The sequence below is a fragment of the Python bivittatus genome, unplaced genomic scaffold (assembly GCF_059951505.1).
Source record: "Python bivittatus isolate LINGU-HERP-01145 unplaced genomic scaffold, Pbiv_v1 ctg000070_np1212, whole genome shotgun sequence".
NCBI lineage: Eukaryota > Metazoa > Chordata > Lepidosauria > Squamata > Pythonidae > Python > Python bivittatus.
In genome coordinates this window covers 2,626,404-2,745,814 of record NW_028277034.1, presented here as the reverse complement: position 1 = coordinate 2,745,814, position 119,411 = coordinate 2,626,404, and the positions used below count along the sequence as shown (strand labels likewise).

Below are 119,411 nucleotides of genomic sequence, written 5' to 3'. Positions count from 1 at the left end.
GGGAGCTTTGCACAATGCAAGAGATTTTGATAAAATTATCTATTGTATAACTATAAAGACTGGAACACATAAAATGGTGATGCAACAAGGTATCTGTAGAAAAGTCACTAAAATTAAACTGGATGTGGTTGAATAGAATCATGGTACATATAAAACAGATGGGACAGTAGCCCAGAGTGGGACATAATGTGATTGAAAGTTAATTCAATATTTAAAACTTACTGCAAGTTTAATAACCAAATAACTAACATACAGATGTCCTCAGAAGGAAGAAATGATAGACTGAAGACAGCTCTGCAAAAAGCAGAGCTGACTACCACGGTGAAGAACAAAAAGCTGGTGAGTAGACTGGCTTTTCAAAACTTCTCTGGACAAGGAAAGGATGGGAGATCACCCACATATGCTCCAAACAGTTGCTCCTCGCAAGGAGCCCACAAGACTGTGGTCCCCAGTGGGTTTTGAGCATTGGGAAACAACAGGGACAGCCATCTTGCTCGTCACCTTTTAAAGGACATAAAGTTCACAAACGGTCTTTTCTAATCATGTTCAGAAATATCAGTTCAGATTGTTGATTGGGGCTCACACGACAGTTTTAATCCAAACTAGATAACCCATGACCCATTGGGTTGTTTTAGAGGTATCTCCTTACCTAAACAGGGAGCCAGAATGACCAACGGCAAAAAAGCAGTGGGAGTGAGAGTGACTTACAACTTGCTGCTAGCTTCCCTGTAGAATTTGCTTGTGGGAAGCTGGCAGGGAGCATCAGAAATCTTCCCTCCCTCCCTCCATACACTGCGTGCACAATTATTAGGCAAGTTGTATTTTTGAGGATGAATTTCATTATTGAACAACTACAGTGCTCTCAGCCAATCCAAAATGTTAATAAACCTCAAACCTGAATATTTAAGAAAGTAAAAGTGAGGGTTTGGCTTTCTTAGGAGCATATCTATGTGTGCACAATTATTGGGCAACTATTAGTGTGCAGAATTATGCAACTAAATGAAAAACGAAAATTCCCTCATCTCACTCGTTTATTTTCATCTGTTAAAGTGAGAATAATAATCAAACAACTCAAAATTTACAAATAAACATTTCTGACATTTCAAACAAAAAATCAGTGACCAATATAGCCACCCTTCTTTGCAATAACAGTCATAAGCCTTCCATTCATGGAGTCTGTCAGTTTCTTGATCTGTTGACGATCAACTTTTTGTGCACCTCCTAGACACTGTTCAGAGAGGTGTACTGTTTTTCTTCACCGTAAATCTCCTGTTTGAGAAGGGCCCACAAGTTCTCAATAGGGTTTAGATCAGGTGAGGAAGGGGGCCATGTCATTATTCTTTCATCTTTGAGGCCTTTACTGGCTAGCCATGCAGTGGAGTACTTCGATGCATGCAATGGAGCATTGTCCTGCATAAACATCATGGTCTTCTTGAAAGATGCAGACTTTTTCCTGTACCACTGCTTGAAGAAAGTGTCTTCTAAAAACTGGCAGTAGGTTTGGGAGTTGATTTTGAGTCCATCTTCAACCCGAAAAGGTCCAACTAGCTCATCTGTAATAAATACCAGCCCATACCAGTACCCCACCTCCACCTTGCTGGCGTCTGACTCGAAGTGGAGCTCTGTGCCCGTTACTAATCCAGCCACGGGCCCATCCATCTGGTCTGTCAAGAGTCACTCTCATCAGTCCATAAAACCTTTGAAAAATCTGTCTTCAGATATTTCTTGGCCCAGTCTTGCCGTTTCAACTTATATGTCTTGTTCAGTGGTGGTCAAGTTTCAGCCTTCCTTACCTTGGCCATGTCTATGAGCACTGAACACCTTGTACTTCTGGGCGCTCCAGTAGGTTGCAGTTCTGGAATGTGACAGCACTGGAGGATAATGGGCTCCTGGTAGCTTCATGTTTGATTCTTCTCAAATCTTTGGCAGTTAATTTGTGTCTTTTTTTCTCAACATGTTTCTTGCGACCCTGTTGACTATTTGCAACAAAACATTTGATGGTTCTGTGGTCACGCCCCAATATCTTAGCAATTTCAAGAGTGCTGCATCCCTCTGAAAGACTTTTTACAATTTTTGACTTTTCAGAGTCAGTTAAATCTCTTTTTTGGCCATTTTGCCTGAGGAAAAGCAGCTGCCTAATAATTATGCACACCTTGATATAGGGTGTTGATCTCCTTAGTCCACACCCTCCCTCATTACACAAATACACATCACCTGATATGTTTATATCCAATAAGCATTCAGGTTTATACAGCTTGGAGGTGGAAAATATGCATAAAAATGATATGGTCAAAATACTCAGTTGCCTAATAATTGTGCACACGGTGTATAATATAGGCTTGCGCCATTTACCCTCCCCTCACAACCCTCAGGAGAGCCCCAGTGAAGCCGCCTCCTCCTCGGCTGATCTACAGAACTGCCTGGCGCTTTATTGGGGGGAGGTGGAACAAAAGGAGCTGCAGACTGTGAGGAAAACTGCACCCCTGCTCCCTATTCTGGTGTGTCCCCAAGGGCCCCCTTCCTTGAGGGATGAAGAGGGCTCACCCGTCAACCATCAGCACCCCCTAGCCAGCCCTACCTCACCAGCAGGCATCCAAGTCACTCCCTCATCCTTCCCTCAATGCCCACTGCTGTTAAGAGATTTAAAATTTCGGCCTCGGTTCCAAAGCAGCCAATCACTACTCACCCATCAGGCCTCGCTGCCAGCCAATTGGGCTCAGGGGACAGAGGGAGGTGGGAAAGAGGTCATGATGATCACGTGACCTGGGCTGACTGCAGCATTGCAGCAGTGTTGAAGCAGCCACAAATTTCCCTAATTTCAATCCCACAGGAGTAATGGGTCCCAGATTTTGGACACACTCTGTTAAGTTAGCCCATTTGAGGTACCTTGGTTAAAAAATTGTTGCCCTATGATGCACCATTTTGCCCAGTTGAAGATTACAGACATGAGAGTTTTAGTAGTATATAGATTAGTAGATTAATAGAAAAGTACAGAGACAATCAAGATGTAAAACTGATTTCACTGATGCAGGCTGCCTTGCATGCGATGGCAAGGTCACATACCAAATTCATTTTATTGTCTAACTCTCCTAAATCTTCAAAAACACTTTCTTCTCCACCAACTTAGTCACAATGAACAGTAGCATTCTGGTTATCCTCCATCATGGCTCAAGCAAATCAGAATTTCTTGGTTATCTCAACAATGCAAAGGTGGGGATAGTTGCTAGGAAAAAAAAATTAGGTCCCATCTTCCATTATATCTGACAGAATACATGGCATTAAGTTCTGCCACCAGACCCAAACCCACAGATGTCCTTTAAGTTCCTAACTCCACCACTCCACCTGCCTTCCCCACCAATCCCTGATGCAGAAGTTTCAGTCCCTAATTTACAGAGGAATCCCAACATTAAATAGAAGTATATTATGAAGGCTATAAAAAGCACAGATACTTCAGTGCATGATACATCAATCAATGACTATTAGTCCTAATAGATCAGTATGTCTATGTTGAAATTATATTGACAGATCATTCTAGTTCTTTTGTAAGGAAGCTTTTCCAAGAAAAGGGCCCTTCCTTCTATCTTCTTAAAGTGATTCACCCTAGTGACAGCAATACTAGGATTTCCATTGAGATCCAGAGAGATCAGCAAATTTAGAGCAAAAAGTTATCTTTTTTTCTTAAATCCTTTCTTGTCAGCAGGATTTAGCCAGATAGGAATATTCACAGCATTCCAAACCCCCAGAGCACCTGAGGAAGGATCAGGCAACCCCTTTTGTCAGGCCTCACCAACAAACTGCTTCAGCAATCTTCCCTTCACATGACTTCCGAAACCACACACCAGACTTGGGCATTGGTTTGGATTGAAGTGGCTAGTTGTGTCTCAGAAGGGTGGTATTCTGAGCTTGGTCAGGGCAGTAGCAGTTGTACCTGCCATTTTGGTGTCAGGTTCCTCTGCATCCCACTTCTTGGCAGGTCACTTAAAAGTGGTACTTCAGAAAGGAGTCTTCAAAGGATTGCTGGTAAACTCACCCAGAGTCACTCCAATCAGCAGCTACTGCTAATGCAATTAAACATGTGATTCCTTGAAAGATAAGAGGTGGCACAGACACAAGAAAAAGTATAAACAGCTAAAATCTCTCTAACCACCAAACTCGTTTAAATCCAAGGGCCAGAATCCACATTTACCTATTGTTTTGGTTCACATTTGGGAGAAAACCATGTCGACTTAGGTGATAGAAGTATAGGTAGTCTTCAGACTTATGACCATTTGTTCAGCAACTGTTCAAAGTTACAAGCACACTGAAAAAAGTGACTTATGACCAATTCCTGAAGGCAAGGCTGTTTCAGCACCCCTGCCGTCACGTGGTCAAAATTCAGGTGCGTGGCAGCCTGCCCGCACTTAGGACTGCAGGGAGTCTTCAACTCCCCCCACCTATCTCCCCCCCATCTCTGCCCTTTTGGCTGCTCTGCATTCTGCCTGGCAGGGCGGCAAGCAGTCCCAGAACTGCACAGCTCTGGGGCTGCTTGCCACACTGCGGCTCAGGGGCTTCTTGGTGCTCTGCAGTTCTGGGGGTGCAAGAAACCCCTGAACTGCAGTGCAGCGTGAAGCTGCCCCTGGAAGCCTCAGCTGCCCCAGCCCACCCCAGCAGCAAACCACAGTGCCCTGGAAGCCTCAGCAAGCATTCGTTCATCCAGCTGCCTTCTCTCCCAGTTCCCTTCACCAACCTTTTGCCTTTTGTGTCCAGCCACCACAGCCGAAGCGCCTTGCTGCCTTTGCTGTCTCCTACAGAGATGTGGGGGTGGGGGGAGATAGGCGGGTGAAGGGAGTTAAAGAGGAGGCAAGCCCTTACCTTACTGAGGCTGGGAGAGACCAAGCCAGGAATGGCTTGGATCAGGGTGAGCCCTTGTCTAATGACACATGAAATTAGCTTAATGACGGCAACAGGGATTGCCGTTGCAAAGCAATGCAGTCATGTGACATTTCACTTTACAATTGCATCACTTAGCGATGGAAATTCCGGCCCCAATTTTGGTCGTAAGTCGAGGACTACCTGTAGTTTCTAGAGGTTACATGCTTGTATTAACGCAGAGATCCAGGTATAAAATGAATACCAGAATTCATTGGAACCCTTGAGATTTTGTCCACTATCTCAAGGCAACTTCAATCCATTTATCAGAAGTGCATCTCTACATGCAGATCAGGCCCAGCAAATTGGTACTATTTGTTTACAACTGGAAAAACTATATGGGACGTTTCCTTCATCTTCACCTTGGTCTTAAGGGTGTTCATCAAATTTCTAGTGGTTTTAATGGCGCATCTCAGGCACCACTAAAAGATACAGTTACAGGTGGTCCTTGTTTAACGACCACTCATGAACTGACCAAACTTGTGATGGCACTGAATGAGTGGTAATTACGACCAGTCCTCAAAGTTCCGGCCATCGCAGCATCCCCACAGTCACGTGATCATGATCCAGGTGCTCAGCAACCAGCCCAGATTTCTGACTGTCACAGCATCCCGCAGCCACATATCTGCGACCTTTCCTGCCAGCTTACCACAAGCAGTCAATGGGGAAGCTGGCAGGAAGTTGTGATCACATGAGCAGCAGTCACTTGATATTGGACTTTATGAATGCATCGCTTAGCAATGGAAATTCCAGTCCCAATTACCACTGTTAAGCAAGGACTACCTGTATATACTTATACAACTATTTTGATACAATCTCAAATTAAGGATAATCATTCCCAAGACTATGATTTTTTGGTCGGTATGACTAAGAATGGATTGGTTTTTATTACACAATAGCTGAACAGTGTTTAATTCTGCCTAGTCAATGCAGCTTTGGATCATTTTCCTCAACAAATAAATGAACAAGTATAATGTTTTTGACTCTTTTAATTCGATTTTCTTTAGTTTTAGGACTTGTGTGGAGAACAGATCACATTTTAGATCATATTTATGTAGAAATATTGAAAATTCAGAAGGGTTCACAAATTTTTAAGCACCAATGTAAATTATACTGAGGATGTTACTTATTTGATTTTGCCTTCATCTGGAAAGGTTTCCACCAATTCAGAGAATCAAAGCTACCGGTAAGGAATTGGCACACTTTGGCTTTCCTTTTAAATTAGTACTTTAAAAAGATGAGTAGTAAGCATTGAACAATATCCACTAATAGTTTCTCTTTACCAGTAATCCAACTATATCTTTATACTTCTAATAGGTATGCTGTGTAAATCATGCCCGATCAGAAGGCCTTGTTTTAGTGGCAGTCTCTGATTTTAGAGGTAGATGCTAGGAGTTTTCCAATTCCTAGTTTTCTATCTTCCACTTCCAAAGTGACTCTCCATATACATGGAGTCCATTGGAGTTGGGCGGCTTATAAATTCAAACAAACAAACAAACCCATTTCTTGTTGCTGAAATGAATTATTTGGGTCATATTGTTTTGCTTTGTTAGCTATTGCATTCTATCAGAGATGCAACAACTTCAGTGCATTCTGGAATTACTCCCTCCATGAAATTAAAGTTTTAGGCTGGTCTTTGGTTTATACATATTCCAGCTGCAGACACTATGAGGGTTAATACCATCTTGTATTAGATGCAGTTTTTGAAAGATTAATTCCAAAGAAAATGTAGCAACTTCTTCAGGTTTAGGTCCCTGAGTTCCTGGAATGTTACTATTTCTATACATCCAAATATTCTGTAAAATCCCCTGCAGTCAAAAGCGAAATGGAAATTACAAAACATGTATTCCTCCTCCTCTGGCCTCGCAGAGATCATTCCACTACCTTTAGCAGGCTTAAGACTTCTACCTTGTCTACATGAATAGGGACTTTAAGCAGGCATCCTCGGGAAGTATTTTTTTCAGTATGCAACTGTTTGTGAACAGTTGATGAAACATAGAGTTGAGAAGTTATTCCAGTCTGATCGGAGAGCATTGCCCATATTCTTGGAGGAACAACAGAAATTACTAGATCTAGCCCCTGTACAAGGAAAGGAACTTCTTTTCAAAAGATCTCAAATGATTATCTCATGTTGTGTCAGCCTTACCAGGTAGACCAGACAGGAAACATGACCAGATGAGCTAATTCTACTTTATTGTAAGGTTACATTAACAGAATCTTGCAAGTCTGAAAGTACTTCTCTCCCTCCCCCAACCCCTTTACAGCTCAAAAAACTAGAGAGGGTCTCTTCTGAGCCTCCTGCCCTGCCCATATTCCTGCTGCAGTCCAAGCTGCCTTTTATCTGTTTTCTTGGCTGTGTCTCTGTTGCCCTGTCTCCCAAGGTCATTCCCATATGCCATTACACATTACGAGGCAGGTAATTTTTCTTACAGAGACTAAACTTTTAATTTTTTTGATTACTAAGGGCATTTAACTAGAAACAGCAGGTTGATGAGACCAATTTCAAGTTTTTTCTCAATAGGAGAAAGAGTGGAATTTACATAAAATATGTGTGTTAAAACTTTTTATAGGGCAATTCATCCTATTTTAATATCACCAAAAGTCACAGCCATGACAAAGGGTCTTGGGGCTTTAAAAAATAGTCCTTGGTGGTTAGTATGGCACACAGGATGTCCATTCCTACATAAATGAATCCAGGTTGATTGTCACATGTAACCTAAAAGTAAAAATTTTCATCTGATTTACAACAACTTCCTTCCCATTAAATACTCTGTTATATTCTAAAATACAGAGTTTCATACTGAGTATCTAAAAAATTAAACAAAACAGTAGTTCTATTTGCGGACTATCTTAATTTATAAATAATGCCAAACTATTTTAAAACAAAGGACAAGCTTTAGATTATCTTTATTTGCTTTTTTTTAACACAAGATATAAAATACTGATTCAATGAACCCATTGAAAATTGCACCTTCAAAACTATTTTAAAATGCTGAAAGCATTTTAAGCCTTTAAGTTTTTTGAAGATCTTATGGTTTCGCACCCACTAAAGCATATGGAATAATAAAAAGTTTTTCACTATTGTAATTCACAGTAACCCAAGACATAACAGGAAAACACTTTGAGGGATTATAGTTTGAACTAATAACTAGATTTAAGCAAACTTGGATAAAATGGAGTACTGTTTTTCTGAATTTCTTTTGCAGACATTAAAAACAAGAGGGCAAGCCTGATAAAATGACTAACATAGAAGAAACCACACTGTACTTAATTAATCCGGTATTCCATATCAGGAATGTTTAATTATATTTAAATGTCTTTATCATCACATTACATTTTTTTAAGATGAGTTCATGTTGGCTGGTGTGGGTCTTCCGGGCTGTGTGGCCGTGTTCTGGAAGTTTTGTTTCCTAACATTTTGCCAGCACCTGTGACCGGCATCTTCAGAGTGCAGGAGCACAGACAGGAGTTCTCTCTGTGCCCAGGGTGATGTGACCCTTTTGTGGGTATTTATAGAGATCTGAGGGGGGAAAGGGGGGGATTGGGTGTGTGTGTGTGGGGGTTGGGTTACTGAGTGGCTGCTTGTTTTGGTGTCAGAATCTGTGTGTATCTTCCTGGGGATTAGGCAGCGTTTTCTCTTCTATTGAATTGTTAACGAGGGGCTGCTGGGGGTGATTAGCAAGTTCATTGTGTGAACTGTTCACATGTCCTGGTGGTTGAGCTGAGTTCGTTGACCTTTTGCAGGCTGTATTTTTCAGGATTGGTAGCCAGGTTTTGTTGATTTTTAGACTCTCCTCTTTTTTATTGAAACTGTGCTGGTGTTTGTGAATCTCACTGGCTTCCCCAGTATAGCCTGGTATAGTGGCTGTTGGTGTTGTCCAGTATCTCTGTGTTTTCAGATAGGATTTTGTGTCCAGTGTGGTTGAGAGCATGTTCAGCTACTGCAGATTTTTCTGGTTGCTGTAGTCTGCAGTGTCTTTCGTGTTCTTTTATCCTGGTATGGATGCTGTGTTTTGTGGTCCCGATGTATACTTGCCCGCAACTGCATGGTATGCAGTATACTCCTGCGGCGGTGAGGGGATCCCTTTTGTCTTTTGCTGATTTTAGCACTTCTTGTACTTTTCTGGTGGGTCTGAAGATTGTTTGGAAATTGTGTTTTTCCATCAGATCTCTATAAATACCCACAAAAGGGTCACATCACCCTGGGCACAGAGAGAACTGCTCCTGTCTGTGCTCCTGCACTCCGAAGATGCCGGTCACAGGTGCTGGCGAAACGTTAGGAAACAAAACTTCCAGAACACGGCCACACAGCCCGGAAGACCCACACCAGCCATCGTATGCCGGCCGTGAAAGCCTTCGACGATACAATGAGTTCATGTGTTTATCATGATCTGAACCCATATCACTGAAGCCAACTGAGTTTGTACCAAAGTCTGATGTCAATATGAAAAGCTTCTTTTAATACCCGGAAGAGCAACTTGCATTTCTACTTAATACAGTACAGAAAACAGGAATTGTATGGCATGTTAAAAACATGGTGATGATTCATTTTCTTTTTCATTTTTAAGAATAGGAGTGGTATAAAAAGATACCATGTGAATTATCAATCGGTACCTTAAAACTAAATATTTAAATTCTTCTACTGAGACCATCATTCCAGTTTATGTATATACTTTATTATAATAAGCTTTAACTACATTTAGGAATTGGCTTGTCCTTCTCTGTTGAATGACATTTTCTGTTCTTCTTACCAGTGTCTATAAGGAGAACCGGAAAATAATTTTTTTCTTGAAAAGGATATAAATCAATTGGCAACTATTCCTTGAAAACTGAAATTACTTTATTTAATCATAGTATCATTAGTATTGTCTCCTAAATGATATCAAGTACATTAGTAACAGAACAAAATCCAAAATTAATGCTATAGAATGACAACTATTACTATAGAATATATACCTTCATCCAGAATTCCCTGTACCCTTGGTTATACAGATGAATTATTTATGCTCAGAATGTCCTTGTTATCTTAATTCATGGATTTTCTCCCATAATTACATTTTGCTTCTTAATAAAACACTCACAAAAATAGGCAGATTGTGAACCAAAATAGCTCTAGAGATAAATGTTTTAGAGCTCAGCGCAGTTTGCTGGTTGACAATAATGTCAAGTTGGCACAAAGCTCTGTCAATTAAGGAATGTATCTGATAACCTGCTACTACATTGTGACAAGAACTACAACATGATTCATTTTCTTGCAATAAAGTTCATTCTTACCTAATAAGTTTTGTATTTTAACCTGCCTCATTTTGTCCTTAAAAGCTGGAACTCAGGTGTGTTGTCAACTCCTCAAACTTTATTTCTGAACTTTAAAAAAATGAACAATATTGCTAAATGACTTTAAGACAGACATATTATATATTTTACTATCATAATTTAATGTATATCAATTTAATATAAAACAATTTTTAAATGCAGATTTACTTCATTTTAGAGATAAAATTTAAAAAACCATTTTAACTAATGATATCACATTTCTGCAAAGGTTAAAGGACATTATTAAGTTAAACTCAACATTATTTATTTATACATACATACACATTTTATAAAATCAGTGGCATGTAAACAACAACCTCAATAATAGACATAAGTTATGGTTAAAGGACTCTTCATCTTCCATATTTATCTGCTTTGCAGTCAATAGCAACTATAGACTGTCTGTAGCTGATCTAACTGGAAGTGAAAAAGCTTGAAAGAAGAGATAACAATCCACACTATTACCTCCAATTCAGATGTTTGGTCTTAATTTGCAAGGAAAGCCTATCAGAATTGTTAAGAACTAACCCAGCCTACGTGTGATAGCAGAATGTTGCAAAGTTTGATCACACACTAAGTCCTCCTACACAACTTCTTGTTGTTTCAATATTCATAAAGTGTTAATGATTTAACAACATCTTAGAGGTAGAATTCATGTCAATGCTGACAGTGAGTCCAAACATGGAAACATTCCATTATTGTTCTGCTTTTAAAATAACTGATTAATCCTTGAAGCCCACATTTCTAAGAAGAAAGAAAATGGAATAATTATATTGATAACATGCCCATTAAGACGTAATAACCTGAGAATATTATATTCTTTAGAATCTATATTTAGTGTCTCAAGTTAGATCACATCATATTAGAACTATTTTCAAAATACAATACTCACATAATTTTAGTTACACAAAAGCACCCAGTAGGTATCAATTATCTACCTGCCCTCACCTCCCCCCCATTAAGGATGGTAAAGACAAGACTCAGAGCTAACTTTCTAAAAGTACTTTGTCTCTCAGAAAAATGCAAAGTACAGATCCAAGCTCATATTTACCGTATTTTTCCGACTATAAGACGATACTTTTTTCTAAAATCCTTACGCTAAAAATTGAAGGGCGTCTTATTCAAGGAAGTAAGCTGAGGAGAGAACCGCGCAGTTGCAAAACTGCCCATACTTTGTCTCTGCAAACAGGCTTCCTCCTATTTCTAGCCTCCAATCACGAGTGAAATAGCTTGATTCTGCAAACAGGCTTCCTCCAATCACGAGCCTCCAGTCATGAGTGAAACTGCCCATACTGTCTCTGCAAACAGACTTCCTCCAATCACGAGCCTTATGTAACTGATGTCAGCTGATGCTGAACAAACCAATTAGAGGAAGTCTGTTTGCAGAGACAAGCTATCGGCAGTTTCACTCGTGATTGAATGTAATCAGTTATGCAAAAGAGCATGGAAATAGAGCTGTAGAGAGACGGTTTGGACCTCCTCCCACCGAGTGTATCAGGTAAATGTTATCTAATTACTAAATAAAAATGTGTTCTGCACTATCTTTAAAATATTGATTTCTTAATTTGGGGTTGGAAAAGTGGGGGTCGTCTTGTACATGACGGACTTGTCTTATTGACGGAAAAATACCGTAATTTTAAAACTATTATGCAAATTAATATGCCTAAAAAGTAAACAAACATCTAACCTATTTATTTAATTACTTACTTTTCTGTTCTTTCTGTTGTTACTGAAAATGCTCTCTCTGGAGAATGTGATGGAGATCTCAAAGTTGAGCTAAGTGGGGATAAGGCATGTAGAGAAGAGGTAGAGATGCCATGCCGTCGCATCTCTTGAATGGCACGTTCCCTATCAAGTAGAAAATTAGAATTGAACTCTGGTTGCATTTCCAAATATTTTCTCATGCAGAAAACAAGCTGGTCACCATCTTTTCCTACTCAGTAAATTAGAATCCTTTTTTTTAAAACTTTTTTTTTGACTAAAAGAAGCACTGCAATGGAAAGTGTTAGGATTGAATATGCAAACTTCCCATCTTCCCTGCTTCAACCCTGTTCCAGTGTAACACTACTGTACAGATATACTAATCAGTATAAATCTGGTCTGCTTTTATAACCAATCTGTCCAGTTTCTTTCTTTTTTTACAATTTTTTAAAACAAGATCCATAAAACACATGCAAATTTGTCTTCTTATACAACTTTCGCTAACTTATTTATTTATTACTTAAATTTATATGGCCTCCCATCTCATATACATGACTTTGGGCAGCTAACAATTAAAAAAATAAAAAAAGAATAAAAACACAACCAATAATTAAAAACATATAGAAACTTAGGTTAAAAAAATTAACATCACAAAAATGTACATTTACAAATCCTGCAGCAGGAAAACGTGTGTAATAAGGACAACAAAAAAGAAAAATTTTCTCCAGGAGTTTAACAACTAAGTACAGGAAACTGCCCCTAAAAGATCAAACTAAACTAAAGGAGAAGTATGCCCCTAAACTGCCCCTAAAAGATCAAACTAAAACAAAGGAGAAGTATGTCCATATGAAAGAACGAGAGCTAAAAATAATTATGCTGTACTGGTATCAATACAAGCTACAAGCTATAAAGTTTGGAATAGATTCCACGAAAAATAAATCAGAATGGGCAAAACCACACAAAATAAAACTAGTAACAAAGCAAATTTGCTTTCATTTTTTTTCTGCTACATTACTGTTACTACTCCAAGTCAAAGGTGTGCAATATTTTTTGGCCCACAATTATATTCACTTTTTGAAATGTTCTGAAGGCTGTTCTTTTTTTCAGATTTTTTATCAACTTTATTATTTTTATAAATAACTCAAGGCAGTGAACATACCTAATACTCTTTCCTCCTCCTGTTTTCCCAACAGCAACTCTGTGAGGTGAGTTGGGCTGAGAGAGAGTGACTGGCCCAAAGTCACCCAGCCAGCTTTCATGCCTAAGGTAGAACTAGAACTCACTTTCTCCTGGTTTCTAGTAGAACTCATTGTCTCCTGGTTTCTAGCCTGGTGCCTTAACCACTAGACCAAACTGGCTCTCCTGTGTAGGCCTGCCTTTGAAGAGGAATTAGACTTTAGGTAGTACAGAAATTAGCGGAAGAGAAGCTTAATAAGGATAGGTCTGACTGCAAAAGTGAAGCCAAATTCATGTTTTCCTGCTGGCTAGGACAAAAAGATTGGGATAAATGTGTTGTAATAATCTAGCCTAAAGCTGGATAAACTTTAGATCTCCTACATTCATTGCTGGGCTGGGGGATGCATATACCCTTGTGCATAAATGCCACTCCTGCCTTTCTCCTTCCTAATGATCTTGAGAAAGATTATATGAAGGGAGGAGGAAGCAACAAGCATCATTACTTGCAAATGCAAATCTTTCTTGCAGAAAGAACTGATTCTCAGCAGCCAGCAGCAAAAGTGCCCTCCTACCAGCCTGTTAATCAGCTTCTTGCAGAAACCAGCAAATCACTGGTTTCCTGATGCTAATTGCACTGGCAAATCATTTGGTTACTGGGAGGAAGCCTTGTCTGATCATACGCAACATACAGTTGATCCCAGCTCTACTTCCACTTTAAGAGGGTTTTTTAAAAACATATCAATTTCCACTAATGTTTAACTGAAAGGCCTTGTGATATTTACTGATAGGCATTTTGAAAATGTATTGTATTGCAGCTGGTTTATTTCAAATGGTAATATTTAATGTAATACATTTTGAATATGCATCATGTTTGCTTTTTGTGTTGTAAACCACAATGGTATGGAAAGAAGGGTAAGAAGTAAATTATATAACTAAGATTGTAATATAATAATATGAAAAGAAGGGTAAGAAATAGATCATATAACTAAGAAACAATACTGAATAATTAATTATTAAACTGGTTTTAATATTTTCTATGCAAAAGCATGCTTTTATGGTTTCCTCTTCAAATGGGACTCAATACAGTTGCCTTTTTAATAAAGCTAATTCACATACCGTTCAAATTGCTCTGTTGTCAGCTGTCTTTTCACAATATCATAATCAGTCTGCAGCTGTGCAAGTTTATTTCGGAGTATAGAAACTTCTCTACTAAGACTTGTTCTAAAAATATTGTGAAACAAAGAAAAATCTTAACTATTACACATTCACAGATGGCATCTTACAATGACTTTAAAAATAGCTGCAAGCAAACAGATAAACAGAGACTAGAAATTAAGAAAATATACCCATACTTGTGCACATGCATACAAAAAGTTCTTAAAATAAAGAAACCACTACTTAACTGCAAGACAGTCTACTTAAAATATACATACTTGGAAATGCATTCACCTGAAACTACATTGGACTTACACCCATGCATACATTTGTCAGACTGCTGACAGAATTTCTTCTGCATTGCAATCTTTGAGTTTCCAAGTGCCCATAATGAATGAGAAACTTGCATGTGAATAGGCAATACTACACGTATTTGTAGTGACAACCATAATCATCTAAAACACTGGTGTAATTTTTTTTTCAGCACTGCAGCTTGAAAAACACAGATTTAGCACATTGTTTTTAGCATACTATAGTCCCTATCTTACACTCTGCACAGCAGAGGGTACCACATAAGGTAAGAAGAGACAACAACACATAAAGAAACACATAAAACCATCCTTCCCTCTGTGAGTAATTTCATCTTTGAATGCAAGTTAGGCAAATTGCAATTCCAGGCAAAATATTTGAAGCCTGTAGTTTCTAACCATACCCTTTTCACATAAAGATTCCTAATCAGAGAATCTGGATTTCATCAGGTAAAAATATATACAATTAAATTTTTCAAGAACCCAGCAGTTTCTGCACTAAATTACAAACAGCTGAAACAAAAGTTTTCTACTTTTCAACATACAGTTTACTCTCTGAGAGTGTTAACTTGTCTTTGAGCAACTGTATCTCTGAATCTTTTTCATGGGTTATCAAATGATTCTGAAAATCTTTGTCTCTGCTGGTAGCCAAGAGGGTTTCCAAGTTTTGTATTGTAAGTCGCTCACTCGACAACTGCTTTTTTAACAGCTCTGCCTCTGCCTTTGCATCTTCAAATTCTGACATGACCTAGAGCATAAAAAGAATTTCTTTAATAAATAACCTCATAGTAAATATTATGTGGTTTCATTTAGAGACACTTTGGTCTACCCAGACTCTATACAGATACAATCAGTACCAATTCTATACAGATACAATCAGGTAATTTCTTTCTTAACCCTATTTTAATGTAGGAATACTTTAAGAATGGCTACATGAATATATTTAGGCATATAGATGGTCTTTCAAATAATCTAAATCCAAACTATTTAGCAGTTTGATTTTCAAAATTAGTATTTTGAACTGGGCATAGAAATACACTGATAACCACTGCAAGTAATAATGCAGTTAAAGTAAATGCATGTTTGAGAGCAAATCTGCAAATCATAGTTTGTGTTTATCAGGATAGAGTGCTATATCTGTTACCTAACAATAGTTATTGCTTCTTCACATTTTCAGTTAATGAAATTTTGATCTGTGTCTGTGTGTGATTTTAAGATTTAACGTTTTAATATTTTATATTTATGGATGTTTTTAATGTACTATTGTAAGCTGCCTAGTATTGCTCAAGTAGATGGCACACAAATAACTAATAAATTAAAAAAATAATTTTAAAAGAATTCTAATGGGATAGAAGGACTGAGCTAAGTTAAAGCCAGTTTCTTTTGCAGATTCAGGAACTTAACATGGGCTAAGGCAATAAATCATGGATCTTATTAACCATGGTTAAGGATTATAGCTATAACGGGCAGTAGAAGTGTTATCTATGACTGCTTGGTCAGCCAGGATCTTAAAATACTTTATCAGGATTTTATATATGATATATTCTAAATATCATGCCTCCATGTGGCTTATCTCTCTCACTTTGAAGATTATAGAAAGAAGCTTAACACTGAATCCATGAAGCCACAAATTCTAGGGCTGGAAGGGACCATTTAGACATGAAGTCCAAAACACTGCTCACTGCAGGAATCTCAATGAACATATCTAAAAACAAGAGTTATTTAGCCTTTTAAGTTCTGAGCTGAGATCTTATTGGGTAAACATTTCTATTTTAGGGTTTTCTTCCTTTTTTGATGAAAAAAATAAAGTTCACAGAAACTCTTATGTTCCTTCTATCCTATGTCAGGCTCTCTGAAGCTATGAAAAGTCACTTTGAAAAAAAAGGAGGCTTGAATAATGTACAGTGTGATATGGGGTTCTGGGAAAGGGAAAATTGTCCCCGATTGGCCTTGGATTCTTAACTAAGCCCATAGTTCCTGTCCACTTCTCCATTAAACCCTTCTGTACTCCACATCCTTCTCTTCCCCTCTCTCTCCCTAGGAGGCTTTTCAAGCTACAGTGGCTGCAAGACAAAGCCAGGAAATTTTTAAATCTTGGGATATATATCTATTTTTGTGTCAACATTTTATCTTAAACATAAAACTGATTTATATCTTGTAAGAGCAACATTTTTCTCTTTTACCCTCTCAAAATCCAGAGATTTGGTTGTTAATTGACGTGAGAGCAGTTCTTTGCTAGATTCCAGTTTGATACATAATTCTCTAACAGCAGTCACATCAACACTTATTGAAGATTTTTCTTCTTTTTCACGTCTGATAGCCTCCTCCAGCTTGGCCATATTTTTTGCCATTGAAGAGATTTGTGATTCATAAGCTTGATGTGCAATGATATGCTGCATGAAAGACAAAAGCAACTCTTTTTACAAGCATGGATAGGATGCACCAATTATATTTTCCTATTTGCTCACTTATTGGGAAACAAGCAAAATAACACATCAACTTGAAGTATTTTTCTGAGTATTTTTCTGTTCCAAAATACATTTACAACCATTTGCAAGACTTAACAAGCACTGAGCAAGAGCAGGCATAAATCTGAAATTAGTTTTCCTCTTGAGAACATACAGATGATTAATACCACCTGCTCCTTGTACAAATGTCCAATTAATGTCAAGGTATTTGATTAAAAAAGCACATTAAAATGGTCTAGGAAGCAAAATACAGCTAAAAATGTATAATTACCTCTTGAATTTCTTTTTCCAGTAATTCTACTCTTTCTCTAAGGTGTCTTCGTTCAGTATCAACTGAGAGGAGCTCTAATCGTACAGAGCTGCTTTGTCCCTCAGCTTGATGGGCCTTTACTTCCCAGTCTTCAGCTTGACTATGAAGCATTTGGAACTTCTCCAATAATTCCTTATTTTCTCTTTCCTAGTATTAAGAGAAAATGTATCTGTTGAGCAATAAATCATTGTAACAAATGTCTCAATTAGCTACTGTTTGGCCTCTTTTCTGTTTAGAAATTAAGTCAGCAACTTGTTCCACCGTAATAGAAGAAACCGGAATATGTGTTATTTTCTATATGAGATAATCACTCTACTTCAAAATAAAATAATTATATTGTTAAGACTCTAAAAGATTTGAAGCAGATGTTACATTAATTAATCATTACACACAAGAATGTTATTCCTTATATTAATCTGCTACACTAATTTTAAAATACCTAAATGGAGTAAAATAAAGATTTTTGGATGTAATCTAGATGTGTATATGTACACTATTCACAAACTGAAGTTTTTAAATACAATACACACATCTATATACACTTAGGTACATCTATCTGCATGTGTGTATCAATGAATCAATCACAGGCGTGCATTTGTGCCAAACCTCCAACTTGTTTTAAATCAGATAGTATTTTGCTCAAATCTCTCTAAAACACTGGGTACAAAGTGGAAACCTGTGGCATATGGCTTAAATGCCAAAGGGCTAAGAAGGGTTATTCCCTCAATGCTATTCTATTCTCTCAAAGTAGAGACTGAAGAATTTTTCTTTGTGCACTATCTTGGTTACTTTACTTCAATCTTACTTATGAAATTAAAATGAAATTCATTTTATTTTTATTTGAGAGCCAATTTGGTGTACTGGTAAAGGCACTAGGCTAGAAACTGGGAGGCCATGAATTCTAGTCCTGCCTTGGACATGAACCCAGCTGGGTGACTGGGCCAGTCACTGTCTCTCAGCCACAGGAAGAAGGCAAACCACTTCCAAAAATGTTGCCAAGAAAACTGTAGGGACTTTTCCATGTAGTGGCCAGGAGGCAATAATGACTTGAAGACCCAAAAACAAAATTGATTTATAGAATAATAATAATAATAATATTTTCATAATATTTCTCACCTTTGAGGCCATTAAGCTTTCAAATCTGGAGACTTCAGTAATGTAATTATGAACTCTAACTTTCATTTCTTCTTTTTCATGTAAAGCTACTTCCAATTCAGTTGAGATTGCCTGTTTATATTACATACTGTTAGACATATTATTCACAAAATAAATAAACCAAATTCTGACTTCAAGCAGTATGCTTAGGACTGATCTATTCTTTTTCAGAACTGAGCTACAGAGAGGCAGCTTCTCTTGGGAAGAAAAAAGTCTACCTATTAGTTCCCCATATTCAGATTAAAGAAACAAAAAACATTCAGTCTTGTGACTCCCAACCTACAGTCAACTAATTTTCCTTTTTATCTTATGGAGATTTAGGACAATACCTATTTTGGCATTGATACTTGGCACTGGCAATGCCTATATTGGCATTAACACTTGGCGCTTCAAATATGTTCTTGATACCTAATTAAACATACTGGATGGGGTTGTACAGCCCCCAGACAGACCTGGTGTGCAATCTGGGGGACTTCCTGGACTCACAACTCCTGCTCGAAGAGCAAGTGGTGGGGGTGGTTAGGATGACCTTTGCACAGCTTCATATTGTCCACCAGTTACGCCCCTTCCTGGATCGGGGAGCTCTGCTCACAGTTACTCATGCCCTAGTCACCTCCCGATTGGATTACTACAATGAGCTCTACATGCCCCTTGAAGAGTATTCAGAAGCTTCAGCTGGTGCAGAAAGCAGTGGCACAGGCAGTTATGTGTGCTTCTAGAACAGCACATTATGCTTCTGCTCCGCAAGCTGCATTGGTTGCCAGTCTGCTTCAGGGTCCAATTCAAGGTGCTGGTTTTGACCTTTTAAAGCCCTTCATGACATCGGGCCAGGTTATTTGAGGGACTGCCTCTCCCCGATTACATATGCTCATTCCATCAGATTGTCATTCAGAATAATAGTTGAAACTATTGGAAAAAAAAATATCTGGAAAGGAGAATTTCCTGTCAGTTACCCAGTCTGACTACCACAGTAATGTAACCAAGAAAAATATTTTCAAATTGGAATGCTAGAAAAAGAGTGGTTAGGGAGAAAGGCTAAGAAGAAACAAGAATTCACCAGGCCACTTGATATGAACTGTATACTGGTCTCTATTCTTCTATTTTACCATGAAAGAACTAAGTATTTGATCATCACTGGGCATATAGTTCATGACTGCTGGGTGAAAGTATGAAGAATCCTTAAAATTAAAAAAAAAAATCATCTAATTTTCAAGATTGCTGTTAAGCATTAGGAATACTTCCTCTTAAAAACAATGGACCATATTAGAAACACACACAATTCCCAATTGCTGTAATTTATTTAATACTCAAACAAGACAATATTATTTCTAAACAATAATAATTTTTTGTAATACTTAGCCACTCAAGATCTAGGAAAATAAGTAACTTATATAGGAACTACAAACTAGTAAAATTTAGAAAACCTACAAGCAAAAGACTTTAATTAGGGAGATAACTTGGGATATTAATGCTTAGTTGTAGTAGAGAGCACGAGATTGGAATCTGTAACTAAAACAAACAGGATTGCGAACAAGGTAAAATTCTTACAAAACCTGTTCACACTCCAAAATATGAAATACAGGTAGTCCTAGTTGAATGACCACTTGTTCAGCGACCATTCAAAGTTACGATGATGCTGAACAAAGGGGACTTACAAGTCCTCATAGTTGTCGCCGTTGCAGCTTCCCCACAGACATGTCATCATGATTTGGGCACTTGGCAACCAGCTTGCAATTAATTACCTTCACTGCCAGCTTCTGACAAACAAAGCAAAGTCAATGGGGAGGCTGGCAGGAGGTGACAAATAGCGATCACATGATCTTGGGACGCTGCAACTGCGTGGGATTCGCCTAATGACAGCAGCTGGACTGCCGCAACTGCCATCTTAAGTCAGCATGATCACATGACATCACGCTTTTTGACCATGTCGCTTTGTGATGGAGTTGCTGGTCTCAATTACCATCATTAAGCGAGGACTACCTGTATTTTATTTTACTTAAAACAAATGTTCGCATTGTTTTGGTTACAATGATGTTTCAGAATAGCTACATCACATCCATTGTAAGTATAATTATAGATACAAAATAAATCATGATGTACACGCTATGAATTACTGTATTTTTACCTGGTTTTCTCTAGCCATTATAGCTAGATCATCCTGCAATCTTCTGTTTTCTTTCAGAGCCATTTCTTTCACTCTTCCAGTTTCTCCAAGCTCCAAGTGTACTGCATCAAACTGGCGATGGAGGCTGGCAAGTTCACGATCTTTTCCACTTAAAGCATCCTTTAATTGGCTAGCAAATGGGGGATTTGAAAAACCTTAAACATCATTTATCTTTTTGCATTATGGTATATACACGATGGGCATAATTTAGAAATTAGTAGCAATTAACTAAAGCTTACTATTGTACTGAATTGTACAAACCATACTTTGTTACTAGCTACATCTTGTTCTACAAACTAGATAGTGAAGAAAAGCATGGGGTACTTCCCTATTAAAATTAGTCACCTAAGACTAAAATTACCCCTAAGACCCTGAAGCTCCTTTTGGAGCCTGAAGAGTGGCAATGGATCAACAGATCCCTGTAGCCAACCAGTAGTAAAAGGGGCAAGCAAGAAGAATATTTTTCTTTTGGGAACTTTTGCCATAGCCAAGAGAAAAAAGACATTCTCAAGTATGCCTCCCATGCCTTTCATTCTTTTTAAAACTTTTAATCTTCATTTGAAAAAGTCCTTCCTGCTATATAATACTTTCAGTAAACCAATTTTTCCTGTTATTTAAAATTTATTAGGAAACAACCAGTAAATCAGATGTTAAAATATCACAGATCCTGAGGATATAAAGTAAGGTGAATTGTTGCAGAAAACAACTTAGTAGGAAAGGATAGTTTTGGCTGACTAGGCTTTTAGTTAAAACTAGCAAATGCATTTGGTGTAGTTTACTAAAGCTTGCTAGAATCAAACATGCATTAAATAAATATGTCTTTTTTGATAAAGGGAAATGAGTTTAAAGTCCTTCTAAAAAGATTTACTTTTCCTCCAAGACTGCTTTTTATTCACATCTTTGTAGCCAGACAATAAATGGACAGAACAATGAAACACATTAGGAGTATACACAATTTAGACATATTGACAAATCATTTAACCCAAGTCAAGAATAACAAACCAACTAGTCCAAGGTTTTTACCTTAAACTATGTTTAGCGAACATAATTTGTAAATAACTTGGTCTGCATAAATAAGTCAGAGTTACAGTAAACAATGGTTTACCATTATGTGATAAAGCAATTACTGACCACATTGTATATAAAAATAAGTCTAGAATAAAAAGACTGGGGCACATTGCTCTTTGTTCTTCCCTTCATGCAAACAGTTAATGGGGAAAAAAAGAGATAGCTTAACATGAAAAGCTCAAGATTACGCTTTATCGCATTCAAATGAGCCATAATTTATAGGTCTGGAACAAATTTTGTTTATCACTGGTTTACACTCCTACCTTGTCTGGACAAAATAGATCATAATTTCAGTTTGAGATGTCACAGTGAACAATCTCTACCTGTTTCATTTCTTTTCCTATTTGTACAAAGGGACAGTAATTGATATGAGACTGCCACTCAAGACCAGAGTTCTACCTTACTCTGCTCATTTGTTGGTAGACGGTATCAAATATTATTAATATAAAAATTCATGACCCGAGTCATGGATAATGCCACTATTGAGATTATACATTGAAGTGATTAATTTTAACTAAAATTTGCAGAAATATAGTTAGATACTAAAAAAAGACGTTAACAGCAGTCAGCAGAATTAGAAAACAAGTTCAGAAAAGCTACAAAGTAGCTTTACAGCTCAATTATCTTCAGTGAGATTAAACTGAGTGGTTATTAATGTGGTTTGAATAAAGAAAGTGTAACTATTTTACAAGGTAACTGGCCATTTTAAAAAAGCTATAGTATGCAACAGAATTTTAAATTATTTTACTTGTCCATCATTCTATGTTGAGTGAGCATTACATTAATAACTGCTCTGTTATATAATTGCAATTATCTAAAATAAAATTAGCTAAACTACAAAATTTCAGTCTTTTCTGTCTTCTATTTTACCTCATGAAGAACACAGTGGCTCAATTAGATTTATAATCTCATTAAAATTACCCTTGACCATTTTAAAATGAGTTTCAAAATAACCAAAAGTTGTAATTTTATTACTCACTCTAAAGACACCTCCAACTGAGTAAGTGTTTTTTGTAAGTTGAGGATGGTCTTTTCCTGTTGAAAGAGATAGAGTTATGCATGTGGTGTATTTTCTTTTCCTGTAATTTGAAATCTAACATAGCATTAATGAAACTATGTAGTTCAACAAACTATCCTTTCTCTATCCTAACCAAATAGTTCTTTCAAAGTTCCTGCAACAAGTACATAACATTAATACACATTACATTAATATACACATATCAATACAACGTTAATATACATTTCATTTATAGTTCTCTGGCAACCATTCATAAGCAATTTTTAGAAATTCATGATTTTACTGTCAGCTTAAACAGCAAAGTTATTATCTTTAACACTCCTAAGCATTTATTACATATGCATTTATTACATATAACATTGTACTTATTGTCTTTCAGATAGTTTTTTTGTTTTATTATTTATTATTATTTTATTATTAATTTCCAGTAATTAATTTCCACTAATTTTATAGCAGATTGCAGACTGCAGAAGCCAAGTTATGTCTTTAAATGAGTAATGATGTCCAAAGTGAAGTATAAAAATATTCAAGTAGCAACTAGTGGCTGGGGGGAAAATGGGAGAAAGAGAGAGAGGGAGGCTATCAGAATGTCCTTTTTATAATATTTTTTTTAATCTTTATTTTTAATTTTTAATTTTTAAAAAATCCTCTATGTATCTTTTTTTTGTTTGCTTCTTTTGCTTGCATGTTTTATTTCATCAATAAAAAGATGCATTTTTTAAAAAACACAAAAATTCCAATAGATTTTTACACTGAATCATTTTCAACAAGAAATATTTTAGAAATGACTTCACTGCATTTATACTGTTGGAGATGCAGTGAGATTAATGCTTTATTTTGATTTATGGACAAAGGAAATGGACTTACAGTCAAAAGACTTACTTTTCTGCATTGGAAAGACAAACATATAGCTCCAACTATTCAGTGGTTTACAGAATTGATTAACATATAGTGGTGCTTAAAAGCTGGTGGACCCTTTTGGAGGTCCTCAGAAATCCAGCCATGACACACTTCCACATACCTGTTGTGAGGATAAGACTTTGATACTGAATACCCAGAATTCTGTTCTTTAAATAAGATGGGATCTCCCACACACACTTGATTATCATCCCATTGATTAAAGCACCTGGCTCTAATTTCCTCTTTAAATGAACTGATAATCCTAGAGGTTCACATACTTTTGCCACACACAAATATGTAGCTACGGATCTTCTTTTTTTAGATTTTTTATTTCACCTTTCTTATTTTTATAAATAACTCAAGGCAGCGAACATACCTAAGACTCCTTCCTCCTCCTATTTTCCCCAGAACAACCACCCTGTGAGGTGAGATGGGCTGAGAGAGAGCGACTGGCTTAAAGTCACCCAGCCAGCTCTCATGCCTAAGACGGGACTAGAACTCACAGTCCCTCGGTTTCTATCCTGGTGCCTTCACCACTAGACCAAACTAGCTGTCATTTTTCTCAATAAATAAATGAACAAATATAATGTTTTTGACTCATTTATTTAAACCTAGACTTTTTAGGCCTTTAAAATAAAACAGAAAAATCTGGTTGGGGAACACCCTTCTCTGGGCATCCTCTTTTGGTAACTTGTCAAATATCATTTGTTATATGATGCCTCTCACTACCTTCAAGCTAGGAAGCAAGGCATAATATGAACTTGGCAAAACTACTATGTATCCATATCTGGGAGAAGATGATCACTCTTGGCTAACTTTTATACTTTTTGTGTCTATATTTTCCCATTAATTTTCTTGTGGTAAGGAATGTTCTCTACAGCACAGAGCTTAAAGTAACCCATATGAGATATCTCTGTGGGTATTCTTGTGTGTTTGTGTGTGTGTACAGGGGGAACATTTGTGCTCCATAGGAGGAATGGAGCAGAAAGATTTCCATTTGCTTTTCCAAACAGTGATGTGACTTACATAAAGGCCATCCATTTACTGAGGGCTGAGAACAGCCTTCTATCATCAAAGTGGGTAATTGCTGAATTCTGCTTGATCCTCTTATCAATGTTATCTAGTGGTTCCAGCACCAAAGTTAAGGTCAGGTGCCACCTATTAACCAGAACCTTATCTCTCCATCAGCCATCATGGTGATATGGGACTACAAAGGGAACTTACAGTGGGGCAAAAAAGTATTTAGTCAGCCACCAATTGTGCAAGTTCTCCCACTTAAAAAGATGAGAGAGGCCTGTAATTTTCATCATAGGTATACCTCTACTATGAGAGACAAAATGGGGGAAAAAATCCAGAAAATCACATTGTCTGATTTTTAAAGAATGTATTTGCAAATCATGGTGGAAAATAAGTATTTGGTCACCTACAAAAAGCAAGATGTCTGGCTCTCACAGACCTGTAACTACTTCTTTAAGAGGCTCCTCTGTCCTCCACTCGTTACCTGTAGTAATGGCACCTGTTTGACCTTGTTATCAGTATAAAAGACACCTGTCCACAACCTCAAACAGTCACACTCCAAACTCTACTATGGCCAAGACCAAAGAGCTGTTGAAGGACACAAGAAACAAAATTGTAGACCTGCACCAGGCTGGGAAGACTGAATCTGCAATAGGCAAGCAGCTTGGTGTGAAGAAATCAACTGTGGGAGCAATAATTAGAAAATGGAAGGCATACAAGACCACTGATAATCTCCCTTGATCTGGGGCTCCACGCAAGATCTCACCCTGTGGGGTCAAAATGATCACAAGAATGGTGAGCAAAAATCCCAGAACCACACGGGGGGACTTAGTGAATGACCTGCAGAGAACTGGGACCAAAGTAACAAAGGCTACCATCAGTAACACACTACGCTGCCAGGGACTCAAATCCTGCAGTGCCAGACGTGTCCCCCTGCTTAAGCCAGTACATGTCTGGGCCCGTCTGAAGTTTGCTAGAGAGCATTTGGATGATCCAGAAGAGGACTGGGAGAATGTCATATGGTCAGATGAAACCAAAGTAGAATGTTTTGGTCTAAACTCAACTTGTTGTGTTTGGAGGAGAGAGAATGCTGAGTTGCATCCAAAGAACACCATACCTACTGTGAAGCATGGGGGTGGAAGCATCATGCTTTGGGGCTGTTTTTCTGCAAAGGGACCAGGACGACTGATCCGTGTAAAGGAAAGAATGAATGGGGCCATATATTGTGAGATTTTGAATGAGCACCTCCTTCCATCAACAGGGGCATTGAAGATGAAACGTGGCTGGGTCTTTCAGCATGACAACCATCCCAAACACACCGCCTGGGCAACGAAGGAGTGGCTTCGTAAGAAGCATTTCAAGGTCCTGGAGTGGCCTAGCCAGTCTCCAGATCTCAACCCCATGGAAAACCTTTGGAGGGAGTTGAAAGTCTGTGTTGCCCAGCGACAGCCCCAAAACATCACTGCTCTAGAGGAGATCTGCATGGAGGAATGGGCCAAAATACCAGCAACAGTGTGTGAAAACCTTGTGAAGACTTACAGAAAACGTTTGACCTCTGTCATTGCCAACAAAGGATATATAACAAAGTATTGAGATGAACTTTTGATATTGACCAAATACTTATTTTCCACCATGATTTGCAAATAAATTCTTTAAAAATCAGACAATGTGATTTTCTGGATTTTTTTCCCCATTTTGTCTCTCATAGTTGAGGTATACCTATGATGAAAATTACAGGCCTCTCTCATCTTTTTAAGTGGGAGAACTTGCACAATTGGTGGCTGACTAAATACTTTTTTGCCCCACTGTATGTCCTGCATGCTTTTCTTTCTCAGGTGGATATAGCTAAGTTCTTAAGGGTTTCAATTAACAGCTTCGAGCTAGCTTTCTCAGATTGGATAGTTGTCTTATTCTTCTCTCTGATTCCTCTTAATATTTTTAAAACAAAGTTGTTAAAAGAAAAAGAGAAATTAACAGAAAGGACAAGGAATATAGGAAAAAAAGAGAAAAAGGGCTATAAATATTTTTGAGTTAAGCAGAAATGAAATTGGAAGCAAATTACTCCCCTATGTGGAAGGACACCTAAAATCTAATTTGCAAATGCCTATCTTTTGGAAGGAAGCGACCCATCCAAGAATATGCTTGTCCACTGCAGTAAACCTGCCACATTTGAAGGGAATCATACATGAACAACAGTTGTTTTCTATACAAGCCATGAACTTGCTGTGGAAACAACACCCAGAATAGCTCTGCCATTCCAGTTATCAATAATTTTACCTTAAATATCCTAAATTCTTCTTTGGTTGCATGTCTAGCACATAACATTCCGCCCATGATACAGTAAGAATTAAGATACAATGGTTCTGATAATCCATTTCATATCTTGTATAAATACCTTGTTAGCTAAATTGTCTTCTAGATATGCAATTTTTTCAGTTTTTTCATCTATACTTTCCTGAAGACTATCTTTTTCTTTATCCAAGGCATTAACAGTACTTCTGAGCACACTGACAGTCTCATCTTGTGATGAGCTCTTATTATTGAGCATCTCTGAAAACAGCAAAAAAACAACAAAAACTTTAGTTAGCTCACTTGCCTTGAACATGTAAAACTCTAAACCCTGTGAACACAACAGTATTGGTGAGTTCTTCTGTTCTGGATTATGAAATTAGTGTTGGCAAATTCTCTTATTGCTAGACTACTCCTAACAAATTATTGGGGGAAGAATAGTCATCCCAATTTAATATAAAAGTACCAATAGAAGAGAATATATGTAGCTCAGGGTTGCATTGTGGAGTCCTTGAGGTTCTCTGAGCTTGGTTGTTTTCTTGCAGACATTTTTCACCTTTATTATCTAATTTTATAACTTTCTATTTTAATCTACATTTTTTTAAACCATTTCTATACATTTGTATGCCAGAGAGGCTGCCCACCAGCTCCAGCCATTATCTATTAATATTATAATCCAGGATTTAAGAATGGTGAAAAGGAAAAAGAAACAGCGTGTCCACTCTGCTACACAGACTTCATCTAAGCCACTGAAGCAGCAGAAAATGGACGACTATGCAGTAAACAAGCAAACTGCTCCAGTATTTCGGCAATGGATTCTTTCTCAGACAGATCTAACTCTCGTAACTCACTGGAATGGGACCTACAGTCAGAATTAGAAAGTCAACAGCTCATAGAGCTTTCTTCCTCCATTGCAGAGAATGTCACCTCTCCCTGGTCTACACTGGTATGCTCGGCAGCCGCTCTGCTTATGCAGGATGGGGATGCCACAAATTTAAAAAGGGAGAATGTAACAGATTTTATATCCAGACAATGTCTGCTTACAGCTCAGATGGTTATCTCAATCTTTGATCTTTTAACAACAGTCATAGAAAAGGTTGACTCCCTGAAGGAGTCCTTTGCAAAGTTTATTGAGAGTCACCCAAACAAAACAGAAGAAATTAGGAAGGAATCAGCCATTCACACTGATGGACACTGGGTGGCTAGTACAAAGAGCAGACCTGGCCCCATTCCCAAAAATGTAAGGAGAGGAAAGAATATCTGCAAAGGAATTAACCCTCAAACACAAAATGGGCAGAGAGGAGACAAATGTAATTATCACTTACAGAATAATCAGATCACATTGCAGATTTATGACAACAGGTTGAATAGAGGGCGATGGGACAATAGAAGAGCTGTTATGCTGTCCTTGAGTCAGCTGCTCCATTGTAAACATTCTCTGATAGATTTAAAACATTCTGAATGGCATGTAGGGACTATATCCGAATTTTATTAACATTCAAGCAACCTACAGTCTCTAGTATGCTTTTCGGAATGGAGCCCTGAGTACTTTCTCAATATTTCCAATACGCATCTTTTGCTCAGAGAAAATGAGCCCACTTCTGGATCAGTCTCTTCAAGAAGATACTATTGTTTTTAAACTTGATTCTAACAGCTCTCATACAGATAAACATGAAATGGTTGCATCAGCAATAACCCTGAGAAAGCAGAGTAATAATCTACAAAATGTGTTAACTACAGTTAGGGAGTCTGTGGAGGAAGTGCCAGAAGAAATGTTGATTGATTTATTTGGTGTGCTACCAGAACCAGAGCAAGCAGTTATTATACAGAGACTGGACAAATTAAGAGAGGCACTAACAACACAATCCACAGCAAAGCCATTAATTAACCTGGCCCTACCAAGTACTCAGGCCTGTGTTAATATTCCCACTGAACAGAGTGTTAAGAATTCTACAGTAAAGAAAAGTTCAGTTACACAGGCTGACAGTCGGGAAATTGTAGTGCTTAACCCAGTCCCCGATAATCTGCAGACTGTTAAAAGGTCTCAGTGTATAAAGATCTCCAAGTATGCAGACCCCAAGGATACAGCTTACCTCCTGCCCCTACCAGAGTCAGATGTGCTCCTAACATCTTTCTATAAGGTGGATCCCCAATTGTATCCCCCAGGAAATGGGTGCAAATCCTTGTGGGGGCCAGATGGGGATGCTGCAGAGACAACCAAGAAGGGTGAAGAATTTCCAGTTCAACAACCAGCAGTCCCCCAGAGACAGAGGCTTGCCTCGGAGCCCCGTATTTTTCTGGGGCTATTTCTGCTGCTCCTGAGGATGACTTCTTAAATACCCAAAATAAACCCACTTCTCAGTCAACTGTATTTAATAATAATCAGTATAAAACAGGCTGCACTTCCACCATACCTCATAACCATCCCTTAACCACTGCCATCACTGAGAAGATACAGTGGGGCAAAAAAGTATTTAGTCAGCCACCAATTGTGCAAGTTCTCCCACTTAAAAAGATGAGAGAGGCCTGTAATTTTCATCATAGGTATACCTCAACTACGAGAGACAAAATGGGGGAAAAAATCCAGAAAATCACATTGTCTGATTTTTAAAGAATTTATTTGCAAATCATGGTGGAAAATAAGTATTTGGTCACCTACAAACAAGCAAGATGTCTGGCTCTCACAGACCTGTAACTACTTCTTTAAGAGGCTCCTCTGTCCTCCACTCGTTACCTGTAGTAATGGCACCTGTTTGACCTTGTTATCAGTATAAAAGACACCTGTCCACAACCTCAAACAGTCACACTCCAAGCTCCACTATGGCCAAGAACAAAGAGCTGTTGAAGGACACCAGAAACAAAATTGTAGACCTGCACCAGGCTGGGAAGACTGAATCTGCAATAGGCAAGCAGCTTGGTGTGAAGAAATCAACTGTGGGAGCAATAATTAGAAAATGGAAGGCATACAAGACCACTGATAATCTCCCTTGATCTGGGGCTCCACGCAAGATCTCACCCTGTGGGGTCAAAATGATCACAAGAATGGTGAGCAAAAATCCCAGAACCACACGGGGGGACCTAGTGAATGACCTGCAGAGAGCTGGGACCAAAGTAACAAAGGCTACCATCAGTAACACACTACGCTGCCAGGGACTCAAATCCTGCAGTGCCAGACGTGTCCCCCTGCTTAAGCCAGTACATGTCCGGGCCCGTCTGAAGTTTGCTAGAGAGCATTTGGATGATCCAGAAGAGGATTGGGAGAATGTCATATGGTCAGATGAAACCAAAGTAGAACGTTTTGGTCTAAACTCAAATTGTGGTGTTTGGAGGAGAGAGAATGCTGAGTTGCATCCAAAGAACACCATACCTACTGTGAAGCATGGGGGTGGAAGCATCATGCTTTGGGGCTGTTTTTCTGCAAAGGGACCAGGACGACTGATCCATGTAAAGGAAAGAATGAATGGGGCCATGTATTGTGAGATTTTGAGTGAACACCTCCTTCCATCAGCAAGGGCATTGAAGATGAAACGTGGCTGGGTCTTTCAGCATGACAACCATCCCAAACACACCGCCCGGGCAACGAAGGAGTGGGTTTGTAAGAAGCATTTCAAGGTCCTGGAGTGGCCTAGCCAGTCTCCAGATCTCAACCCCATGGAAAACCTTTGGAGGGAGTTGAAAGTCTGTGTTGCCCAGCGACAGCCCCAAAACATCACTGCTCTAGAGGAGATCTGCATGGAGGAATGGGCCAAAATACCAGCAACAGTGTGTGAAAACCTTGTGAAGACTTACAGAAAACGTTTGACCTCTGTCATTGCCAACAAAGGATATATAACAAAGTATTGAGATGAACTTTTGATATTGACCAAATACTTATTTTCCACCATGATTTGCAAATAAATTCTTTAAAAATCAGACAATGTGATTTTCTGGATTTTTTTCCCCATTTTTTCTCTCATAGTTGAGGTATACCTATGATGAAAATTACAGGCCTCTCTCATCTTTTTAAGTGGGAGAACTTGCACAATTGGTGGCTGACTAAATACTTTTTTGCCCCACTGTATATTGACAGCATGAAGACCAGTGCAAGATAAACACTCTAAACATTTTAATGTGGAACATAGCAGGGTGGTATCGACTTAGAAGCCTTATTCATCTTGATCCTCTGAGAGGCAAAGACATTATTTTGGTGCAAGAAACATGGACTGATGAAGACCTCTTGCTTGACGGATACTACTCATATAAATTAGAAGCAAGGCCAGGCAGAGGATCAGGGAGATTGAAAGGAGGGTTGGGTATATTCATCTCTACCTCCTTAAGAGTAGAGCCTAAGCTTATCCCCCCTCTAAAACAAATGGCTTCTTTTTAAGATGGGCCTTGACTCACTGTTAATTATTAATGTTTACTTCCCTCCATTGCAAAGAAAATCAGAAATCACTGCCATATGGATGGGGTTGGTGTCAGGTTCGGCCAGCACGGCGCTTCAGGGAAGCTTGCAGCCGCACCGGACGAACTCTGCCGGCGGTGGCTAGCTGAGGGAAAGAGGAACTGAAAGCGCCGCTAATTAATGGGCCACCTGCGCCCAGCCAAACAGGAAAACCGCAGCGGAAGTTTTAACTCTACACTGATAAACGGCGCGAGCCAACAATGAGCGGGGCCGCAGGCAGTGAAACGAGATCACCACGCAACTCAGAACCCTCAGGCTTTGCACGTAACGGGGGGGAACCAACCCAGGCAGGAGGGGGCTGCCAATCAAGGACAATGGACCCTGGCCGAACCTGCCATCATGGACAATTAAGGGGGATTATTGGGGGGCCGATAAGCCGCAGCAGTAACGTGATCGCAGGGCGAAAAGCACGGGAAGGGGGGAGTATAAACGAGTGATGCAAATGTACCAAGCAAGTCCTGGCTTTGCTTGTAACCACATGAGTAAACCTTGTACGCATGAGTAAACCTCTTTTGTGAACCACACGTGTCACGGGAGTTTCTCTGTCGAACGGGGCAAACCTTACAGTTGGAACACTATGTTAATAATCTCCTGGAATACCCAAAAGCTAGGGTCCTGTTAAGGGGAGATTTCAATGCCAGATTGGGGTCGGATGACTATACATTATATACTAAATGTCATCAATACCCCCCCCGGACTCTAACTTACCCAACACCTCCCTCACACGACTCTCTAAAGATAAAAGAGCAAACTATGCTGGTTTCTGCCTTGCCAAGATGGCAAATAGGCTTAACCTTTTTATATCCAATGGATCGTTGACAGGAGACTATCCTGGTGAAATTACATTCATGGCAGAGGTTAAAACCAGCACCACTGATTATATTCTAACCTCTGTGGATCTAATACAGTATATAAAACATTTTGAAGTTGTACAGCTTCTAGAAAGTGATCATCTATCACTCTGCATACATTTGAAGCTTGTTACTAGGCAGATGCTCCCCGAGGACTGCTTCCCTCCTGCCATTTCTCCAGCAGGTCAAACAAGATGCCAGGTAGCATGGACCCAGCAACTTGAACAGAAGGTAAGGAAAGCATTAGCAGAGGACTGTCAGATTCAGCTGGCATGGCAGGGCACGGCCAACGCCACTGTTCAGTTTCACCGCCCCTAGTCAATTTCACCGCCTCAGGCACAGGCAGCAGAAAAGAGGAAGTAGGGCAAACCGCAAGTCAATTGCTGGCAGGTGGCAGCAATTCAGGACTCAGGGCAGGAGTGGATACTTTTTAACAAAGCTGGCTTTCCCTCGAATGCTCGGCTCGGAAGCGTAGCAATCAGCGAGCAATTAAGAAGGCCCGGCTTAGCCTGCAGAAGAAAAGCCCAACGAACTCAACAACCCCACAAACAAAGGACAGTAATCAGGGAGACAAAGAAACACGGCTGAATCTGCCATTTAGGCGAGGGGGAGAATACCATGGGCAAACCAGTAACCCAGGCAACAGGGAGAAGGGCGGGAAAAGGGGTAACTCCGGGTCAAGGAGGGAACCCTATAAAACCGCTGTATGTAACCACGCCAAGCCAACCCTGGCTTTGTTTGTAACCACCTGCATTACACCTGAGTAAACTACTTTGACCGAACCTGTGCTTCGTGAGAGTTTCATTTGGCGCTGAATGTGGCAACTCTTACAAGGATAACTTTCAAACAATTTGATTGGCTTTTATACCAGCCAACTCCTCTCAAAATATACTAAAATTATACAAAAGTCTAGTACAAAAGGTTCAACCACTACTGGCACGTGACCCAGATTTCTCAGTTAAAAGGCCCTCCTTCGCTTTGAAGTCATGGTTTGATAAGGACTGTGTGGAAGCAAAGAAAGCCCTCATCTTAGTATATAAGATGTATAGAACCGAGACCAAAGATAATAATACAAAGACTCTTAAACACCTGCTTATACTCAAAAAACAATATAAGCAATTAGTGGCATTTAAGAAAAAACAAGACGCAAGATCCACTTGGGAACAGCTTATTGAGGCAGCAAAGAAAAAGAACTCATCCCTATTTTGGTGTTTAATAGCTTGCCAATCTGCTAGAACCCATACCCCACTTAGATTCGCATATCTCATCTGCAGTTGATGAAGGACTTACCCGAGTGGCTCCCTGTATCAGTGCTTGAAATTAAATCCCTTATTGATCCACTTAGGATGGGGAAGGCCCCGGGAGCCGATTTTATTCTTGCAGAACTGCTGAAAAATAATGAGTGGTGGATCCCAGTCCTGGTGTCGTTATTTACCTATACTGACAGTACGGGATACATCCCAGATGACTGGGGTTGGGCGATTGTTGTTCCTATCTTCAAGAAGGGAAACAGGCATGACCCTGCAAATTATAGACCAATAAGTCTGCTAAATACAATTAGCAAACTTTATACTAAACACCTACAAGACAAACTTAAGGTCTGGCTAGATCGGGAGAACCTGATAGCAGAAGAACAAGCCAGGTTCAGAGAAGGGAGAGGCACTACTGATCAGTTAATTTTTACATCAACGATATGGTAAAATGGATAAATAAACCAAATCATCACCCCCAAAAATAGGAGATCGCAGCATTGCCCTGACGCATTATGCAGATGACACAGTAATACTGTCTAGGATACCAGTTGGCCTAAAAAGAGCCTTGCAAGCTCTGGCTCAATACTGTAAAAAAGATAAATTGGAAATAAACTACCAGAAAATCAAGGTTATGGCCTTTGCTAAAAGGTCAAGAATTCGCTCATGGTATCTTAACGGTCATAATATAGAACAAGTGACCACCTTTAAGTACCTAGGTATGGTCATACATGCCTCCGGTCCAAGGAAAGCGCATTGTGAATATGCAGCTGCTACTGGCCAAAGATCAGCCAATGCCATTCTCAAATTCTTCCACTCACAGGGAGGACATTATGTTCCTGCCGCAATTAAGCTTTTTCAGGCTAAGTCGCTTCTATACGGGATCCAGCTCGGACCCCCCAGCTTCCTGTTTTACACCCTTGAAAGGGTACAATCAAAATTTATTAGAGCAATTTTCCAGATGCCCTATTGTGTTTCAAATGCACACCTACGGCTGGAGACTGGGCTGATAAAAGTAGAATCAAGAATCTGTAGAGCTTCCTTATACCTCTGGCTAAAGCTTAATTTTTTTCTTCAAGGCCTTGCACCATTAATCCTTCAAGACAAATTCTCCTCTTCATGGATCAAGGCTGTAGAGTCTAACCTTGCAAAACTAGATTTTTCTCCTTCCTCAATACTTGAATTGGACTATGAACAGGCAAAACAAAATTTGAGATTAAGGGTAGAGGACAGAGAGAGACAAATGGAGTTAGAGAAAGTTCCATCATTCCTGTCTCCAGACTATACTAGATACATTGTTAACCCTGCCACATATCTTAGCCAGTTAGAGACAGTGAACCATCGGAAAGCCTTTTCACTTGCACGATGCCATACGCTTCCCTTAGCTGTTCTGGATGGCAAATACAAAAAGATACCACTGGCTGAAAGGCTCTGTCCCTGTGATTCCGGAGAGGTAGAAACCACTGGCCATGTCCTTCTTTGATGCTCATTCTATAAAGACATTCAAACAAAATTTATTCATCCGATTATTAATAGGTATCCAGGCCACTGATACCAACTATCTACAGATCCTGCTTAAAGACAAACAGACTATAGTCACAGCGCAGGTAGCTAGATTCTGTGCAGCAGCATCAAAGATTTGTCAGGATCTGATAAATATCTTATTGTAAATAGTTTTATGTAACCAACACTTTAATTTTAGATATTATCATTTTATCATCACCTTTATTATAGTTTAACGATCAATAATTATAGGATATCATAATTTAAAGAGTAATAATTACACTACAGTATAGGCCGCTTGACTTCATGTATAAATGACATTTAGGCGGCCAAATTATAATTATGATATAGATTTTACTTGATATTATTTTATCTAAGATTTTTAATTAGATATGTTATGTGCATTTTTAGTTGTACTGGTCTATGACTGTAATAAACTGATTGACTGAATTTCTGAAAATGCTAATGGAATTATAGCACAGGGCAGAGCATAAGAATGTATGTACTCAATGCAATTTATATTTTATAGACAAATAGTAAATTTCTATTCCTAATCTCATTTCATTAATTCATGAGTTTGGTATTCTGTCTAGTTACTCTATAAATTGGAGCAAATTGGATTTGATGTCCTTGGGTCAAAGCAATAATTTTGACAAGTATGAGAAATGGAATTTTAGGTTGTATTCTGGCTTTTTGTTTGGCTTGATATAAGAACTCCAAGAACTGTTAACTTACCCCTTTATTCAGAGATAAATGAAATACTACAAGTGTCTATAATTCCTTTGAGCGTTTGGGTTGTCAGCATTTGGATTATTTTTTTTTTGACAAAGGGGCAAAAGTTACTCTCAAGGAATATGTTCACATTCTCTGTAGTTCTGTTTACCAAGGCTTTTTAAACTTAATTTTGAATAACTTTTCATTAATACTGTTGCATGTATACTTTTTCTATTATCTAGTTTGAAATAATAAAGTTTAAAAATATGTGGAGAGGAAGAGAGGCTGACAACTAGAATAAATTCAACCTGAAAGCTAAAGTGTTCAGTCTCAAGTTTGGACTGGAAAGTTATTATTTGTCTTATTGATATCCTGTTCACTCCTAGTAAAATCTGTCTGTGACAGGAGGATGGCAAGGGAATGGTCCCAACCTTTTGTTTAGAGGTGAACCAGGTTATTTAAACTCTTTTTCTTAAGTAATACAATCTCATTCACCTATTTTGTTCTCTAATATCACAATGTCCTCTTGAGCTGAATGAAGTTCATTTTCTTTAAGAGACAGTTGATGTTGTATCTCATCTAGGGATTTCTGAATCTGTTCATTTAGTAGTCTGTAAAATCAAGACAGTTAAGTTAAATACAATATTTTGAAAATGCAAAGGCACAGGATATGTGTCCTTTTTTACTGCATCTTTGGTGGGTATTATAATTTATAAAGAAATAGTAGACTAGAGTGACTACAAGGGCAATCAGTAGTTATACCTTTTAGGCTAATTCCTTATGACTGGATGACTTCCAAGAATTAAAAAACATATTTCCTTATGAAGGCCCAAAATTGTCCTTTTAATTTTCACGATGAGAGAGGATATCACCAAACATAATTGCATACTGAAACTAAATGGCATTCCCTTTAAGAGACGTACAACCCCTTTCCAATGAAATAGGAATTTTGTGGAGTCCTTGGTGCTCTCTGAGCTAGTTTGTTCACTTGCAGACATTTCATTACCCAACTAGGTAACATCATCAATGTGAGTGAGTATGGGGTTTGCTCCCTGTTTATATACAGGGACTCATCAGGACTCATAGCAGAGACTGTAATGCGGCGCCTAAAAACTATAGCACTCCCACACATACAACCAAAGATATGGATCTGATATGTAGACACTACCTTCGTCATAATAAAAAAAGAACAACTAGAGAAAACATGAAATTATCAACAACATCTTCAAAGGAATAAAATTCACAAGGGAAGAAGAAAACAACACCACACTACCCTTCCTGGATATCCTCATCAGCAGAGAAAATGGCACCAAATTAGAAATGCAAATCTATTGAAAAACGACCCAAACTAACCAAGTGCTCCATTACCAAAGTGACAACCCCCAAGCTCCTACAAGAGGACCTGTGTAAGAACATTATTCAGACGAGTACAAACGCACTATAGCAACCCAGAACATGAGAAAAAAGACAGAGACCACCTATGCAACATCTTCCAACAAAATGGATCCCATGCAATTTTATCAAAAAGTGCCTGACCACTCAACCCACTACAGCACAAGCAACACAAGCTATGAAAAGGATAATACTACCGTACATCAAAAACATCTCAGAAACAACCATCAGACTATTACAACCACACGGCATCATCATAGCACACAAACCAACTAAAGCCCTCCAGAACATCTTAAGTAAACCATAAGACCCAGTAGCCCAAGAAGAAAAAACAGGAGTCAGCTACAACATACTGTGTAAGGACTGTAACAGCCACTATGTAGGACAGATAGGGAAAAGACTAGCAGAGGGCATCCATAAACACCAACTAGTAGTCAGAAGTCATGATGAAAACTCCTTAATCTCACAAAACATGGACAGACTCAACCATAGTTTCAGTTGGGACACTTACCATCCTAGACCAAGTTAAATCCAAAAACGCTAGGGAATTCCTGGAAGAATGGCATTCAGACAAATGAGCCATCAATAGACACATAGTAATAAACCATATTTGCATACCATTCAAAAGAGACAATAAAAAAGCTAAGAAGGAAACAAAAAGACCAGAACACATCTTCTCCAGCAGCCAACACCCAGATAAGCGGGGATTAATACCAGGCAAACAAACAGAAAACAATACCCTAATCAAGGAACTACCAAGGAGAAAACCACACCCCCAGAGCAAACCGCTGTATATAAACAGGGAGAAAACCCCACACTCACTCGCACTGATGATGTTAACTAGTCGGGTCATGAAACAAACAACCAAGCTCAGAGAGCATCAAGGACTCCATATATTCTCTTCTATTGAAATAGGAATTTCATTGAAATTTTAAACTTAATTATTCCATTTATATCCTTTGTGAATGCCAATGGTTATGCTGGTCTATGACCATAACAAAGATTTGATTTGACAATGGTAACTAAGCAATAAAATATCTGGAATACAATTAAAACCAATAAAATGGAATATGCAATATCAGAGTTTCTACCACATTAATTAATGTGGGTCTTAGCTACTCATAAATACCTAATAAAACAGGATTCCCTTAGCTTTTTGTCAGAAATATGAACCAAATTGGTATCTATTGATGTTTTTCACATTTGTGGTGCCACCACAAAGCAAGCTTTAGTTTGTATCCCCATCCAGCATACTTGTGCTGATGATGGGATAAGAAGAGCCTCCGCTTCCTTCTCATATGTATTAGCACAAACAACCAGATTCAGAAGATTTCCTTCAGATATTCAAAACCAATTTGCTCAGGAATTGTGTGTCAGTGCCAGTAAACACATACAGAAGTTTCAGGAAATATGGTATATACTCTCTAAAAGTTCTGCTTATCCGCTTCTAAGAACTCATACATAACAAATATCTGTCTTGTTAATCACTGAATTAATACTGATCTCTAGAACATGTAAATTAAGGTAAACTTTTCTAAACAAATTCAGCATAGCTTTTTTTTACTACTCAATGATCAGATTAGCCACATTATTACTTCCAGTATGTTTATCGGGCAAATTCAAAGCGGGCACCTCTCTTTTAGGGGGATACCACTGATGCAATGACATGAATTACAAATATGCATTTAGTACTTATAAAATACACTGCTGAGCTTACTGTAGTGAATTCAATTCTGTCTTATACTGTGCAGAATCTTCAGATGTGTTTGAGAGCTGATGAGACTTAACATTTAGTTCATCTTCTAAACAGATGATTTTGTTTTTTAACAATGACACTGTAGTTACTTGATCAAGACGTTCCGTTTCCAACTAGAGCAAAAAAATATATATATATTTTCTAAATCTGTGTGACATCTTAAAATTGAATGCATTTTAAAGGCTGCAGTATAAAGCGGTCCTTCACAATAGGTTCCACTAAAATGGTAGTAAGGATCAATGGCAGTGAAATCCACAAGAAGGCAACTGCCTTGTAATAACAGGAATTATTATACAGTGGAACCTCGGTTTACGAACTTAATTCGTTCCGTGACTCTGGTTGCAACCCGAATTGGTCGCAACCCGAAGGAAATTTCCCCATAAGGTTCAATGTAATTACCGTTAATCCGTTCTGGCGTGGAGGACAGGGAGGCGACTATTGCTTGGAGGGGGAGTCCCCCTCCCTACGACCACGTGTCAGGGGCGGAAAATGGCCGCGGACCACGTGTCAGGGGCGGAAAATGGCCGCGGAGCACATGTCAGGGGCGGAAAAATGGCCGTGGACCGTGTCACGGGAGGGAAAATGGCAGCGTATCCTGTTCGTACCCCGAGGCGGAGTTTGCAAACCGAAGCAAAATTTTGCAGCCGGAGCTGGTCGTAACCCGAAAAGTTCGTTAACAGAAGCGTTCGTAACCCGAGGTTCCACTGTATACTGTATTATATATGGCTCCTATCATAATTCCCTTTTCTCCCTCCAAATAATCATGAAATAATGACTAAATAAAAAGTCATAGCTCCAATCTCAATCTAATACTTACTAATTGCCAATCATTACATACATGTTAATTTAGATAATATACTTACTCTTTGAAGAGTGCTTTCCAATCTTGATATTTCCTGTTCCAACTTTAATTTATCTAAAGTATATTCCTCCTGCTGGATCTAACAAAACAAAGTAGCCAGATTCATTTATGAGCCATTTCATTAATAATATTAAAATATCCCTGATTATCCTAACTACATTTTGGAATAAGAAACCAATGTTACACTGTCTTTAAACCTTAATGATTTCCCTCACATGCAGAATTCTTTTTATTAGGATAATTTTATTAATGTGACAGATGCATTCCTATTTTAATATTTTTATTATATTAAACTAAATTAAAAAAAGAAAAATACATACAACTGTATTAACAAGATAATGTAATCTTAAAATTAACAATCATAGTAATAAAAATTATAAGAGCTGGGAAAAAGAACTACCCCAAACAATTTGAATACATTGCTGAAAAGTATTCTCCCTTACCCTTTTATTGAAAAAAAAAATCAAAAGTTGACAAACAATATATTGAATACCAACAATCAATTACTGCAGTTCAGGTATAGCTTCCTCCTTCCACCGTTGCACAATAATTTTTAACAAAGCTCCAAACACAAAAATATTACATCATAAAATGTTGGCCATTTTGAAAGCATGTGCTAAATTAGCATTTCTACTGTATTCATTATTAGTTTTATTAGTAATGTTCTTAGCAGTATGAATATAAAAGAATATCCTAAATGCACCTATTTTGGAGTCTTTATGATGTATCAGTGATCATTTTAAGTGTTAAAACACCCAGGGACAGCTACTTTAAATAAGAAACTAGACCAAAATTATTTCATTACTGAAAACTACAGAAAATATTTATTAAAAGCTGACCTTTAATTTCTCCCTTAGCCCTTCTTTATCTGACACTACTCTTCTGAAATCAGCCAATGCAGTATTTCTTTCTTCTTCTGCATGACTTTTAGTTAGAAAACAAGTTTTTTTCTCTCTCCGTAGATGGTTTAATTCATCCTGAGACTAAAAATACAAAATTAATAGTTTTTGAAGTGATCAGTAAATACATGTATTTTTATTTATTTTAATAAATAAATTTTTATGTTTTTATTGCAATTTTTAAAAGACAAACACAAAAAGAACAGCATACAAAAACAAATTAAAAGGAAACAATACCCAGCATATTAATTATGAAATGTGTAATGCCAATGAACAAAAAGAGATAAAAATAGAAAACTAATTAGAAAAACTAAAAAATTAACATATTGTGATAGTTATTTAATAATGTAATAACAACTTATCAAACTGAGAAAAATGTTACTATTTATATAAAATATTGCAAAATGTATCCCAAAGAGAAATGTATTGTATCATTTTTTGATTAGTAGAAAAAGTAGCCTTTTTCAAAAATGGATTCATTTCTTGAATTCAGTCTTTGATATCTGAAGTAACAGTACTTTCAATCTCTCAGTATAATTGAGAGGGGGAGATGGGCGGCATACAAATGTAATAAATAAATAAATAAAAATACTTGTCTTGGCTATTCCCCATGTAAGATATAACCAATATTGTTCAAAAACTCAGATTCCACAATTTTGGAATATTATTCAAAATAACATTGACATTTTTAACTAAAAACATTTACACAGACGTATACTTATATACATTACACAGTCTTCCAAAAAGAAATTGGGTATGACCAAATCGTATCAGCTAAGTGTACCTTCGAATTTTTTACCAAATTGCCAAATTTCGAATTGCCAAAAAAGAAAATCATATTCCTGCATATAACATTATGAAGTAATTGATTTAAAGTAACTATTCCAGACTGTCTTTCTACCTATTTTTAAAGTTTTTCTGCAAAGTTAAACATTCATGAGACTTAGCATCAAAACTCAATCTATGTCTCAGTAAACACCAAATATGTCCAGCTGCATCTAACCCAGGAAATTAATAATAATTTATTAAACTTATATACCACCTGACTCCCAATGACTTTGGGCAGCTCACAACAATCAATATGTTCATCAAGTAATTACCAGGATCTTAACGGAGATACATAATAAGTAAAGGTATTTTTTATGTGTGTACTTGTCTGCATGCATTCATGAACTGAAAAACATGGGAGTATGCAGGGTGGAATCTCAGGTTATACCTATTCCATTCATAGATAGCAAAACACCTGTCATGGAGTAAATAATTATCCAATAATAATATATTATGCAACTATTTTGTTCTGTATTTACATTTTTTTTTCATTCTAAATTGGAGTTTGCAATAGTTCAATAAGTCTAGGTTGCTTCTGATGAAGCTGCAGATTTTCATTACATTATGTAAGTTTTATACTGACAAATACTGAGCCTCTCTGGATCAAGCATATATTATTTACCTGTTCATAAAGAACACTTAATTTGTCTTTTTCTACAGTTAACAGTTTAACATTAGACTGAATTTCTATCATATGCTTTTCAAATCTGTCTAGCATAGACTGTAGCTCATCTCTCTCTCGTGTAACTAATCTAAGATCTTCACTCTGCAAAATAAAGGGAAAAAAAAGGAAAAAGTAAGAATATGCTATATACATACACATAATATATATTCCCCCGTATCATTAAACAGCTATTACAGGTCAATAAAACAGGTATTACCAGTGTCAGGATTGCAATCCAAACACAAGTATCATTCTGTGCTATGTAAGTCATGGTTTATGTACCTAGGAATCAGTATTCATACAAAACTGCCCCTGGCTTATATTGTTAACATTCCCCATGACTGGAAAATTCTGGTTTTATGTCAGTTATCTAGCCAGGATCTCAACAAACACAATACTAAAACTCTGTTGAATACATTTTGGTAAACCTTCAGCTCACGGGTCCATTTCTTCTCCTCCAGCAGGGCCATGAGTCATCCAAAATCAAATCATTTTAATTATGGTTTAGTCAAAACAAGCCAATTTCTAACCATTTGCTGCCCAGATTCAAATGTAAACTGCAATTAACCTAAAAGAGTTCCCATCTTCTCCTGTGTCCATATTAGAGAGGAAAAAATACATGGACCTGGTGTTCACATAGCTTTGTTATTAGAAAAAAGATTTAGCAGTGCATCAGTGTTTTTACAAATAATAAATGCTTTTCTATAATAAAATTATAGTAACATTTTATATTTTGCATTTCAGGCACCACTGCTTATTGAATCCTTTTAAAAGTTTCATATAAAATATGTCAATAAAAACAGATAAATTAGCTAATTTCTAACACAATTACCTGAAAGAGATTTATCATACTTATTAAGAAGGAAACATCATTGAATTCAATAAAACTGGGCTTCAGAGTAAGCTTCAGAGTATTTTTGGCACTAACGATGTTACACTGCCTCATATTTAACCTCATCTGGAGAAAACAGATTTGATCCTGTGGTTCCTGAGGAAGTGGACAGGATCCTCCGGACTGTAAAGGCCACGACTTGTCATCTGGACCCATGCCCCTCCTGGCTGGTGAAAGCAGCTCGGGAGGTGACATGTGTTTGGATCCAGGCGATGGTTAAGGCATCCTTGCAGGAGGGAGTGTTTCCAGTGCCCTTTAAAGAGGCGTTCGTGCACCCCCTCCTCAAAAAGCCCTCCCTGGATCCTACTGTACTGGACAACTTTCGTCCAGTCTCCCACCTCCCCTTCTTGGGGAAGGTGGTTGAGAAAGTGGTGGCTTCGCAGCTCCAAAGGGTCCTGGAGGAAACAGATTATCTGGACCCTTATCAGTCAGGTTTCAGGTCCGGCTATGGAACAGAAATGGCATTGGTCGCACTTATGGATGACCTCTGGCGGGAGCGGGATGGTGGTAATGCGACCATCCTTGCTCTCCTTGATTTCTCAGCGGCATTCGATACCGTTCACCACGGTATCCTATTGGGACGGCTCAGGGATATGGGGGTGGGTGGCACAGTTTTGTGCTGGTTCACCTCCTTTCTCCAGGGCCGATCCCAATCGGTGGTGATAGGGAGCGAGAGGTCCCATCCTCGGCCCCTTCTTTGTGGGGTGCCGCAGGGTTCGGTTCTCTCTCCACTCCTTTTCAACATCTATATGAAACTGCTGGGTGAGATCATCCGTCATCATGGGATGAGGTATCATCAGTATGCTGATGATACTCAACTATACATCTCCATCCCTGGTGAGGTAAGTGATGCCGTGACCGCCCTCTCGCGGTGCCTGGAGGCTGTGAGGGTCTGGATGGGGAACAACAGGCTCCAGCTGAACCCTGGCAAGACGGAGTGGCTGTGGGTTAATGGCTCCTCTGTATCCGGGACATTGTCATCGTTGGTTCTGGATGGGGTAGCACTGCCCCAGACAGACCCAGTGCGTAATTTGGGGGTCCTCCTGGACTCACGGCTCCTGCTCAAAGAGCAGGTGGCAGCCGTGGCCAGGAGGGCTTTTGCACAGCTTCGGGTTGTGCACCAGTTACACCCTTTCCTGGATCGGGATGCCTTGCGAACAGTCACTCATGCCCTCATTATCTCCCAGATAGACTACTGCAATGCGCTCTACAGGGGGCTACCCTTGAAGAATATCCAGAAGCTTCAGCTGGTCCAGAATGCGGCCGCGCGAGCAATTTTTGGGGCCCGAAGAAGGACCCATATAACATCTCTGCTCCATGAGCTGCATTGGGTACCGGTTTGCTTCCGGATCCAATTCAAGGTGTTGGTTATTACCTTTAAAGCCCTACATGGCATGGGGCCAGGTTACCTGAAGGACCGCCTTGCCCCCACGATCTCAACCCGTCCCACCTGATCTCACAGAGAGGGCATGCTTCGGATCCCCGCGGTAAAAGAACTTCGACTAGCGGGGTCCAGAAGGCGGGCCTTCTCTGCTGTGGCCCCCGCCCTTTGGAACATCTTGCCCCCGGAGGTGAGACAGGCCCCCTCACTCCAGGCCTTTCGGAGGGATTTGAAGACCTGGCTCTGCCATCTGGCCTGGGGCGGGGAGGGAGGATATCAGAAATGGGGTTGGCTGGCCCCTTAGCGGCCTGGTGTGGCCCCTATCGGCCTCTTGGATTTTTTAGCTTTTTTATTTTTGTAATGTTTGGTTTTTATAACTTTTAATTGTATTTCTGATTTTAGTTTGTTGTAAGCCGCCCAGAGTCCCCCATTGTAGGGAGATGGGCGGGGACAAGTTAAATAAATAAATAAATTTAAAAAACCTAGTTTTTTTCCCCTTATTAAAGTAAGTGTATATTATTCAGTCAATATGTCCAAATAGTGTAGGATACTGCCTGACTACCTCATTTCTACTACAATCCTTTTTATTCTACTGGCTGCCAACAACTCTGACAGTAATTGGCAGCTGTGATCCAGATCTCCTTTTTGACTTCATAGTCAGGGGTGGCAAGAAATTGGATGCAGGTAAGTGCAGAGGAGGAATGGACCTCTAAAAGGAGTGAGCCAAGAAATGAAACCGAGCACCCCGCCAAAATATGAAAGCACCGTCCTCCTAGTAAATAATCAGTCTGCTAGAGGAAGAATGGTCTGACCCATATCTGATGGCTGACAGCAGCTTTATAAAGCTAAGAGGTAAAAGATAATTTTGAGGAGTAATTGGACTTTATGTGGTACCATTAAAATATGATATATTAAACAAAGTAGGCATTACCTTTTCTGGAGATTTGAGTAATGGGCTAGATCTTCTTTTAAATATTTTTTGGAGACATTCTAGTTCTCGCTTATAATAGTCCCTGTCTTCTTCTATGGTCTTTACAAATGCATCTAGGCGAGAAGGTGACTTGTCTCCAAGTGCTATACCACCCTCAAGCCTCATTCTCTCTAGTTCTATGACAAGTTCCCGATCTGCAACAGAACACAATCAGCAAGGATGAAATTTCTATACACATGCAGTCTTCAGCTGAAGCAGTCTAGATTCATTATGAACATGATAAAGAGCAACTCTTTCATCAATTTTCTATTTCTAATGAAAATTCCTCAAAAGGACAGGGAAAGCAGTAAAATTTGGAAAACAGGGTTCAAATTCATAAGTTCTTTGCTATTACTGAAGAACATTTGTGCTATTAAGACTATTAAGTCTGTTAACTGAGTATACACTTTTAATTGATAAAGATGACTTTTAGCCAACTAATATATTAACTGATCATTTAAACATACTTACAGATCAAAATTGCAGCAAAATTTTAATACAATATTGAAAGTACAAAATAATATTTTACCAAAAATGAATAGTCATTATAAGTGCTTAGTCATTTTCTTTTTCATTCTTCAGTATAATCATATATGAGAATCAAGATGGCCATTAAAAAATTATGCCCCTAAACTTGCAGCCTCATGAAGAAAAACCCTAACCGAGTTTAAATCAAACTTTGATTAATGTTTCAATTTGTCTCTAAAAACAACACTCAGAAATACAAATAGCTGATTCAAAGACAATCTGATAATATATTTGTGACTATTTAGACTGAAACATCTGGACACAGCTCAAAATTCCCAATTTACAACATGAGTAAAGAAATAAAAGCCAGAACAGAATTTGCGAACGTGGCATGCATTATTTTTCAATACAGTAATATATTTCTAGCCTGCTTTTACCAATGCAACGTAGTTTCTGCTGAGTGAACCATTCAATATAGTTATACTGGGTTAGATAAGATACTTTGGTGCCTCTAATACTCGCACGTTGGCAAGTTCTAAATAGGTGAACGATAGCAAAGACTTCAAAGTTTAAATGATATTAATAAATAAAAAAGCTAAAACCAAACAATCATTCAAGAAGTGCACATTTAATATTTTACTATGGAATAAGTAGATGGAAAGTAACCGGCAAATCTTCCACTCTCTAGATAATTATAATGCTAGCAAGCCAACTATTTGTCAATTGTAGGATGCAAATAAATATACTATTTTAATATATAGTAACCAAACATTTATTTTAAGGTTTGCAAAATAATATTGCTTTAACAATTTGTGGTAAGGATTCTGCTCTCCTCAGGAAAGGAACCAAAATCTGAAAGAATTAGGGGAAAATTATTTAATAAATCAGCAATTAATTATGCAAAAGTTCTTTACTCTCCTTCATTAGAATTTTTCCCAAGATTTTATTTAGGGCTGGAAATCCTTCTATAACAGCCAATGGGAATACTTTGTTATTACAGTATATAAATACTTACTTATAATTTCAAGGTTTTCAACTTTTTTGGCCAATCTGTGTTTTTCTAGTTGAGTCTGGTTTAACAGTATCTCAAGATTTTGTTTTTCCTCTGCTTTTCCAAAGAGTTCTTCACTCAACCTTTCTTTTTCTCTGCGATATGAAGACAAGTCCTAATATGACACAAATATTGGAAAATTTAGAATTGTGGCTACAATAAAAGTACCTTATAGAAGCCAATTTTTAATTGCATAATATTTCCATACATTCATGTTAGAGGCACCAAACGTTCATCGTATTTCAGAGAAACTATAAAATTTGACTTAGATACAATTTATTTTTTATTGATGTATTTTATATTATTTATAAGCTGACAGTCAGCCAATTTATATTATTTATAGGCTGTTCAATATCCAGAAGATCTCATGGCAAGTAACCATCCATAAAAACAAGATAAAATAAAGACAAATAAAGTCAAGAATATATTAGTTAAAAATGCACAGTAACAAATAAGGATTATTAATAGAAAAGTGATTAAGAGACTAAGGCAAGGTCAAAATAAATTCACATGACCAAAAAATCTGATTTCCTTAGAAATACAGAAAGATATGTATTGTTAGCACTAGCCTAGCCTCCAGGGAAGGGCATTCCAAGGTCACAGTGTCACAATAGAGAAAGCCCTCTCCCACATTCCCATAGAATGCACTCATCCCAGTTATGAAACAATGAGGAGCTCCTGCGCTGCAGACTGTAGGCAAGTATATACTGGGGATGTCCTCCTCAAGTACTGCAATCTTAAGCAATTAAAGAATTTAAATGGGGGTAGCTTCAGATGCAATTGGTAACAAATGGCTCCCAGTGTAGTTCTTTTAGAATTGGTGTTATTTTGTCTATGAAATATGTTTTGGATAATAGTCTTGTTACCATATTTTGTTCTAGAATATACAGTACAACACAGTACAATGCAGCTGGCCAAATGAAAAAAAATGTGACAGAATGGATCCAGGAGTAAACCAAGGCTGCAAATGATCTCTCAGAGGAAATGCAACCCCATCCAAAATAGGAGACTGATAACGTTTTTAGCCCCAGTATTTTTAATTCCAGGATTGAGAAGACTGAAGAACTTACTCAAGCATAACATTATCATTTCTCTTTTATTATCTGAAAATGCTTAATCAAAAGCTGTTACTACTTAAAAATTATTCAAACAATAATATGCTAATTTTTGTCCTCAGTGAAAAACTAAATACACAAAATTACTTTAGTCAAATCAGTCTAATACTGAAAGTTTTAAGCTAAATACTGCAAGATATTCTAACTCTACTAGTTTTATTGTAGACTAAGAATCTTCAGTAGTATTTATATTTAGAATATTTATACTGGGCTTATAAAATCTACTAATATAAATCCACTACAACACTGTTAATATCAAAAAGCAGCATTGTTATAAATATACCGATTTGCTTTCTTACACTATTAATAATTACCTTTAGCAAACATGTATTAAATTCAAGCCTAAGTATAAAAAAGTTTAAAAAGTACTCAATTGACTAAACTAAATTCAGTTCAATATGCACAATGTTACTTACTAACTTCAGCCTTGCTATAGTCTCCTCACGATCTTGTATTTCACTGTGTTTTTTTTTAATTTCTTCCTGTTAATGAAGAAATAGTATTTGTAAATGTTAATTATTTTTATAAATAAATATTTTAAACTGAAGAAGCAGAATATTATTTATTTCTACACAAACTGTGCCAGAAGTATTAGGGCAGTCACTGCAATAAATATCAGTCACCACAATTATTTATTATTATTGTTATTTCCTGCACATGCATAGATATTACATTTTTAAAATAAAATTTAAGTATTTTTTCTGATTTACTGTTATTTTTTTAATGTCCTGTTGCTTCTGGGATCCCCTGTATTTAAAAAACTTGTGCTCATTTAAACATGTGAACTATCGTAAGTATGCTGAATGGTTCCTATATAAATATTCACCTATAGAGGAACACTTATGCACCAATTAGCTGGGGCTGAAAACTCAATGAAAAGGAAAGTTTTCACAGTTTACTTCAATACAAGAAGGGAAGATGCCTTCCAAGCCTACAGGAACATAAAATTCTATAATACAGAGGCCTGCCATCTCCTCCACGGACCCTGCAAGGGGAAGAGACCCTCAGCAGGCCTTCTCAAGGTGTTTGCACCAGAAGAGTAGAATTAACAATGGCCGAATGGTACCTGACTATGTTTCAGATGCGATTGCTTTAACATTACAATGAAAGGTTCTCTGCTTACACTAATACATTTTTGATGCACCTTTTCTGAATACTTCACACAATTCTATTAAGTAATTTTTAAGTGGTTTTCTAAAATGCCAATCCTATTCATTATTTTAAGAACCTCTTAATTGGCTTTTAACAACAGACAGACCTTTTCCACTTATAAAATCTAGAAAAATGTCATATACATTCTAACCAACAGCAAAATATAAAAATTCTTATTCAGTTATGCAGAACTACACAAAATCCTTAAACCTAACATTATTAATTTCATTTAATCTGTAAAAATATACAAACCCTCTTCTGCATAAAATTTTATAGCATTTAAGATTTAAGACAAAAAATGTTCTGTGAAAGAAAATGAACTTTGGAATCTTTTCATGAGGAATTGGAGCATATTCTTGATGTTCTAGCAATTCACAAAATTCTCTTACCTTAGCCTCTCCAATTTCTTTATCTGCAGTTTCAAGCACTATTTCTTTATGCCTCTCCAACTGTTGGGCCAAATGATCAATTTCACTCAATTCTTGACACAGTTCTTCATTTTTGTTACTTAAATGAGCCACCTCACTAGTCACATTTTGCCTACTATCCAAAAGATCTTCTATACGCTTTTCAAGCTCTTTGTTTGTTTGCTGTAGAAATTCAACCTATAAATATTGACACCATATAATCCATTTCAGTTAAATACACCTGAACAAAATTTAGAAATTCCTTCAAGAATCTTCCATAATGAACAAGCACAATACCTTCTGCCCTTAGAATACAAATTAACACATTAAATCTATGGATGACAAAACAAACCTTCTTAAGTTATACACAATTACTTAAGCTATATTTTAGAGCCCAGACATTTCAATGAAATAAATGAAGAAGCAACATTTTTGCCAACATTACTAACTGGTTTATTAATGTTCAAGAACAAAGCAATCATGGAAAATATTAACTAAAATAAAATGGGCTTTGAGTCACAGATGTTCCAGATATATAGAAAACTGGAAGGGCATAAAGCACATAATTAAAATGGCTCTAACTACAATTTGCATGCACTCATTAAACCAGGATACCAAAAGCAATTCTCCAGGAAATGTCAATAATTACAGTGAAATCTCATTTTAATGGACTAATTGTGTCTGTTATTCATTTGTACGAAGATGTCATCATCCCACAAATTACGTAAATTGACGTGTGGCCTAATTTGCATTGTTTTGTAATGCTGTCATTATGCAAAATGATACTTGAAAATTGTGCCCATTGCATGCTAAGTCCATTCAATCAAGGGGTAGAAAATGGAAATTTCACTGTACTTTGGATCACAACTAAGTTGATCCGTATTTTAAGGTTCTAGGACACAGGTACAACAATAGTTCAAAGTTACGATGGCCTCCGAAAAAGTGCTTTATGACCTGTACTCATGTATGACTGTCACAAACCATCACACCACCCCCTGCAGTCACATGATCACGATTTGCAACGTTTTTACAATGGTTATTAAGTGAATCACGTGGTCATTAAGCAAATCACGTGGTCATTAAGCAAATTCTGGCAAAAAACATCAATTGGGGAAGCTGGATTTGCTTAACTACATGATTTGCTTAACTACCACATGATTCGCTTAACAATCTTCATAAAAATGATCATAAAATCGGGTCTGGTCACATTCACTTAATGACCAATTTTCCGGTCCCTACTGTGGTCGTTAAGCAAAAGCTATCTGTATACTTTAGTGTTCTCTAAGTGTATAAGCTGAAAGAGACTCAACTGTGTTACCTGCAAATTTAGGTGAGCAATAATCTTTTCGTTACTTTTGCTTCTGGCTTCCAGAGATATTACATCATGAGAACGACCACCATCTAGCGCTAGTGCTAAACGTTCAATCTCAGTGTCTCGGAGCTCAACCTTTGAAGAAAAAAATAGCTGTTTTTGTTAACACTGTCAGTACTATAATCATATGCCCATGATGTAATCACACACATTATGTGGCACTTGAAGCCAAGAACATTGGTAGTGGCAGCTATCCAACGAACTCGCCCACACTAATTTCCCCAGGGTTTTCCTTTCTCTACCTCCCCTTTGTGGCTGCCAGGGTCCTTGACTTCAAGCGCACCATAAAAAAAGTAAGGAGAGAAGGACTGTGGAAAGTTGGGAAAGTTGAATATGGTGCATTTGAACCCAAAACCCAAACAGCCTTCCCAGCCCCAATGTTACCACCTTTTTCTTTTCATACCACCCCCAGTTATTGCTGAAATTCTATTTCCTGCTGTCCTCTCAGTTCTTTCCCCGCCTTCTGCCTAGGACTTGCACATTTCAGTTCAGGGATAGAAATGAGCATATTTCAATCTGGACACAGACCATAAGAAACTAGCTGCTCTGTGCATGGAATGATCTGTGCATGGATTCATCTCTATTAAGAGATGAAAGTAAGTTTGGTGTAGTGCTGGCCTGGAAACCAAGAGACTATGAGTTCTGGCCTCCCTTAAGTATGAAAGCCAGCTGGGTGACTTAGGGCCAATCATATTGTCTCAGCCCAACCCACCTCACAGGTTTGTTGTGGTAGGACAATAGGAGGCGGGGGGGAGGGGAAGAGAGAGAGACAGAGAGAGAGAGAGAGGGAGGGAGGGAGGACAAAATTGAATAATAAACAACTCACCTTCAACACTACAGAAACTATAGATGGTATTAGAGAATAGATAGATGAAAATATTAAGAACTTAATATACCTGTTTGCTGTAATTTTTCATTTCACGTTCAGCTATCTCTAGTTTTTCCTGCAAGTCATCTACTTCAAGCTGCAGCTCATGAATTCTGAAATATTTGATACATACATAAACCACCTTCATCTTGTCTCTGTCATACACATAGACTGCTACTTCTTAACTATATTCATGAAAAAAGCTTTCCTTAGAACTTTAGAATCCTTCCCTGGTAAGGAGACTCAGAGTTATATATAGGCCTACGTTGTCATGTTTGTGCATTACAGAATGAAGTCTCCACAATTTGTGGCAAAAGAAGATCACCAGGGAAAAAATGAACTGATGGAAGATTGAGAGAAACATGGTTTCACAAAATCCAAAACCCTTTTTCTCTCCAACAAGACCCCAACTTATTAAAGAAACTATATCACTTCTAGACTTGATATATAAAAGGGAAAAAGGAAGCAGATGAGCTATTATAAGGTCTCCACTATACTCTTCCAATCTAATCTACTAAATGATATGGTAAGTAAATATCTATGTAGAAATGTTCTGCTTGTCACCCAAATATAGGGAAACATAACTATATATGTATGAATTGTGCATTTTTTCTAAAACTGTACAACCTCCCCATCCCGCCCCTAGTGTCAATGATTGATACGACCCTTGAAATATTGTTAATGATTAATCACCTGTTGTCAGCCACTTGAAGAAGATCTGCAATATATGGGTCATCTGGCTGAGGAACTGGATATGTGCCAATTCCTGAAGGAGGAACTGGCTGATCTATTTGCATACGCTGACGTCGAAATGGAATATTTCGTTTCCTACCACCTGCAAAGATAAATGTGTATAACCCGAAGTTTGGACTTATGTATATACAGTAATACCTCGGTTCACGAACGCTTCTGTTCACGAACAATTCGGTTCACTAACAGCAGCATTCGCAAAATTTTGCTTCCATTCGCAAACATGACCCACGGCCATCTTCCCTGCTCTTACACGTGGTCGTGGCTTCCTGTAGGCAAGATCGCAGTTGCAGACAGACACTGGCTGTGAAGCTTTTTGGTGTGCTTTTTAGCGTGGCTCCAAAGAAAGTGCAGAGCAAGCATGGTAGTAAAAAGAAAGTGCAGAGCAAGAATGGCAAGAATAAGGTTTTGAAGAAAATAACCATTGAATTGAAGAAGGAAATTGTAGAAAAGCATGAACGTGGTATTCGTGTGACTGATCTGGCCTCAGAGTACAAGATGGCAAAGTCGACAATCTCCACTATTTTGAAGAATAAAGATGCCATCAAAGGAGCTGATGTGGCAAAAGGAGTAACAATGTTAACCAAGCAGAGGACACAAGTGCCGAGAGAGGTGGAAAAACTTTTGTTAGTGTGGTTGAATGAGAAACAGCTGGCAGGTGATAGTGTTAGTGAAGCTATGATCTGTGAAAAAGCCAGGAAATTGCACAGTGATTTACTGCAAAAAAACCCCTCTACAAGCGCAACAAGTGAAGAATTGAAAGCCAGTACAGGCTGGTTTGATAAATTCTGCAAAAGAAGTGGCATCCACAGTGTGACAAGACATGGTGAGGCTTCCAGTTCTGACAAGGCAGCTGCAGAAGCCTACAAGAAAGAATTCGCGGAATTCATGAAGGCGGAAGGATATGTCGCTCAACAACTGTTCAACTGCGATGAAACGGTTCTTCTGGAAGAAGACGACGAACAGAACCTATATCACGCAGGAGGAAAAGGCACTGCCGGGGCACAACCCCATGAAGGAAAGATTGACCCTTTTGCTGTGTGTGAACGCAAGCGCCAAGCTGAAGATTAAGCCGCTACTGGTCTTTCATTTCCAGAGGGTTATGCAGCGCAGGAAAAAACAAGTCACATTAGACAGATTTTTCGCCAAAACTCAGCCTGCAGCTAAGAGACAAAGAAGAGAGGAAACCCCTGAAGGAGATCTCCCTGATGTCCTTTTGGAGGGGGACTCTCCCTCCAAACAATAACCGCCTCCCCACCCGCCTTCCTGTCCTCCACGCCAGAAGTCGCCTCAAGCAAGGTTAGTATTCTCTCTCTTCATACTGTACTGTACTGTACTTTGTTTCATATTTTTGTGGTTAAAAAAAACATATGGTTCAGAACGGATTAACCTTATTTACACTGAACCTTATGGGAAAATTTGATTTGGTTCACGATCAGAATCGTGGACCGAATTAAGTTCGTGAACCGAGGTACAGTAGAGTCTTGTTTAACCGACCTTCGCTTAGCCGACATATCCGATGCCCCTAAAAAAAACACAACACGCATAAATTGGCGATGAGAAAAGTGTGCCGCTTGTTTGCGAGCGTGAGTGTACTCTTTCTTGTTGCTTCTGACAGTGCAGTGCTGCAACGCAAAAATCGATTGCAACAGGTGAAGCAGGTGCGCGCGTCTAGCCTATGACTCATGTGTCGGTCATGTCTCGCCTTTCCTAATGGTTGCTCAGTGCAGTTTGTTATTGTATGCGGATCGTTTTTTTTTTTTTTTACCGCACTCAATCGTTACTGTGTGTTATCCGACATTTTCACTTATCTGACGTTCTGCCGGCCCGTTTATGTCGGATAAGCGAGACTCTACTGTACCACTGTATAAATTAGAAATTGCAGGATTTCATGTTTTTGAAGTAAAGCTACTTATCAGTGACACTTTAAATAAGATCTTGTTGTGATTATGTGAACACCAAATAATACATTTAATCATGTACTAATTAAAAATTTATAACATAGATATTCAATCTTTGAGCTGCAATAAAAAATGATGCATGATTAAGAAATACTAAGGACATAAGAATACATAAAATAGTGGTGGGGCAACCTGTAGTCTTGATGTGACTCCCAGGACCTGTTTTGTAGACCCCAAAACATTTTTAATTTTTTTTCCCAAGTGGATGGAGTCATGTTTCTGATTCACAGTGGAAAGTGGTGATGAAGGATTTTAAGGAGTAAAATGAGTAACTTAAGCCTTGCTGACAGTTAAGGCATCATTTCACCATCTAAAATTCCCAGTCTTGGGGGAGTTTTAAGTGAAAGACTTATCTCATCAATAGCTGGTTTATAGCCTATAAGTATTGATCATCTAAAAAGATGATCTGGCTTCCTCTCCCTTCACCCCCCCCAATTCAAAACAGACTAGATATATAATGTTTAAAAATATAATATACAGTTCACAAAGCTATAGTCTCCCTTGGGTCAAGCTTGACTCCTGGTGGACATGTTTCTTTGGCAGTAACGTAGAAGCAGTTTGCCACTGCTTCTTTCAAGGATTCTTTTTCCATTTTTCTTCCCAATCTTGTCTACTGGTACTCCCATCCAAGTACTAAACAGGTCCAACCATGCTTAGCATTTCTGAGATCCACCAACGTTAGTTAGAGGTTGTTATTGTCAAGCAAATTAGTATATGAGTCACTAAAATAGGTTTTACACAATAAAACTGAGAACTGAATAGAGCATAAAAATAGGAAGACAGAATTTGTATCTGGCGCTCAGAGAACAACAAAATAAAGATGGTTTACATCTCATTTGAAGCCTAAACAGGAAAGTTACTGAATCTCTTTAGAGAAACAGTACCAGAGTCCATTGAAACAAATACTCATTTATTTGCTTTGCACATGCTGGTTCTGAATCAAGTGCTTAAACTGATACCTTGCTTACCTTAAACTGACCAGAGCCAAAGAAACAGTAAAGATACTTAAAGAATAGTAAGAGTACTCAGAATTAAAGCCCACTAAAAGAATTAGCAAACCAAAATGATGAGCACATAAGTTGGCAACGTACCTGGTGTCTGTACCACAGCTTGTAGATTTTTTTCTTGAAGCTGTTGGATTTTGTCAGTCTTGGCTTTGTTTTCTTTTTCTAATGATCTCATTTTATGTATATATTGATTATTCAAAAATTTCATGTCTGAATTCTCATGTTCAAATTTCCTCAAAGTAGCTTTCAAATCTGTGAGGAAAAAAAATTCTTTGCCCTATTTGACTTTAAAAAAATAAAATAAAAATGCATAGGAAGCTAGCATGTTGAAAAACAAAATGTCAGCATCATCTTTATTTCCAAGAATGGCTCTAGAACAGCTTTGTTAAGAAATAAGAATGGTAGGTTGATGCAGCCCAGTTGGTCAGAAAGAAAGGGAGGGGAAGTAGAGTACATTCTGGGAGTTCTAGACAATATGGAGAAAAGCAAAGGAACATTGCATGACTGGCCATGCCTCCTGTTTTAATAGAGAACACCACTATAATAGTCATTTTGGGAGCATCTCAAAATTGAGTATACATGCTCACCACTCCAAAAATGTTGCATTCATTATGATAATGAGAAAATGGTTAAGGTTGAACTAAATTACTGGCATTATCAATGATTTAATTATCAGGAAAAGAATTAATTCTATTGTCAAATTCAGATTCTATTGGGTTTTTAAAAATGTCAACTTTGAACAAATAATACATAATGTTTTTTCCAAAATAATCTGAAAAATAGTTTTATTTCTCTTAAATATTAGGGAATCTATACAAATTGAAGAGCACTCATATAAAAGTATATATTTAGATAGATTACTAAGCTACTATATTGAATTCTACAAGAATTTGTACATTAAAATGTGATTCTGTACAATATACAGGTAGTTCTCGCTTAATGTACTTCACGGCCACCATGACGGCCATGGGCCTGACTCAGATTATTTGGGACCCGACTCAAGACAGTGGACTCACACCGGATTTAGTCTTCTTGTTGGAGCAGTGGCAATGTGACCTGAAGGGAGAGTTACATCTTTCCCCGTTGCCATGGTCAGATCATGCCCTGGTGGCCTTGAGGTTCTCGTATGCCGCCCCCTCTGCAGGGAGGCAGGACCTATTCAATCAGTCCGCCCCTGGCAACTGATGGACCCATTAGGGTTTCAGAAGGAGCTGGGGGTTATCCCCGAGGTCTTGCTGCACGGTCCAGCGGAGGCCCTGGCTGCTGCCTGGAATAGGGCGGCACCCGGGGCCTTGGACAGGATCATGCCTCTTACCCATCCGGGCCCGTCGCTCCCCATGGTTCACGGAGGAGCTGAGGGTTCTGAAGAGGTTAAGAGACGCCTGGAGTCTGGAGTGCCACTGGAAGAAGACAAGGACCGAACCCGACCAAACACAAGCTAGAGCCACGGTTAAGGCCTACCTTGTGGCGGTAAGAGAGGCAAAATGTCAATATTTCTCCACTCTTATTGCATCCACAGAATGCTGCCCAGCGGCCCTGTTTAGAATCACCCAATCCCTGTTGGGGAGAGGGGGTTCAGAAAACCATCTACAGGGCAGTGCTAAGGAATTTTCTGAGCATCTGCAGGATAAAGTCGCTCAGATCCGTTCTAAGTTGGACCCCAAGCATGAGGCATGGTCTGACAAGATACCTGGGGAATGTCTTTGCCGAGTTATCTGGGACTAGTTTGATCCTGTTGGTCCTGAGGAAGTGGACAGGATCCTCCGGACTGTAAATGCCACCACATGCCTTTTAGATCCATGTCCCTTATGGCTGGTGAGGGCAGCCAGAGAGGGGATGTGTGGTTGGGTCCTGGCGATGGTTAATACATCCTTGAGAGAGGGGATGTTCCCTGCGACCTTTAAGGAGGCACTGGTGCGCCCCCTCAAGAAACCATCGTTGGACGCTACTGTTCTGGATAATTTTCGGTCAGTCTCCCACCTCCCCTATATGGGGAAGGTGGTTGAGGTGGTGGCACTGCAGCTCCAGAGGATTCTGGATGATAGAGATTATCTAGACCCCTTTCAGTCAGGTTTCAGGCCCGGATATGGAACAGAAACAGCATTGGTCACACTTATGGATGATCTCTGGCAGGGGTGGGATGGAGGTGGTGCATCCATCCTGGCTCTCCTTGACCTCAGTGGCTTTCGATACCATCGACCATGGTATCCTTCTGGACCGACTCAGGGAATTGGGGGTGGGCGGCATAGTTTTGCATTGGTTCACCTCCTTCCTCCAGGGCCGGTCCTAGTCGGTGTTGATAGGGAAGGAGAGATCAGGCCCACAGCCCCTCCTTTATGGGGTGCCGCAGGGTTCAGTACTCTCTCCTCTCCTTTTTAACATCTACATGAAACCGCTGGGTGAGATCATCCATTTCCACGGGGTGAGGTATCATCAATATGCCAATGATACTCAGTTATACATCTCCATCCTGGGGGAGGTAAGTGGTGCTGTGGCTGCCCTTTCCAGGTGCCTGGAGGCTGTGGGGGTCTGGATGGGGAACAACAGGCTTCAGCTGAACCCTGGCAAGACAGAGTGGCTGTGGGTTAATGGCCCCTCGGTCCCTAGGAATTTGCCATCTTTGGTTCTGGATGGGGGGCACTGCCCCAGACAGACCCAGTGTGTAACTTGGGAGTCCTCTTGGACTTACAACTCCTGCTTGAAGAGCAGGTGGCAGTCATGGCCAGGAGGGCCTTTGCACAACTTCGTGTTATCCGCCAGTTACGCCCTTTCCTGGACTGAGAGGCCCCATGAACAGTCACTCATGCCATGGTCATCTCCCATATAGTCTACTGTAATGCGCTCTACATGGGGCTACCCTTGAAGAGTATCCGAAAGCTTCAACTGGTCCAGAATGCGGCTTCATGGACGATTTTAGGTACATCAAGATCAGCACATATAACACCTTTGCTCCGTGAGCTGCATTGGATGCCAGTTTGCTTCCGGGTCCAATTCAAGGTGTTGGTTATCACCTTTAAAGCCCTATGTGGCATGGGTCCAGGGTACCTGAAGGACTGTATCATCCCGGTTACATCAACCTGTCCCACCTGGTCATGCAGAGAGGGCATACTATGGACCCTGCCTGCAAGAGAATTTCATCTGATAGGGTCCATGAGGCGAGCCTTCTCTGCAGCAGCCCCTGCCCTTTGGAACATCCTTCCCCCAGAAGTGAGATTGGCCCCCTCCCTTTCAGACTTCAGAAAAAAAACTGAAGACCTGGTTTTGTCATTATGCATGGGGTGGGGATGGGAATAGTCAGTTTTGGGGATGGCTGGTTCCCTAGTCTTACCTTTGACCAATATTATCTGGTCACAGGCTGAAATAATACCACCATCACTTGGATTTTATTATATTTAATAATTGTATTTTATACTGTATTACTTATGTTTTTATTGGTTTTAAACTGTTGGTTGTGAACTGCCCAGAGTCCATCCTTGTGGGGAAGTTGGGCAGTGATATAAATTTGATAGATAGATAGATAGATAGATAGACAGACAGACAGACAGACAGACAGACAGACAGACAGACAAATGTCCACCCATTCAGCAACTGTTTGGTGCTGAACAAGGGATACTTACAACAGGTCCTTGTAGTTGTGGCCATTGTAGCAACCCTGCGGTCATGTGATTGCAATTTGGGTGCTCAACGATCAGCTCACAATATGACATCACAGCGTCCCACATCACATAATCACCATTTGAAACCTTCACTACAAGCTTCCAACAAGCACGGTCAATGGGGAAGCCGGCAGGAGGTCACAAATAGTGATTGTGTGACCGCAGGATGCTGTGACCACGCAGGATTCGCTTACGACGGCAACTGGAACTATCGGAACTGCCATCTTAAGTTGGCGTGGTCACACAACATTGTGCTGTATGACTGTATCACTTAGCAACGGAGTTCCTGGTCCCAATTACGGTCGGTAAGCAAGGATTACCTGATTAATATTCAACTCAAACCCAGTTTCCTAAAAATTGTTTCCAGATTCCTGATCTGCATGTACTTGCACAAAAAAAATTCAGTAGTTGCCTGATCTTTTTGTGAGGAAAACATACCTTTGGATGAAAGAAGCATGTTTTTAGAAGCCTCAGATGAATGTGCAGCACCCTTGAAGCTGGTGGGAACTAGGCTGGTTGTAAAAAGCCTTATCACAAACATCCCCATATACCAAGGTATCTGTCTTGAAGGAGGATGTGTTCTTCCTGGCATTTGGCACCTTGAATTAATTTGTTTCTTCCTGGCATTTGGCACCTTGAACTAATTTGTTTCTTCTTCCTTGTGACACTATTGTTTTCCTTGTAGATAGCAGATAACAGAGGGGCAGAAAGTAACTTGAGAAGTATTACTTATTTAGGTATGCCTGCATCATCATATGAATATGTATGTGTATGCATTCTTTTTCTCTTCCCCTTCTTGTAGAACTGTATAAATATCAGGGTATCCATTTTGCCTGCAGGGGAGTGTCTCCCGCTAACCCTTGGTGGGTCTCCTCCAGTGCGCACTGTCTAATAAACACTGCAATGTAGCCTTAATTATTTTGCATTTGAGTCCTGCGTTTTGATTCCACATTTTAAATAGAAATTAATTGTACAAGCTGAATTCAGCCTCTTCTTTTACCTTCTTCCCAAATTAATCCAAAATTCGAAACAGTAAAGTGTAGTACCACTGCCTGCGTTTCCCTTTTGAGCTTGAAGGTGTGGAAGAGGGCAGTAGGAAATGCCGCATGTCTTGAACAGGATTCTTAAGTATAGTATCAAGGGAGAGGATTTGCAGAATCAGTGACAACACTGTTTAGTTAGCTAAAAACAGATAGCAAAGACAGATTACAAAATCTTGACTAGAATTTAAAAAAAAAAATTGTATTACCTTTGACCTGTTCTTCCAATTGCTCTTTCAGTTTCAGAACTTCTAAGTGCAATTCATTATTTTCACGTGTGAGCCTAGCATTTTCTTCTCGATAAGGTTCCAGAACAACATCAAAGTTACTGCATTCTTTTTCAATTTTTCCAGCAGATAATTTTGTACTCCGGAGGCTCTCAGTTGTATGAACAAGGTCGCTAAAATTCAATAAAACAAATAATTAGAATATCGAACAAATATTGAAACTATACTTATAATTTCCTACATGTTAAATCACCACATATTAGAATAGTATCCATACATTTTGAAGTTATTTTAATTAGTAATCAATTCTAATATGTTTTCTTTCTTAGTGTGCATGCAAAATAGGAAATAAAAGTGCAAGAAAAATCTTACATCCTTCCTGAAAAGGGGAATAATAATGCCTTATAAATTGCTGAACTGGGCTATCTCCCCATAAAGAGTTTTATTGTACCTGATCCAGGAATTTTTCAGAAGAGGTTTAGCAAAAACCGTAGGTGTCTTCAGAGAAACAAGAAAACAGTTTTCCTGAAAATCAGATTCTTCTGCAATATAAGGCTGCAGACAAGAATTTGTTCTAGAATTTCTTAAGTAGACTTGAGGCTTCCAGGGAAGAAATGATGAACTGAAGACGGCTCTGCTAAAAGTGGCATAATTTCTCTCTGGACAAGGAAAAATCACCCACAAATGCTTCTGACAGTTGCTCCTTACAAGGAGACCACAACACAATGGTCTCTGGCGGATTTAGAGCTCTGGAGAAGAGGGAACAATCATCTTGCTCAAACCGTGGTCAGCGCCTTTGAAAGGACACTGGGTTTGCATACTTTCTTTTCTAATCACTTTTAGAAATTGCTTGTTAACTGCCTTTCAGCTACAGGTAGTCTTCGCTTAACAACCATGCATTTAGCGACCGTTCAAAGTTATAATGGTGCTAAAAAAGTGACTTACAACCAATGCCCATCATGTCGCAGCACCCCTGCAGTGAAGTGATCGTGATCCAGGCACTTAGCAACCAGCTCACACTTACAACGGCTGCAGCATCCCGGAGTTACATGATCTCCATTTGCAACCTTCCCAGCTGGCTTTCGGCAAGCAAAATCAGTGGGGAATCATGATTCACTTAATCACATGAATTGCTTAACGACTGCCTCAAAAAAGGTTGTAAAATCAGGTCCGGTCACATGATTCACTTAACGACCACATCACTTAGTGACCTAAATTCCACTCCCAATTGTGGTCATTAAGCGAGGACTACCTGTATTAGGAACCTTTAGACTGACAGGTTTTACAGTACCAGGTGAGTTTATTTATTTGTTTATTTATTTATATATCACATTTATATAACCGCCCATCTCACACAAAACAACTCTGGGTGGCATACAACGATTGAATAAAATAACACGTAGATAAAAACAATCATTATAAAAGATAAAGTTATTAATATGCAACATTATCAAAAAGTTTTAAAATTTTAAATTTTAAAATATATAAACCCCACGGAGAGAGCAGAATATCAATCATAGAGAAGCCATCTAAGAATGTCTCCAGTTCCCAAAGATCCCCTGGCCTGATGACATAACCATGTCTTCAGGGACTTCCTAAATGATAGCAGATTATTTGTTACTTCTGGTAATTCTTAACGGAGTTTTGTTGACATCAGGACTGAAATGAGATTTTAAGGATTTGGTTATAGATAAGAGATGGAATATGGGAATAAGAGATCATTTGTATTTTAAGAGAAGGTGATAAGTTACTAAAATTGTTTATACTTGTGATGAAGGGGGAAGTCACTTCTTTATATATTTTTTTACTTTACTATATTCTTATTTTTTCTTTCTTTTCTATTTTTGTCTTTTTTCTTTTCTGCACCTTCTATTTTTTCTTTTTCTTTTCTTTTTTTAGTTTGTATTAGTTTTTATTGTTATAAATTGTAATCTTTAATAAAATTACTATAAAAATAATTTCTTAAGCAGACTTGAGAGTGTTCCATATGAACTAAAAATATACTCTACAATCAACAAATTGTGAAATAATTAAAAGGCAAATATAGAAAAAGATTTTTGTAGACAAAGTAATCAAAGAAAAATTCCTTCTAAATTGGAGTTGCATAAGTGTAAAAAACCTGTCAATGGCAAAAAGTAGATCCAAGGTCCTAAGGCAACTTTGGACCCAACTGGAAGTCACATGACTTGCACATTCTCAAACACAGGCTCAGTCACCCACAGGTGGCAAGGTACTACAGAAGATGGCAGTACCAAATGACTGGCTGATTTTGAAAAAACTAAGAACAAGGCTGGTTAGTGCTTAGCTGGGAAACTACAGGAGATATCATGGCTGTAAACTAGACTGGGAAGTTAAAGAAGTATCTTGAAAAAAACAAAAGCAAACCATTTCCATATTGTTGACAACAAAATTGCATGCTTATAAGCCTGTAGTCAACATGAAATTTGATGCTTGAAAATTAACTTTCTACCTTAAAAAAAAAAACTTATTGAAGATTGATTCAAAGTAAGTAGTGGTTTTAATAGCCAGCATATTTGCACTATGTGCACATCATTTTTATTTATTACAGAAATGTGCCTACTAAACTGTCTGCACACAGCTCTTCATTCCAAGCACTTACTAATACAAAAATGCTTCTATACAATTAATTACAATAGTTTTTGAAATTATTTAATTGCATTTTGGTGAAACAGAATATTTGCTTTGATAAACCCATTCCACAAAATGGTCAAATTCCTCATAATCAAAAATTTGTACCAATCTCAAAGCTCCTACAAGTATTTTTTTTTTCTATTCCTTTTTTAATACCTGAAAAGCTTTTCCACCAGAGGCAAACTTTCCACTCCCAGTGGTTGTCGATATCCCAGCTGATCCAGTCGTTTCCTTAAATTAACAAACTTCCTCTCTGCAGCTGTAGTCATTGTGAAGATTTTCTAAACAAAAAATTTGGTTAAAAAAGTGAACCAGCAAATCATTAAAACCAATACAAATTACCATGCGCTAAAACGTGAACTTGAAGGACCAAGCCATATGCTTGCCAGCACTGGGTAAAGTCATAGCAAAGAAGGTGCTATGGCAGTTCAGATTACTAGAGGAGGTCAACAGGGGAGGGTGTGGGTCCAAACCAAACCCTTACTGACCTAATCAAATAACAAAGTTCACACCTGGCCATGGCAACACAATCCAGTGTTATCAGCAGCCTTAAAACTTTATTATTATCATTATAATATTTTTATCCCACCTTTTTATACATAACTCAAGGCATGAACATACCTAATACTCCTGCCTTCTATTTTCCCCACAACAACCCTGTGAGGTGGGTTGGACTGAAAGTGACTGGCTCAGTCACCCAGCAGCCTTTCATGCCTAAAGGAGGCCTAGAACTCAGTCTCCTGGTTTCTAGGCTTGGAACTTAACCACTATACCAAGCTTCTATATACATTCAGGCAGTCAGGAGAAGAGATTCATGCCAGTTACTAAAAAAATCATTTGGGGAGACAGAAGTTCAAATCCTATTCAGTCCTTACTAGGGCCACTCGTTCTGTCTTGGATTAAGGACAGGGTGAATATAACACTTTCCATGAGACACGCCACCCTGAGCTCCAAAGCTGCTTCTAGAAATTACATGCCCAAACTTGGAAAGCACATTATGCTATAAAGGGAGTAATACAGAAGCGAAGGGAGCAGGTCAGGGCAGAAAGGAAGAAGGAAGGTGAAAGGTATCCGAGGACCGGATACAGAGGCAAAGGGATGGCCTGGAGGCGAGGGTTTAAACGGAGAGCTTGCGGCCACCCTGCCCGAGAACTGCGACTGGGGGCGCCCTGCAACAATCGCACGAACCTGCTGAGGCCTCCCCAGGCGCCCCGCTCTCAAGGCCTAGCAAGCCTGACCCCTTTCGGATGCTACTCCCTTCGGGGCGACGTCATTCTTCTACCGTCATCTAGTCGCTATGGAAACGGAGCCCCGCGGCCTCAAATCGCGGCCTCGTTCGGACGCGGGAGAGCCATTGCTGCTGTCCCACACGTCTCGCCCCTCATCAAGCCTTGGAGGTAGGGACGGCTCGACTCCAGCTTCCTCTTCCCTCCTTCTTCGCCGCCGCCAGAAGGCCAGCGGATGGGTCGAAGGAGCCGTTTGAAAATGGCGCGCGGAGGGTGGGCGACTTCCTCCCCGGGTCGCCCCAGCAACCAGTCGAGCGCGAGCGTTGGAAAGCAACTGACAAGTGTAAACGTCTCGCGTCCGCACAGCGGCCCCTGCTGGCGTCTGGGGGAACTGGCAGCCCATCCTTTGGAAAGAAAACGGGACTTGGGATCTTCAACTCAGGCTGATGGCACAGCTGGATTTAAAAAAAAAAAAATCATGCTTTTTTTCGATCTTTTGAATCTCCTGCCTAGGAAATATTCTTTGCATCCAGATAGAAATCTCCATGTCCAAGTATAGAGAATACATTTGTTATCTGGAATTAGCTTTTTTTTTAAGCTTTTTTAACATGGCAGTCTAGGCCTCTTTTCTAACTTTAGGAAAGCGTATTTTTCTTCTGGGCCAAGGCTGTTTCTTTTGGTATACAAGAACTTGCCTTTTCAGCAACTGAACAATAGACAGCGTATTCTGAAAAGTCCTTGAATACACTTGCAAGTTTTAAAGATACAAACCTGGCTGGTAAAGAAAGCGATGTAACCCATTAATTTGCCACTTATGGAATGTTATCTGTAACCAGTGTTTTCTGTCGTTCAATTCTCATGTGTAATCAATGTATTACTTGCTTTCCGTATGTAATACATGTATACCGAATGTATGTATCATCTGTTTCTGTACCCTATAAAAAGACTTGACCACCCCTCCCTTAATAAAGGCTTTTTGCTTTGCCTGAATTACTGGGTGGTTCATGTTTTCCAGTAGGCTAAGAAGCCCCCTTTGCAAAGGTAAAAACTGTTTCTCTCCCAAATTCAGGGAATAAGTCTTCAGCTCCACACCACTTGGGATGCCTGACTTTTAAAGGCAACACATTCATTCTGTTAACTTTCCTAATTGGTTCACTATCTTCCTGTTAGATTTCATGCAGCTCAAGAGGGAGGCAGAGCCATGACAAGTGGATTCACCGAGGATGGGAAAAGGATCAAGTTTTTTTGTTAGCCACTACTCTTCATCTGTATTACCATTGAAATACATTTCCAGAAGAGACGGGCATCTCCCTAGTTGGCCTGAAATCTTGGCTTGAGTCTATGTTGTAATACAAAACACAGACCCCCAGAATTCCAAGAGCTTCCAAAATCAAAATTCTCTTATAAATCTTGACTGATGAGCAGGTAGCCTTTGCACAACTGATCCCAGCTTAACCCAAAGATCTTCTAAGAGAAACCTCCAATCTCCCTTCCATGCCACTTTCTTGAACTTCCAGGCACAGGTAGAAATTTGAGGGCAGCTACTTGGCAACATGGTTGTGATGGCCAATCTCTAGATACCCATTTAACCAATAATCTATCCTTGCAAGATTGCAGGCCCAACTGTGATTTTTTATTTCCTAAGAATGCTTCGGAAGTGCCTATGCGGAACCCAGAACTGAAGCCATCTGGAATTTATTTTAGACTCTGGCTTTCTACTCTAATGAGATGTTGAAAATCAGGATGATTAATGCTTGAGGCTGGTGCTCTCCTTTCCAGCACGCTAGCTTCGCTTAAAAAAAAGAAACCATCTTTGAAAAATGTGGCACATTAAAGTTTGGTGAGTGCCAAGTTTCTGAGCAGTTGGATACCAATGAATTTCTTGATGGGTACACGAGATCTACCCAAGCATGCAAAAAACTGTCTTGTTAATCTGGTTGACAGACCATTGCTTCTTGTGATCCCAAGCTGAACTATCAAGGAAGCCAATGAAATTTCTCAAAGTTCTCCTTTTTTTCTATTGATTGCTAATATTAGATTACAAATCTTAAATATAAAAATGAGAGACTCCCATCATTCTACACCATTTCAATGCAAACTGGCGGGGTTTTTTTGCAAATGCAATTGTTATTTATGACCACATTTTAACGGCACCATAATATATACTGTTTAGAATATAAAATACATCAAGAGTTTTGTAACTGCAGGACAAATTTGTACAGTATTATCAGTATGGTAACATTTTATTCTTATTTTGTTCTCCAACTCAATTTTTCCTTTAGATTTGAATCAGGAGAGGCTGTGCAAGTATTTGACATTTGCCTGGATACAGTAATGTTCTGAGGGCCATCAAATTGAAGCTGCCCAACTGAAATGAAAGTAATATGAACAAATGGTTCTTAGGCCTAAGAATTAGAAAGGTACCTGTTGAGTTCCTCTGGGGGGAAGAGTGGCATAGAAATAAATAATGCTTCTTTGAAAGCAAAGTACACTTTATCATTTGTGTTTATAGTGTGATCAAATAGCATGACAACTGTAGCTATCACATGCTAGTTCAGGTTTTTTTTTATATGGTCATTCGAAAGTACATGGTGTAAAAACAGCCTTGTGAGAGGGAAGCAGTCAAGCATTTCTACGAATTCCTTTCTTGCTTCTAAATAGAAAGAAGGGTGGGGGGACAGTGAAAGTGTTGCAAAGAGGTAGTCCAGCTTCCACATCATTTCTACCAGTAATAATTATGAAACCAGTAGGTGAGAAAACATAATTTCCATAGCACATGGAATCTGCATCGACTGAAGATATATAAAGTAGCTTGAGCTAAAACAGAACAGTGAGGAAGAAACTAAGAAAGGCAAATACATTTGCAAGTGCATTCTGTGCCCAAGTGAGTTAAAGATTACAATACTAGGGTAGAATGATAACACAAAGAGAGCTCAGAAAACCTAAAAGACATTTTGAATTTCAGCAGACTTTTTCCAGAAGGGTAGCATCTTGCATTTTTCTTTCTAAATACAGCCATCTGAACAAATTTACAGTTATGATGCTTAAATCTAAAAATTTCAGTGTTGCCAAGGAAACCTCAATCAATGCACTGAACATTACTTCAAGTACAATCACTGGCTGCTTCATCTGGAGAAATAAAGCCTTTTTTCTTTTGTGCCACAGCTAATAATCTCCCTCAGGAAATAAGTATTTTCTTTGTAAAGAACTTTTTTTTTACTTCAAATCTAAATAATGGCAATTACATAATCATGTAAATTGATTCTCAAAAGCTCAGATATCCTATCAATCTATATATTAACATGCACTGATTCCCAAAACAACACAGATATTTATATAATCTCTATACTTAAATATTAATTTCTAAAAGCAAAGGATTAGGAAAGCAGATGAGTTTAGTATAATAAATGTACATTTGACATACCAGTTACATGTGAAAATGTATATTTCAACAATTTTTTTCCAGCAGTTAGGCAATATATCTACCTAGGCTAGTTTTCCAATTGAATGGACTAGAACTCTCAGAATTCCCAGCCAGTGTGTCCAACGGCCATACTGGCTGTGAATTCTCAGAGCTGTAGTCCAACACATATACATCAGCATAACATTGAGGAAAGCTGGCCTAAGTAGTCGTAGTTCATATGCATGAAGATAATTAAGAACACCCTTACACTTCCATTCCTCAAAATAAACTTCCAGTGTCAGCAATGCTTTCCAGCAACTTTGTGAGCTTATCTTGCTTTGCACCAGGCAAATTTCAGTGTGACTGTGCAATACTGGAGAAGTAATCTAAAATATCCTGAATAGTGAATTCCATAGTAATTCCAGAACCAGGATAGCAACGTGCTATTAAGCCTTCAAAATGCTTGTACTGCCGTATGAATTCATCTTGCATAGAATGCCACACCACCTACCAGAAAGAAAAAAGGAAGCTTTAATAACTGAAAAGCTCCAGTCCAAAACTCCACAGGTCATGTCACATTGAATGCTTTCAGTGTTACGTTCCAGAAGTACCAAGGGAATGTGCATTTAATTTCATGCAATTTCATGCGCTTGAGGCACAAGGTGAGTTTCCACTGAGATACTAACCTATGTCTGAACTGCTTTACTTAAATGATAGCTTACTAATTTACTTTACTTAAGTAAATGATTTACTTTAAATGATATGACTGCATATGCCTTCATACAAAAACTTATCTCTGCATAAACTATTAACGTATAAGGGAGAAGAGTGTTTCTCCTTAGCTTGCTACAAAGGATGTTTTGTTCTGCAGTTCATTCAAGTCCTAACAGTACATACTATAAACCAAACTAGTATAATCCACATTTCATTCTTGTGGTATTTCATTCTGATTAAAAGACACATTAAGGAAGCCATAAAACTTTTAAAATTAGATTCCCTCTTTTAGTCTGCCTTCTTATATTACCTGAAGTAAATTTTCTTCTTCACACAGATGTTTGTCCACCTTTTTATAAAGATTGTCCAATCCCTTTTTCACTTCCTTGCCAGGATACTCCTTAATAACCTTTCTTAGCTCTTGTTTATTGAAGGCCAACTGGTAGCTCACTTCCTCTTCTCTCACACCTTGTGCCACACGTGCTTCAACACCCTCAAAGAAGTGCTGCAGTGAAATATCATAATTGAGGTCACTTCCACATTGCCACAGCTTCCATGCCCCGATGCTTCCAAAACTGTTCCACAACAATCCGCCAGCATCTTCCAACCTTGTAGTGTCCAGAACCAGGAGCAAAAATCACTGCTCCACCCTGAGCTCCCACAGGTTCTCCAGTAACAAAAATCCCATCCTCCCCACTCATGTATAAGGAAAATAAAATATATTTTATTTTCCCTGTTTCATTTAAATTTATGTTGTTTGCATTTGCTTGTCATTCATTCATTCATATATACATACAGTACATACATAAATACGATCCAACCAATTGCTATAAGGGGAAGCTGGGAAGATGTTCAACCACATTTTCCCATGAAAGATCTGAAACCTAGAAGGTAGGATGTGTGGTGATGCAGAAACCCCTATAATTTGGGAAATGAGTTACAGATTGCTTATAAATTCTATAGAAATTTGTTTTATTTCTGTTTCTTTGTTAATAAAAAAGGCTAGATTTGCTGCAATTTCAGCCACGCAAGAAACAAATCAACTCTCAGAGGCAATATCATAGGATCGCAGTGCTGATGCAAAGTCTTTGTGGGCAGATGCCCTTAATGCTTACATTCACAAACAAAGAATGGTAACTTGACCTTAAGTATCTAATAGCAAGTCATACTGTTATAACATTAAAATAGAGTGGCACAGACTTTATTTTACCTTTGAGTAGAGAGTGGGAGCCATACTTGAGAAACTAAATTTGATTGGATTTAAATTAAATAGAAACTTAAATAAAATTACATAAAAATAAATATAGTTAATATGCCCTATACTTAACAGTTTTTCCTGTTCTCATTAAAAATACAATATGTGGCTTGTGCATTTCTGTGTTAAAAACTGATTAAAAACACTGAAAGGTCTGCTTTATTTGCCAGGAAATAGATGTCATTATCCATCTAGATCAGCAGTGGACATTATACTACACCATAATGACCATACTAGCTGGGAATTCTGGGTACTGCAGTTCTGGCACATCTGAAGGCCATCAAGTATGAGGAAAGCTGGTTTATGCAATTTTCCAACAATTAGAGATTTTGCTGCTGTCATAGAATAAGTATTAAACCAGCAATCTGGCTAATGTATTCAATTAACATCTCACATTATTTAGCTTCTATTTATGATGGCACTTAATCAATTATTCAGTGAGGGATTACAAAACCCAAATTGGAAATGTTCAATTTGTTATCAGCATTCATGTAACAATTAATCCAGAACTATCAAGAGGGAATAACTTTATCTCTTCTCCCCACCCTCAGAAACTTGCTCTTAGAGATTAGTTTCACATTATTTAAATGATTTGGAAAATATAGTATTTAATGAAGGAGAGAAAGCTTCATTTGTGTTGTAGGGGAATATCTATGAAAATATGTATTTCTGGTTTTAACCCAAAATTAAAGATATAAAAAACATTTCTTACATTTAATTTTTCAAGTGGCTGTCCCAAAGAGTAGATCACATATGACTGTAAGTGATCTGTGTATTTCTGTTTAGCTTCTTTTTTCTCGGCTTCTAGACAGGAGATCTTCAAACGAGAGAGTGTTGCAAAGATGTGGTGAAAGTTCTCCATCATAACCACATCCCGAGGAGTCTTTTGGCTTTCATTTGCTACTTTCTCAACTACAAAAATAAAAGTAATACATCCCATGCAGACATAATCACAACAAAATATCAAAGAGCAATGATTACTGTAGTTATTTTTCAAGTCAGGAGATTATTGTGATAAATTTCGGAATATAAGAAAAAGGGTTAACTGTAAAGAATAGCAGGCAACAAAAGGAAAAGGTCTTAACTAGTAGCTATTAAAAAAAAAGAAAATATGACAGTGAAAGGAAAGAAACTAATAGAAAAGAAGGTATCATTATGAAAGCAAACTTTAATATCATTTCTAGGATAGAATAGAGATTTTAATATACTACAGTACACTTAAAATCAGATATGTCTCTCATTATTATCATCATTATTAAAATAAATTATTTGAATCAGACAAGACATTATTATTGTTGTTGTTATCTCTCCTGGTTAAAAAATGTGGCTTATTTATTTATTTATTAAACAATTTGTATGCTGCCACAATCAAACAGGTCTCTCATCAGTTCACATAAAGAATATTATCATTATCACAACGTTCATGTAATTTTTAAATTAAGATACTAGGGTTCCTGAGTTCAAAGTACAATAATGTAATCTTAGAGAAGTTTTCAGGTGCCTATATTGATAAATAAACAAAAAAGAAAAAGAGACACACCCAATTAAACACTTCTAAGTGCCACAAACATCACACGAGGCCATGGTTTGTTTAACCACAACTGGTGAGAATCGAATAACTTATAAAGTGATAGACAAGGATTGGGCCTGAACAGCATACCAAGTCAAAATCAAGCAAACCACATTTATGACTTAGAGTTCCATAAAGCCACAGAATTCAGTGGGCATGCTCAAGCCATAATTCCTTTAAATTCCCTAGATTCAGCTAGATCATGTATTTTGTTCGTTTGTTTGATGACTGCTCCTATAAGCTAAGTAACTCCACATCTGAATGTGGGAGTTGGCAACAGTGTTTTAAAGAAATGAGATGAAATACTGAATCACTTAATACCATGACTGACAGGTACAAACTCTCAAGTGACAGATCAAAGGCAAAAATTATTTAAAAGTGACTTGTAGTGCTATAATATATATGAAGATTCAGCAATATAAGACTACAGCCCGATTCTTCAACAAATTGAGGTTACTTATGACATAGCAGACCACTGACTTTCAGAAAAGAGATTTTACCATTAGCAAAAACTCCACGAATAAGTTTCAGGTAAGCTTTATCTAGATCTCCTCTGCGTTCAGCATTTCTGAATATAGATTCAGCCAAGGCTGCAAACTCTTCAAATTCAGCAACAAAGGGAAGAATTCCAACTTTACTCTTCTTGGATATCTTTACATCTTCCATCTGTTTTATCTGATTACTCTAAAATGAAAAAAGGAAGGTCAGCCATGTTTTTATCTTAAACTCTTATCTCCACACAGACAACTCTGCTCTCTGATAAACAACAGATCTAACCATAAAACGCAGGGACCCTAGTCATATTCAGAAAACAAGATTGTCAAGGCGTATTAAGATTCCTCTGTATTTGTTACACAAATATATGCATGCACAAGATCAGTGTGTGTGTGTGTGCGCACATGTGCATGCATGTGTATTCATTCCACGTGCATCATCTTGCTTTGTCCTCACACCCAAATCATTTTGAGAGGAAAAGGGCTCTATTTAAGAGGCTAAATATCTATACAAATACTCAGCTGTCACACACTATGGGAATGCCAAAGCACAGAGCAGGTGACCCCATCTTATGGTCTTACCCTGAACCTTGAATTTTATAGAGTTTCCTAACTGGCATGCAAACACTGCAAACCCTAATCATCAAACTCCTTAAAACTTACAATGCATTTATCAAAGTTTCGTTTGACTGTCACTAAAACATTTCCAAGAGTTGTGCTAAGGAAGGACGTTGGATCCACATTCTGTGCTGTCCACACATGATGACTCATTTTCACTAGCATATAGAGGGAATTAAAGCTGTCAATCTTGTCCCCCAGAGCAATGAGGTTATTCAGTTCCAGTTCAACGCAGCGAAATATTTTTATCATCATTTGCCGGATCATATGATTCCTGCAACATATGGCATGGACATCAATATTTATTATGAGTATTCAGCAAGTATTGAGATTTAATGTACATTTTAAGGTCATATTTGATTATTTTTAATTTATAAGTCACCATTCATTTTTAGATTTGCTGGTACAGAGCCTTATGAAAAAAGCAGCGCTGATCTGTTTCAGTGTTTTTCCAACTTGGCAACTTTAAGATGTGAGGACCTCACCTCCCAGAATTCCCCAGCCAGTGCCAAGTTGGAAAAACATTGATCTATTTTAATGAAACAGTGCTATCATCTTAAAACAGAGTGGGGCAACCTGTGGTTATATGGCCAGCTTCATGTTGCTCCCAGCTTACTTTTTAAAGTCCTCTGGACATGATTATAGGAAGAGTCACTTGTCCCTTCCCTGCAGCCTGGCTCCTTGGGGGATAAAGAACACCAGAAAGAGAATATGGCCATCAATTAAATCATCTCACCGTCAATTAAAGTTACCGTCTACTACCTCAATGCATTTCTGATTTTAAAAGCTCCCCCACAATTCTAGTTCACAGAAAACTGCCTTTTCCCAGCTGAAGCAATTTGTCCACCCAACTGAGTGTGGTTGATTTTACAACAATGCCTTTACCCACTATGAAATATCCAGGATTAGGAACTTTTGTATAACAAGCATATGCTCTGCCTAGAATTCTGCCCTCTCTTTTGAGTATTGTGTTATCACTTTTGCCCCACTCTTAATTCCAAAGACTTCCAATGGCCATCTCCCTCTGATCCTGCAGCAAAATTAGTCACTTTCCCCTTCTATTCACGCTAACCAATTCTGATCACGTATTTGAGCTTCATTCATTCAGTGCCAACACTTCAGGGATAGAACAACTTGCCTAATTCACAGAATTTAGCATACTACCATTAAAAAGATCAAGACTGTCAAATCAAGACAAGCTCAACTCCTGGAGACTTCATGGCAGGTTCGTGCAGCTTTCTTGGCATCATTACGAAAATCTTTGCCTTCGCCTTCTTCCAGCACATTTTTCAACTTCTCACCCTGCTCTAGAGCTCTAATACTAACCAGGCCCAATCTTTCTTACTTTCTGAGCCCAGACAAAGTCATCCACCTGCTGCCATTTGCTAAGATCATATTACCATTATGTAGTTTCAAATAAGTCTGGGAGGAATTTTTCAGAAGATTCACCACGAAGTCCAATGCTATATATAAAATCCTGCCATTTCCTTATTTATGAGCAGACTAATGCAAGTAAAATATTTTATGCTTAAGGCAACACTAAACAGATTTACTGCTGTTTTTATTTTTTAGATTTTTCATTGTCACATAAGCAGCACATTTATTTATTTATGTGATTGATATGCCGCTAACTTCCCAAAAAGTCCTGGGCAACTTCTAAGGCTTACACTTTATTCAAGATACAAGCAGTTTTTCATGTTCAAAAGATAACCCTGATAACTAGAAACATACTCTGAGGATGCTGACTGCAGCCCACCAATATTGTGTGCTCTTGATAAAGTTCCTCCATCTGTCTCCTCAGTATCACTCTGGAAAAGAAGTGAAGATTTAGATGGAAATCACACTAAGGTCACAGCCATTTAGTTCTTAATCAATAATTTCCAAATTGAGACTCATACCATTGGTGTTCCAGGAATGCTGAGATGCTGTTGAAGTTTAAAGAATTTACTAATGAAGTCTTGTTCTGCCAGACAGAGGGGCTCTAATTCACTTAAGACCTGTTCAAAAATCTATGAAGATCAAAACAGACATTTAACACACACAAACACACACAGCCTGTTGCCATTATGTCCAATTTAAAAGCAATGGAAACATCTTAAATTGAATGTGCCTGTGGTCATAAGAAGCTATTAGAGGAAGGAGGGAAAGACAAAAATAACTCAGGAAACAGCTGTTTTTTTAAAAAAAATTAAAAACTGCTTAAAACATTAAGAACTAAAAATATTAATATTGAATATTTTTAAGTATTGCATAAAAAACATATTTCTCTGGAGATCAGCCTCTAGCCTATTCAGAGCCTCTTCTTCTATCCTGATAATATAGGAGCTGCTGCCATCTGGCATCTCCGCATGCTGAAAAGGCCAGAGAGGAAGTTCTGGGAATCCTGGAAGGTGAACCCACTGAATGTCCTTCTTCCATTGGCCCTGCTTCAAATTCTGGGAGGAACAACATGGATGAAGGGAAGAGTTGCAGCATGGCTCCTCCCAGATGATAATACCTTTGCGATGTGGGAAAGGGCTAGAAATACTTGGTCCACATGAAACAAGAAAGCTGCAATGGCACTTGTGTGTGTTCAATTAGTATTTTTTGGGTGCGGTAACTGGTATGCAATTTTACCCAGAATTCTTGCATTACCTTATCAAACTTAGTCCTATCGGCTACATCAAGGTCAGAAGTTGACATGTTTCCCATATCCAGCAACGAGGATGATTGAGATCTGCGATTTCCTGAACTCTGAACGGAGAGTTTGTTCAGGCTAGATGTTGAGCCGGTCAATTTCCCAGAGCTTCCATGAAGGCCTATGACATAACACAAGCTAGATAAGAAGTTGCATCACAGTCAGCATCACACATTAAAAACAATTTCCTCATCTAGCTGCATATTATGAATGCTTTTCCTACAGAATAAACAAACTATTCTGGTGTTCCCCCATTGCTTCACTGAAGACAAATAAACTGATTCAGAAGTGCACACGTAGTGACAGACATTTGGGGGCTGCCAATATAGGAACTAGTGCCACCAGCATTCCAGAAAAGAGCACAAGTAAGGGGTAGACAGAAAGGCCAGGAGGAATTCATGAAGGGGCATCTTCTAGAAGCAAAGCGGAACAAAAGCAACGCATTAGTATTTCTTAGGAAGAAAGTAGAAGCAATCAACTCCTGAAAAATTAGGAAAAGCCTTCTCGTTTTTGGGGCCCCTTCCAGTAGAAACATCTCACATGCCAGTTACTCTTACAAACTTTTATCTGTTTACTACTGTTTGGTGATATTTCATTTCAATTGGAAAGAAACGAGAACACTATTCTTACTATTAAATCAAAATAGTAAGAGCTCCCAATTTTGTGTTCCCCACACATTTTAAAAAAATGTTCCACTGAGTGAATGGGGGTTTTTCATCCCCATATTTCATGCTTCCAACCCTTGCATCCTTCCCCACTCAAGGGTAGGTGACCCTCTAAAATACAGTGGTGGTATTTGTGTGAAATTTTAAATTATGAGGAAGACTCTTGGTCTCACTTCATCTTCCAGCATAGTTGTGAGCAAAGTGCAATCTTCTGCTTTAATTCTAAATATATCATTGTTTGAGATGGGGTAAGATACTTTCGAAGGTTTTGTTTCTCTCTAATTATTTTGGAGCAGCAATCACATCAGCCCAAACTGGCATGGCCAATGGTAAGGGATTTGGAGTCGCAGCCCAAAACATCTGGTAGCATTATTCCTGATTTAGTATATCATCCAGACCCTACACTGCTGTTAATCATAATTACAATTAGCGAAAAGAAGCTAAACTCCAACCATCATTTATGAAACTGGCTTGTTTCTAGTAACCATAATTATGATTAATTACTATCCAAAATATTCAACCCAGAGAAACAGTGATTAATCTAGTCTTCAATATTTATTTGCAGGTGTGCTGGAGAAAGAAGGCTCATTCTTGAATGCAGAAACTATAATTCAGTAGCCCAACATTTGTAATGGTGTAAGAAATGCAATAGAACAGTAGGTAGGAAATCACAAGCACTTGGAGATCATCCTTTGTATAATCAGAAGTGCCTTCCAATTATGCTAGAGCATTAATGGATGTGAGTTGAGGAAAATAAACATTTAGGTTGAAACAACTGCCTACACTACAATGGTAACTTAATATTCAACCCAGAGTACCCCCAGCCTCATGAAATGCTGGTCATAGTAGCCTCCAGCAATGAAGCCTGATGTCTGTGGTCACAACAACCTGCAATCAAAGAGCAGCACAATTGTTCTCAACAAACAACACCTGGGGGAAGTTACAGATGACTTGATGCCCATGCAAATGGCGGTGCCACAGGGTATATCTGAATACCAATCGTGTCATAGATCCTAGGACTAACGAAGGTGGACTAACAAAGGTGTTATGTCTGAAATAATTTTCTCAGTGATGAGAATGTAGGTGGGAAGTCAGGTAGCACCCTCTGAGATTATGTTTCTCAAAATTAACTGCTGGCAGCTAATTGAAAATACAAATACAGAAGCATACATGTAAGTATACAAGTTTCTGCAAGTTAAACTGAAGTGTAGATGAGAACACCTAGGAGAAATGCTCCACCATTCAGACTTCACATGAGCAAAATGGTATTCCCATAATGATAGGTGTGATGTGATGCAGAAGAATTCCATGCTAGTATTATTGTCTTCCATTATAAGATCCTTACAGTGGGCTTGCAGCTGTCCTACGTGCAGTGCTGATCTGCATGGAGTCATTTGCAGGGTCAGTATACTTTAAAAATACTTTTCTCATATTCCAAGAAATATGAGGAAGATATGATCTTTCTAACTGTAACATAAATTTTAAAACACATTCTATTTTATCTTGCCCACGACTCAAGATCTCCCTGGAAATCTTCTGCAGCATTCAAGTAAGTTTTGCTGCTTCCCCAATTGAACATTTGGTTTTCTTGTACCTCAGATGGTGCAAAAACACTGTATCTAACAACTCCATGTACAGGTTTTGCCATGATAATTTTGTTTTTTGTTTACCAAAACATGAAATGCACTGGCAATAACCATTTAAAACTCTAGTTATACTCACTCTCTGTTTCTTGTTTGACAGCACTTTCTTTTCGAGGCAGTGTGGCTGGGATGGATTAGGTTGCAAGCATCAAAGACAAAGACAAGTTAAAAATGCATTTTGCACAAACCATGCACAAGATGCAAGTTAAGCACTAGCTGGAAAGAAACATGCAGAGAACTATGAGAAGCAAGTAACTACAAGTTGCAAACATACAGAGCTGGGGAGGTACTAATGTAGAATATATTTAAATATATTGCAGAAAATATGTGTTAAGTAGCCTCTCAACGATTTCCCAGGTTTTATTCAGAGGGGAAACAACAAACACAAATGGTTGTGAGTCCTGAATGCAAGATGGCACTTCAGGTGTGCACAAGTTGTAAGAGAAGGCAGATCTTGCTCAAAGAATCTGGCAGCCCAAAGAAGCCACAAGATCTGAACTGGAAAAAGGTGTGATAGGATCTTTTACAAAGTTCACATAAGATCCTGAGACGCGTCTTTGGATTGCAGACCATTTTATTAACAGTGACTACAAACCATTTCTACATTGCTGCAAACCCAAACTACATGGGTGTGCCTATGTAGTCACCAGGGGCCAAGTCTGATTTAAAGGAGATTGTATCCTTATCTTTTACCCTAATCCAGAAGATGACTCCAACTTCCTCTGCAGCATGGCAAGGGATGTGGGTGTAGTTCTCTTGGACCGAATGCAGCACCTACTTCCCTTGGTCGTCTTCTAGAGTCAGGTGTCTCTCTAACCGGTCACTTTCCTGCTTGCACTGTTAGGCTTGCCCAACAATGGGACAACCCAAGTTGTAAGCCAAGAGATAAACTGCTACTTTTATATAGCAAAATCAGATAATCATTTTCCACTGAGAAATCATCCTCAAAAGTAATTTAGGTCCACCAAAGAAAGCTGTGAAAGGCTTAGCAAATATTTAAATATATGGTATTGCATGAGGCAAACGTGCATCTTCATACAAAACCATACACACGTAGATTCCAAAACATCTTAAATTTGGTAAGTCTGATCTCATTTTTACAATTTAGATAGGTAATAATCATTTGTTCATGTGTTATGCAGGGCTATTTTCTACCCATTTTGCTGTCATGTAACTGTGTTTGGGTGTGAGCACAATGCCCACAGGAAATAAAATTCAGTACAATCTTGTACGTGGTTATTTAGAAGTAAGGTCCAAAGCATTCAAGTGGATTTACTTCCAAGTAAACATGCATACCACACAAATGCACAGTTTGCATCATTTGTGCAACGATGTCATGATGCACATGACACTGCTTGACTGTCTGCTGCAGATACCCTGTGGCTACTCCTATTTTGATCCAACATAAGCAGAAAAAAGTTCATGTCAGAACCAATTAATATAAGAAAATAATGAACTTTTGTTAGAATGTAGCTCAGAGGTGTTCTTTTAGAGTAGACAGCTGGATAAGCCTCCTCTGCAGACTGGGTATATAAAGCTAGCCTTGGAAATACAGTATCTAATAATCTACCAATTTGTATTATTGGATTTTCCATCAAATGCAGAACAAAACAAATTAAAAACATATTTAAGATAATTCCACAATTGCAACTATAAAGTTAAAACAATATAACAAAAATATAACAAAAAGTCAATATACTGACTTTTTAAAATAAAAACATTAAGGATGGGGACATACAACCATTTAAAAATGGAACAAATACACTTCTGTTGCACATAGCAATATTTATGTTTTTCTTAACTGGACAGGCTCTGGCTGTATACATCAATATTCAATTCTTGAAGGAAGGCAAGGTTCTGGTTCCAAACTAACCCAAACTGCATATCAAGAAAAGATGAACTGTTTACCCCATATAAACTGAATTATATGTCTTTGTGATTGCTTCTCCCTACACCCCATCAATATCCTCTTTGCTTTCCATTAAAAAAAGCAAAAACCAGTCTTGCTGGTAAGAAAACAAGCTGCTAGAAGCGTGCATTTTCTTCCCTCCAAGAAAGAAGTTGTGTATGTGGTTCAATTTATACATTCCATAACTGAGATATTTAGAAGAATCCACTCCTAAGATCAATCATCAGCACTGCCCCCCCAAAAAACAAAAACAAACAAAAAGAACCCTTAAGATTTTAAGATTGGAAAAATGATTTCCAATCATCCCTCACTGGAATCTCTGGTCTTTCTGGGGACACTGGGGCTACCTGTGAAAGGTTCCCAAAATCATATCTGCAGAAAATCAGGCAGCACCAACAACAGTTAAATAGAGGTCACTGTTACTCTGTCTATCAAGCAAAGGACAGTGTTTAGTTCAGTAAATCTTTCCAGCCCAGGCATCATTATCAAATTTACCCAATAATCTGAATCCTCTTCTCAAACTCTTACAAAATTTCAACAATCTTGCAAAATGTCATTTATTTCATTTCCAGTGAACATGTTGCAGAAAATGAGATCTATAGTATTTTTTTTACATCCAGCTTTACGCAGCGGCAGTTTCATAGCCAATGAGGCTCATCCGAGGCATAATTATTACTAATAAATAAATAGTACTTATTTACATCTAGCAAAGAGCTAATATTTTTAAGATTATTGAAATAATTCTGTATTTGCCACTACACTCTGAGTGATTAACTGCAAAACAAAAAACTCTTCAATATTTAAAAAAAAACTTACCAAACTTCTTTCCTTCCTTAGTTGCACCTGTCATTTTAATCTTGGCAACTTCGAAAAAATCCTTTATTTCTCTTTCATACAACCGTGATAAATAATCCGTATAGTTCTTCAAAGAAAAGCAGACACAGACTTATATGTACAGTTGGCTTCAAAAGAGAGAATACAGACAGTTCAACTGTTTTTATACCCACACATTTAAGATAATTTTGACAAATCAGCATCTCCTGGACAGCAGTAAAGTTATTGGAACAAAACATGCAATGGAGAAAGGACCTTATTTCATTTATCTTTAGGTCATAAAACAATGAGTCTGGGGGATTTTTTACTAATTGCTCAGGCACTCTAGCCAATAGCCACCAACTCACAAAGCCAAAGTCTTGTACCAGTGCAGTGCCATATTGCAAAATCTTCAAATATGTTTAATTTTACAACAATATGGTTCATGGTCTGTTTAGCATGCCTACTTTGGGGGATGGCCACTAATGTGAAATCCATGAATAGTATCTTATGCATAAAGCCATGGTTTTTGCTTGACTTCCTTAATTTCTCATCTGTAGTTGCTGTAGATGTATGAAAAGAAATGTTAAGCATTTGAAAACAAGTATATCTGTACAGCGAAGTGTCTTACTCTTAAGTCTGATGCCTAACAAAACAAGACACCAGCCAAAGCAATTCAAATACAACTTGCAATCTACTGAGAATGGCCAAGAAAAGATAAAGGGAGAGGGAGTTATGGGAAGAAGTAAACCACCTATGTAATTTCATAGGGGGTGGGGGAAATATTAATTTGCTTGTACTTGCTGCAAGGAAGATCAGGAGTCGCTTCTTTAAATATTTCCCCCCCCCCATTTCTCTTTTTCTCCTTTTTCTTCTTTGCTCTTTGTTTTTCTTTCTATTCTTTTCTCTTTTTTTTCTGATTTCAGTTTGTATTATTGTTGTAAATCTCTTTAATAAAATGTATTTTAAAAAAAAGAGAAAGAATGGCCAAGAAAAAATGCTGACACTATAAGGAAACCCTTTCTTCTCTTAACATATGATCTTAAGAAGTCCTTGTAAAGGAAAAGTAGCTTTCTCCAAATTCACAGCTGTCACATTTGGGGGAATAATCTAAAATCACTATCTAGGTTGTAGATGAAAAAGGTGTTTGATTTTGTAAAAGAGTGCCATATTCCATTCCTATTTTGCTTTTTGGGCTCCTTACCTTTGTTAGCCCTTCATATTTCCCATAATCTGTGTTCTTTAACCACTCCATAAGTTTGGCATACCGGAGTAGGTCGCGGTGAAAAGGGTGATGATTTGGCAATGTCAGCTCCACAGAGTGCTGCGCGAGAGTAGAACTTTGGTCATGGCCCTTTGTGGAAGGAAGCAACAGAAGGAAGCTGCTGGTAAATTGCATTTAGGGTACATCTGCACACCCAGACAGCCCAAGGGATTGCCATTTAATCATAGAAAAGAGAGGCTGCTTGTCATTTGTTAGGTATGCCTTCCTGCTGTTCTGTGAAAAACAAATAGCGGTAACATTTAGAAACAACATAAAGGACAAAATAAACAATTACAGATTACATGTTAGGAATATCTTGCAACCACAAAGCATTCTTCTTGTCAGGAGTTGCTTCTTCTGCTGAAAAGTTCAAGATGGCCCTCCTTAAACTTGTAATTTAATTAAGTAATTAATTTCAATTTATACTTGTACACAAATATACAAGTATTTCAATTCTCCGTGAAGTGAAAATGAAGCTTTCTTTTATTTGTAATCTTTGCCTTGAGTGACATTCTTCAATCTTGTCAAGGACAAGCTTTTAATAAAATTTATTGTATGTTTTTGACATGCAACTCCAGACAAGATGTTAACACAAAGCAATGCTAGTTAACAAACACCGTTCATGTACATTTAAGCCACACTATTGACCAACTATTTGTCTATAGAGAAAAAACAAGACCTTAGCAATGAGATCCAACTTAACTTTTGTTCAATAAAAGTGAAAAGGGAAATCATGATCACTATGTCTTGAGTTTGATAAGCTTGAATAAATTGCAAAATGTGATTGACCCAATACGGATATATAGAATTTATATTTACTAGGATAGTCAGTTAATCTACAGAGATACCAATGGGTCTGCAAATCTTTTTTTTTTTAAACTTCCAAGCTCCCACCATCGCTTGAGTACTATTTGACTTTTTAAAAATTGAAACATTAAGGCAAAGTGACAGCTTTTTAGCATCATGTGTCTTTAAAACAATGCTTCTACATCATACAAAGGACTGATAAGTATTTTTAGAAAAATAAAAAAAAAAGATGGATGGCTGCAATTTAGTGCTGTGTTTGAAAGCATGTCCAACCCCCCAGAAAAATGACAGAAATAAGCTATAGTGGAAAGATAACAATTCAGGAAATAATAAGATAGGCAAGGAACACCCTCACTAGTTATCTGTAAATTGATGTCTGTTGAATGGCCACCATTACCATAATAGCCATTTCAGTGGAAGCCTCAACAACATACTTTCAAAATGTCCATGTGTCTCCTTGCCAAAAAGTTTGCCTACCTTTGCTATAGCAAACTCATTTTCTGAGGGCAAATTCTTATGCAGTCAAAACAGAATCATCCATTCACACCATGGAAGGTATCATCGGTATCATCATCACCCATGTTTTGCAAGAAAACAAAGAAATTAAGAAAAAATCCTCAATAGGACAAAAGACTCAAATGAGTCAATGAGAACCAAGCACAAACCAGCTTCTAGGGAGGGGATAAGAAGGATCACTATATAATTTAGTAATTAGGAAGAGGTACCTAATGAGGAAAAAAACTTTTGGAAATGATCCATCATGACATTTGCAGAGCTAATAAACTAGTGCATCCATATGTCCTTCTCAAACAATTCACTTTGATACAGCTTTAATCGTGCACTTCATATTAACCATATACTCTGCTCATTGTCCATCTAAATTCAGTATCTTATCTACGATATACTTCTTTACCAAGTGCTCAAAGTGTGAAAGATTTAAAGAAAAGGTAACAGTCACAAGGACTTGTTCTCCAAACTCACAAGCGATATTTCCTATTTTACAGAGGCAACACTGCAAGAAATAGTTAGGTTTAGCAAGCTTTGTTTAAAAAGAGGCTGAGTAAAATTCAAGCAGCTTGATTCAAACTCTATACTCACAGAAACTGAAAGATAGTAGGACCTGTTACTGAGACCCTTCTCCAGCTCAATAAACTATTTGGAGATAAAATACAGGGATAAAAAACACACAGAACTGAATAGAGTTGCCCCAAAAAAGATGAATTGCTTTGGAATATATATATACACTTGCAGGACCATCTGAAGATCTCTACAGACATTCTTGTATTCCTATATCTTATATATCTATATACATTTTATAATGACATACACATTTCAGATAACAAACAGAGCCATCCCTTTAACCATCAGAATTATGTACTGTAAATAACACTTAATAGAATCCAGAAAAGCAGGTTCTCTTAAAATGGGGTATTGTTTTACATTTTTGCATCATCACAGCATGACTTCCATCTGTTTGGGTCTATCCCAAATGCCTACCTACAAGGGCAAAGGACAAGTTCGGAATTGAGTTGCTAGTAAAACTGCCCATCATGCCCCTACAAGGCTGAATCTGGATAGGATATTCACAATTGGGACTTTACGCTCTTCTGCGCATCCACGTTCTTTGACACACCTGACTCAGATGTTTGGGGCTTGGGCTATGGAACTGCCTTTTAATAACACTGTGGACTGTTTATTTTCTCATTTATTCTAGAACATAAATATACCCCCAAGAGAGACCTCTTTTAGGTGACAATATACCAGCTCCATATAACAATACTAATCACTACCTGTTTGGAACACCATGACTTAAACTTCTATTGTGGATTTAAACATATAAGGTTTACATGAATAAAGGCTATTCCATTCAATAACCTTAATCCTATTCTACTATAAAAACTGCCTTTCTGGATATGTCTGGATAATCAAATGGCCAGTCTCATTCTCTTGAAGACTCACAACAATTATATTTCCCACATTGCAAAAAATCAGGCAGCATCTGTTCTCCTAGATGACTTTCAACTATTAATTTTACATAAAGGGTACTGGCAACCAGAATAATTAATTCCACTTTATTTTCTATAACATATTTCATTATGGAGGAGGAGTGTGCAAGGTGATGGTCAGCTTAAGAAAAAGCTTTTATTAAAACAGAGTTTCTAGAAAACTCTGAAAACTAAAGTGAGGAACCAAGTACAAAGTAAGAAAAGATAAAAGCAGCACCTGTTGAACAAAGACATTGTTGAGGTGACTGGCTAGTCTTCGTGCAAACTGCTCACGCAGGTCACTAAACCGCTGCTGCTGTTGATTGACCGCATGAAGCAATTCGTGTCCTGTGATCAGAAAATGGAAAGAGTTTTTGAGACTGTGGTCATTACAAATAGGTCTCTGTAAATCAGTACAAGTAGAATCGATTGAACATGGCCTCCTCTACTGTCAAGTCTACACAGAACCCTGCACAGCCCTAATTACTCTCCTTCTGAATAATATTATTGGTTTTACCATCCAACAATTTATTTATTTAATCAATTTATATGGCTACCCATAAAATGCAGATATGACTTTGGACGGCTAACAACGTATTCCTAACAATACAAAAAACAATATCAACAAAAGCATGAAAACCTCCAGGGGTCACTAAGAACAAACACAATAAACACTCAACAATAGTCACATCTCACAGGCCATTTAATCTCCCAACCCCATGGTCTGGAGCACGTCCAGGTCTTCAGTGCTTTGTGAAAGGCCAGCAGGGTCAGGCCCAATCTACTGTTGGAAGAATGGTGTTCCAGAGGACGAGTGCTGTGACAGAAAAGGCCCACTTCCTACCTCCCATTAGATGGCATTCTTTAACTAAGGGAACATGGAGTGTACCCTCCTGTCGGACATGGTGAGACAGGTAGAAACAACTGGGGAGAGACAGTCCCTCAAATAACCTGGTCCCATGCCATGAAGAGCTTTATAGGTGATAACCAGCACCTGAATTCCACCCAGAAGGACACTGGGTGCCAGTGAAGGTCATGGAGCAGTGGTGTAACATGGGCATATTGAGATGCACCCATAACTGCCCATCCCACTGCATTCTGGACCACTGCAGTTTTTGGATGGTCTTCAAGGGCAAATCCATGTATTTGTCAGCCCCACTAGATAGAACACACCAGACCAGGAAATCAACTCCACAGGAAGGCTTAAACTACTTTTATAGAGACTGGCAATAATAACAGAATCTTGGAAATCTGATTGTGCTGCACCTCTTCTTCCTCCTTATAATTCAGTAAATTAGGCAAGTGTCTGCCTCAGCAGCTTACAAATGTTATCTTGTTCTGTAGTTTAAAAATGCTTTAGCCCCTTTTGCCTAGGCGATGGATCCTGCATATCTCTGTCGATGTCATCTTCCTTACTCTCTACAATATGCATAGCTCCTGTTATCTGACACTAATCCAGATGCATATATAACTAGCCAGGTTCTCTGTGGTTCCACATAAAATAAGACATATAGTAACTAAAAGCAACTGAACTTGCTTCATTATAGTATGCTAAATATGGCTTATTCCTAGCTCTAAATTTAGGACTAACTTAGTTTTTTACTAGCCCAAACCACTCGTATTTTAAGAGAAGCTTTTTATCTTTAACATTTATTGTAGTTAAAATCTGAGTTTTATACTCGCTGTGACTTATTTTAATCCGTTTAATCTCATCTTTAAGCCTACTGTTATTTTTACTTTGTGTTGGTTAATGACTGCAACAAAGATTGTTCTGATTTTGGTTTTTTGAGAACTTAAAGAAACCAGAACATATCAACCAGAGGATATGGTCACAACATACACATCTGTTTTTTTTTTCTTTAATGCCTACCTGGCTGAAGAGCTACATTCATACATTGTAAGAGTGCGTCTGCTGCATTTGTGCAGGCCTCAATGCCACGTGAAGAGGAGAGGTCTCCTTCCTGGAGGGCCTTGATGTGACCTTTGGCCAAATCCATATGGTTCTGCAACAACAGTGGAACCAAACTCTAAAGCACAATTTACTTTTCTTATGGAAAGGAGCCCAACTATTCTTTTTTCCATATGTTTCAATAAGACCATTTCAATCAGGCTTCCTCAAGCTACCACCCTCCAGATATCCTCCTGAACTATAACTTTTCCCCAGATTCTACCAAAGAGCCCCTAGGATTTTAAATTAGCTTTGTGAAGGCATAAACAACCCCACAAGAGTTAGAGTGCATAACTCCAAATATTTGGTATGGATGATACCCATAATTGAGAATATTTAAATGCTCACAACAAGGAACTCTATCTCCGACAACAGTTTTAGGTTGTTCGTGTTGCTGAGATGAATTAGATGGTTGCTTTCTGAAATCTGATCCATTTGTTCTTTTACGCTCTGGAGCATTTCTTCGTAACTGCTCAGCTTCAGTTCAATTTGGTCTACTTCTTTCAGTGCCTCATCCAGCAATTTCATCAAAATGTTCACCTGTTTCTCAGAGGCCATAATTGATTGGATGTTTGCCTATAAAGCAAACAGCAAAATTAACCAATAGTCAAATTTGAAGTAAATGCAACTGGTGACTGTAACAGCAACCATTGGCAGCGGGACTTCAATCTATATACTACTAAACCATTTTGTCTGTTTGCTTGTAACACTCAATTGGGCAAGGCAGTGCATCATAGGGCATCAATTTTTGAACCAAGTTACTTCAAATGGGCTAACTTACAGAATGCGTCCAAAATTCGGGACCCATGACTCCAGTGGGATTGAAATTTGGAAAAGTTGTGGCTGCTTCAGCACTGCCACGCCACCATGATCAGTCGCAGACATGTGATCATCACTTCCAACGCTCCCTGCCAGCTTCCCACAAGGAAAATCAATGGGGAAACCGGCAGGAAGTCAAAAGTCACTACCAATCCCACTACTTTTTTGCCCGTGGTTATTCTCTTTCTTTGTTTAGGTAAGGAAAGTAAGCGACTGTTGCCGGATGGGGGAGGGAGCAAGGGGGTACAGAAGAGGTGCAGCGAGGGTCGGGGAGGGTGCATGAGAGGCACAGTGCAGGTCAGGGATGATGCACAAGGATGCAAGGGAGTGCCCAAGAGGTGCAGTGAAGGTCAGGGAGGGTGCTTGAGGGTGCAATGCAACTCGGGGAAGATGCAGGTTGGGGAGGGTGCGCAAGGATGTGGCACAGGTCAGAGAAGGTACACGGGGGTGTGCAGGTGGCCGGTGTAATGCAAGTGCAGAGGGACAGGGGAAGGGTATGTGGGTGGGGGGAAATCAATGGGGAAGACGTCAGGAAGTCGGAAATGCTCCCGCTCTAACTGCTTTTTTGCCCGCCTGTGATGATTCTGTTTCTCTGTTTAAATAATTAAATACCTCTGAAACAATGATCCACCAGGTTGTCGAGTTATCCCTAAGGATGTCAATGTAAGCACATAAGAATTTAGGTCTCATGGTGAACTTCATGCTAAACCTGCCTCCCTTCAACTTGTATGTGAGTTCTGGTGGAACCTGAAGGGGATAGTACATCAGAGGTTGAGTACTCAGTTACATTATTGGGGAAGTATAGGGCCCAAACACTGAAAGAGAGTTAGATATAAAAGTGAGTTTTTGATTTAATTTGCTTTATTCAGCTTAATTTTGCCCATTGCTGTTCGTAAATGTCAAAGCGCTATTAGTAAAATATAATTGATCACTAATCAGTTATACAGTTCTACTATATTATTGAATTCTTCTCATGATACGCTTAAAACTCTCTTGTACTGGTTCAACACCTGAATGAGAACAGCTTTCCAAAGCACGTTTGCACGTTCTTTGCATGTTTGCTATAGCTGATTTGGGGAAGGGGCAACGTTTCTTGCTTTGAAGCAGTATTCCAATGGTGAAACATTTGAGGAGCTCCTAACGTATGGAATGAAGATTTTTAAAGAATACTTCTTTATAATACTGGTTTCCACTCAACTTTACTGCTGTGACTGGAATATTGAAACTAGGATATCATCCTGTAACATTATTTTCCTTGCATATGTACTAAAATATTTTACTAACCTAAACCAAACTGACCACCTTTAACTGTTATCATTGTTTAATCAACTTTGAAATTAAACTATGCTGACAGTACTGCAATCTTGTATCTGAGATACTAGAGCATTAATTAACCTCTTTGATAAGTGTGCATTAAATACAACTAATCAGACAGTGCTACTGGGACACGCTGCAGTACATAGGCAGCTTTTAGTGCTTCATATTGCAAGTGAGGAGCAGCGAAGAGCACAGAAGAAAATCAGTAAGTAAAAATTTCACCCTGAGCTGCAGTCAATATGGGCACTGGTATATCGATGTCTTGTAAACTACAGCTATTTCGCTCATGACATACATGCCTTCCATCAGCTATTTTGGAATTAACATACATTCTTGAGATTCCATGAACTATTCTGTGAGCTGAATGGAAATTTGAATTACCATATTTATTGGTGTATAACACGCATAGGCGTATAACACGCACCTTAATTTTAAGAAGGAAGTTTAAGTAAAAAAAACTTAAATTTAAAATAAATGACTTGGAAGCAAAATAAAGGGAGCTCTGAACTTTTTGTTTATTAATATTTATACCACTTATAAGGTAAATATGTAATATGAAAGAAAAAGGACCTCTTTGAATGAAGAAAACAGGTGCTCCCCATCGCTTGCGTGAGCCCCTGAGCTCACTCGCCAGCCGCTCACCTCTTGCTCTGCGGAGCTCAGGCACTCGTGCGAGCGATGGGGAGCATCAGTTTTCGCTCGCACGAGCGATGAGCTGACCGATTTTCATTCGCTCACCCGCCACTCATCTCCTGCTCTGCAGAGCTGCCCCAGTTACAGCCCTGGCTCAAATGAAGGCTCCACTCTCCCAGCCCTGCCGCTTGAGTATCAGCATATAACACACAGCTAGGATTTCAGCCCCAAATTTTAAGGAAAAAGGTGCGTGTTATACGCAGATAAATACAGTAGTTTTATGAAACATGACTAAAACTATTTCTGACATAGCAGATTTACAGCACACAGAACAAAACCGAGAACATTCCAGAAGTGTAGACCAAAATATTAATTTTAAATCTAATGTCAATAAAGCATTACTCACTTTGAAGTTAAGGATGAGTAAAAAGTTCTTCATCTGAATCCCAACGCAGCTACTTTCTACCCATATAGTCAATGTTTCACTGACTTGCGAAGTACACCATCATCAGTATAGAACAAGACAGCCTTACCCCATCAAGAACTTGTAGCTCTCTAGATAGCTTATCTGCAAAGGCTTCTGCATTAGAGATGGCATATTCACAGCCTTCCATCATTATTTCAATATCTTGCTCTTCCCTAGCATTCAGTTCTTGATATTCATCCACTGCCTCTTCATCTCCTCCTGCCACATTCTGATTTTCACCACTGGGAACAGATTCTTAAGAGGAGGAGGAGGAGAAATGGTCATATTTCATGAAAAAGTGATACAGTTGCATTGGTTATCAAAAGCATTCTGGCTAATTCAAATAATGTCTAAGAAAAGGGATTAGAAATGCCCATATAACATAAGCCTCACTGTAAGTCAAATAGCTAGGAAACATTCATATTCTTTAATCTAATATCATGTAGCATAAAAATATTCTGTTTAAGTTCATCCATGCTCTTAACCTGTTACTGAGAGATTAATAAATTGAAATTTTAAGTTGCTCCATAATTTTTAACCAAGTTGTAAAAAAAAAAAAAAATCTATTCTTGAAATCTTACCCATCCACCAACCTGTACCCACTAGGATCCTACATTAGACCTTAAGACAGTGGATATTTGTTGTAGCTAACTGTGAAATGGGTCATCCATGTCATTTCCTTAGAAGTCATCTGAAAAATAAAGTATCCTTCAAACATTTTTTTAAAGATCAGTTGCAAGATTAATTCTTTCTCCTCTCTCTGCCTTTCCCTTTAATTAAAAGAAATTTCTGCCAGAATGATTGGATATTTTCTACCACCTTTACCTGGTATCACCAAATTTTAATAATGCAAAGTTGCACCCTTATAATTTGCAAGCCTACTAAATGAATGGCCATCACTGCATTTTCTAACAGTGCAAAGACATTCACCCTTTTCTCTTTCTGGAATTCTCCATCATTCAGAATTAGTGGATGATCTCAGATTCAGAGAAAAAAGTCTTCCCCTTTATATTCTTCAATGCATAATTTTACATAGCACTATCATGCCTCACTTTCCATCTTTTAAAAGCCCAAAGAACAGTGTTGCTTCATATCGAGCTTTTCCAGCAACTGGATCACGTTTATTGCCCAATTCTAACTCTACAGTGTTCTTGAAAGATACACAGTATAGCAGGCAGTTTCTGAATTGTATAAAGGCATTACGATCGTCACCATTTTATTTTCAATTCCTTCCTAAACGATTTCCAGCATGCAGAATATTGCTTTCTAAAAATAAAATCAACTTTCAAAGATTCAGTTTACTCTGTTTTTTCCTAATTAAATGTCACTTCACTGTCTCTTTAAAAAGGTTCTCCTGACTGAAGTTGAACTCCCAGTGACCGCATGGATGCCTCCATTCCTTGGCAGGAAGACAGAAGTGACTTGCCACTGCCATCTTCCACGGGAGTTTTTTGCCTTCCCAGTCTAGGCTACGACTCTGGGATGTCCTGATGTTCTCCTCCCAATTACTACCGAGGTTTGACCCTGTTTAACTTTTCTGATATCAGCCAAGGTTGGCTAGGTGGTGCCATCTGGTGTAAGAGGACCTCTTCCTATACCTGGGATGTTCATCTTCATCTGGGCAAAGAGCTACACTCTGCCTTTCAGGAGTGTGCCAAATTCCAAAAGAACAATAGATAAGGTTATTTGAAGTATGTTGAATTTATTTAGAATTCAACATAATTAACATTACTTCGAGAGTAATATGACTACTCTCCAATTATTCATGACATAATTCCTCTCTTATGTTAGGGTTCGAATTTAGAAGACTTGCAACTATCTTAAATATTATAATTTATAGCAACTTTGGGAGGTTTCTGAAGGCCTCATGCAAGTTATCCCTTCTGGTTGATCTTAATCTTCTCATCACATAAAATGGTCTTTTCCACATACCTCAACTCCATTAAGTTTCATAAGGGGAAGGTTTTCTCAATTGTGATACCTCAAGTTTGGAATATTTTCTCTATGGGTATTCCCATAGAATTGCACTTGTTTCAGTGTCAGCTCAATCATTTTTTGTTTTCTCAGGCATTTTAAAAATACTTTACCCTGGCATTTCAAAAATATTTAAATAACCAGGTCTGAATTTGCTTTGGGGTTTTTTTGGGGGGGGGGGTCAGCCAAGATCAGCTAGGTGCCGTCATTTACTGTGATATACATTTTTAGAAAATGCTTGACTTTTATTGATAATTTTGATGTGAAAGCAGATGATTTCTCAGAGATACTGCTTAAAGTTGTCTACAAAGTAAGCAATATTTCTCTTATTTTTGTTTCAGCAAGAGAAAAATAGATATTAACTATGATGAAAAACAATTAGAAAAATCTATGATATTTCTCTCAGCTTGATACATTATCAATATTCAGAGTGATGATTTTGGCAACCATTTACATTAGAAACAATAAAATAAAGGCAGTAACAAGAATGCATAACAACATTCAGTGACAAATAATAATAAAAGGGCATTTCTTCTGCATTGAGTGTCTTCTTTTAGACAGTTATTTTAATCTGCATATTATTAAAATATGATTTTAATAAATACATACATTAATACTTTTCATAATTAAGGAAACATAATAGTTAATTTCAGAACTTGTTTTAAGCTCAAATTTAATATTGAGTAAAAATTAGGCCAATAATAATGCTTTATTATTCCTGCTTCCTTTTAATATACCTTGTCTTTAGTAATGATGTTTCAGACACAACATTAAATCTAGATTCATAGATACTTCAATATGACTCATTTTTAAGGAGCATAAATTAATTACCCATTTATAGTGTATTTTTTATCCAACTCTCTGAAACATGTATCAGTGTCTTTGGAAAAAAAAACCCTGTTTAGATCAAATTGTACATTTAAATGATTACCTTCTATATAATACACCTTCCTTTTGAATCCTTCCAGTACACTGTTGTTCTCAAAAATTTTATTAACCTATGTGATGACTGAGCATGAGAAATGTATAATGGGAAGTAGGAACAACCTTGAGGAACAGGAAGAAGAGCCGCAACCAAGACAATGGTCAGATAAAAGAAAATTGAGTCCGAGGCAGAGATGTAATTTGAGAAAGCATCTCAGGCTTGACACTCTTTAGTTCTCACAAAGATAAAGGTGGGGGGGGGCAGGTCATGCAGATTTGCAAGATTCTGTTACTGTAATTCAATAATAAAAGTAGTATTAGCATTCATAACTTCGGTTTTCTAGTCTGGTCTACCGTGATGAGCTGACATAACTCTCAATACACTTCCCTCCTCCCTCATCTTTGTGAGAACTAGGGAGTGTTATGTCTGAGAATGTCTGCTGGGGAATGCTGGCTGGGGAATTCTGGAAGTCGAAGTCCATACATCTTAAATTTGCCAAGTTTGAAAAGCACTGCTCTAGATTTACTGATCCTACAAGCTAGCTTTTGTTGTTCCAGTTTCCACACTGTCCCTTTTAGAAAAGAACTGGAAGCATTCAAATGTAACCTTTCTAGACTTTCACTTACTAAAGCTATTTCTATTAGTTAGCACTGTTAATTCTCTGACTATCTCATTGCACTGTTTCTCCCACTGTAGTGTTCTCCTTAGAACTTTTACCATATATGCAAATATCCTCCACAAAGCTTATTATTTTAGCAAGTAATCACATAGTCCTGCAATTACATCTTGCTTAATTTTGAGGAGGTAAATCTAGGCTTGGTCTAGTTTAACCTGTATGTGAGAACCTGTATGTTAGCTTCAGCCCATTCATTTAAGTCGTAACTGAAAAACCTGTGGCACTCTGGATATTACTAAACCACAATTCCTAGTATCCCTCTCTGTTTGCCAGATTAAAAAGGACTGCTGGAAAATATATTTCAGCAATATTTTAAGCTCACCACACCTGATCTTAGACTATATGTTAGCTTATTTTTGAGCTTATTTATGGAAATAGTGATTTATCTCTTCAACAGTAACTTTTATTTAGGGCATTGTGAAAACCCACCGGAGACCATTACAAAATAAATAAATACATCTGGAGCATATATGGAAAGAGAAAGAGAGAGAAAGAAAAGGAGGTGGACAAGCCATCAAAAATGAAACCATGCTATCACTACCACTGCTGTTGAAGAAAATGCATGTTAGACATGCAAGGTCTAAGACAGTTTATGATCTATACCTATTTCCAAGTTTTTTATAATGCTGCTCCATCTTAATTTGTGCTTTATAGGCTATATACATTTTATTATAAAGGGAAATATTCATAGTATAACTTGGGTGATGTACTACATGCAATACTAGACTGGCAACAATCCAGCAAATTGAGTATTTGTTTGGATTATTCCATGATCAGCTTCACCAGCAATAGGGTTCAGTGTAAGCTTTTTTCTAAATTAGAAGCATAACTTTTTCATTCAAGTGGAATATGACATGATCACAAGATCCAGCTAAAATGTTTCTTATTTTTGCTGACATGTCCTAAGGCAACAAAAAGTAATGAAATCTAGAGCCATTATGTTCGGTGAACTAAAGCAGAATTCCATATTCAGTAATGAATGCCAAACAAATATATCAGTTCCTTCAGCAAAATTAGTTAGCAGAAGTGTACACCATGTTGAGTTTGAAATGAGCTCTTCCAAACTCACTAGGAGTGTTCTGATGCTGTTTTGAGTTTATAAGAACATCCCAAAAGAGGACCAGCTAAATCTCAAAATGTTCCCAAAATACTTTCCACTACTTAACTAAATGTTATGGACCATAATCTACATTTTGGTCCAGTACTTTTTTACTTCCTAGTCTAGGCCTGAGAAAGTGTGTCTGGCCCAAAAATCACCCAGTGGCTTCCATGCCTAAGGGAAGACTAGAACCTGGGTCTCCCTGTTTTTAAACCAGCACCTTATCCATAATATACCATACTGGCTCTCATTCTTGTGTGTGTGTGCATGTGTGTGTGTGTTCAGTTCTAGGCAAGTCTCCTCAAAAGTAAACCTAAGTCAGTTCAACAAAATCTACTCCCAATTTTGTGTGCTCTGGTTTGTACAGTAATTTAAGTGTAGGATTTGGGTAGAATACATTTAACGCACACACACAATTCATTTAAGATGCTCGCAGCACCAATTTATCTCCAAGGTACATGGTGAAAGCGGTCTGATTAGAGATTTTGAGCAAAATATTGAGTTTCAAGAAAACTCTACAAAGAAACAAATACTTCTTCAATTGTTAACTAAACTTTCAACCAAAAATTTAGTCTTAACTGTTTACACAAAATGTTAATTCAACAAGCATTGTACTGAAAAGGTAGATTCTGAAAATTCTCACCAAAAAATTATATTAGTTATTTTGCAATCTATCTTCATATTTAAATTCAATTCAACTGGTCATTGTTTAAAAACTGTTGAGTGATATTTTTATCTGCATTTTCAGTACATTCCTGACAAACCTGAATGAAATGTTTTGCTTAACAAAGTGTTTTAGACAATTTTAATAAAGCAAAAGCAACTGAATTAGTTACACAGAAAAAGAAACACAGAAGGAAAAGGTGTTACGCACCTTCAGTGACTTTAGGTAGTTCTGGAGAATTAAAAGTATGAGAAAAGCAGAGGAGAAGAAGCAAAGAATATTAGCTAAGCAGTCAATGAACACAATCTTTTTTAAAAAAAAAATGGCAACAATTTGTTACAAAATTTTGAAAACTTGTGAGAACTTTAAGCAAACTACAAAGATTTCTTTGCAACTATGCAACCCCTGGATGATCACATAAATTATTATGAAGCTTAAAACCACACCAACACACAAGTTTAGTAATTAAGAGTGCCCTCACTATAATACAGTTGTGTTCAGTTGTTTGTGTGAGAGCAAACGGGTTAAGCCTGCCAACCAGGGTGCATTACAAAGCTGATCTGATAAGTTATTATAAGTGCTGTATTTAAGTTGCCAAAAAAAACCAGACCTACAGAATTTCTTTAGCAGAGCGTGTCTGCGCCATGATTTTGACTTCTATCTTGCACAAGTTTCAAAAGAATATTCAAAAAGTGGATCATAACCTAATTTGCAAAACATAAATAAATGGCACAACTCACATAAAGAAGTAGGATTTCCCTACAATAGGATACAGAAGAAAAAGACTTTGTAATTTCCACAAAGGTCTATAGACCATAACTTTACATACTGTATGTCTATCACTGAAGACTACTTGGAAGATTGAATTAGTTCAGTCCTCTGATGCTTAATAACTCCCAAACTGAGGCACAGGTCCACATTAAAGTCATAATTAAGTAGCAGATAGTTTATGTGAAATAAGTAGTAGGTTCATTCCCTGATATACCTGTGTTGAGATAGGACGTATCCTGTCTAAAGTTGAGGCTGGGTCAGGCTAAGGGTAGACAGATTTTGTGACTATGGAATTTACTTTCTTAGCTGGAATTCAGAGATCCATTTATTAGTGCCAAATGCATAATGATGTTTGCCTATTGGGAGGTTGGTGACAGTGGAATAAATTATATGTTAATATCCATAAATCATGCATTGGATATTCAAATAAAAAATTAGAACTATCTACGAAAAATCAGAATTCAGATGGAAAGAATCAAGGCAATCAATTAGTTGTACAGGGACCTGGACAAATGTAGACAATATATGTAGCCAATTAATATGTAATCAATTATATGTAACCAATTAATAGGTGAGAAACACTTAGGACTAAGAGAGAAATTATAGGAACAAGGTCAGCTCTAGCAAAAAATCTTTTACATTTTTATTTTTGATTGTACTTATTATAGCTAAATACTTGGAAGTTCTATTTATCTACCTTCTGATGGGCCTTGGTGAGCAAAATAGACAAATGTTGACTCAGCAGAAGGCAAATTTCTATGTTTCCATCAGACTATTTCTTGTACTGGTTATTTATGGGCATAATTTACTGCAGATATTGGCATTTATTAAGTAAATAACCAGTCTGCTAATAGACAAGATTGCTGGTCGATTGGATTCTCAGTACTGTGTATTCTTGAAATATATCAGGGGGATTGGAACTCTTTCTGGAACAAATTTAATGGTTAAAGGTGTGTAGATGGAAGGGTGCAATGAAACTGCCTATACGAATAAAAAATTGCTAATGTGAAATAGGATGTAGCCAATTCAAAGAAAAGAACATAAAGCCTGTCATCTTAAACTTCTAGTTTAAGGAAAAATGGATTGTAGCACTAAACATATATAAAATACCAAGTAGCAATGCCTTTGGATCACAACTATTCTGTGACTGTAACTTCCATTGAAGTTATTTCATGTACTGAATACAGGTTCAGGTTCAGGTTAAAAGACCCTTGAAAGTCAAGGAAGCTACTTCTTTTAGAGATAAGAAAAATAACACTGACAATATGGATTTTCTACTTGCTTAAAAAATATTGAATTCAGAGGCAGCATAGCAAAGATTCATCTAAAACCTTTACCTTCCAGAAGCTGAGAACTAACATTGATGAAGTCAATCTTCTTTCTAATATACCGCTGATTGAGTTTCCAAATACATGAAATAAAAGTATTCTTTTCTGCAATACTGCTAGCAACCCATTTGTATACTTTGTCAAAATGTAGATCAAACTCAGAACTTTCCTGAAAAACAGAGATGAAACAAACGTCAACCATCATACTGTCTTCTTACACAACAAATTTGCAGACAAGTTTAAATGTGACAGGTGTCGAACTATAGAGCAAGAGTGCACCTACGGCATACTTTTCTCTAGAAGTTAAATGTCCAGCCTGGTCCTAAACTCACTTACATATAAGTAAATATTATCAAATTTACTTGGATCCATTCCCAGGTAAGTGTGCAAAACAACGGTAACCCTGATTTCCAATGATCAAATAATAAAACCATAATGATATATTCAGATGAAAGCTCTATTTATTGTCTTTGTAGAATGAAGAAAGATCATCGTATTTAAGACATACTTTGATGGCATCCTTGGCGTCAACAACAGTGAGATCCCGAAGCCCCCATGCAATCTGCCTCTTGTAGAAATCACCTTTATCAGATTTTTTCACCTTGATCACCTTCACCTGGACTGGGCGTTCAGTTGTCACTGTTGAGGACAGATGATTAAGCTCCACAAGATAATACACATTTCCCCATAACTGCATCCGAAAAAAAATCAGCACTTAAATACATACTCTCCTCAACTTGGTTTAATGAAAATGTAAAGCTTCCAGAACATTGTTCAAAGTGGTTCATAATGGACACGACAGAGAAAAATTATCTTGAAAACAGTGTCAAGCAAGGGCCTCTCTGAAACATCTTCAGGTTAACAAACATTCCATAACCATCAAATAAAAGCCCATGACAGTGTGAACCATCAGAGTGTTGTTTTTTTAACCTGAAAACTTGCAGAAGTAAATAATCTAAAATTTCTAACCATGGAACAGTTGGAGCCTTCTCTGGAATGGGAGCAAACTAGCTAAGGCTGCTAATAGAGGGCAGTAAGGCCAAAGGAACACTGGGCCTTAACCTGTTGGAGAAATCTGAACCGTTTATGGATTTGTTAGATGTAAATATAGTCCTAAAATCAGTACAAACTGCTAATCTGAATATCATGCAAGGTGATATCCGTAGATGATCTGAACACAAAAATGCCTTTATTGCATTCTGCTACTTCATGTATAATGGAAAAAATCTATCTATGCCAGTGTTGTCCAAACTCGGCCACTTTAAGATGAGTAGACTTCAACTCCCAGAATTCCCCAGCCAGCATAGCATAGCTGGCTGGGGAATTCTGGGAGTTGAAGTCCACTCATCTTAAAGTGGCCGAGTTTGGACAACACTGATCTATGCGGTCACTAAGAGTTGACAACAAGTTGATGGCACATAATCAGTCAATCAACTCCATGTAAGTAAAACTTTGGGATCTAGTGCTCACAGCATATAATTGGTCTGAAAACAATATGTTTGTAAATTCAGCTATGAATTACTAGTCTCAGTTATTTGATATAAATACATTCTATCATAAATAGAGACAGATACACCAGCTTTTGGAAATTTCCCCTCAGATATATTTTAGCCACTGATCTTAAGATCTAAAGCTTGATAGCAATTTGGGGGGGGGGGGAATAATATATACCAATTGTACAGTGTGGTTTTTCCTTTAAAAAAAATAAAGCTGTTTTATTTTATTTAGTGTCACCAATGTACATAGCATGTAATCATTTTTACACTACACATGGAAATTATCCCAGATGGTAGCAAACAAAACATCATCCTAAATTAAGTTATCCCAGGGTACATCACAATCCAATGAGCTAAGGATAATTTTTATCTATTATTTTAAATCTATATACCTGTAGCACATAAGAAACAGTTTCTCTTTTTTTTTCCTGCTTTGCAAACATTAACAATGCTCAGTAAACGCTCATCATTTGGAGTGAAAATATCTCTCTGTAAGGCATGCTTGATGGCCGTCATTTTCTCCAAGCTGTAAGATAGAAGGCAATGCTCAGCACCATTGCATTCCTCGTCAGTTCTTCCAGTTTTGTACCAAGCATGGCCCATAATCAAATATAGTAAAAGTGATGTGACTAAGAAATAACTCACAAATTTGCATTGCACACATTGTGTTATTCAGATATATAAAAGATTTGTGCTATTAAATGAACACCAGTATTTTTTAATATTTATTCTTTGAGATAAAATCTATTTTAAGTAAAAGCTTGTTGTATCAAATATTATTTTCCATTTTCACACTGGCTCATAATGGACTTTCAACAGTATTTATACTATGATGCGTTTAAAATAAATGATAAAAAAACATATCTGGTTTTTATTGTATCTTTATTGTATTTTAATTAATATTTATTTTTTGTTTTTTACTGTAAACCACCCAGAGTCACTTTCTAGTGATATGGGCAGTGACCAAATTTGAAATATAAATAAATAAATAAATACTGACGTACTGCAATAGTAAATGTGATATATATTAGACTCACACATATCACATATCCCAGACCATCTAACAGAGCAATCAGAATTGAATCAATCACTAAATTAGTAAAGAACGATGTGTCCATTTGAAATATGAAAAGTTGCTATATGTGAACAAAAACGGAAGGTGCAAAATGCATATAGAGATTTAAAACAAGAGAGCTGAATCACACAAGCCATAAGTCTACGTAGCATACAGCACTTTCATTTAATGGGCACAAAAAGCAGCGGCAGGCAATTGTTTTAAGCCTGGTGGGCACAGTCACAAAATGGCTGCCTACTGCAAAAGAGCTGTCATAGAAAGCACAAAAGACCAGTTTACTCAAATGTAAACGAAATGTTCTATATTACCTATCTACATATCTAGAATCTATACTGTCCTACTGGGAATTTTCTGGACCCCAAAGCATTCCTGCAAATACTGTAAATATGACATTAGAGGCTGATCCTTTGCACCGTAGCATGCCAGCTTCCAGTTTTGTTTTGTTTTGTTTCTAAGTTAAAAAATCTTTTTTAAAAGCCAGGTAGGACAGAAAGACTGGTGGCACCAAAAGGGGTGTCTGGGAGCACACTGGTGTCTCCTGACACTGTATGACCTACCCTGGGCCTAAAATCTTGGAATAAGGAATAATTCTGTAAGGAATCATTCATTGAGAGTGAGGCAGCATACAAGTTTAATACATCATGATGATGATGATGATGATGATGAAATAAACCCTTCACAGAGGCTGGCCTGATACCAATGTATATTTAGAAGCAACATGGTTAATGTGCTCCACTTGGTCAATTAAAGATCTAGCAGCAGCATTTGCACAACATGCTCAGTCTAATCAGGGTCCACTAAGTAGGGGAGGTTATATTGTGTGCATTCAACCCATCAGTCAATTTATATTTGGATACATGGTCAGAATCCAAAAATGGAGCAATTAATAATAATAATTTATTAAATTTATAGGCCGCCCAACTCCCAGCAACTCTGGGCAATTCATTAACGAGTTTAAGCATGTCTGTGTACCTCATTTGGCACTACTGCTTCCCCGGAAAACTGACTCATGAATTACATTCCACTTTTGGAAAAAAAGCAAGCAGTGATCACTTTTCCTTTCTCGTTCCTTGGAACGAAGAATTTCGGGCAAGGAAGAAGAGATTCCCAGGTGAAAGATGGGGAAATCCAGCAGGATTTTGACAGCGGCCCGGTGCGTACGGATCCCGTAAGGGAAGCCCAGGGCCGCCAGACGCGGGGTGCAAAACCCCGGACCGCCCCCAGAGGGCAGCCACAAGCAAGCGTTTCCCCTTGACGTGCTCCATCAAGCGGCCGCCCGGAGTTTTGGAGCCCAGATCTGGCGGCCCGAAGAAGAAGAGAGGAATCTAGGAAGGAAGAAGAAACGCCAGCCGAAGCAGCCAGCGCGTTCCCCCCCCCGGCCTTGCAAACCTTCCCCGCGTCTGCCCTCCTTACCCCGCGCCCAGACCGGTCGCCGGTCCTGCCTCCGCTGCTCCTGCGAAACCCCCGGTCCCTCCCGGGCTCTAAAGTCCCGCCTCCTCCATCCTTAGCCAAACTTCCTGTTGCCACGTGACAGACACGGAAGTATTCCGGAAGGGGCTTTGACAGCTGAGAGGGAGGCGTGGATTGGAAGGGTGGGGGCGCGTTACTGAACTTCTGCTTCAAGTCCTTCCCCCCCCCCCCTCCACTGCTCTCCTGCTGCCCTTGGGAAAGTTACTATTGTAATGGGCTCTGTTCTGATTCCTCTGCTGGCAAGCTGGCATATTGGTTCCTCCTTCCCCATGGTCAGTCTCACCGCTCCTTAAGAGGTTTTCAAATGTCGCCCAGTGTAAAACTGAAACCCAGAGACTCTATTTCAGCGTTTTTCAAACTTGGCAACTTTAAGATGTGTGGACTTCAACTCCCAGCCATCCTGCTGGGAATGACTTCAATTTCCAGAATTTCCAGCCAGCATGAATTCTGGGTTTGAAGTCCACACATCTTAAAAGTTGTCAGGCTTGAAAAACACTGATCTCTCAGGACAATGGACTAGGTTACTCTCTTGACCTTGGCAATTTTAAGATGAGTTATAGGAGTGTATCAGAGACAGTTTGGTGTAGCGGTTAAGGCACCCGGCTAGAAACTGGGAGACCGTGAGTTCAGTGGCCGTGGGCCAGTCACTCTCTCTCAGCTCTAGGAAGAAGGCAAAGGCCAAACACTTCCAAAAATCTTGCCAGGAAACTAAAGGGACTTGTCCAGGCAGTTGCCAGGAGTCAACGCTGAATTAAAGGCACTTTATGAGTACATATGTTATGTACAGGCAATAGCACTTACTGGCCTTGTTGCTGAGACACACCAAGTGTAGATTGTGACGGCAGTGCTTTTTGTACCAACGTACTCTGCTCCCATCTTGAGGAGGAAAGTACTTTGGCACTGTGGGGCAGAGCAGTGTTTCTCAATGTGGGCAAGAGGTGTGACCAACTCCCAGAATTTCCAGAGAGTCCGAGAGTTGAAGTCACACATTTTAAAGTTGCCCAGACTGAGAAACACTGTTCTACAAGGATGCATCCCTAAGAAAGGGGGAAGGAAGCTGTTGATTTGAGATGTGGGTGGAGCATCAATTAAAGTGGTGGTACACAACCCCAGGGAGAAAGATGGAAATTAGATCTGTGCTCATTAATTCACAGCAAGCACCTCTCTCTCTCTCTCTCTCTCTCTCTCTCCAACTCTAATTAATCCAATCATTTCATTTTTTTTTTTTTTACAGGAGCAACATAGGCAGCAATCAGCCAAAGCAGTCTCACCCTTCACTGCATCACCCTGTAAGAATTACTTTGTCTGAGTACTTTGCCTTGTTCTTGTGGGAATCGAGCTTAGGTGTTTTTATTTGACTGTGTATTGTGTATTTGTCTATACTGACTTAGTATGCAAGGATGCAGGGCAGCTTAGAAATATTTAAATCAAAATGAACAGAGAGTTGACACAAACATGGCGAAACTAATATAAGAATCTCTGTTTAATAGTTTTCCAAGTCATCCTGAAACCACATCATGGCACTTAACAGGATAACTAAGTACAGGATCAGTTCTTGCTAAATAGATGGCATCAGAAAAAAACAGATAATCTTAAAATCTTAATAGAAATCTGATGTATCCATGTGAGAATATTACTCTTTAAGAAGACTATTTTATTCAGTAACCAAATGGTAACACTTGTGCTCTACCAACTCCCTTACCAACACTTTTTAAAAGATTCAAAGCTCATTTTCTGCATAACACTTTATATGCTGCTTATTCTTCCAACATTCTTAAGTCTATATAAATGGTGGGGTGACAAGGTTTAATTTTATAAAATGAAGCACTTTTGTTTCCATTTTGTGCTAAATCAAAATGAAATAACTGTTTACCTCAGCATCTGAGGTAAACTGTTTACCTCAGCATCAACAAATTAAAATCTGCAGCTGAGACAACTAATCCTTGCTTCCCAAAGAATGGCTGTTTACACTCTCACATTTGTGAGAACTAGCTTTGTAGTAATTGGGCATGGCATGTCTTACAAACGTGCCATCCCATCAGAGAAATCATAACAGCCAGCTACATGGAAATACATAATAGCCAGCTACATGGAAATACTGTTGTTCATGGAAATACTCGTGAAATCTGGCTACAAGCCTGTAACAGACCATGAGCATTTTTCCATAATCCACCATTTATTGAATTTTGTATTTTTATATTCATTTTTTAAAATTTCTCTGTCAATTAAAAAGATAATATTTTAAAATTACATTTTCATAGATTTTGTTAACTGAATAACTTAAAAATATTTGAACTATTGAACCCTGAATATGCAAACAAGTGTATCATGACAATAATTTAAATTTATTATCCAATTTCCATATCAATGATATTTTAAGATATACACTGTATTTCTGTGAATATACAAATAAGGCTAAAGCAATAGAGAAATAGTTGAAATTGAACAAATATGGAACCACATAATTTTCAGCACAAAATAAAAAAAAATGTGAAAAATAACAATTACATAAAGTTTTTTTAAGAATGAATGATAAGCATTTATAGATGGCTAACTGATTTTGCTTTTAAAAAAAAGTCTTATGGTTCTCTTACAGCAACCAGTATCTTCTCATGTCTATTAAATATTGAGAGTGTTAACAATTTGCCTTATGTTTTGAGATTTAGTTGTTAGATCTTCAAGATCTCTATATACAAAGTAAAAAATAATTATTTGCTTTTGTCCTATTTTGACAAATTGATGCATTCCAGAGATACTGATCTCTGGACTCTGCTGAAAGAAAAAGACTTTTATGTTACTTCAACTAATGAATATATTGTGCCATGAGTTTCTGTGACCAGGAATCAGGTAAGATGAGATACTAGAAATAAATACTCAGGTGAATAATACAGCACTGAGAAAGAATCTCCTGTTTATCTAAATCTTGAGATCACATCCCTTATCAGACTTTTGAGTACAGTAATATCCTAATTAGAGATAATAAGAAGCAAATTTGTTGGCTCAGTACCAATACAGCATGCATGCAACCACTATGGATTTTCATTGATTAGCTTTGCAGCAGAAAGGTATACATGGCTACTGAAAAGTAAGCCAAATGAGTTCAGCAGAGCTTGCGGTTAACCTGACCATGCTGTGTGATGCTGAAAAGCAGTGATTTAAGGAAATTGGTACTTAAACATATTATCAAGACTGAGAGAACAATTGGCTTAAAAATGTTATGAAAAATAGAAACCCTGATACGGTACTGAATGTCTAGCTTTTTTAAAATGTTACTTGGTAGTATTATTCAAGTCTGGATGTAACTATAACAGTCAGCCTGGCAGGGGACACAGAGACAGACACAAAAGATTGGATGCATAAAAGCATATTCTCATAAGTACAAAGCAATCCCCATTATTAGATGCCCAGAGTGCTTCATCCTTAATATAGGTAAAATCAAAGTTCACAATCTTCAAGTCCTTCCGCAGGTACATCTCATTCAACTTGTTTAATGTTCTTGCAAAGGCATATTTAGATGCACAGCTGTAAGCTTCCCAACTGTAAACTTTGTTGAAATGCATATCAAACCATGGATTATCCTAAAAGGAAGAGAAATGTTTTTATATGCTGCCTTTCTGTTCAGAAAGAATATTCAAACCAACATAGGACTTAAAATAACATGCAGACACAAGGTAGCACCTATAAAAATACAAATATACTGTAGAGAACCACTGCTCTTTAAAGGCCTGGCAAAAGAGATTTGTGTTGTCTGCGCTTCTGAAGACAGTGTGGAACAAAAACAACTCCAAAGTCTTGGTGTAGCACAGAAGGCGGCCCCATGCATGCCAGATAAACAAGGGTCTGCTAGAGGAGGCATCTTCAGAAGGACCTCTTCTGTAGATAATACTGCCTAAACAAGAGAGATGGTACTTTAGAATATCAGATCAATTGTGGTTGGAAACCAGCTGCCAATTAATGAGATCTTCTAGTAAGGCATGCAGTCTGACTACCATACTTTGGACATTTTCCAAGGGTAGCTTCAAATAGAGCAACAATCAACAATCAAGACAGGATGTGGCCAAGACAGCCTGAGTAAAGGCTCCCTTCAGTGATGCTGAAATTATAGTGACAAGATGGGCACATTCTTGTAGGATTCTTTTTTCCTTTTTCTTTTTGCAACAGTAATAGATATGTAGCTTGCCATTGCTATACGGGTAGTCCCCAGTTTAAGAATGAGTTCCGTTCCCAAGGTCTGTCCTTAAGTTGAATTTGTATGTAAGCTGGAACAGTATTGTATAAAACTGTATAAGTAGTATTGTGTAATTAACTCAATCCATTTTGTATTTAACTTGAATTTTGCTACAGTAGGTTCCATACTTAACTATGGGTCATCTGTAACCCTGGTGTTCTTAACCCGGGGACTACCTGTATTCAGGGTTAGTTTTTCAATTACCTTGTCTAACCCATAAACCTGGGATTTCCTAGTATCCAAGTACATCATAAATCAATAGCCTTGATGTTGAACAGTAATCCTTCAGCTTTACCTTCTGAATACAAGTGAAACAACACCCCCAAAGCCAAATCCTGACCTTGGAAATAATACTATCTTCAGGAAGGTATTGATCATCTCCCTTAACCATAGGACCAGTACCATCCTAGCCAACTGAATTAGCTGCAAGGGACAAGTGTATAGTGAAAAGGGGTGCAGTTCCCTTTAATTATGTTTAGTGCATGGTTCTGCAAGAAGGTCCCTGGAGAGAGCAATAGATGAAGATGGTTAGATGTAGGAGAAAAAGAGCTGTCTGTCTAAAGCAAAGGTTGTTGATATGGGAACTGCAACACATGTAATTTTCCCCTTATTTCTCAAAGATCAAGTACCTAGAAAAAGTGAGCCTGGTATTGTGATATTTATTGAAAAGAAAATTTATTTCTCTTTAAAAGAAATACACAAGCTTCTGACTCCTTTACACAGGTAAGGAGATAATAGTCTTCCTCTCTCCATGCATACATCCTCAAGATTTACAAGCAAAAAAGAATCCAAAATAACAGGACAAACAGCTGCCATGATTATATCCCTGTGACCGGATTATCTCTGGAGTCCAAACTGAGATGGATCCTATCAAATTTACCCACAAATATATTTTTTTTTCAGCAGTGCCAGTGTATACTGTGTAAAAACAATGGAAACAGAACAATAAACATTCTACATTGCCTCTGCTGCCACAGAATAGGGCTTCAAATGTGCCTTAATCCATGCCTGATCTCATTCAGTTTGGGAATTCCTCTACTTCTGCTTCAGCTGTAATCCCAACCATTTCACCACTCAGGTCTTTACTCAGAGTCTGACTGAACTCTAAGGCTTCGCCACTGTATCACTGACTAACGAAGCTAGTCTTTCCCAAAGTGTGTTCAAGACATCATCCAATTCCACGGGTGTTTGGCTTGGATCATTCCACTCCTGTGGAGATATGCATTGTCTGAAAATCTATCTAATATTGAACCTGAAATTCCATGATGCCCTGGGAATTAGTTTTACATCCTAGCTATTATATCATCAACAACAGAATAAGTATGTCTTATAATAAAATGCAGCACTTACAGCATCAGCCTCTTTTCCATCTATCATCTCCAAATCATCTAGAAGCCATTTTTCAGATATTTCATAGTTCTCATCAAGACCAGTTCTACAGTGTTTTACCACAGATATTTGTACTTCTTCACCTTTTGACACTGCAAGATGAACATTTAGTTTACATGCACAATATATTTTCATACAGATACAAAAATAAATTATCAACAAAAAATGTCTTCGATGGCATTTAGTGAGTTAAGCCCAGCATTTCTGAGATTCAGCAATCGCAGTTGCTTTTAGCATTCATGCTATTTAGCCTAATTTAGCCTAATTAATTAAGGCTTAGGGTACCATATCGAAATGTACATAATTAAACAGAATATACCAACTGTACATAATTAAAGTTAAAAGGGCAATTTAAAATTGAATTTGAAATATATTTACTTGGAAATAAGTTCCAGGCTCAGTTAGATTTATTTCCAAATAAATATATCTAGGACTGCAGTCACAACACCAAATTCTTTAATGGCATCAAAAATGTACCGATGGGTCAGTGTTTGTACAGTTTGTTGCTAATTTTAAAGATAAGTAGTCCTCACTGCATACAGTTTAGCAGCAATAAATTATCTGCTGCTGAAGAATTTCTCATATTATTAATGTCCAATTTTATTTTGTGTTGTGTCTTTTAGCCTGTAAATCTATTAGAATATAGGGTTTTTAAAAATAATATTTACAAATTACTCTGAAAACCTACTTTACCTGCAGATCAGAGAAAGCATGACTTAAAGAAAATAAGCAACATGAAGTCATCTTTATTTCGGCACTGACCACCAAAACAAAGCTTTGAAAAATAGGATAACAGCCATCTCATTGAAATAACAGTGTAGTCTATATACTATAAACATTAACTTTTTAAAAAATCACTATCACAAACTATAAAACCACAATCCCAATACAACTAAAATTATAAGTTTAAAATTTTAAACATGACAATGAATATAGTGGAAATTTGTAAAGTCTAGATAAAACTATAGCGTGATGACTTAGAATAATAAAAAGAGCTAACAAGAAATATAAAATCATTATATCACTGAAATCTGTAAATAAACTATGTTTAATATTAATATTATGCCTACAGGGAGTATAATGTTGTAGTATAGAGTAGAATAATATATCCTATAAAGGAATTATTATGACATAGAGGCTAATAAATTAAAAAGGCCAATTGCAATAACTATCTGCATTTTTAAAGATGGATCTAACAATTGGTAATAATTAAAAAAGTAAAAATACAAAACAATAATCAATAACAGTCCAAGTAATCCCTGCTTACCGACCACTCATTCAGCGACCAATCAAACTTACGACAGCACTGAAAATAGAGACTTGTGACCAGTCCTCAAAGTTGCGGTCATTGCAATGTCCCTGCAGACACATGATTGTGATTCAAGCGCTTGGCACCCAGCACACATTTATGATGGTTGCAGCATCCTGCAGTTATGTGATCACCATTTGAGACCTTCATAGCCAGTTTCCGACAAGCAAAGTCAATGGGGAAGCCAGTAGGAAGTCGCATGTCATGGTCACATGACATCACACTTAATGTCCCACAGTGGTTCACTTAATGACTGCAACTTTTTTGGTCTTTGACTTTTTATTATAACCTCTCAGAGGCTGTACTGTTCAAGAAATTCCAGAGAATAATTGATAGGAAATGTTGGCATTTGTTATTCATAATTTCAGCTTGGGTGAACTTTGTTCATGTAACTCTATTAATAGTGATTTGGGCTTTTATAAATTGCTTATGTGAATACATTCTTAGGGAAATGGTGTTATTGTATTTTAACAGTTTACTTGCTACATTAATTATTTTTTACTATCTAGTTGCATATATTGTATTAAGTAGTGGCTTAATGTGATGTTTGAATGAGGCCGCTACGGTTTGTTCAACAAAGCACGTCTGAACAAATCAAGACTTAATGTAAGTCAAGATCAAGACCAATGCCTGTCTCCTGAGAGATAAATAAAGAATGCTGAATAAGGAATAAAGGAACAAAACTGCCCATGATCACCTCAAACTTGGAAAAAACTAAAAGCAGAAAAAAATTCTATCATGGATACATTTCCTTAGAAGGAAGTAATTATTCAATGTATATGCCACCTCTCTCAATACATGACTTGATGCTAACAACAATTAAGATAAAAACATTGTAAGAAACCAATAAATAAGATATATCGCAGCTGAAACATTTGGTGAGGGAATCTCTGGAGTTCCTTATACCCCCCCCCCCAAACTGACCCAGAGAGTCTTTGAACCCTCCCCCCACCCCAGCAGATAAACAATTCAAAGTGTTGGTACTGGTTTGTAAAGTCTCTGTGGCTTGGCACCAAACTTCCTGCAGCTCTGCCTTCTCAGACTAGGAGTTTTGCACTGTTCCCCTTCTTTGGAACAGCATTCCTCCTGAGAGCTCTACGATTTCAACTTTACTGTTTCTTTAAAAAAGAAATTAAAATCTAGCTTTTCCAGCAGAACTTGATAGATACAGTATGCTATGAAATGTTCTTCATAGAATGTATTGTTTGAATTAAGTTTGTTTATTGTTCCTGACATAGAATTGTAGTTTGTTTCTTGTTTGATTTTTATATATATATAAAATTCTTTACTTTACTTTAAAGAGTAGGGGATGTAAGCCATTCAGAGTCCGTTATAATCAAAGTAGCGTATATACTCAGAGGAAGGAAGGAAAGTGGGATCCTTGCATATCAAATAATCTTGATATAACCTACACATGTACAATCTGAATGTACATAGTGTTTCTGTGTATGTTTGTATAGATACACACACACACACACACACACACATCTGTATATGGTCTATTTGAATGGTATATACAATCTACCTTCCCTTAAGCTCTCAGAAAGAGATAATACAGCTGTCACATTATGTCATGACTTGCGTACAAGATTTTACATGATTTCCACCACTATATACAGTATTTCTCAATTTTTACAGTGTATTCATTTATTTAGAAAATTTATATGCCCACTTATCTTATACAAGATAATCCTAGGTGGCTCAAAATAATATTAAATGAAAACAGGATAAATAAAACAGCCAAAATCCCACGATGACACCATGTATCTCAACAATGGCGCTGCGACATCACATGAACTCTCCATCCTTTTACATCTGCTGGGCTCACTTCTATTCTAGCCCAAAGCCTGAGCAAAAAGCCAGGTCTTCACAGCCTTCCAGAGGGCTAATAGGGTGGGGGACCCCCAAATCTCAGAAAGGAGACCGTTCCAAAGGGTCAGGGCAGCTGTGGAAAAGGTGTATCTCCAATGTCCCACCAGATGGCAACATTTAAAGGGAGGGTCCAGGAGCACACCCACGCTATCTGACCTGGTAGGATGGGCAGAAATACCGTGTGGTGGTGGTGTTCCCTGCGAGGAGGTTGTACATGACAGGTTTTGTCCTAATTCCGTATGTCTGAGGAGTCCAAATATAGGATGAAACCAGTCACCTGTCTCCAGGTGGCATGTGTATGTTTGCGTGTGCGAGTTTTATAGTGAATGAAGAGCGCATCAACACTGTATGGCAATCAGATAAACCTGAAAAGGAACATAAGAAATGTTCTTATCCTGATTCAGATCCATTGGTCCATCCAAGTATCAACTGTGCTGACTGTTCTTCACTGTTTCAGACTAGAGGCATGCAAAATAAAAGGCCTTGCATATTTTCTTACACAACAGAAGATCTCCGGCATCCTATTTGGATGTCTGCAATATTCATCTCAGCGATAGGCAGCACACAGCCAACGTTGGCTGATTTTAGAATCTAAGGAAGGTCAGCTCTGGTCAGAATTTTTATGGGGGAATCATCTAGAAATTCTAAGGCTGTAGGCTAGACTGGGAAATCAGAAAAACATCCAACCCAGGCAAAGGCAACGACAAGCCTTTTTTGTAATATTGCCAAGAAATCTGCTTGGATGCAGAAACCAAAAGTCAAGCTGGACTTAAGGGTGTATTTTTTTTTATTTATTATTTATTTACTTGCAAGTAAATTCAAGGCTATAAGTCATTTAACATCATTATACTGAATAACAGCCAAACTGACACCGCTAGCACATGCAAAGGCCAGAAGATGCCTAGGGCAATTTTAATTACCTTAGTCTCCCACTTTCAAAAGTAGCATGAAAGACTATTATTTAAAAATATAACCATAAATCTTTTTGATATATGGCACAAATATGGATTTTTATTGGAATTTAGCAATCACTTAGATTCCTTTCAAAATAATTTGTGGAAGTTTATGTAAGTCCTCTTTGAGCAATTCAATAATCAATCAGATGGACTGGAACTGAGCTCCTTCTAAAGCTAATGGGAGTGTGGGTGAGAAGATGAACCCCTGAGTGAAGCAAAGGGAGAAAAGTGAATACCAAAGTGGATTTCAGTGACAGAAATAAATTCTGAATTTCAGAATGATTTTTTCAATATTTGTTCAGATTTTATTTTAAATGAAGCAGTGACATCCACAGGGGGAGGGGTGCCAAGAAGGGTACAGAGTGAGAACACGACCACCATCCTTTTTCCAATGCATGTCTTGACATGGCCTGCCCGCTCCAAAGGGGTGGAACACCAAGGACATGAAGCAATACTAAATGTAAAACACACACACACACACATACACACAGAGGCATATTTGTGTGTGTGTTCTCTTCAGGAAGTTTCTTATTTTCTAGGCTGGACTTTCCTCAGGATTTATAACAACTTCCTATCAAGTCTTTAACTACAAATAGCATGGCGAGTTTTCTCCCCATATTTATTCTATCCTTTGAAAAAGAAATCCATTCATTCATCTGATTCTGTCCTTTATATCACTAAATAAAATGTGAAGTATCATATGATGTTATCCTCTCTAACATTCCAGGCCCAAACTCTGCATCAATTCTTTAGTACTCCTTTGTGTATAGTTCTTTTAATAATATAACAGGCTGCTCCTTCAGTGCTTCAGGGAAAAGTATCCTTCTGTATCTACATTCTCTGCATATCCTGCGTTAAGAAATATTTAGGAACATGAAATGTTGCAATCAGTGCCTCCTCTTATTAATTAAATAATCTCTACTTAACATGTTATTCAGTAGAATAGATATTGTAAGTCTACATTTTCTTGACACACACAGTTTAGGATATAAAGCACCCATTTTAAAATAGTGGTAATATATTCTGAAAAAGTAATAAAAACCATTAAGTCAAAACAATGGAGTACTTCTAAACAAATATGCAGATGTTTCTTGGCTAAGATATTTTTAAAGGTAATTTTTTCTAAGATATTATGAGATACTTCACACAGATGGAAGTACTACTCATCAGTATCGCTTCGCTGAATTATCAAAATGGGCCAATGAATGATACTAGATTGGCAAAGTAAAAAGTGACCGCATCAGTTATTGGGATATAAAATATTAAAGTCCAAAATAATGCGAGAACAAACTTATAGCCTTATTTATATTAGAAGCAAAAATAAGAGAAAAGGCCTATTATACCATACAAGAAAAATGCCAAAACTAACAATTTTTGAAAGCCACAGATCAAATGTGTTTTATTAAAATCTAATCATATTTTTGCTGTTTCCCTTCAGAAAGATTTATTCTGCTGCTTCCTATAGAAAAATAAATTTCCCTCTGATTGGAAAATAATCAATTTGGTCATTTTTAAATGGGAATTTAACAAACAGAGGCAGATTCATCCTAAATATATTGATCTAAAAATTACTTAAATGTGAATTACTTTCAGAGAAGGATGTTTACTATTTCAGTCAGCATTTGACAAGATTCAGCTTGTCAAGCGCAGTATCTCTATAATCCAAAGATATTAGCAATAATTTACAGAGTAGACTGGTAAATCTAAAACATTTACTGAGAATCAATCCCACCAAATTTGGGGGGGGGGGAGCGGCTGTCTGAATACTATGAAAGGGATTGTACTATGAATCTAGATTATTAATATTTAAAATTCATGCTTGTGCAGTTGATTAGCCTTTTAATCCTGAACACATTAAAAGCCTAATCCCAGTCAGTTACTTTGAAGCTATATTGATTTCAATAGATCTTAATTCTAAGTAGATGCATTTAGGTTTACTGTCTTATTTTAGTATGCTATGACATTTATTGAAAATCCTAATAAATACAGCTATCAGATGTAGATCCTGTCAGATTATAATACTTAACATTTAAAAAGTACTTTAGTACATTCAAAGCATTGAGTATATTTAAAGCATTTCACATGCACTAATTACTGCAATAATAATACAGTGTATGTAGCATTAGCATACTTCCTCCCTAGCAGATAGAGGGACTGAGGCTAAAAGAATATTTCTCCCACAACACCAAGTTAGTTAATGGCTAGAATGAATTTTGAATCAGTAATTCCTGGCTTCCAACTTACACCCTTACAGTATAATGGATAGATGGCAACCAGAGATAGTTAATTTTCCTTATGCCCCCACCCCATTTACCTGAAGCACAGAGGTAAAACCGATCTTGGCCTGAACACTCAACTTCAATGAACCCATACAAGTTTTGCCCTAGAGATCTGAATAGCTTCTTGTTGAGATCCTCCTTCACCAGTGATGACATTGCCTTAGTTTATATCACTAGGGCTGTTCTGTTTCCACTCCTTTTGCTGCTTCTCCCGTGGCTTGCTCCAGAGATTAGAGGGTTAATTCTGTGACCGAACCATCAGGCTACCAGGTTCCAATTGTCCAGCTTGCTGGCTAGAGAAGTAGCAGTAGCAGCAGCCCCATTCAATGTCCAGTACATCAAAAGATCCTCTGCTCTGCCATAGTTTGTTGATGAAAAGAAATATCCACTCCTGTGGGACTTAGCAGCCCCTTGGCTATCATGGGACAGAAGCATTGTTAATACCAAAGCAACACAAAAGCCCCATTCACACTAACTTGTTTTGCTTCCATTATCCCACAGAGTTAACAGCTGCCTGGAGGTATTGATTGAGATGATCTTCCATTTAGAATAAGACCATTGGCAAAAGAAGAGACAGGAGCAGAAGTTACATCTACTCACCCGCCCTCATCTGCAGAACTGCTGCTTTTCCTGAACACTTAACTTTTCCCACAAGTGTACGTGCATCATTTCAGAAGAAAAGGAAAGCCAGCCAGTTCTGGCTCCAAACCCTCCTATCAGTTCAGAAAAAAAAGCTTTGATATTACATCTACGCACCCAGGAAAAAAACTCTATCATCCGGGTTAGAGTACTGTGGAAAGTAACCCTTTCCCTGCTAGTACTTTATAAGAGTAATATATCAGTATTTTAATTTCCATTTGCAATAATTCATCTCCTTCAACCTCATCTAGAGTTTGGTACTAATCCCTCTGCAAAGACTTTACTCATTCTATGCAACCCTTTACTCATTCTACCTTTACTCATTCTATGCAACCCTCATTACTTTTCTATTTTACTTATCTCTAAACTGTTTTTATTTAATACATTTGTCTAAGGGGGTGAAAGGGGAAAAAGGATGAAAAAGTACTGTATTAGATTAGTAAACTACTCTCAGCCAGCCAAGAAAGAACTGGAAAAAGAATCCCCATATCTCTTTGATATTTAATATGTCATTAAATATCAATTGTTAATATATTTAATTCATCTTGATGCTCATTAACTGAATTTTTTTCTTACCTTCCCCTCATCTTCCAAAGACTATTAGTAGCATAAGGCCATTAAAGCCCATTTGTACAACTGATGTTTAAATCAACTTTGTATTTTCTGTACCATATGAAGTGTATGTTAGCTAAAATAGACAACTTAGCTCTGTTCCATTTTCCAGTGTACAATAAATTCAAAGGCAGTATAACAACACACTCTTATCCATGTCTATATGGGAATAACTCTCAGTGAGTTCAGTGGATCTTATTCCCTTGTAAGAATGCATAAGCTTACAGCCAAGCCTGAAATTCCAAATAGGTATTACAGAATAAGCACCCTGTAGTCGAGTTAAATGCAGCTTAGTTAGCTTTTTGAAATACTGTTGCAGATGATTGACAATTAATAAAATTTGGCTTAAAAATAAGACTCTCTGGCTATTTTTGAATACACATTGTTTGAAACTGACCAACCAGAATTTCATTGAGAGTACTGTGCAACTAATCATCTGTATGATTAGTTTTTGGTTCAGCTTATTGTGTTAACCCAGATACATAATTAGATCAATTGAGGAGTCCATTATGTATGGGTAGATGTGTTGTATGAGCCCAATCTTCAACCCTCAACTATTATGCAAAGCAGAAGCACAAAAACTCCCTTAAGATTCTTCTGCACAGCACTGGAAATTCACACCTGGAACAGTATGAAGAACAAATACCTGAATGTGTTTTTCTGATTCTGTCTCATCTTTGCATGCTTACTTTATCACTCTCTCAACATATGTGCTTACCTAACCCAATGAAACTTCAAGATTAAAAAGAGGTATGTAAATTATACATAATGCCCCAACTGTAAGATTAACTCCCAACTCACTTTGTTAAAATTAATATGGTGGGAACAATAACTTAGTCCATGGAGAGGAGGACAATAAAGAATAGAGCATGGGTCACATCATGCATGGGTTTTGATGGGTTTTGGGATGGGTTTTGATGAGAGTTTGGAGAGTATCATGTTTTTTTAACTCTGACATGTCTATTTGAGGATTTACACTATAGGGCTTCCCTCAAAATGGCAGAACTCTATACTGTTTTCAGTGATCACCCAAAAGGAGATACTTGAAATCAAAAGGTTGGAAGGGACTACAAGGATCACATAGTCTAACCCACTGAAAATGCAGGAAAACCAGTTAAGCCATCAGTGGGCTGCAAACTTGAGAAAAAGTTACTTTTTAGCTTAGGTTGGCCACTTGACACCCCCTCCCCTTCCCAACAAGCTACTGTGCTAAGAGCTACCTAGGCTCAAGACAGCTCTTCCTCTTTCCTTTCTCTTGGGCACATCCAGGTGTGTCTGCAGGGCATGGTAAAAAAAAGTCAAGATGGCAGCCACAATGGTGTGATTGAAGCTCCACCAAGTTTTTAGGTGTCGCACACTAACACCACAGCCAGTGTTTCCTTCGCTTTTAAGACACGCAGCATGGCAACCCACAGATGGAGGTTCGATTGCACCCTCATGGCCGCCATCTTGACTTTTCTAACCATACCCTGAGGACCTCCCAGACAGGATTAATAGCTGGAAAAATCCCCTTGCTGGTGTCGCCTCCAATTCCAATCTCCAGCCAGCTTTTGCCTGCAAAACGGGGAGCAGAATCTCGACCTCCAGCTCAGGCAGCCCCAGTCATCCTTTAGGCCCGCCGACGAGCAGAAATCCAACAAATTTCCTCGGCCTAGCAGGAAGGGAAAGCGCAGCCTCGACCGTCCACCCAGCCCTTCCTCAGAAGGGCCTCCGAGTTTCCATGGGGAGTAAACCGACATTCCCCGCTTGAGTGCCCGTCTTTAGGCTCTTGTTTGCGGTTCCCGGCGAGAAGAGAAAGAAGAGGGCAACTCCCTCGTCCTCCCCTCTTTCGACCAGGCATGAAGCCACCCGCCCGGGGCGGCTCCGAACGACGCCGCAGGTCTGGGGCCATGGACGCCTCGGGGCCCGCCGCCGGGTCGCTCCTTCTCTCGCCTTCGCCCGCCTTCCTGGGCTCCTCCCGCGCCCCGTTCCTCTCGCAGGACAAGCCAGAAGCGGGGTCGCCAGGCCGGCGGCGGTTCTGCAAAGCGGCCGCCGCCGTCGCGCATCTCTGCGGCTTGACTTTGCGCGGGAAAAGGTAAAGCGACCGCGGCTCAGTTCCCGGGACGGCCCCTGGAAAGCGCGAGGGAAGCCGGGACTCATTAGAGGGTTGGGCGAGGATCGGGTGCCAGCCTGGAGCTGAAGGATGATGGGTCCTCGCGGTTGCTCCCCTTGCAGGAGGAGGGCTGCGGTGGTCTGTGGGGGAAAAGGTCAGACGGAGCCTGGCCCCCCCCTGTTCTGACCAGCCCTCCTGTATTCAAAGGCGTCAGTTTTGGTCAGCTGCAGCTCCCTTTTTCTGAGGCGCAGAGCGGCGAGAGACCAACCTTGGCCGTTTCTCGGGGTGTGGACTTAAAATGCTGGAAGTCGCCTAGGTTGGAAAGCCTTAGGCAGGAGGCCAGCTGGGTGACCTTGGGCCAGCCACTCTCTCTCAGCCCTAGGAAGAAGGCCACGGCAAACCACTTCTGAAATCTTGCCAAGAAAACTGCAGGGACTTGTCCAGGCAGTCGCCAGGAGTCAACACTGAATCTAAGGCACCAAAAAAAAAAAAAAAGACATGTAGGATTTAAATGGGGATGAAGTGAGGGGTCTGCTTGTACCCCTTGCCCCCCTCCCCCAGTTTAAATCCTACATCAGTCTAGCCACTGTGTGCATCAGATGAAGTCAGGCATAGCACATCATAGCTGATGCCTTGCTCTAATGCTGGGAAAGATGGAAGGAAAGAAAAGAAGAGGGCGACCAGCAAGGTGGATGGATTCATTTACAGTGGTGATGGGTGCGCTGTTGGGAGGCCTGAAAGATCAGGTTAGGGACAGATTGCCATGGAGAAAATCTATCTTTGTAGTTGCTAGAAGTCAAAAACGACTTGATGGCACATAATCAATCAATTGAATAAAAATGGGTTCATTGGCAAAGGAGTGATCAAATACTGCCTGATATTGGCTGTCTCAAGCTCTCAGAGAAAGGAGGAATGTAAAGGCAAGAATAGATTTTTTAAAAAATGTCAATTTGGAAAGCCCCGCCTTTGTCTTGTGGGCATGCACAGATATAATACGTATCTGCTTATGTGTGTGTTTTCATTTTTGTTTTCTTGTGCCTTCAAGTCAGTGTTGACTTCTGGTGGCTACCTGGACAAGTCCCTGTAGTTTTCTCAGCAAGATTTTTCGGAAGTGGTTTGCTGTTGCCTCCTTCCTATGACTGAGACAGAGTGACTGGCTCAAGGTCATCCGGTTGGCTTTGTGCCTAAGGCAGGACTAGAACTCACAATTTCCTGGTTTCTAGCCTGGTGCCTTCACCACTGCACCAAACTGGCTCTATATGTATTTGTGTGTGTGTGTATACCCACACTATAGGTTGCATGTCTCAGCAGGGAAGGAAATGCACCTTGCAAACAGCCTAGCAGCAAACCATATGCCATGCAGTTCAGATCACCACTGCTTTTCTTTAGCCTTAGAAACCGTGGCTAAAGGCTTCATTTTTATAATAGGCTAAAGGGTTGTAAACTGAAAAAAATATGGAGGAAGGCAGTGCCAAGCCACTTCCATCTTGTTGGCAAGAAAACCGCATGGATGTGTCCACAATGTTATCAGAAGTTGAGTAAAACTCAGAGGAACCTACTTTTTAAAATATACATAGATTGTGTTCATCTAGTATTCATCTAATACTAGGATTATTTTTGAACAATCCTGGAAGATTGGATTACTAAGATATTGTTTTGGTATGCTTCTGGAAAAGGCAATGTATTAAAAATATATAACAAATACTGTATTGTGTAAGTTTTATAGTTAATAATCTGAAGATGCTCTTCTTGTTCTACAGATACATTGAACAAAGTCCAGTAGTGCAATGGGCAACATTTCAACTGCAGATGCAAATGAATATCAGAAGTGATCTCTTGTTCAATGTCAGGGATTTTTCTAAAGAAAATGTGAGTATTTTTAATGTTTTCTAAGTTTTTTATTATTTATTAATTTCTGTTGCAAGACCAAACCAACAAACATTAAGTCCATATAGCAATTTTTAAAAATTGTATATATAAGTTACAGATAGTCCCCAGTTTAAGAACAAGTTCCATTCCCAAGGTCTGTCCTTGAGTCAAATTTAGTATGTAAGCTGGAATGGTATTTTTGTATAATACTGTATAAGTAGTATTGTATAATGAACTTGAACCATTGTGTATTTAACTTGAATTTTGCTACAATAGGCTCCATTCTTAACTAGGTCATCTGTAAACTGGGTGTTCTTAACTTGCTAAGATTTTATCAAGCCCTAAAGTAAATAAGTGGGACGCGGTGGTGCAGCGGCTTAATGACCAGAAATGGTCGACACTTCAGCGGTTCGAGCCCAGCCTTCGCATAGCAGAGTGAGCTCCTGCTTCCTCCCCCCAGTTCCTGTTAACCCAACAGTTCGAAAACTTACGTGAGTAGATAAATGGGTACTCTCACTCCAGTGGGAGGAAATTGCTGGCGGCACCTTGCAAAAGGAGTCGGGAGCAGTTGCCAGTAGCGCGGAAGCCACGCTCGCCCGAAAAAGGTGCGGAGCAACAGAAACCCCGCCTCCTGCGCTCGCCAGCTGGGCTCTGCTCTAGGAAGGAGGCACTGGCAAACCACTTCCGAAACACGTTGCCTTGAAAACTGCAAAGGACTCGTCTGAAAGCAGTCACTGCAGAGTCGGTAACGACTGAGTGCAAATAAAAAAAAAAAAAGTAAATAAAGCTGGTATTGACAGACCACAATATATCAGGTCATGATCAGTTTTTAAGTTCTAAAAGTCACAATGCTGGGAAAATACAGTTTTTAGGGATTTTGAATAGGTTTTGTCCTCATTTTTATTACAGATAGTAATATCTTGGTATCCTAAGTAATACTAAGATACTATATGTGAATCCTTTCAAAACCATGAAGTGTACTTTCTAAATAGATAAAATATTTAATCCAGCAGTGCTGCCCAGAAAAATTATGTCTGTGCGGTCAACAGAAATGAAGCTCAGCTTGAGGGAATGTTCTTATACTGTTAGTGCAGAGTTGTGTAGCACAATTTATTGTTGGGGAGGGGAATGCATCTTTAGGTCTTCTACAGTAATATTCTATAGGCTGTATTAGACTGTATCTAGCAAACTCAGTTTAGTTCTAAGCTCTGCATTGGACAGGCTGACTGGCAAATAAGAAATTTGAGTCTTTTTTTCCTTTCTGCAAAATGAAGGTAAAAGTGCCGAGTCTTGAAGGACTATTTAGAAGATATCTTTATAGTCATAAGTATTCATACAGAATATAAGGTTTTGTAATGTCATGCCTAACATTACTTAATA

The 119,411-nt window shown here is 38.3% G+C and overlaps 3 protein-coding genes, 1 long non-coding RNA gene and 1 pseudogene across 12 annotated transcripts; 2 read left to right on the top strand and 3 right to left on the bottom strand.

The window, feature by feature from the left end:
- Positions 1-8,389: 8,389 nt before the first annotated feature.
- On the bottom strand, positions 8,390-64,750 carry CEP135 (centrosomal protein 135). Of its 3 annotated transcripts, none has more exons than XM_025168114.2 (26): positions 64,271-64,750; positions 63,239-63,363; positions 60,413-60,603; positions 55,592-55,759; positions 52,483-52,624; positions 51,818-51,902; positions 50,868-50,996; positions 49,532-49,747; positions 48,407-48,472; positions 46,840-46,990; positions 45,318-45,511; positions 42,072-42,215; positions 40,562-40,705; positions 39,724-39,801; positions 38,822-38,973; positions 36,208-36,323; positions 27,057-27,211; positions 22,706-22,761; positions 20,620-20,788; positions 18,456-18,566; positions 17,301-17,486; positions 16,745-16,954; positions 15,107-15,309; positions 14,215-14,319; positions 11,929-12,069; positions 8,390-10,965 (listed from the first exon to the last, which is right to left on the bottom strand). In XM_025168114.2, exons 2-26 carry the CDS (start codon positions 63,349-63,351, stop codon positions 10,944-10,946), a joined length of 3,447 nt encoding a protein of 1,148 aa, XP_025023882.1. In that variant the 5' UTR covers positions 63,352-63,363; positions 64,271-64,750; the 3' UTR covers positions 8,390-10,943. The 3 variants fall into 3 exon arrangements, with proteins under 3 accessions (XP_025023882.1, XP_087987052.1, XP_087987058.1); XM_088130926.1 differs by having other exon boundaries at positions 8,390-10,272; XM_088130932.1 differs by lacking the exon at positions 8,390-10,965 and having other exon boundaries at positions 11,931-12,069; positions 15,249-15,309.
- Positions 64,751-67,216: 2,466 nt separating this feature from the next.
- On the bottom strand, positions 67,217-100,863 carry EXOC1 (exocyst complex component 1). Of its 7 annotated transcripts, XM_088130899.1 has the most exons (21): positions 100,730-100,863; positions 98,634-98,767; positions 97,254-97,384; positions 96,755-96,914; positions 94,857-94,877; positions 89,376-89,563; positions 86,422-86,649; positions 85,996-86,128; positions 84,364-84,473; positions 83,239-83,292; positions 81,274-81,423; positions 80,073-80,178; positions 77,427-77,471; positions 74,997-75,160; positions 74,261-74,371; positions 74,094-74,170; positions 72,408-72,636; positions 71,751-71,934; positions 70,393-70,592; positions 68,736-68,930; positions 67,217-68,218 (listed from the first exon to the last, which is right to left on the bottom strand). In XM_088130899.1, the coding sequence occupies exons 2-21, from the start codon at positions 98,755-98,757 to the stop codon at positions 68,066-68,068; spliced, it is 2,763 nt and encodes a 920-aa protein (XP_087987025.1). In that variant the 5' UTR covers positions 98,758-98,767; positions 100,730-100,863; the 3' UTR covers positions 67,217-68,065. The 7 variants fall into 7 exon arrangements, with proteins under 7 accessions (XP_087987025.1, XP_087987031.1, XP_087987036.1 ...); XM_088130905.1 differs by lacking the exon at positions 77,427-77,471; XM_088130910.1 differs by lacking the exon at positions 83,239-83,292.
- On the top strand, positions 79,875-80,007 carry LOC112540911 (U4 spliceosomal RNA; annotated as a pseudogene).
- Positions 100,864-100,901: 38 nt separating the features above from the next.
- LOC148216829 (uncharacterized) lies at positions 100,902-114,409 on the top strand. Its single transcript, XR_015794652.1, has 3 exons — positions 100,902-101,058; positions 102,021-102,075; positions 113,321-114,409. It is a non-coding gene; the product is annotated as an uncharacterized LOC148216829 (long non-coding RNA).
- EXOC1L (exocyst complex component 1 like) lies at positions 104,098-113,253 on the bottom strand. The gene is made up of 3 exons (XM_007430495.4): positions 112,855-113,253; positions 106,365-106,495; positions 104,098-104,364 (listed from the first exon to the last, which is right to left on the bottom strand). The coding sequence occupies exons 1-3, from the start codon at positions 112,973-112,975 to the stop codon at positions 104,098-104,100; spliced, it is 519 nt and encodes a 172-aa protein (XP_007430557.1). The 5' UTR covers positions 112,976-113,253.
- Positions 114,410-119,411: the final 5,002 nt, after the last annotated feature.

Bases quoted from the DNA above. Each gene is read 5' to 3' on its own strand.
- EXOC1L (XM_007430495.4), bottom strand. From the start codon at position 112,975: ATGTCATCACTGGTGAAGGAGGATCTCAACAAGAAGCTATTCAGATCT. The intron at 106,496-112,854 runs GTAAATGGGGTG...TTCATCTTGCAG, and splicing joins GTTTTACCTCTGTGCTTCAG to TGTCAAAAGGTGAAGAAGTA. The intron at 104,365-106,364 runs GTAAGTGCTGCA...TCTTCCTTTTAG, and splicing joins ATGGAAAAGAGGCTGATGCT to GATAATCCATGGTTTGATAT.
- CEP135 (XM_088130926.1), bottom strand. From the start codon at position 63,351: ATGACTACAGCTGCAGAGAGGAAGTTTGTTAATTTAAGGAAACGACTG. The intron at 12,070-14,214 runs GTATGTGAATTA...TCTACTTGATAG, and splicing joins ACAACAGAGCAATTTGAACG to GGAACGTGCCATTCAAGAGA. The intron at 10,273-11,928 runs GTAAGTAATTAA...ATTTTTTTAAAG, and splicing joins ACAACAGAAAGAACAGAAAA to TTCAGAAATAAAGTTTGAGG.
- EXOC1 (XM_088130899.1), bottom strand. From the start codon at position 98,757: ATGACGGCCATCAAGCATGCCTTACAGAGAGATATTTTCACTCCAAAT. The intron at 89,564-94,856 runs GTGCGTAACACC...CCTCCTCTTAAG, and splicing joins ACTACCTAAAGTCACTGAAG to AATCTGTTCCCAGTGGTGAA. The intron at 68,931-70,392 runs GTAAGAAATGTT...ATTTCACTGCAG, and splicing joins AGCCACTTGAAAAATTAAAT to CACTTCTTTGAGGGTGTTGA.